General features: G+C 42.0%; 2 protein-coding genes and 1 long non-coding RNA gene across 12 annotated transcripts; 2 read left to right on the plus strand and 1 right to left on the minus strand.

Moving 5' to 3' along the window:
• The first annotated feature begins 8,289 nt into the window (after positions 1 to 8,289).
• xrcc4 (X-ray repair complementing defective repair in Chinese hamster cells 4) lies at positions 8,290 to 49,545 on the plus strand. Of its 2 annotated transcripts, XM_047373641.1 has the most exons (9): positions 8,290 to 8,448; positions 12,044 to 12,197; positions 12,990 to 13,133; positions 16,320 to 16,507; positions 22,733 to 22,899; positions 26,921 to 27,052; positions 27,831 to 27,976; positions 31,906 to 32,041; positions 48,997 to 49,545. In XM_047373641.1, the coding sequence occupies exons 1-9, from the start codon at positions 8,305 to 8,307 to the stop codon at positions 49,097 to 49,099; spliced, it is 1,314 nt and encodes a 437-aa protein (XP_047229597.1). In that variant the 5' UTR covers positions 8,290 to 8,304; the 3' UTR covers positions 49,100 to 49,545. The 2 variants fall into 2 exon arrangements, with proteins under 2 accessions (XP_047229597.1, XP_047229598.1); XM_047373642.1 differs by lacking the exon at positions 12,044 to 12,197 and having other exon boundaries at positions 8,318 to 8,448.
• Positions 49,546 to 53,851: 4,306 nt separating this feature from the next.
• Positions 53,852 to 105,077, plus strand: vcanb (versican b). 8 transcript variants are annotated; one of them, XM_047372650.1, is made up of 17 exons: positions 53,852 to 53,988; positions 63,032 to 63,109; positions 64,816 to 65,199; positions 69,936 to 70,110; positions 70,289 to 70,416; positions 71,340 to 71,636; positions 75,402 to 76,130; positions 77,801 to 77,830; positions 87,110 to 87,273; positions 87,595 to 88,882; positions 89,006 to 89,119; positions 89,194 to 89,307; positions 96,900 to 97,058; positions 98,437 to 98,519; positions 100,897 to 101,041; positions 101,555 to 101,737; positions 101,842 to 105,077. In XM_047372650.1, exons 2-17 carry the CDS (start codon positions 63,037 to 63,039, stop codon positions 102,063 to 102,065), a joined length of 4,290 nt encoding a protein of 1,429 aa, XP_047228606.1. In that variant the 5' UTR covers positions 53,852 to 53,988; positions 63,032 to 63,036; the 3' UTR covers positions 102,066 to 105,077. The 8 variants fall into 8 exon arrangements, with proteins under 8 accessions (XP_047228606.1, XP_047228609.1, XP_047228607.1 ...); XM_047372653.1 differs by having other exon boundaries at positions 64,819 to 65,199; XM_047372651.1 differs by having other exon boundaries at positions 53,929 to 53,993.
• LOC124872535 lies at positions 62,978 to 65,818 on the minus strand. Of its 2 annotated transcripts, none has more exons than XR_007039318.1 (3): positions 65,717 to 65,818; positions 63,362 to 63,483; positions 62,978 to 63,118 (listed from the first exon to the last, which is right to left on the minus strand). It is a non-coding gene; the product is annotated as an uncharacterized LOC124872535 (long non-coding RNA). The 2 variants fall into 2 exon arrangements; XR_007039319.1 differs by having other exon boundaries at positions 65,704 to 65,818.
• Positions 105,078 to 127,184: the final 22,107 nt, after the last annotated feature.

The following is a 127,184-nucleotide window of genomic DNA, read 5'->3' on the forward strand; positions in this document are numbered from 1 at the left end:
GGCACGTGACGTCGCCCGGTACGGCGGAGCCGGGGTCCCACCCTGGAGCCAGGCCTGGGGTCGGGACTCGTCGGAGAGCGCCTGGTGGCCGGGTTGCTCCTCGCGGGACCCGGCCGGGCCAAGCCCGAACGAGAGACACGAGGCCATCCTCCAGTGGGCCCACCACCTGCAGGGGGAACCGTGAGGGACCGGTGCAAAGAGGATTGGGTGGCGGACGAAGGTGGAGACCTCAACGGCCCGATCCCCGGATGCTTAGGCTGGCTCTAGGGACGTGGAATGTCACCTCGCTGGGGGGGAAGGAGTCTGAGCTTGTGCGGGAGGTCGAGAGATATCGACTAGAAATAGTCGGGCTCGCCTCCACGCACAGCGTGGGCTCTGGAACCCATCTCCTTGAGAGGGGTTGGACTCTCTTCTACTCTGGAGTGGCCCACGGGGAGAGGCGGCGGGCTGGTGTGGGTTTGCTTGTTGCCCCCCAGCTCAGCCGTCTCGTGTTGGGGTTTACCCCAGTGGATGAGAGGGTTGTATCCCTGCGCCTTCGGGTTGGGGAGAGGTCTCTGACTATCATTTCAGCCTACGGGCCGAGTGGTAGTGCAGAGTACCCTGCCTTCTTGGCGTCCCTGTCGGGGGTGCTGGATAGTGCCCCTCCCGGGGACTCCATTATTCTGCTGGGGGACTTCAACGCCCACGTGGGGAACGACAGTGACACCTGGAGAGGCGTGATCGGGAGGAATGGCCTCCCCGATCTGAAACCGAGTGGTGTTTTGTTATTGGACTTCTGCGCTAGTCACGGATTGTCCATAACGAACACCATGTTCAAACATAAGGGTGTCCATCAGTGCACTTGGCACCAGGACACCCTAGGCAGGAGGTCGATGATCGACTTTGTTGTCGTATCATCAGACCTTCGGCCGCATGTTTTGGACACTCGGGTGAAGAGAGGGGCTGAGCTGTCCACTGATCATCACCTGGTGGTGAGTTGGATCCGCTGGAGGAGGAGAAAGCCGGACAGACTCGGCAGGCCCAAGCGCATAGTGAGGGTCTGCTGGGAACGCCTGGCGGAGCCCTCGGCCAGGGATGTATTCAACTCCCACCTCCGGGAGAGCTTCGACCAGATCCCGGGGGATGTTGGAGACATAGACTCAGAGTGGACCATGTTCTCTGCATCTATTGTCGATGCTGCTGCCCATAGCTGCGGCCGTAAGGTCTGCGGTGCCTGTCGTGGCGGCAATCCCAGAACCCGGTGGTGGACACCGGCAGTAAGGGATGCTGTTAAGCTGAAGAAGGAGTCCTATCGGCTGTGGTTGGCTTGTGGGACTCCTGAGGCGGCTGACGGGTACCGTGAGGCCAAGCGTGCTGCGGCCCGGGCTGTGGCAGAGGCAAAAACTCGGGCCTGGGAAGAGTTCGGTGAGGCCATGGAGAAGGACTACCGGTTGGCCTCGAAGCGATTCTGGCAAACCGTCCGACGCCTCAGGAGGGGGAAGCAGTGCTCTGCCAACACTGTTTATAGTGGGGGCGGGAGACTGCTGACCTCGACTGAGGACATTATCGGGCGGTGGAAGGAGTACTTCGAGGATCTCCTCACGCATTCCGTGGTGGAAACAGAGGCTGGGGACTCGGAGTTGGACTCTTTCATCACCCAGGCTGAAGTCACCGAGGTGGTTAAAAAGCTCCGCGGTGGCAAGGCTTCGGGGGTGGATGAGATCCGCCCTGAGTACCTCAAGTCTCTGGATGTTGTAGGGCTGTCATGGTTGACACGCCTCTTCAACATTGCGTGGCGGTCGGGGACAGTGCCTCTGGACTGGCAGACTGGGGTGGTGGTCCCCCTTTATAAGAAGGGGGACCGGAGGGTGTGTTCCAACTACAGGGGGATCACACTCCTCAGCCTCCCTGGTAAGGCCTACGCCAGGGTATTGGAGAGGAGAGTCCGACCGATAGTCGAACCTCGGCTTCAGGAGGAACAGTGTGGTTTTCGTCCCACCCGTGGAACACTGGACCAGCTCTATACCCTCTACAGGGTGCTCGAGGGTTCATGGGAGTTTGCCCAACCGGTTCACATGTGTTTTGTGGACCTGGAGAAGGCATTCGACTGTGTCCCTCGTGATGCCCTGTGGGGGGTGCTCCAGGAGTATGGAATCGGGGGCCCTTTATTAGGGGCCATCCGGTCCCTGTACGAGCGGAGCAGGAGTTTGGTCCGCATTGCCGGCACTAAGTCGGACCTGTTCCCAGTGCATGTTGGACTCCGGCAGGGCTGCCCTTTGTCGCCGGTCCTGTTCATAACTTTTATGGACAGGATTTCTAGACGCAGCCAAGGGCCGGAGGGGGTCTGGTTTGGGGACCAGTGGATTTCGTCTCTTCTTTTTGCGGATGACGTGGTCCTGCTGGCCCCCTCTAGCCAAGACCTACAGCATGCGCTGTGGCGGTTCGCAGCCGAGTGTGAAGCGGCTGGGATGAGGATCAGCTCCTCCAAGTCCGAGGCCATGGTACTCAACCGGAAAAGGGTGGCTTGTCCTCTTCAGGTTGGAGGGGAGTTCCTGCCTCAAGTGGAGGAGTTTAAGTATCTCGGGGTCTTGTTCACGAGTGAGGGAAGAATGGAGCGGGAGATCGACAGACGGATCGGTGCAGCTGCCACAGTAATGGGGGCGCTGTGCCGGTCCATTGTGGTGAAGAGAGAGCTGAGCCGAAAAGCAAAGCTCTCAATTTACTGGTCGGTCTACGTTCCTACCCTCACCTATGGCCATGAACTTTGGGTCATGACCGAAAGAACGAGATCACGGATACAAGCGGCTGAAATGAGCTTCCTCCGTAGGGTGGCCGGGCACTCCCTTAGAGATAGGGTGAGGAGCTCGGCCATCCGGGAGGGGCTCGGAGTAGAGCCGCTGCTCCTCCACATCGAGAGGAGCCAGTTGAGGTGGCTCGGGCATCTATACCGGATGCCTCCTGGACGCCTTCCTCGGGAGGTGTTCCAGGCACGTCCCACCGGGAGGAGGCCCAGGGGACGGCCCAGGACACGCTGGAGGGACTATGTCTCTCGGCTGGCCTGGGAACGCCTTGGGCTCCCCCTGGAGGAACTGGAGGAGGTGTCTGGAGAGAGGGACGTCTGGGCGTCTCTGCTGAGTCTGCTGCCCCCGCGACCCGGTCCTGGATAAGCGGAAGACGACGAACGAACGAATACCTCCTCCAGCCACTGTAGGACTCAATGGCTGATATATACTGGGTTTTGCTGCAACCTGAAACCACCGCGCACAGAGGAATTCTCTCGGCTTTCCATTGGTGGAAATCCTGGGTCTCCACTCTGGCGCCCTCCACTCTGGGTCTCCTCCTGACCCCCCACATGTCACCTTGTTTTATGATAGAAATAATTGTGAATGTTACCAGGAAAGCTTTGCTGACGAGTTAGAGGGTACACACTGGGACATTGTCACCACAGACATTTATGTAGCACCAGAAGGAGTGGTGGCCGAGGTTCACTTGACTGAAGAGCAGGAAGTGTGGTTTAGGATGTGGTCTGATGACGTGCCTCATGTCTCTTTGGAGGTGTGTTAAAACGCTCCCTGAACCTACAGGATTGGCAGCCTTTGGCAACCCCTGACCTTTTTTACTCGCCCTCGGGGAACACGTATCGCATATTCAACCACTCCACGGATGTGGGCACACTGGAGCATGTTCAGTTAGACAGACACCATGGTAGGGAAAAAACAGACCATCCGCTGGCAGCTGCTATTGTGGAAAAAATGCCTTCCACCCTCTGGGCAGAGGGGCCCACAGATGTAGGCCTTATTCAATGTTCCCCCATTACCTTTCAGTTGACCACTGACCAACCAATATGGAAGCCCCAATACCCTCACAAACCAGCAGCAGAACTAGGTATTAAAGATACAGTGGAAGGCTTCTGGAACTCAGGTGTTTTAGAGTGTGCACATTCTTCTTCATGGAACACACCCATTCTGCTAGTGGAGAAAAAAGGGACGGGTAAATGGCGCATGGCACATGATTTACGGGCCATAAATGCAGCTTTGGCCACCCCTACCGTTCCCGTGCCCAATCCCTATGTTGCTCTGACAAATCTTAACCCTGACCATTGCTGGTTTACCTGCATTGATCTGGCCAACGCATTTTTCTGCCTTCCTTTAGCTGAGGAATGCAGGGACATTTTCACATTTACCTATAAATCTCATAGGTATAGATACATTCGTTTGCCGCATGGATTCGCGCTTTCTCCAGGAATCTTCAATCAGGTTCTGAAAGATTCTCTCCAAGATTGCCCATTACCACCAAACACCACTCTGATTCAGTACGTGGATGACATTCTCCTCGCAACACCCACTGTGGCTGAATGCCTTGAGGCAACAGCAATTGTCCTGTCGCATTTGGCCAAAAAAGGCTACAAGGTTAGCAAAGCCAAACTCCAAATCTGCAGACGCCAGGTTGACTTTTTGGGCAGAGTTGTTTCCCAACCTGGCACGGGGATATCCCCAGCTCACCAATCTGCAGTTTTGTCCCACCCAAAACCACTCCTGGTTAAGGACATGTTGTCTTTCCTAGGACTCACAGGGTATAGCAGATCTTTTGTGCCCGGCTACACCGACCTCACTGCACCCCTTAGAGATCTTGTCAAAAAACTGGGCATGAGAAACCTCACTGCCCCGCTTGAATGGACCAGAGAAGCTGAAGAAGCGTTCATTAACTTAAAAACCAGCCTCTCGCAAGCTGCACATTTGGCACACCCAGATTACACGTTGCCCTTCCAGTTGGATGTTTCTGTCCTCATGTACATAAGTGTAATGCTGGACAACATGGAACAAAGACATCATGAGTGCACCCGATACGCAGCAGGGATGGCTAAAATAATCCAAAAAACAGCGCACGTAGTGATGGGACATCCTCTTAACATATTGACATCACATGGTGTGGTGGCCTTTGTGAACTCTCAGGCTATCACACTCTCCCCACTGAGACAACAGAGGCTGAGTAAGGTGCTGGAGGCCCCAAACATCACATACACACATGAAGGAATAAACATGGCAGATAGAATAATTACCGGTACACCACATGTCTGCGCAGAAAAAGTGGAGTTCAATTAAAAAATCAGAACAGATCTACAAAGTACATCCCTAACAGACGCCCGAAACCTGTACACAGACGGGTGCTGCTTCAGACATGACACAGAAGGACTTAAGGTAGCATACGCGGTGGTGGAAGACACAGGGACAGATTTTGTCACAGTACAGGCAGAGGAACTGACAGACGCACAATCAGCGCAGAGAGCAGAAGTTTTGGCAGTAATAGCTGCTCTGGAAGTAGGAGCAGGACAGAAGGTTAACATTTACACAGATTCTGCATACGCTACAGGAGCAGTACATGTAGAGCTCAAAGAGTGGCTGAGGACAGGATTCAGAACTGCAGGACAGAAACCCATTAAACATGAACAGGAAATGAGAAAGTTGGCTGAAGCTTTGTTGCTCCCTCAAGAAGTAGCCGTCATTAAATGCAGAGGACATGACAGCAGTAACACCAGAGTAGCGCAAGGGAACCAGGCAGCTGACCGGGCAGCTAAACAGTGTGCAGGATATCAGCCCAGGCACATAATGCTGTGTTCAGAAGCAGGGTGGACACCAGAACCCACCCTGAAAGAAGTAATGAAATTACAAAAGGGGGCCTCTCCTGAGGAATAATCAGTTTGGAAGGCCCGAGGGGGCTCAGAGGATCAGAGTGGTCTCTGGAGAAGCCCAGATGGACGTCCCATCTTGCCACCAGGTCTTACCAAAGTAGCCCTAGAAGAAGCACACGGAGTAGGACATGTGGGAACAACGCAAATGTTGAAAAATCTTGAACATTGGTGACACCCTTTTTTGAAACCAATGGCAGTGCATTGGATTAATTCATGATGTGAGACGTGCAGGCAGTTCAATGTTAGACCAACCTTGAAGCCAGAACCTGGAAAGTTCCCAGTAGACCCAATAGCAGGAAAATAGGTTATCATTGATTATACAGACATGACTGAGAGAGTAAATGGGTTCAGATATCTGTTGGTGTGTGTGGATGCATTTACTGGATGGCCGGAGGCATAGCCTACAAAAAAGGAAGACAGCACATCTGTGGTGAAGTGTTTGATAAATCATTATATCCCTAGACATGGTTTTCCAGCTAAAATAAGGTCTGACAACGGAACACATTTCAAAAATGAGGAACTCAAGGAAGTAGAAAAATTTCTGGGACTGAAACACTCATTTGGCACTGTGTACCATCCACAGTCACAAGGGAAGGTTGAAAGAATGAATCAAACCCTTAAAACCAAATTGGCTAAAATCTGTGCACAGACCAAAATGAATTGGGTTACTGCCTTACCATTAGCTCTGATGTTTGAACGGAGTTCTATAAATCAGAAACATGGTTTGACCCCACATGAGCTGCAAACAGGGAGGCCATTTCCAGGCCCCCAAACAAGGTTACAGTTTCTCACTTAGTGTGAACAATCTATGTCTCATCATGATTATTACAGATCTCTCCACAGTCTTGTTACAGCTTTCTCCAAACAGATCCCAGCAGAACCAGAGACCAGGGTCGGAACCACCACCTCGGAAGCCGAGTGGGTCCTCCTGAAAGTCATCAAAAGAAAGTGGACAGAGCCAAGGTGGACCGGTCCATTTCAGGTCACAGAGAGGACAACCCATGCAGTCAGGCTGAAGGGCAAAAGCGCTACTTGGCATCACTGGAGCCCACTGGTGTACTTGTGGTTGTTGGTGTCCGCGGCTGGGTGCTTTGGTGTGGGCTGGCTCACTCCCGGTGGCTGCTTGCCGGGGCCTGGCCCCCTGGGCTCTGTCGGGCCTCTGCTTGGGGGGAGGTGTGTCCCGGGGTCTTGGGCCTTTGGGTCCATGGCTGGATCTGCTCGGGCATGGACGGCTGCCGGCGGGGCCTGCGGACTCGTCGCTGCAGCTCCCTGGGGCTTCTGCACTGTCGCTGCTGGGTGGTTCCCCTGGGACTCTCCACTGCTCTTCTCTGGGGGGGTTGCGGTAGTCCCGGCGGTGGTTCTCCTGGGGTTCTTGTGCTTTGGGGGGTCTTTAGATATCTGTGACTCAGATCTCTTCAGTGTCCGTCCAGGGACCATGGGGCAGGCCTGTGGGTCCTCACACTCGCTATTGCATATTTTTGTGGAGAAATCTTGTATACAAAAGCGCGTCCACACTCATACTCACAGGTGTTAAGCTTCACGTGTTGACAGATACACAGATGTTCTATTTTGGGCTGCACCTCTCACTAAGTACATTTTACATTCAGAATTACTGTGTACTATTTAAAAAAAAAAAAAAAAAAAAAAAAACAGCTGTAGGTGTATAAGCAAGCAGGGTGTAATCTTGTATTCTCTTTATCCTTCTTTCTCTCCTCCACTCTTTCCTCCTTTTCTCCCCTTTTTCCCCATCTCTCTCTTTTTTGAGCTTCATTTTTCCTTTTCATTTCAGTCTCCGTGTCCGTAACAATTGAAATATTCCCAAAGAAGTTTATAATAAAGTTTCTTCTATAAATATCAAGCAGAGCTTTAAAGCATTAGCTGTGATGCTCTGCTTGTGAAAGTAAATCTGTTGGGCAATTTCTTGGCACTCAGACAACAATTCTGAGCGATACTCTGCCGGACAGGACACAATAAAAAAAAAAACATATAAAAGAAAAGACGAGTTTTTGATCCCGCTCTGCTTCCTCCGAGCCTGTCTGCCTTTGGTCCAGCAACAGAATAGCTAACCATGACAATATCAATGGGTCCGGCTGTTGGTGAAGGTGCAATGATTTCTTGCCAGCTTTTGGCCACTTAGCAGTAGTTGTAATGTTAAAATGCTACAGTGTACCTAAGTGTTGTTCACCATGGTCATCCCTTTATGACCACAGTGTACCCATCTTCTGATGACAACTTCCACCAGGATAATGTACCATGTCACAAAATTAAAATAATCCAGATCTCCAGAAGACGTCCAGATCTCAATACAGGATGTGGTGACAGAGAAGATTCACATCATGGATGTAAACATTCATGTGGACAAATGATGTGTCAAACATCCATGCTGACATTAGTCCAATTTCTTTATTAAAATCCAGACAATATAATCCAAAATGTCTGGATTAAGGCAATTCTCAAGGAATAGGGAGTTCTAGTTGATACTTGCAAAGTTTACATAATAAAAATAAATATATAATAGTAATACTTACGTGTTACTTTCCTTTGTAGATTCTTTAGCAAGTTTATCTGTAGTTTAATTTCCTTTCCCTCCAATATGTGTCTGTACTCGGAGACCAATAAGGTATTGTCGCTCGTTGATGACGCATATTAGCCTTTCCCTGTATGGCTTTATGTTTGGAGTCTCAGAATCAGAATCAGCTTTATTTGAGTGGTTGTTTCAAGGAGCAGAGATCAAGTTTTCTCCTAAACTCAGCAGTGAGAGCGTCGCTGTTCCTCTTGAGGTAAGACAGAAACTAATGTGCTTTTCCGCTCGCACGTGTTTTCATGAGTCGCTCTGTTTACAAACAGCTCTTCTTTCTGTGAGCTCTGACAGCTAACTGCTAACTCCCCGCATCTCTGCTGATTGTTATCATACAGGCTGGATATTAATGACATACTGTTTCAGATGTAAGGTTTAATATATCAGGAGCATTTACCTTTATTTTGGTTTCACCGGGTCAATTAATAGGCAGAAGAAGGACTTAAAGCACTATTTGGTACGTTAAAGACGCCGCCATATTGGGACGGTATACCTTATTTAAAGGTTTCACTTTTGCGGCTTATAATCTTAAAAAGAATGCAAACTGTCATGGAATTCATCAGGTATGTTTGCAAACAATTTTCAATGCAGTCCCATGATCCATATGCTTTCTGTCTCATTCACTAATTATGGCATATGGTTTATGGGATTGCATAATATCCATTTTATTTTCTCCTGATGTCTGTGCTCTATTAAACTCTATTTTCCAAGGCCTGAATTTCTAAAACAGCTTCTCTCATTCACATATTTTAATAGCTTCTATAACAGAGAAGCAGTCTATTTAGACTGTTTGCAACTGTGGTCACTTTTTACCCTCTTGTGCCATACATTCATTCTCTGCACACTGATAATACAGGTCCTTCTCAAAATATTAGCATATTGTAATAAAGTTAATTATTTTCCATAATGTCATGATGAAAATTTAACATTCATATATTTTAGATTCATTGCACACTAACTGAAATATTTCAGGTCTTTTATTTTCTTAATACGGATGATTATGGCATACAGCTCATGAAAACCCAAAATTCCTATCTCACAAAATTAGCATATTTCATCCGACCAATAAAAGAAAAGTGTTTTTAATACAAAAAACGTCAACCTTCAAATAATCATGTACAGTTATGCACTCAATACTTGGTTGGGAATCCTTTTGCAGAAATGACTGCTTCAATGCGGCGTGGCATGGAGGCAATCAGCCTGTGGCACTGCTGAGGTCTTATGGAGGCCCAGGATGCTTCGATAGCGGCCTTTAGCTCATCCAGAGTGTTGGGTCTTGAGTCTCTCAACGTTCTCTTCACAATATCCCACAGATTCTCTATGGGGTTCAGGTCAGGAGAGTTGGCAGGCCAATTGAGCACAGTGATACCATGGTCAGTAAACCATTTACCAGTGGTTTTGGCACTGTGAGCAGGTGCCAGGTCGTGCTGAAAAATGAAATCTTCATCTCCATAAAGCTTTTCAGCAGATGGAAGCATGAAGTGCTCCAAAATCTCCTGATAGCTAGCTGCATTGACCCTGCTCTTGATAAAACACAGTGGACCAACACCAGCAGCTGACACGGCACCCCAGACCATCACTGACTGTGGGTACTTGACACTGGACTTCTGGCATTTTGGCATTTCCTTCTCCCCAGTCTTCCTCCAGACTCTGGCACCTTGATTTCCGAATGACATGCAGAATTTGCTTTCATCCGAAAAAATTACTTTGGGCCACTGAGCAACTGCTGCTTCTCTGTAGCCCAGGTCAGGCGCTTCTGCCGCTGTTTCTGGTTCAAAAGTGGCTTGACCTGGGGAATGCGGCACATGTAGCCCATTTCCTGCACACGCCTGTGCACGGTGGCTCTGGATGTTTCCACTCCAGACTCAGTCCACTGCTTCCGCAGGTCCCCCAAGGTCTGGAATCAGCCCTTCTCCACAATCTTCCTCAGGGTGCGGTCACCTCTTCTCGTTGTGCTGCGTTTTCTGCCACACTTTTTCCTTCCCACAGACTTCCCACTGAGGTGCCTTGATACAGCAATCTGGGAATAGCCTATTTGTTCAGAAATGTCTTTCTGTGTCTTACCCTCTTACTTGAGGGTGTCAATAGTGGCCTTCTGGACAGCAGTCAGGTCGGCAGTCTTACCCATGATTGGGGTTTTGAGTGATGAACCAGGCTGGGAGTTTTAAAGGCCTCAGGAATCTTTTGCAGGTGTTTAGAGTTAACTTGTTGATTCAGATGATTAGGTTCATAGCTCGTTTAGAGACCCTTTTAATGATATGCTAATTTTGTGAGATAGGAATTTTGGGTTTTCATGAGCTGTATGCCAAAATCATCTGTATTAAGACAATAAAAGACCTGAAATATTTCAGTTAGTGCGCAATGAATCTAAAATATATGAATGTTAAATTTTCATCATGACATTATGGAAAATAATTAACTTTATCACAATATGCTAATATTTTGAGAAGGACCTGTATATTCATATGATCTTACCATGATCGTGTAGACTACTGACCCAGACCATTTAGAGGCTCGGGAATGCTCTGCAGGTCTGCTCGGCAGCTGATTAGGGTGTGAAACCATGAGTTTACAATGTTTTCTGAGATGCTGAATTTTGGTTTTTCATTATGTGTAAGCCATAATCATCATAATTGCAAGCAATAAAGGCTTGAAATATGTCACTCTGTATGTAATGAATCTAAATAATACGCGAGTGATACAAAATATTGAGCATTTTCAAGATATTAAGATTTTTTGAGCTGTACCTGTATATTGTTATCAGTTCATGGCCAGATCGATTAGAACGATGTTAACCTTGTCCAGAATGGAGATCTATAAATCTACAAGCGGATCTGTTTTTCCTGTTCTGAGGTAATTTAGGTTTTCCTGGCCAAGGTTTATGGGATGTTGGATGGGTTACAGGTTTGCATTCCCTTCTTTGTTTAAAAACAACAATAGCTCGACCCCCTGCACACGCTTCAGCTCACTGTAACCTAAATGATACCGGATCTACAATGCAAATATTTAACCCTTTTCAGGTGGCAAGCAATCACACTTGGAAAACTTGAGAACAGTTGCAAGAGTTCAGTTAAGTTTGACTCAGAATGTACAGCTGATTTCACATTCAAAATATCAGTCTTTTTTCCAAGCTTTTGTACATTACACACAGCTGACAAAACAAGCTTAGGTGGGATTATTCCTCTGGCTCAGTTTAATTTTTCTGTATTTTGACTGACAGTTTTAAGATTGTGCAATTACTTGAAGTTAGAAGGGTCATACATTTAAGATTTTTATCAAGAATTGATTCATACCAGCCAGTGACATTGAAACACCCAATAGTGCAGTGACAGTGCCGCAGAAGCCCCAGGGAACTGCAGCAACGAGACCACAGGCACCGCCAGCAGCTGGCTAAGCTGGAGCAGATCCAGCCATGGACCCAGAGATTCAAGACACAATAGCACACAAACCCTCCGGCAGAGGCCCGCCAGGTGTCCCAGGTCCCATCAAGCAGCCACCGGGAGTGAGCCAGCACACACCCGAGTACCCAGACCTGGACACTGAGATCCACCAACGCACTGGTGGGCACAGGGGAAACAGGCCCCACATTTGATGGGGGGGCCTAAGATGATCCAGGAGAGGCAGCAGCCTAAAAACCAACCTGACAGAAAAACAGGCACACAAAATATCATAATTATAATTACATGTTCCCACCCTCATGCGTACACATACAAACACCCACACACTCAATGTAAAGATACACAAGAATTGACATTGTACATTCACTCACACTCCCCATACACACTCTATTCTCCCAGGTCCAGGTACCGATACCCTGGATGGGCCGGACCCAGGATCTGGTACCCTTCATTCCAGGGTGGAGACAGGCAGACTGCCCGAGCAACCAGTCCAGACTAGGGCCGTGCACTGCCCGAACCAGAACAACCCCGGCCCCGACCGCGACATCATTAAGTAAAGTTTTGGCTAAAAGTATATTTAAATCCATCCATGCAGTCTCATTCAGCTTGCTATGAACTTGTTGACCACTAATGACAATTAGTCCACATCCATGTTGATAAGTCAGTCAGTCAGTCATTTTCTACCACTTATTCCATAGTGGGTCACAGGGGAGCTGGTGCCTATCTCCAGCAGTCTATGGGCGAGAGGCGGGGTACACCCTGGACAGGTCACCAGTCCATTGCAGGGCAACACACAAACAACCACACACACACTCATACACCTAAGGGCAATTTAGAGAGACCAATTAACCTAACAGTCATGTCTTTGGACTGTGGGAGGAAGCCAGAGTACCTGGTGAGAACCCACACATGCACGGGGAGAACATGCAAACTCCATGCAGAAAGACCCCTGGCCTGGAATCGAACCCAGGACCTTCTTGCTGCAAGGCAACAGTGCTACCAACTGCGCCACCGTGCAGGCCAAATTGATAAAACTTTATATTTATCCTAGTGGAAGCACATGGTATCACAGCTACTATTTATGTGAATATAAACCGTATTGTAAAATAAAAATAATAAAAAATTTATTCTAAATGTATTAACATTTTCAAATATGACACGTTTTGTGTTACTGCAAATAATTTTAGGGCAGTTTAGGAGGTTCCCATAGTTTGTTTTATTCTTTTGTTTGTTTTCTAAGTTCATTGTGCAGCAGCTGGAAACAGCTGGTTCTTTACAACAAGCTGCATCAAAGTACTCTGCTGTACATTGACCTGTGTATGTGTGTGCTTTTGTGTTTCTGCAGGGATGCACACGTCAGTGCGTGAAATCCATTTCTCACCTCCGTCAGACTTGTCCTACGTTTTGCGAGTGGACTGGGAGGGGAGGAACTTAGGCTTAGGCTTCCAGTTACTGCTGACTGATGGGCAGAAGGCATGGAGAGGAAAGGGTAAAATTCATCCCTTGTAAGAGTTCATTGATGATGTTAAACAAGAGATTTTTGCTTGTCTTTCTTGCATAGAATGACTCAATGTAACATACACACCTTTCGTACTTCATCTGCCTCTGAAATTTACTAACCCGTAAGCTGAGAATTGGAGGGTAACTTCTAAGGTCTACTTTCACTGAGATGCCAATGGCTTCCTGTAGGTCTTTGTAAAGGTCAGATTGGTTCTGGCAGTTTTACAGTTCCAAGCAATAGCAAGTAGATTCTCTTACAATTTTTAGATGTTTCCTATCAAGACAGAATTCCAAAAAATCTCTTGACCTTTACCAGCTTCTAAAATGAGACCTCTAGAAATCACAGATGGTCAAGAACGTGCAACATTACACTGTGCCAAGAGAAACTGAATAAAGAGTTAGGTTAGCAGCATCAATTTAAAGGAGTCATGGGAGTGCCTAATGATATCCTTTCTGCTTCCAATGGATTTAGGAGGCACTCTGGTCCTGCTATTTAAATCACCCACCGATGCCCATCTATCTGGGCATAACGTCATTTCCAAACAATTTGAAGTTTGTAAGTCTACAGTGAAAACTTATTTGCTAACAGAAAACTTTTAAAATGGTTGCCAATCTCTACAGGAGTGGGTGTCCTAGCAAGCTAAAGGTCAAACTGTGCAATGCTCAGAAAAAAATTAAAAAAGCATCTCAGACTACACAGGTCCCAGTTAGAATGTAAAATGTTATAGACGATGCCATGGGAAAAAGCCTGAAGAAGTATGGTGTGTTTGGAAGGGTCGCCATTCCGAGGTTTGAATTTACAATGTTGCCTCCTAATGGACTGCAAGACTTCTTTGACAATTTATCTCATCAATGGACAGATGAGTCCATCATGGAGATGTTTTCCTGTAATACACAGCATCATGTTTGTAAAGAATGTAAAGCCATCTGTCCAACAGCTGAATCTTGGCCGAAACTGGGCTATGAACAGGACAATGATCCCACCCCCAAATCTGCAACAGAATGTTGGAAAGAGAAAAGTATGAAGGTTTTTGCGAAGGCCCACTTAAAGTCCAGACTTCTACCATGTTGAAATGCTGCCCTGGGACCTTTTTTTCCCCCCATGAATCTAATTGAATTTCAGAATAAAAAACGAAAGAAACACTACCAAATAAACATCCACTTACATACAAAAAATACAAATGAGACATTCACATAAAGAATCACCAGAAGAGGAAAAAAAAGAAATGAGCTGGCTACTGGCTGTAAGTGATTTGGATCTGGGAAGGCCAACATCCCAACATAATCAGACAAGGGGTTCCACGTCCTTGAAAATTCTACCTGGGGGCCCTTCAACAAATGCCTAAGGGACATTCCTAACCCATTGAATGTGTCACGGAGGTGTGGATAAATTCCATTGCAAAAGTATCGTCTTGCCAGTAGACCAAAGGCTATAAACAGACTTACTTCTGTAGACGGTAATATTTTGGCAGGAGTTACCCCAAACCAAGCAGTGATAGTGTCAGGCATAAGTCTTTTTTCTGTGAGCTCACTCAAGGAGCTGAAAATATTCTGCCAATAAGTTGATAACACGGGGCAGGACCAAAACAAATGGACTTGATTGTCTGCTGCTCGATGACATCGGTCACAGGTCGGATCAACATCCTTAAACATCCTGGAGAGCCTGACCTTAATCAAATGAATACTGTGCAAAATTTTGTACAGTACTCATTTCACACTGCCAGATATTTTCAGTGAATGTTAGCCTCAGACCTTCCTCCCAAAGTGCTAAAGTTGAATGAAAGTAAGTGAATCTGAGTATAAATAAACAAAATCATATCCTTTTAGAGCAGGTGCAAGCTCTAAGAGTGTGTCAACGGGTGAGGGAAAGGGCACTGAAGGGAACTGAACTATCAACAACAAAAGTGCGAATCTGTAAGTACTAAAAAAACATGTTTAGGAAGGGAGAATTCAGGCTCTCAGGAATCTCACTCCAGTCCTAACCAGACTGGTCAGGAGAATTGACATCCAGGAGGTAGCCAAAATTAAATTATTTTAAGGTTAGCTGCCCAATAATGGATCCTCAGGTTGGACAGGGCCAACCACTTCGGCCTCTGCAAAAACTGTTATGTGTAATTTTGGACTTTTCTTGTTTCAGACAAAATCTGAGATGATGATCTTCCACTCCCTCCGGCGCACCAACCACATGGATACTACTGTCCAAGGCCTTGCACTTTTCATCCAAACGATTCACTCGACTTCATCTATTCGGGAGCTATGGTCACTTGCAGCATGCTTGAGGTCCCGCACTGCCGCTTAATAAGAGTCGACCAACCACTGAAGTGGTTCGATCTTCAGTTCCCCTCTAACAGATGCGATCTCGGAGTGCTGACCTACAGCAACAGTGTCCATCATAGCTTGTATCATCCAAGGTTCTAGCAGCACTGCTTTCTAAGTACCGTACCGCTGGAAAAGGAGAAGGTGGTGTTTTGTGGCCACCTTTCTGGGTGTCTTGTATTTGGCGAATATTGTAGATTTGCAATGCTCGGGTTGAAACAGTGTTCATAAACAGGCTTATAACCACTTTAACAGCAGCTGCAAAGTACTGGAATGTAAAACGGTACAACAAAAAAGGTATAAAGGTCAGGTTTTCTCAGAGCTAGTGGAGGACATCTCTACTCTCCACCAAGACCATAGTGTATCTCCGCAAACATCAATGCACTTAAGAAACATTGTAAAGCATAGTGGAACAGGGTGTGGCGCTGGTGGTGTAGGGATTGAATCCCGGTGCCATTTTCTGCACACCCCTCCCCTACTCTTTCCACCATTTCCTGTCTGCTTAGTTTAAAAAAATGATAAAATAAAGGCCACTGGTGCGGCAAAAAAAAAAGAGTGGACCAGAAGTCATACAGAAAACAATAACTGAGTCACTCTTGTGAAAGGTGGTTCTACAAGGCATTGAATCATGGGGTGTAATTAGTTTTCCTGAGAAAACTAATTACATTACAGTGTCCCTGATGATTGTCTTGAGGTGCTTCTACAGCTGTTTTACAAATCAAAACTTAAAACCTGCTGAACCTTTTAATGTACTTAACCGTACATTAAAAGCAATTAAACAAATTATGAGAAAAGTAAACCATTATAAAATTATAATCTTACATCGTAAACATTCTCACCCTGTTTTCTGTGTGCGCAGTGAGTGAGGTGGTGTTGAATGATGAAGCAGAAGAGTTGGAGATGCCTAAGGAGAAGTACATCCAGGACCTTCAGCAGGCTCTAACAGAGCCCGAAAACTCTGCCTCCTACTGTTTCACCGTGAAGCCAGATCCAACCAGCAGCTGCAGCGTGACACTGACATATGAAAAGAGGCAGAAGGACATCTCAGTGAGTGCTTCTTGCTTATTGAAAATGTTTGGTTCTCAATTTCGGGAGTATGTAACATTTCTTCCAGCTCATGGGACAAGATGATACACCATATTCTTTTCAGACAAGGAGTTAGCATAGACTTAGAACCACATTTGACAAATTTTTATGTTTCATAAATAAAGGAGCGATATCTTGCCTTAGTATTATTTTTCCCCCTTATTATTTTCTTCCCTAATAATAATAATAATAATAACAATAATAGGCTTCCTTTATACTTATAAAGGAATGTACATTTGCACATCAAATCATATGTATTAGTATTGTTCTATTTTGTGTAGGCTTTGCCCTTTAAGGCTATCGCTAGTGGGTTTATCCTTTCGTGTGCAGCACCTAAAACGTCAGTCTACGCCCACCTGCTGGATGGGCCTCTCTCGGTCTATATAAATTGCTCTCAGACTGGGTAATCGCCTCCTATTTTTTTCTTCAGCAACAGCTAAGAGTACTGATTCCCATCAATAAGTATGTCCATCAGCAGCGTCCATCTGTGCCCGTCTTGACCTGCATGCCATTTGCCAGGGCTACCTCAGTCCCCAGCATGCTGGTCACACCCTGACGTCGCAGTCCTCCTGCCACTTTTGCAAGCTTCTCCCACTAGCAGACAAAGAATGAGGGTGGCTGATTTCACGGTTGCTGTTGAGGAGGCCTTCCCATTAGCTGATCACTACTCGCTGGACTAAGCCATTACGATAATAACAGCAACAGTAGCCGTGTGGGTGCTATCTTTAAAGGTCTTACAGTGTCGCCGCCTCAAACTACTCGCTGATCGGACAATCTGACAAAGGTTTGACTCAGCTCGGTCGGCTGGTCTCACTGCCCAAACCCAATTTGGCCTCACTTTCCAGCTGTCATGGCATACCTGTCAGTATCGCCAGCTGAACCCAGCAAATTAAAAGCGCCCGTATTTCCACCTATGCGGCAATGACTAAAGTGGGGGGTCTCACTGATCGAGGTTTTCCACCTGTTTCCACCTAGCCTCGCCTTGGTATTTGAGCCAAGATGAACAGGCTGGCTTGACAGCGGCCTGTCCCTCGTTCCCTAATACCATCCTCAACCTCTGTGCGGCCTGAGTGATGTGTTCCAACCGCATCGATGCCTGACAAATCATCTGGCTGTGCCTTTTTTTTTTCGATACCTGAGGATCTTAAGAAAGAAATGCTTGAAAGCCCCATCAGTTTAGATACACTGTTTGGCCCATACTTCCAATCCGCGATAAAAGAATCAGAGACGCTCCAGAAGGAATTCTTTCCAGAACAACAACCTGCAGCCCAGAGGTTCCCTAAACTCTGTCAACAGGCTCCGCTCAGGATACAGCCCAGGAAATGAGTTCTTGAGGGGAATGTCATTGATTATGATTTTGTGAAAAATTGTTTTGCAATTAAACACATTTTCCTCTGAGAGCAAACTTCCAACGGATCCCGAATCTGCAGTCAGATCAGCTGATCTCACAGCAGCCTCTTCGCACACATTCTCCACACAGAATGAGCCGGTAGCGTACAAACCGTCGCTTCAGAGGAGCCGATCTCTCACAATTTCCAAACATAGGCATTCTGTCACACCAACTGGAGCTGCCTCTTCGCAGCAGCCTAAACCGGCTGGTTCACCTCCATAGATCTGAAAAACGCATATTTTCACATCCCCGTCATCCCAAAACGCCACAAATATTTGTGTTTCTCGTTCCAGGGGTTTCCATATTAATCCCACCGCCTGCCTTCCTGTTACTCTCTCACCCTTCGCATGTTCTCCCAATGTTCAGCCACTGCACACAGCAGGGATGAGAATCTTTTTGTTTTTATCTGGACGATGCTTTACGTGCTCGGTCCAGAGAGGAGGAGACACCTATAAAATCTGCGTTTTTCCATAAACTGGGAAAAAAGCTCCGTTCTCCCATCCCAGATGCTTATTTATCTGGGTGTGGAATTAGTCAGGGCTTCTTCGCTGTGTCAGACCTCACAGTGTAGTGACAGCCCTGTTAGTTATGCCATCACTGGGAATGATGTCAGCAGCTCACGTGGTTGTTACACTGGGTCTGCTTCATCTGGGACGCCTTCAAACAGGGTACACCTGCCTGCCCATAGATCCTGAGCGCCAGAAGAGGCGGATGTTTTCTGTCTCTTCCTCAGTGGGAGCCGACCTGGCTCACTGGGGAAATCCCTTAACTGTCAGAGGGAGTCCACTTAAGCAGACCAGTATCATATATTGCAGTTTACAGACGCATTGCTGTCAGGATGGGGAGGTAACGTGTCTTTCTCAGGCAGTGGGAAGAAAGTGACCATACCACACCCTGCACAAACATGTGCTGGAGCTTCTTATCTTGTGGAAGATAATTGTATTTCGTTTCTCTGCTGCATGATCAGCACGTTCTGATCCACACAGAACCAAAAATTGCAGGAACTTGCATAAATCAACAAGGGCTAAGCTCAGCTATTTAACATCTGCATGCAGCGGCTGTACTGGGCAAACCTGCTCTCCATCAGAGCAGCTTACATCCCCTTTGTCCTGAAAGGAGTAGACATCATGTCCAGAGGTGGCCCTCGACACAGGGATTGGAGCCTCCATTCCAGCCTGATCTCTCAGATCTGGAGCAGATTTGGGAGAGCAACAGCGGATCTTTTTCGTTACACAGGAGAATGCACTGTGTCAGCTGTGGTCCTCACAGTCCTTGGCTGAGGAGGATTTTTTACGCTTTACCTCCACTTTTACTGATTCCACGGCTCCTGGATTGTGTTCGAGAAGAACAGCTGTCCCTGATTCTCATAGCCCCCGAACGCCCTGGCCTGCTGTGGTTCCCGAATATGCAACAGCTGATGGCAGGCCGCACGCGGCAGCTGCCGTGGAGGGAGGATGGGCTCCTCTAGGTGAGAGGGGCAATCAGGAGCTAACCAGAAATAGGCCAGTGTCCCTGGATCTGACTGCTGAACGGGAGTGCTTAGGGAGGCTCAGCCTCCCTCAGGAGGAAGTGCACAAAATTCAGGGGGCACGAGCCTCTTCTACCACATATACATGCTTTATACCTGTCAAAATGAAAAGGTTTTGAATGCTGGTATGCGGAGAAAGGCGTGGATCCCATTTCTTGTCCACTAGCTTGCATATTGTTATTTCCCCAGCAGCCAATGTACAGGAATTAAAACTATGTGGGGGTATTTCCTCTTATCATGAAAGTTTTGGGTACAGAAGACACAGACACTTAGATTGTTGTCTTTTAAAACAACTCTTCTGTTAGTCCTGACATCTGCAAAGAGAGTGAGTGATTTATCTGCTCCTTCATGTCTCAGAATATGGAGAGACGGCAGCGCGGCCATGCTAAATCTGGTTTTACAGCCAAAAGCATTGCAAACTCATTCAGGTCGAGAGTGGTAACTCTGAATGGCTTCTATCCCCCTGCTTTTCCCATGCTAATATTTCTTTTGGACTAGATCCTCCAGTGAAGTGCAAAACTCTCCTCCTCCCCTGCCATGCAACAGAGGGATGACAGTGGAGGACGTCTATACGGCAGCTTCCTGGTCATCTCTGTGCTCATTTATTGGGTTTTATCTGCGTGACATTTCCACTTTCTTTATGACACATTCTGTTCTCAGTGTTCTTATCATTTCAATGTTCCTTCATACCGGCGAATTCCTCCCGTCTACTAGTGACATCCTTAATGGGCAAAGCCTATATGTAATGGAACACTGGTTAGGTATTTTAACCCCAGTTCGGTGTGGACAAAATGTTTCAGTTTTCAGACAGGGATAAAACCACTATCAAAAAGGGCTGCACCTATTATCATAGAATCTGGGGTTACAATATGTATGTACATTTTTGATGTTTCACAATTCTCTAACTAAATCCTGTTTAAGGGTCAGCAATGTGTCATGATGTAAATGCGGAAATTTTGGTGTTTTGACATAATCAAAATGTATTGCAGCAAATCACTCCTCATGTTTGTAGAAACGAAGAGAATCAGAATGACAGTTATGTAGCAATATTTTTTTGCAGCAATATGTCGTTTTAAAATTGGGAGAACGTCAAAAAATCACACAAAAATCATCAATGGAAATCAAATTTATTAACCAATGGAGGCCTGGATTTGGAGTCACACACAAAATTAAAGTGGAAAAACACACTACAGGCTGATCCAACTTTAAAGTAATGTCCTTAAAACAAGTCAAAATGAGGCTCAGTATTGTGTGTGACCTCCACGTTCCTGTATGACCTCCCTACAACGCCTGGGTATGCTCCTGATGAGACGGCGAATGGTCTCCTGAAGGATCTCCTCCCAGACCTGGACTACAGCATCTGCCAACTCCTGGACAGTCTGTGGTGCAACGTGACGTTGGAGGATGGAGCGAGACATGATGTCCCAGATGTGCTCAGTTGGATTCAGGCCTGGGGAACGGGCGGGCCAGTCCATAGCTTCAATGTCTTCATCTTGCAGGAACTGCTGACACACTCCAGCCACATGAGGTCTAGCATTGTCCTGCATTAGGAGGAACCCAGGGCCAACTGCACCAGCATATGGTCTCACAAGGGGTCTGAGGATCTAATCACTGTACCTAATGCTCTGTCGAGCACATGGAGGGCCATGCAGCCCTCCAAAGAAATGCCACCCCACACCATTACTGACCCACTGCTAAACCGGTCATGCTGAAGGATGTTGCAGGCAGCAGATCGCTCTCCACGGTGTCTCCAGACTCTGTCACGTCTGTCACATGTGCTCAGTGTGAACCTGCTTTCATCTGTGAAGAGCACAGGGCACCAGTGGTGAATTTGTCAATCCTGGTGATCTCTGGCAAATGCCAAGCTTCCTGCACGGTGTTGGGCTGTGAGCACAACCCCCATTTGTGGACGTCGGGCCCTCATACCATCCTCATGGAGTCAGTTTCTAACCGTTTGTGCAGACACATGCACATTTGTGGCCTGCTGGAGGTCATTTTGCAGGACTCTGGCAGTGCTCCTCCTGTTCCTCCTTGCACAAAGGTGGAGGTAGCGGTCCTGCTGCGGGGTTGTTGTCCTTCTACGGCCTCCTCCACATCTCCTGGTGTACTGGCCTATCTTCTGGTAGTGCCTCCAGGCTCTGGACACTATGCTGACAGACACAGCAAACCTTCTTGCCACAGCTCGCATTGATGTGCCATCATGGATGAGCTGCACTACCTGAGCCACTTGTGTGGGTTGTAGAGTGCTACCACGAGTGTGAAAGCACCACCAACATTCAAAAGTGACCAAAACATCAACCAGAAAACATAGGTACTGAGAAGTGGTCTGTGGTCTCCACCTCCAGAACCACTCCTTTATTGAGTGTGTCTTGCTAATCGCCAAAGATTTCCCCCTGTTGTCTATTCCATTTTCACAACAGCTGTGAAATTGATTGTCAATCAGTGTTGCTTCCTAAGTGGACAGTTTGTGTATATAAAAGTTCAATAAAATACATTGAACCTTGTAGTTATAAAGTCACAAACTGTAGAAACGTTCACACAAATGTGTTTTTAAGGTACTGTGTCCTGATTGGTCATATTTTCAGAGAAAATGGGGAGTGCAAATCTGTCAGTACCCCTTTTATTAATAACTATACGGTTACTCCATTTAAAGGGTTGCATAGGTGTCGTTGGTTTTACGTTTGCTGGTACTAAAACAGTATTGTCACTGCTGTTGTCAGAACACAATATCAGCCAGGCTTTTACCTGCTGATAAAAATACCATACTGACAAGAAAAGAACTTCCAGTCAAGATAAATACATCAAAACAGTATATCTACAGTTGGGTGGATGGAATACAAACAGATAAACACAGAATAAAATGGTCCTATTTTGTGCTTTCAATGCAGTCAGAGTTACCAACTTAGGCCATAATTTGTATTTTTATTTATCTCAGCTGTTATTAAGCTTAGAGCAAATGGTCTAAAACTATTGTATTCCTATTTGGTGGTCAGTTAATGCTTTCCTATAAGATTTCAGAGTCTAAAAATAAAAGATTTCATAGTTTGTTTTTTGTCTCTTATCTGTGTGGACAAAATGAGTCAAGACTTGAATAAAAGTAGCTCCAGATATGTTTGGGCTGTCTTTGAATATGTTATTCGATTAAAATTTAATAATTAAAATTTAATTGGAAACTAGTACATTTAAAAAACACACTTTTGTGTCTGGGCATACATTTCATTGACTGCCTTAGAAATAAAAGTAATGGTCTCATTTTTGTCTCCCACAGTTCAAACTAGGCTGTGTCTTGCTGGATGCTGTCAAAGAGCCAGCTGAGGCTGTGAGGGAGATGCTGATCCACACTCTACAACAAGGAAGCACCCTGCAGCAGCACAACCACAAACTGAGGGATGAGAACCAGAGGCTGATAGGAGAACACCAGCGCATCACTGAAGAGTAAATACACACCTAACACCCATACATGACAGACACGGGATTCCTGCTGCTCAAAGGCTGAAGTTAGCAGGGCTGTTGGGTGAACTCCAAGTCAGGATCAGTAAAAAACAACCAACTTTTAAAATATAAATAGTTGAATCCAAACTGAATAGTTTTATTTTTAGATTGCTTAAACCTGATCCTACCCCATACGTTTGGATTGAGTTTGTTAAAACCAAAGGTCTGGAAGCTAAATTAGCATGCTGATTAGCTAATGCATTGGATCATTTTTAAAATCAGAATCAGCTTTATTGCCAAGTTCGTACATACAAACAAGGAATTTGACTCCGGTACACTTTGCTCTTTGGTTTTGTTTTTGTATTACAAAATATACATATTTACAATGTACAATATACACATATATAATAAAAGGTGCATTTGCAACATCTGTATGCTGTTGTTTTGTACTTTATTGAATGTTCAACAGAGAAATAGCCTGGGGGAAGAAACTGTCTCTGCGGCGGCTGGTTTTAGTAAACAGTGCTCTGTAGCGGCGGCCTGCAGGTAAAGCTCTGAACAGTTTATGTGCAGGGTGTGTGGGGTCTGCAGAGATTTTAGCAGCTCTTTTCCTGACCCTAGACCTGTATAAGTCCTGGATGGAGGGATGGTTAGCCCTGATTATTCTCTCTGCAGTCCTGATTATTCGTTGCAGTCTGGACCTGTCCTGTTTTGTGGATGAGCCAAATCACACTGAGATGGATGAAGACAGGACAGACTGAATGATGGCAGTGTAGAAGATGACCAACAGCTCCTGTGGAAGGTTGAACTTCTTGAGTTGCTTCAGGAAGTACAGTCTCTGCTGAGCCTTCTTTCGAACAGTGTCTATGTGTGAAGACCATCTCAGGTCCTCAGAGATGGTGGTTCCTAAGAACCTGAAGTGGTCCACGGCCGATACAGTGTTGTTGAGGATGGTGAGGGGGGTGTATGGTGGTGGACTTTTGGAGAACACCACCCCCATACACCCCCCTCACCATCCTCAACAACACTGTATGGGGGTGGTGTTCTCCAAAGGTCCACCACCATTTCCACAGTCTTGAGTGGGTTGAGTTCAAGGTAGTTCTGACTGTACCAGTGTACCAGCCGATCCACCTGCTGTCTGTATGCAGACTCATCACCGTCCTGGATCAGTCCAATGACAGTGGTGTCATCTGCAAACTTAAGGAGTTTCACGGACGAGTCCGGGGAGGTGCAGTCATTTGTGTACAGGGAGAAGAGGAGTGGGGATAGAACACACCCCCGAGGGGCACCAGTACTTATTGATCTGGTTCGGGAGAAGATGCTCCCCAGTCTCACCTGCTGCTGTTGGTCCGTCAGGAAGCTGTTGATCCACTGACAGGTGGAGGCTGGGACGTTGAGCTGGGTGAGCTTCTGGTGGAGGATGTCTGGTATTGAAGGCTGAGCTGAAATCTACAAACAGGATCCTGGCGTACGTCCGTGGGTGGTCGAGGTGTTGCAGGATGTAGTGTAGACCTAAGTTAACAGCATCATCTGCTGACCTGTTTGCTCGGTAAGCAAACTGCAAGGGGTCCAGCAGGGGGCCTGTGATGTCTTTCAGGTGCTTCAACACCAGCCGCTCAAAGGATTTCATGACCACAGACGTCAGGGCTACAGGCCTGGAGTCATTTAATCCTACGATGGTGGGTTTCTTGGGAACCGGGATGATGGTGGATCGTTTGAGGCAGGAGGGGACCTCACACATCTCCAGTGACTTGTTGAAGATCCTTGTGAAGATTGGAGCGAATTGATTTGCACAGGCTTTCAGGCATGATGGGGAGACGTTATCAGGTCCTCCAGCTTTCTTTGTTTTCATGCGCTGAAAGAGCCTGTTTACATCTTCCTCGGAGATCTTTAGTGCAGGCGGAGGATCTCAAAGTAAATTTGATCTTTTTTGACTTTTTTATGCATTGCCAGGGCTACCTCAGGATTGTTGTTTTTTTCTGTCCTGTTCTTAAAAAAAAAACTGTTAGAATCAATGAACTTTTGTTTTCTGTAACCCTTCTCCCTTTTTAATAATCCCTGAAATTGTATTACAATTTTTATTTTTCCATTGCTTTCACTTCAACTGGACACTTTATAGGAAGTGCAGTTCTAGGAAAGAGAAACGTATTGCTTCACTGTTTTGGATGCTGAAATGAAAATGAAATAACAATGTAGGCCAATTCTGACAACTCATTTTATCCTGGGTTTCATTTCATTTAAAATATGTAGTGAAGAGGCAGAGATCGAATACAGTATAAATGTGGTCTGGGGTGAGGCTGGTCCTAGCTGCTTGGAGATGTTTCCTGACCATTTCCGCAGAGTCCTTTTTTTAGGTATCAGGAAAAACGGGATGTGACATTAAATTATACAAGTGTTTCCCCACGATCCAGTTTCACTTCTCTGACTTTGCTGGCTAAATCTAAAATGGTAGGTAAATGAGTTGATGCTGCTTATTATGGGTCACAGTGGTGCTCCTTCCTTATGGATCTTCAGAAGACCTTATGGGAATGGAACGGGCTCAAGAAGTCCTGTTGTACTGTACTGAAGTACTTGGGACTAAATAAAATTTCAGATTTTTGGGTGGAGGGGAAATTAGAAATGTTTTGGCTACAGTACATTAAAGTAGCACAGAGAAGAAGGGGGAGTTAAATAGATGTAAATAAGGTTCCAGAGACTCATCTACAAATATGTGAAGATAAGACTAATATGCTAAATGACAGATGACATCAATTACCAACTTTTTCCAAGTCATTTTTTTATGTTTTGAAAAATTATTAAATGGACTAAAGGTTGTAAAGATATCTCACACCATGTAATCTTATGATACTAAATATCACAGTATTTCTGATCTTGAGGATCCTTGTATTGTGAAGCCCTACCCTTTTGAAATCAGTGTTTCTTCCTTCGGCTAAATAAGCATTATAAAAACTGCCCCCAACAAATCAGTAGCTGGAGTTTGCAGCTGATTTGCAAGTTCTTGTTCATATTTTTTTAAAACACAATTGATGACCTGGTAAGTAGTTATTCTATTGGTAAAGCATGTATCCGGTTGTGGTTTGCTTTTTTAACATTTGGAACGAAGGCAGAAGTTCCTTTTTAGATGGATCATGTGGCCTCTGACTCATGACCAAAGTCATGTCATGTCAAGGTAGTGTTGCCATTGTGTGGCACCGTAAGCAATTGAACGGGTGTTGTGTAAGTTTGTTTGAGTCTATCACAGCCAGCAGGGCTACAGACAGGGTTTCATATGGATAAACATTCTAAATGGGAGCCACAACAACATTTATATCTAAATATAATCTAAAAGAAATGCGGGTTATTTAAAAAGTACAGATACAGCTGTCTAAATCAGCTATCATTATCCATCTACCGTATTTATCCCCCCAATCTCTCAACCCTCCACTAAGACTAATCCCTCTTCCCTTCCCAAGCAGCAATCTGAATTACAGGCCTTTCCCACACTAGTTAGATTTCCCATAGTTGTAAAAAGATAGACTGCTATCCAGTCTGAGGGGGACCTGTCAAGCCCAACGGTTGTGTGTTCAGAGATTCTCCCGTTGACTGCACCAGAAAGAGGGGTGTGTGTGTGAACATTTGAAAGTGTGCTGTTGTACCTGTGAATGGCGAAAGTGCAGTAATGGCCAAAGCAGCCTTCAGAGATTGTACACAGGGTTAAAGACACATTAGCATAGGGTACCCAGCTCATCATAATCATCTATCCATGTCCTTCCACTTGTATAATCCGGTGTTGAGGAAAGTAAAGTCAGCTTTAATGTCTTTTTAATTTCTTCAGTAATGGTGGACCATCTACACTTCATTTGTCATTTGACATAAAGATACATCACAACCAAATATCATCTTAATTAAGAATCACTTCAACTGTGTAGTGAAGGTAAAACTCTGTGCCCCTTGTCTCCTCCATTCATCACAGATGGATAGCAGAAGTGTTACCTTGCTGCTCCACATCTGGTACATATGCAAAGTTTGTATGTGTGTGTTTCAGGCTAAAGCGTTACGCTGCAGGTAAAGAGGCCCTGGAGGCAGAGTTGTACTCTCGGTTTGTCCTGGTCCTCAATGAGAAGAAAACAAAGATTCGCAGCTTGCAGGAAGCCGTCACAAACCTGCAGGAAACAAGGTGCAGAGCTCTCGTTAACCAGGTTTTCTACAAACTCAGAGTGCTGAGACACTGAAGATTTTTGATGAAAGATGTTTGATGTAGAGTTCCACTGATATTTTATCTGGAGCAACAGCCAAGAAAAATAGATTGTAAATAGATTGTATTTTAAACCCTTTAAAGCCTTTGACAAGAAATAAGCCAGAAAATGTATTTTGAAAAGGAGACTTTTTATGCTTTTAACAGTGAAAAGTTTATTTTTGGGAACATCAGTTGGATTTAGAATTTTTTTGGTAACATAATTGATACATTTGTCATTTTTGTTCATATATGTTTATTATGTTTTCGCAAAAAAATATTCTTTTAAATGGTTTGCCAAAAAAATAAATAAATAAGGGAAAATCACTGACTTATAAAATCTTCCTGAAAACCTGAGAAATTACAGTTGATACACACATTTTTACCACGTTTTTTTATTAAACATTTCATGATTGTTTTTATGCAGGTTTTTGTTATATGACCCTACTGATGACTAATTAAAAAATATTATTTTTATTTAATGCCCTGTAGCTATTTCAAAAGAAGGATTTTTTTAGTATTGTCATCTTGGACCTAGGTCGTCCATCACCAGAGGGCTGAAGGCAATTATAGGATTCATTCCAACTTGTTTTTGAGTAAAGTGCCAACTTTGTTAAAGAGGAAGACTTCTCAGAAACATGTGTATCAAAACTGTTACATTTGGACTAATAGGGTTATGCATAAAAAGGTGGTTTATTAATGTGCTTCGGTCCTCCTGTAGGAATTCTGATGGACAGAAGAACAGGGATTCTTCGAAGTCGGAACAGACAGCAGGACACAACAGTGAGGACGATGAATACGGAGGCAGCACTGACGAAGAGCTGAAGGAAGAGGAGTCAACAGCACCTTCTCATGTAGAATCCAGAGGTAAGATTATTGTCATTCATCATTGCTAAGAACACACTCAATAATTAGTGTTTTGGGTTATTTGTCCTTTGTCACCTAAACTGTCTTTTTGCAGGTATTATAGGCGCTTTAAGGAGAGTATGACAAACTTTGATTGTGTTCATATTATAGAAACCACTGGTTTTAAAATATACAGGTCCTTCTCAAAAAATTAGCATATTGTGATAAAGTTCATTATTTTCTATAATGTAATGATGAAAATTCAATATTCATATATTTTAGATTCATTGCACATTAACTGAAATATTTCAGGTCTTTTATTGTCTTAATACGGATGATTTTGGCATACAGCTCATGAAAACCCAAAATTCCTATCTCACAAAATTAGCATATTTCATCCGACCAATAAAAGAAAAGTGTTTTTAATACAAAAAACGTCAACCTTCAAATAATCATGTACAGTTATGCACTCAATATTTGGTCGGGAATCCTTTTGCAGAAATGACTGCTTCATTGCAGCGTGGCATGGAGGCAATCAGCCTGTGGCACTGCTGAGGTCTTATGGAGGCCCAGGATGCTTCGATAGCGGCCTTTAGCTCATCCAGAGTGTTGGGTCTTGAGTCTCTCAACGTTCTCTTCACAATATCCCACAGATTCTCTATGGGGTTCAGGTCAGGAGAGTTGGCAGGCCAATTGAGCACAGTGATACCATGGTCAGTAAACCATTTACCAGTGGTTTTGGCACTGTGAGCAGGTGCCAGGTCGTGCTGAAAAATGAAATATTCATCTCCATAAAGCTTTTCAGCAGATGGAAGCATGAAGTGCTCCAAAATCTCCTGATAGCTAGCTGCATTGACCCTGCTCTTGATAAAACACAGTGGACCAACACCAGCAGCTGACACGGCACCCCAGACCATCACTGACTGTGGGTACTTGACACTGGACTTCTGGCATTTTGGCATTTCCTTCTCCCCAGTCTTCCTCCAGACTCTGGGACCTTGATTTCCGAATGACATGCAGAATTTGCTTTCATCCAAAAAAAAGTACTTTGGACGACTGAGCAACAGTCCAGTGCTGCTTCTCTGTAGCCCAGGTCTGGGGAATGCGGCACCTGTAGTCCATTTCCTGCACACGCCTGTGGACGGTGGCTCTGGATGTTTCTACTCCAGACTCAGTCCACTGCTTCCGCAGGTCCCCCAAGGTCTGGAATCGGCCCTTCTCCACAATCTTCCTCAGGGTCCGGTCACCTCTTCTCGTTGTGCAGCGTTTTCTGCCACACCTTTTCCTTCCCACAGACTTCCCACTGAGGTGCCTTGATACAGCACTCTGGGAACAGCCTATTCGTTCAGAAATGTCTTTCTGTGTCTTACCCTCTTGCTTGAGGGTGTCAATAGTGGGCTTCTGGACAGCAGTCAGGTCGGCAGTCTTACCCATGATTGGGGTTTTGAGTGATGAACCAGGCTGGGAGTTTTAAAGGCCTCAGGAATCTTTTGCAGGTGTTTAGAGTTAACTCGTTGATTCAGATGATTAGGTTCATAGCTCGTTTAGAGACCCTTTTAATGATATGCTAATTTTGTGAGATAGGAATTTTGGGTTTTCATGAGCTGTATGCCAAAATCATCCGTATTAAGACAATAAAAGACCTGAAATATTTCAGTTAGTGTGCAATGAATCTAAAATATATGAAAAATTTTCATCATGACATTATGGAAAATAATGAACTTTATCACAATATGCTAATATTTTGAGAAGGACCTGTATGTCTGATTTTAATCAGAAGAACTACAGTAGCTTCAGCTTCTTATTCATTTCTATGTTATGAAGACATCAGTGATTTGTCATCTTGGAATCTCTTGGAATATCAACTACAAATGACCAGACGCATCAACTAAAAATGTTTGCAAATAGAAATTTACAGTTCAAAAGACAGGGGAAAGAAAGCACCTATGATTATACAGCCCCTTATTCTCCTTTCTCTTAAGAGATCTGCCCTGCCTGGTTTAATAAACGTTAAATAAAATTAATAAACATTAACTGAAGACATCCTACAAACTGACAACAGAGACACAAAAAGATGAAGAAAAACGAAATATTCACTGAACAACCACATCTGAGCTGTTTTTCTACCAAACAATGTCGGTGCTAAACCCATGCTAGTGCTTGCTTGGTACCAGTTCTTTGTGTTTCCACTCCCAGAAGCACCAACACTGTAAAACCTGTTGATGGTAGCACAAAGTCTTTGCTGGGCCAGAGGGCAGAGCTTATTTTTGTGAAGACCAACAACTGATCAAAGTGTAGAGAGCTGTGTTTAACACTCTTTAGTTAGTTGGCTTTTTGCTTCATTTGAGACAAACATAAGCACAACTTTAAAATGAAAGAAAAATCAGTGAGAAGTGGACTAACGCCAGTTAGTTCTGCCTTGTCTTTTTTCTGTTTGATTTAGTATTGATTGTCAAGGAGTGAACACAGGTCAGCACAAAGAACTTTGATCTTTTCAGTTTTGTCTGGTTCAGATGGCAAACATTTAAAATTTGTCAGTTGATTTTTAAAACCTGACGATAAAACATCTTAGATATAACAGCTTTGGTGTGGTGTACAGCCACATGGCAAACACAACGCACCGCGCACAAACTGATTTCACCCACAAACATTCAGAAGTCAGAAATCTTGCGAAACCTCTCGTGATCAAACGTGAATTCAAAGTAAATAAACATGGCTGGCGAGGAAGAAGCAATAAAGATAGTTTGTGGACTAATTTTAACAGAGAAAAAACATTACAAAAAGAAAATGCCTTGGTTAAAGGAGTGGAAACCGCATGAGCAGGGGCTCTACCTCCTACACTGAGGAACGAGTAACGAGACTCTCCTCCATATCAGTGTGTTTGGATTGTTTTCTGTTCTGATATTTTATAGAGCTTTCCTGGGTAACTGCAGTTGAAATAAACGTGCATAGATTTCTGGTGAGCCATGGCAGTTGTTTTGTCTTCTGTCTTTTGATTTACCTTCTGTGTTTCCATCACCTTGCTTTCTGATTGGCTACACATTTAGTAGGCTGCATGCTCATTCATTCATTTATCAGGCTATTTATTTATTTCTGTGTTTATTCTTAGTGATGGTGAAGCATTTCACTAATGCTGCCATAATTAAGAGCTGAGCACCCTCAGGGGACATCTAATATAAAGAGGCAAATGTTCCAGCAGTATTTTTATTACAACAAAACAATTGCATTTATATTATTTGGTTAAATTTCATATTTCCAGCTGCTGGAGCCGTTTTTGTTCCATTACTGAAGCACAGTCATGACATCACTGAGGAGTTGGGTAATACATAGAGTTGGACCTCTGTGAACCCCCATCCCCAAACAGCCTGAAACACAAGCGGTCTCTAATGTTGACATTACATTTCATTTTCCTCCAGACTTTCTCTCGCTGTCAGCCTGGACATGAATAATGTGCCATCACCAGAGAGTATGATCTGTGGATTATTAGTGCCGAGCAGAACTTACCTTTCAGACAGTGGTGGGAAACTGTTATAAAATTTGGCAGAACTCCTAATGATACAGAGTTTTTAACATGCTAGAAGAATACAGCCAGGTTAGGTTTTTTTTTAATCCATCAAGGTTTTTTTTTGGATTCTTTCTGTTCCCTGTTGACTTTCCTCCTCCATCTTAAGAGGAAAAGCTAGCTGGATTTATGTTGTTTCTGTTGCCATGGTGCTAACATAGACAGCAGTGGGAGAGGAGTAGAGCAAGTGTTGAGAAATGGGTACATGGGTTTGTTTTTTGTGCAGTTTGTGTAGAAACTGCTGGCAGGGAAAAATCATCACAGATCAGATTAGGTTCAATTTTAAATAATACTCTGATGATCACACCCATTAAAACTCAGAAGGAAAAAGACTATATAAAGACTGTGTGTGTGTGTGTGTGTGTGTATTGGCACAATCTCTCCTCAGAATCTGCTACTCCGAGTCCTTTGAATCTCCGTGACATCACCGATGTTGCTCCTTGTCGCAAGCGTCGTTTTCGCCATCTTGGGGCCCCACAGCTCACAGTGAAAAAACTGAACCCAGAAGTGGCACAGAAGCAAAGGTATGAGTGTGCATCCACTGTCGTCCTCATCCTAGCCTGTCTGTTTGTGCTCCTGTTAGCAATATGGGTGGAAGTACAGAGCATCTCCTGTTTTATAGTTTCTTTGTAGGGCAGTTTACTGCCTCCACAGCCTGTAACAGGCTCATATAGACAGCTTTAATGTGCTAGGCAAGCTGTGGCCACTTCAGCACTTCACAATCTTGTTACATGCAGTTTGTACAAACAGGTTAAAACTGCCTGTCTTTGTTTAAGGTAACCAAAATAAATAACCAGAACAACACAATCAACACTACAAACAAATCTAAAACAGCCTCTTGTACAGCCACTGACAGAAAGATCGAGTCGCTGCTCCTGGAAGCTTTTCAGTTTGTTGTTGATTAAATTTTAGCTGATCTTTGCTGTTCTGGAAAAAATCCCTCATGGAAACGACTTGTGGCCTTGTTGTCTTTTTTTCTTCAGATCTCTGTCTAGGTGTGATTTCTAAATGAGTTTTAAAAGTTAAACTAAAAAAACAATCGCAGACCTCAAAGAGTCAATTATGTAACTTTGTTGTTTCTATGGTGCCCATGTCAGTGCTTCAGCTCTGTTGCTGCTCTTTTAAAACTTTAAAATGATGCTGCTTTGGTGATCAAATATCCCATGAGCCAACTTCTGTTTGGACATGTTCAATTAGAATGTTTTCCAAAGATGTGTCTCAGTGTAACTTTCTCTGTAGCAGTCCTTCCACTTCATCAAATGAAAAGTGAAAACACAGCATTTAGGCTTTTCCAAATGCAGCTGATTGTAAACTGTGCAGCATGCAGATGGCTGTTAGTTTGCCTTCCATTCCCAGCCTGTCAGTGAGCAGCTGCTGGTGCCTGGACAACAGACCGTTGCTCTGCTCCGGGCTGCCAAACAGCAGTTGCAATAAGAGAAAGCCTAACTCTGGAAGCTGGCTGGTAGTTAACAGAGCTGGTCTTCATGCTTGCTTTCAATTTTCACCTTTCTCCTTTGTTTTTCTTTTCCAATTGAGGTTTAAAGAAGAAGAAACTGAACATTTGCTCGCTGAAGGAAACGGAATAAAATGAAATTAAAAGGTCATATGAGTACATAAAGGGGGATGAGTAATTGAAGGCATTGCAAAATCTGGGAAATGATTTGGAGCATCTGTTGTGTCACAATTCTGTTTAATAAGTCAACTGATGCTTAACTGTGTTGTGACTATGAATCTGAAAATATTATTTAATATTAATATTTTATCAAATAATATTTTGGTCTGTTAAGGATTGTCCTGTGAATACCAGCCCAGTAAGGCGATGGTATTGGGACAAAATCAAAAGGGTGAGCCAAGCTCTGACATTATTGAACAGCAAAACTCTGCACATATATGGAATGAATTCACACAATTTCTTAAAATACAAGAATTTATTAACAAAAATAGGTCAACTCAAAGTCAAACATATTTCAATCAACAAACTCTTTACTATGCTAAAACAATCCAACTAAACTACCAAGCAGAATGAAAAAATAAGAAAGACTAATGGGCTATGTACAATATAAAAAAAGTTGATTAAAGATGGTTAAAACCATGACCAAAAGAGTGATGCAACATTACCATGCAATGTTCATGTTTGAGAACCAAGGATTATCTTGACGAATCTGGAAATTAAGTTAAGTTAGTCTTGGAACCAACTTAAGCAATAATCAAGAAACCTTTAGACAACCATTCACAATGCAAGATTAGATAAAACATTATTTTAATAAAATAATGTTTTAAAGAATGATTTGCTGAATAAAACCAACCTTCTAGATGACTAATTCTCAACGGTGTCTCATTAGCTGCCTTTATTTATGAAAATAATATTTAAAGAAATGTTATTAAGGGAATATTTTGGAATAGAGCCAAATCTTTCTGGAGAAATGGGGTTTAATGGTGTTTCATTAGCTGTTAGCAGTTAAAGCTAACAAAAGAAGCTGATAGCTTAGCACCAGAATCAAACACACACCTTTTAAAATACCGTCAACAAAAGGGTTCAAATGCATGAGCGCGGACGGCGCGTTATGATCAATCCTCTGTGTTTAAAATCACTCTTTAAATAAAGTTTGTCTTAACTTTAAAAACACACAAACACAGAACATAAAACTGAGCACGTGTGCTGCAGATAGCCTGCTAGCACTAAGATAGCTGAGTTCAACACAAACAAAACCAAACTTCATAAAATGAAAAATGTTTAGATCATTTCAATCTAAATCCTTCTCTGCCCAAACCTAACCTCTGAACCATGCTGAGGAAAAGCTGTCCAGGGCGGCGAAGTTTGAAGAAACGTCCACAGTCAACAAACCATTAGCTACGGCTAACCTCCTTAGCAGTGGGGAGTGGCTGTCCGTTACCGTTACCATGGTGATGCGACTCCTGTTGTCATCCTTTCAGACCGGGAAAAACCGCTCCACTCGGCTTCATAGAGACAGCGTCTCTACTGGGGACTTCTCTGGAACACAGTTTGCTTCTGCAGGCCTCAGAGAGAAAGTAAAGCAATGCTTATACCTTAATTTCCCCTTTTTATGAATGAATACCGGGTACACAAACAGTAATTCATCCGTACTTAACTTGGTCCATATGATCGATGATCGTATGACACCCTTGGATCCAGTTTGAAGAGTTTGTTTGTTTGCCAGCAAAGAGACATTAGCGCGTTGCCTCTCCGGCCAGCCTCGCACAGAGTCCGGGTGGAAGAGATCGGACCATTGGGAAGGTGGGGTTTTATACGGGCAGTGATATCATGGGATGCCACTGCCTGTGTAAAACTGCGCTGTCACTGCGCTGTTATTACAAGTGTTACTGCGCTGTAACTGCGCTGTTACCCCCCTTCCCCTTCTGAAGTTGTGCTGGAAGTCGGTTCAATGCAATTTATTTTGAAAGTTCCAGAAAAGTTTGTACTGGAGTTTTAATGTTGAAATCCATGGCTGTGGGTCCCAACAACTGAATCAGAAACCTTTTGCATTCCGTTTGAAATTCCTCAGAACTTTGACTGCAACTATCAAGTTGACTCCATAATAATAATAAAAAATCCGTTACTCTTTATTGTCAGGTTCTCATTCACCAAGAAGCTTCTACAGTTCTTAGTCTTAAGTCCTTCATCACCTTCTGGGTGTTATATGAAGACAGTCACCAACAACAGAGAGGGGATGAATTCTCATGGCTAATTGAAGGTCAGCGTTGCACAGGTATCCCATAAGTTGTTTCCTCCACCATTAAGCTATATTAAAATCTTATTAGCTGTTATTTTAATCTGTTGATTAAATTTAAAATCTGATTAAAGTTTAAGACCTGTCACTTATTCTGATTAGCATCTTGCATCCTCTAAACCGGTGGTTCTAAAACATTTTATATCAACTACAACACTATTAAAAACTAATAAAAACCTACGCATTTATTCTTTTCAAAGTCAAAACTAAAATGTTTTTTTTTGGCTCTTCACTATTAGTTAAAGGGTGCAGTTTAACACTGCACTTTACTCAGAAGTTGACATTTTTTTTTATTTTAAGGTTGGAAAAATTGATACGAATCTCCATAGGAATCAGATTTCTATGAGAAGTTAAATGTTTTTCACCAATCCTGATCTCATAATCCAATATGGCTGCCTTTCCGAGTAAAACTTAATGATAGTCACTTTAAAAACAGTTTAATTGTACTTCTATCAATTGGTATCTATTTAGATCTTTCACACACTCAGTACTCTTCAACTTAATTTAGGGAACATGCTGAGACGTTTGATTGTCTTAGCATAAGTTGCCACCAGAACTTCTTCTTGGTTCACTGTCATCTGCTGCTGTTCTTAATGGAAATTCTCTAAATTGTCCCTAGTGGACTGCTTTTTTAAGAGCTTCCTGATGAATCAAAGTTCCATCTGCTTGAACAACTCATCTTTTTGTCTGTTTATTACTGATGGTGTTTGTTCACTTCTGCCATGCAAATAATGTACACCAAAATGTCTGAGTACCACTAAAGGTAGCCCCGGCGATGGTGGTAGGGGGTTTGTCCTGTAACGTGCAGGTTGCCGAAACCCCGCTCTGTTGTTGTGTTCTTGGGCAAGACACTTCACCTGCCTTGCCTGCTGATGGTGTTCAGAGGGCCCTGTGGCACAGATCGTATGGCAGCCCCACTTCTGTCAGTCTTCCCCAGGGCAGCTGTGGCTACAATGTAGCTTACCACTGTCACTGTGTGAATGTGCGTATAAACTTTACACTACAATTGATTGTAGTGTAAAGCGCTTTGGGGTCCACTTGATGAAGCAATATACAAATGCAGGCTGTAAATGCATCGTGTATAATTTTAGACCGTGGTCTGGGGTTCAGTTTTTGACCTTAAGACCTTAGCTGCATGTCTTCCCACTTCTCTCTCCACCCATTTCCTGTCTGATTTCTGTTCAAGAAAGCCACTAGTGCCAACAAAAAAGTCTTAAGAATAGTGTGTACGTCAGCAACGTTCGCCTAATTTAGAAAACTGAGTACATTTTTTTTTTGTTTTTCCTGCAGTGCTCTGAGTAACGCTCCTCTACCATGTGAACTATAAACCCCGCACATGCTAGTTAAAAGCAAAAGTAAAACGTTGAGGCACCAGTGCCACTTTGTCTTGTAGTGATTATCCATGATGGCTGGAAGCCATATTTGATCACTTACAGAACCAGTGAATATTTCAAGGGCAGCCAGTGTTTTACTGTGAGTTTCTGTTAGCTCCTTTTCATGGGAAAACTTTCTTTTGAGTACACAAACACTTAAAGCTCTGTAAAATCACAGTTGTAAAATGTTACATTACCCATTACCACGCAGAAACTGGTACTGACACCACAAACGCTGTTTCTGATAAAACACTCTTCTCTTGGCACTGGTACTGGTCAAGCTGTCAACCTGGGTTGGCTGGAAGAGATAGGAAGTTCATTGCATACATAACCAGAAATGTTTCTGGACTTGGTTACAATTTGCATATTGGTACCAGCTGTTAGTCTCATACAAGTAATTTATATTTTGTATAAACATTCCATCAAAATCTTAATTTATCCACCTCTTTAATTTCTGGAGATTATGAGATGGAAATGTCTGGCACATTATTAGCGCAATCAGAACACACATGATAAACAAAACTAAATGTTTCAACAACATCTTTCCTCTAGATTTACCTGTCGGTCTCTCTCTCCCCCTTAAAGGCTTAGGAAAGATTGTTGGTTTCTTCACTGACATTGAGACGAAGCCTCGTCTAGATGGACACAACCCCTTTGTAGTCAGGCTTTGTCATTTCCTAGTCTGTGGATGGAAGGACTGACAGGCTCACCTGTTTGCAGTGGGCTTTGTGTATCCAGGTAGGTCTCCCTTGAATTTTGACAGCAGTGGCAGTTGTTAATAACACTTGGAATGGACCCTCCCACTTTGGATCAGACCACGTTTTCTTCTTAATGATCTTAATCAGCACCCAGTCGCCTTCTTTCATGTCACCAGGAACCTGTAGGGCTTCAGAAACATAATTTGGCAGATTAGTAACATTTTGTATGTCTCTAGACTGTAATGTCTTCCTCATGTAGTCTGCTAACGTCGCATATTGTTGTGGATCTTTTAGGTCTTTTTGGAGATCAGGGATATAATAAGGTCTGCCATGTATGATTTCAAAAGGCGTTAGTCCACCCTGAGCTGATGGGGTTATCCTCATATTAAGTTTTACTATGTCTAAACATTCAACCCAGTTTCTTTTTGTTTCTTCCATTGTCTTCCTAAGCTTTCTTTAAACTGTCCCATTGGTTCTTTCCATCAACCCTGCATTTAGGGATGATAGCTACAGTGTGTTTTCAGGTCAATCTTGAAACATTTACCAAGTTCTTGTATGACTTTGTTAACAAAATGTGTTCCATTATCACTATAAATCCTTCTTGGAATTCCAAATGTAGGTATTATATATTTACAAAACGCTTTTGCCACCGTTAGAGCATTTGGTCCTTTGCAGAGAAGAATTTCCACCCACTTTGAAAATGCATCTATTATTACAAGGCAGTATTTATACTGTCCTACCCTATTTAGTTCAATAAAGTCCATGTGGATGGTATGGAATGGATAAGGCGAGTGTGGAAACTTGTCAAACAAGATGCACAAAAATGTTTTTAGTAAATATTGATTATTAAATCCATATGTAGTAAATTGTTGTTCACTACCCTCCTGTTGAGACATGGCTCTGCACATGGCTCATTTGCAACCCATTGAAACATTGATTTAAGTAATATAGGCTTTCCTTCAGGGCATCTAGTAATCCCTTCACATTTACACTCAACTAATTTAGCTGGTAACAACACAGCATCTAATAATTCAGTAATAACTGCAATTTTCCATTGTGCTACCAATTATACCTTTATTTTTAATTATTTATTTCCATACATAATATGTGCTATCCAAGATGTTAATAAAACCTGTATGGTGTCACGATAGACAAGGTAAAATAATATTTAATTTGATCTTTCCTGCAAATGTTTCTCTTTGGCCATGATAACGTTGCTCTCTTTTAATCATCTGGTTCCAATAACATTATTTGTGGTATTCATCAGCAAGATTATAACAGCTCTGAATAATCTATTCCAATGTAGCTCTATTTAGATGTCAGTCAGTCATTTTCTACCGCTTATTCCATAGTGGGTCGCAGGGGAGCTGGTGCCTATCTCCAGCAGTCTATGGGTGAGAGGCGGGGTACACCCTGGACAAGTCGCCAGTCCATCGCAGGGCAACACACAAACAACCATGCACACACTCATTCATACACCTAAGGGAAATTTAGAGTGACCAATTAACCTAACAGGCATGTCTTTGGACTGTGGGAGGAAGCCGGAGTACCTGGTGAGAACCCACGCATGCACGGGGAGAACATGCAAACTCCATGCAGAAAGACCCAAGGCCGGGAATCGAACCCAGGACCTTCTTGCTACAAGGCAACAGTGCTACCAACTGCGCCACTGTGCAGCCCGTTTAGATGCATCTATTCTAATCTATTTTTTATTAAATGCAGTAAGTCCTTGTTATATTTAAAAATGAGGTCACTATTTCTGTTAGCTGCTATTATTTTAATAATGCTTGGTTTACATTGAGTTTAATTAGTTCTGAAAAAACTCACTCATCAGTTTAGAAGGCTTAATAAAATTGATGAACACAAAAATGAAGAGCATATTATGTCTTATAATCTTAGTTTGTCTTACCCAGTTTATAAACACACCTGTACAGTTTCAGTCATCTATAGCTCTTCCCTTTTTAATTACACTTTGTATTTATTTCAAGTAACTAAAGTTTATTTCAATTAACTCAAGTTTTCTCAATTTCAGTCCAGTCCAGTAATTCTGTTAAAGTACATTTCATCTTGTGTTAAATTTTAAATCTAATTTGATCATTCTGAACCTGACTGGAAAAAGTCCAAACATCTGTTAAAATCCTTTTGTTTCACCATAAAGAACTAACCTAATATTATTATGGTACTGTTGAAAATCAGACTTGCTCTTATAGACTTTAATTATTATCATGCACATGTTATTTTTGACCAGGACATGTCATTTAAATCCCAAATTAAACAGGTTTCTGGGGTTTCCTTCTTTCATCTCCGGAACATTGCCAAAATTAGAAATATCCTATCCAGGAGTGACGCTGAAAAACTAGTCCAGGCATTTGTTACTTCAAGGCTGGACTATTGTAATTCTTTACTATCAGGATGTCCACAAAATGCAGTTAAAAGCCTTCAGCTGATTCAAAATGCTGCAGCAAGAGTTCTGATGAAAATTAAAAAGAGAGATCATATTTCCCCTACTTTAGCTTCCCTTCATTGGCTCCCTGTTAAATTTAGAATAGAATTTAAAATTATCTTCCTCACATATAAAGACCTTAATGATCTAGCTCCATCATACATCAGAGATCTGATTGTTCCATATGTTCCTAACAGAGCACTTCGTTCTCAGACTGCAGGTTTACTGGTGGTTCCTAGAGTCTCTAGACGTAGAATGGGAGGCAGATCCTTTAGTTATCAGGCTCCTCTCCTGTGGAACCAGCTCCCAGTTTTAGTCCGTGAGGCAGACACCCTGTCTACTTTTAAGGCTAGGCTTAAAACTTTCCTTTTTGATAAAGCTTATAGTTACAGTGGCTTAGTTTATCAGGGAGGGAGCCTTCCTCCCTCCCTGTTGGTTGGAGTAAGGGGGAGTCAGGTTTAGCCAAAACCGGCTCAGTTATGGTTGAGGTGCAAACACACCCACCATTTCTGCTACCTGTATGACCCCCTCTCTTTTCCAATGGTTATAATCAATCTGACAGAGAGAGGCATCTCAATCGTTGTGTTATACTGATGGCCATAGTATAACAATGGCCATCAGTGGGCTCTAGATGGAAAAACTGTCTACTTTTAAGGGTAGGCTTAAAACTTTCCTTTTTGATAAAGCTTATAGTTAGTGGCTTAGGTTGTCCTGAGCTATCTCTGTAGTTATGCTGCTATAGGCTTTTCTGGAGAGGGGAATCGTCCAAGCTTCTGCTGGCAACAACTTAATGCTCACCCTCTACTGATGATCCACATGGCCCTGTCTTTCAGTGTTTAACCCTTTCTCTCTCCTAGACATGGCTACTGACTGAGCTTTTACTTTGACTAACTCTATGTGCTCTCTTTCAGACTCTAACCTTGAAAACTGGCTCAGAGTTTATCTGTTCATTCTTTCTAGGTGAAACCACTTAAAGAGCTACATCCATTAACATTTACTTTTCCTTCCAGAAAGGACTCCTGGATCAGTGCTTCTTTGTTCTCTTTGTGTCTCTGCTCTGTTCTCTCAAACCCCCAGTCGGTCGTGGCAGATGGCCGCTCACACTGAGCCTGGTTCTGCTGGAGGTTTCTTCCTGTTAAAAGGGAGTTTTTCCTCTCCACTGTCGCTACATGCATGCTCATTATGAGGGATTGCTGCAAAGTCAACGCCAGTGACTGTCCACTGTCTCTACATGCTCATCCAGGAGGAGGGAATGCTACAAGTGACTGACTGGATGCAATCTGCTGGGTTTCCTTAGATAGAAAAACTTTTTATCCAATTTGAATAAATAACTGAATCTGACTGCACTGTTCAATGGTTAGGATTAATTGGAATGTACAAGGGTTGGACAATGAAACTGAAACACCTGTCATTTTAGTGTGGGAGGTTTCATGGCTAAATTGGACCAGCCTGGTAGCCAGTCTTCATTGATTGCACATTGCACCAGTAAGAGCAGAGTGTGAAGGTTCAATTAGCAGGGTAAGAGCACAGTTTTGCTCAAAATATTGCAATGCACACGACATTATAGATGACATACCAGAGTTCAAAAGAGAACAAATTGTTGGTGCAGGTCTTGCTGGCGCATCTGTGACCAAGACAGCAAGTCTTTGTGATGTATCAAGAGCCACGGTATCCAGGGTAATGTCAGCATACCATCAAGAAGGACGAACCACATCCAACAGGATTGACTGTGGACGCAAGAGGAAGCTGTCTGAAAGGGATGTTAGGGTGCTAACCCGGATTGTATCCAAAAAACATAAAACCACGGCTGCAGACTACAGAACCATTCTTGAGGACCATGTGCATCCAATGGTTCAAACATTGTATCCTGAAGGCGGTGCCGTGTATCAGGATGACAATGCACCAATACACAGCACGACTGGTGAAAGATTGGTTTGATGAACATTAAAGTGAAGTTGAACATCTCCCATGGCCTGCACAGTCACCAGATCTAAATATTATTGAGCCACTTTGGGGTGTTTTGGAGGAGCAAGTCAGGAAACGTTTTCCTCCACCAGTATCACGTAGTGACCTGGCCACTATCCTGCAAGAAGAATGGCTTAAAATCCCTCTGACCACTGGGCAGGACTTGTATATGTCATTCCCAAGACCAATTGACGCTGTATTGGCCGCAAAAGGAGGCCCTACACCATACTAATAAATTATTGTGGTCTAAACCAGGTGTTTCAGTTTCATTGTCCAACCTCTGTATGTACCTGACTTTTGTGAAGTGCCTTGAAACGACATGTGTTGTGAATTGGCGCTATATAAAGAAACTGAATTGAATTGAATTGAATACCCTAATTTTTTACATAACATGAAACAAACATTTCACAAAAACAGACAGACAAAATGGACAAACATTGGCCACATAAAATTTTATTACTCTGTTTGTAAAATAATTTTGACCAAATTGAAGACAGGTCTATGAGCTTTCTTATGTTTATCAGTATTTCAATTGAGATAGAACCTTTACTATCTTTAGATGATTTTTTTGGAAAAATACTGGAAACCTTATAGAGGTAAAAGTTTGGCAATGATCATCAGAACATCAGACCTTTATTAGCGCTTTTAAGGTCCCTCAAAGACGCTCTTTAATGAAATCGATCATTCCCATTCACACACTGACAACCTTTCCCCCATGGCTGTCATGAACATCCACTTGATGGTTTTTAGGAGTTCGTGTTTTTATAATGTAAAGGACTTTGAATTGCCCTGCCTGCAATGTGCTGTACAAATAGAGCAATTTCATTTACAAAAATTCCAATATAACTTCCTTTTTATAGTTTTAAAATGCACATTGTTTTCTCATAACCCCTTTTGTTTCCACTTGGTCTGTTTGAATTTTTTATCCACCAAGGATCAATAAGGTGGTGTTTGCGGGGTCCACCTTGAAGGTGTTGTCTTTTGGGTCCGTTCAAAGTGTCTAGAGAAGTGTGAGGTTATCATTGTCAGGTCAGTGAGGTTCATAAGTCAGTCAGAACCTTGGTCATTTGGTCTGTACACATAATGTCTCATGGATCCAACCAATGACTAGTCAACAAAACTTGCACAAAGTGTGATGTTATTTCTCCAGCTTCCACCTATTGAAAAATGTATTGTTGATAAATTAACTGCATTTCCTAGAACACGGCATTCCTCCTGGATGATCATCACCTTTTGAAAAATGTCATTATTACGTTAGTTATGTCATTTGTTTCACATATTCAATCAGATCATTAAACCTTGCAGTAGGTGAAGTTATTAGTATATCATGTTGACTGACATATACTTTTGTTCTTGGAGAGGATCTCATATTATCCATGTATGCTGCTGCAATGTCCATCATCTCCTTGTTCTCTTCAGCTTCCCCTTTTCCTTTAACAACATTCTGTTCTCCCTTATCCAGTCATTGTTGACTGGGTTGTCCAGTTTGACAGTTTCTAGCCCAATGACCATGCTGCCCACAAGCCCAGCATACATAATCTCTTCTATCCTCTCTCCCTCTCACTTGCCTCCGTCCACGCCCCCTAAGGCCTCCTCTTCCTCTCATTCTACCCCTCCCCCTACTTACTGGTCCTGCATAAAATATGTTATCTTCCGCATAGAAGGTATCAGTAGGGGGTTGTTTTTTCTTTCCACTAACCACCTTTTCAGCATGCATTGCCCAGTTCTGCCAACTAATAACCGAGCAGGTGGGTAGATCAATATTATGTTTTGTGACCCAGTTACGAATCTCAGGTAAAGCATTTGCCTGGAGGGCATTTTTGAACTGCTGTTGAAAAGGACTCATCAGCATTATCAAGTTGCAGTCCACTATTCCTTATAAACACTTCTTCCATTCTCAGTCTATACTCAATGATTGGCTCCCCTATTTTCTGTTTAGTCTGGTTAATAATGGTATAATCTGCTCTCTGTTTAAACTCTCCTAACGGGTGCTGGTTCCGGACGCAGTTCCCCATTTTAAGAGTTTTTTATTTTTTATTTTTTTATATCTATTAAAACTATTGTTAAGAACTGAGTTCTACTACTTCTATTAATTTATATTAGCACTATTTATTTGATTATCTTTGCTTTATTATATATGCTTTTATCCTATTTACTCTAGTTTATTATAATTCAGACTCCGCTCTTTTTTTATATATATATATATATATATATATATAAAACAGAGGAGCATTTATTATACATATCTTGTGCCATCAAATCAAAACAGAATTCCTCAACGGGCCCCCAACATCTCCCAGAAAACAGGCTTCTAGATCAAACACCTAGTTTTGATAATGTTTTCCACTTTGAGTTTTACTCTTGGAGAGTGCAGGGGTTTTAGACTGAGATTTGATGGCACTTAATATCCAAATAAGAATTCCCCACGACACATCTCAGCTGTCAACAACTTTATGTTAACACCGGCAAGGTTTCGGGTTGTCGGCTGAGTGAATCGTGTGATTCTGCATTCATACACACACCCCTGTTTATTATCAGGGCTCTTCAAAACGCCAAGCTTACCAGCTTGCGTATTTCTTTTTATATACTTAGTTGGTTCTGTCTCACCTGTGCATTCGTTCACACTTTCTGTCGGAACGCTTTGATCTACCTCCCGGTACCCCTCGGTCAATTCGGCGGTTACCAACACAGAATTCACTGTGCAGGATTTTTGTTCTCCAGATGTTCTGGAGGCTGCGCAGACTGGAACCCCACACGCACCGCCGGAACCCGGGCGGCAGATTTCTAGCGCTCCAGCTCGAAGGACCAAAGAAATGTTAGAGTTAGAAAGCTGATAAACACAGACAAGTGTATAAATAAGACATAAGGTGAACCAAGTAAGTTTGACTTGTAAAGGTGAGACAGTCCTCTGCAGAACAGCAACTACCTTCTCACAAAGAGAAAATCCTTGCACCAGCCTTTTATTTACAACTCACAAGCAAAAAAACGGGAATTGGTTCAGCCAATTCTTACAGATCTCAACCTAAAAATGTAGTCATTCCCATAAATGGTATAAGCTTGTCATGTCCAGAGAGTGATCCACTCCAGACCGCATTCCTTAACCTTCCACAAACACTTTTTCACACTAAAACCAATCATAGGAATCATCTTAACTAGAGTAGAACTTCAAACATAAACATAGTTTAAACCAAGAATTGATAACTTATATACATTTTTCCAACAGCCAACTACTGCATCCAAGCAGTCATTGTGAATTGAAAATGAAGTGATTATTGCTGGATATATTGTGCTCTGTTGTCAGGTTCGCACAGGACCTTCACTTTAATTGTTGTCCTTTGTCAGCTTACTTGTGCTTTATGCAGTTTTTCTTTTTATCTTAGCTTTCATGAACTGGCTTTCGACCCTATATCAATCTTTAACACCATCAGTAAAAAAGCAGTATTTGACCATCATTCTAATTTAATCAGAGATAAAATTAGATTCCACAAGCAGAAGTATTCACCATGGAAAAGATCAGATTTTGGCCAAGTTTTCTTGAACTCAAAGGATCCACATCAAAGCTGCATTCATGTTTCAAGCATCGTCTGTTGCAGTTTTTTACATAAACAACATAAACCCGTCTGAACAGTTTGACTGGGAATAACAATGCCATTGCATCTACTGAACTTGCTCACTTACACAGAAAACACAATAAAACAACAAAGTTCATCAAACAACATGAAGACATTTTTCTCTTCACTGCAAATCAATAAGAAGGACTCAAGGGACAGAAAAACACACTAAGCACTGTCCAAAGACCATTTATTCAAATTGAGAACAAATCCATGAATGACACTGTAAGCACAACAAGGCATTATGAAGTCTCTTTACCCAAGACGGTGAAATAAACCAGTTTATATCACAAAGCACCTTCAACAAGATGCTGTTATAGCTTATTGCTCTTTTTTTGTTTTAGCTAGAATAATGCAGTGCATTCGATTTAATCAAAGGCCTCAGGCTGTCATTTTTTGTTGATGTGTGATAGATGTGGGAGGCAAATGAATCCCAACAGCACAGTGTTCCTGTCACTTCCAGGACCACAGGTGTGTGAAATCCAGCATCTAGACATTCAGGCTGCTTCTATAAGCATTTGTGAAAGGATGGGTTACTCCCTCCAGCACAGTGAATTCCAGCACGGTACCGTGATACGATGCTACTTGTCCAATAAGTCAGTTTATAAAATTTCCTCATGGCTAAATAAAAATGTCCTGCTAGTGGTATTATAATGAAGTGGAAGCAAACAGGAATGATAGAAACCCAGCCTCAAAGTGAGGGGCCACGTAAAATCACATAGGGTGATTCTAAGCCTAATTGTACGCAGACTTGGCCTACTTTATCAGGGTCAGATTTACAGACCACCCGAGTTCATGTGACCTTCTGATTAGCTCAGGGATATGGGTTTTACAGTATATATTATTTTGTAATATCTCTTAATGTGATTTTACAGTGAACCACACTAATAAGGGCAGTGGTGTTTTGCTATTATGGATAATATTTTGTTGTTGCAGTTTAAGCAAACTCTGTTCATAACTTATCTGACAGATTGATGGTAATTATTAGCATTTTCACTGTGCCATAGTTCTACTTTCCACTTTATTGTTAATAATTGCGTTCCATTTGTAGTCTAGTTATTTGCTATTTAGTTAGATAACTAGTTATTTTGTGTGGATTTTTCTAAGTTTTGGATTGGAACTACATACTTTTCAAAAGGATGTTCACATTACAAAGTGCATTTTTTAGGCCATATTCGTTTACTCTCACTCAAGAATATAAGCATTGATTTTTAGACCTGAAGTTTTCTTTAGTGCATTTTCCCACTGAGGGACAATAAATTATATTTTTGTTCTATTTTTATTACTTTTACGGTGGTGCCAGAACAATTCACATAAACCCTGTTGTTCAAAATAAAGATATATTCAACTCATTTTGGTCAAGTGATTTTCAAGCAGAACTCTTAAAAAGAGGCCTAGGGTTTAAAAGAATGGAATGTCATCAAAGTTTGTAAGTATAAAGTGTACCTTTACTTTTGGCAATATGGTGTATATCAGCAGGAGCTGCCTTTGGTTCTTCTTTTGGACAGAACAAATGCCCCAAAAGTCCAAACTAATGCTCTGTTTAGCTTCTCTGCTGCCAATAAACTCATTATTGTGGTATGAACTGCAGCTTTGACTTTTCCTCAGATCCGCTCTCTGTGGGGGTTCTGTGTACTTGCCACTCGAATTCAACCTGGCCCCATGGGGCAAAATTAAAAAAAATCCTCTCACCATGCCCCCCTCTGTTGCAAAGACTTCCCTCTCCACTGAAACACTTCTGTTGTTTGCTCTTAACTGGTTCCAGCAGTGCCTGAAATGCAGTTGGTAATGATTTAAGCAAGCTCCTGGCCTCTTTTCTCCTCTCATGATACACTTTCCTTCTCATGTTCAACTTTTTATCAGTAGAGCAAGCTTTGAGGGAAAAAAAAGGTGCAGGGCACATGATGGATTGTCTTCAGCCCTCAGGTTGTTAGATTCAGGAAGGTGAGAAGAGTTGCAAAGTTTAAATCAGGAAGAAGGGCTTGCCTTCCTGCTTAGTTGACTGCCGATTCTCAGTCTTGTGTGACTCTTAGATTTGGATGTGACTGGTGCACACAGTGTTTTTTCCGCCAAAGGAATTCTCGTTCTTGAACCAGTTTGGTTCACATGCCTTTGAACTTTGGTGTTTTATTGAGCACTGACACCCAGTTCTACCAGTTTTGGAAACCAAGCATGACTCAACAGTGGGCGTTTCACAATGCGGGAGAAACTGTGGCAGTGAGACAGTGGAGCTTGCTGAGCTGCGTGCAATGTTCCTTTTAATGCCAAAAGAGAGCATCCATAAACTACAGTTATTACAGAAAAGGAGACAGCAATTCTGTGCAAGAACAATGGTGTGTGCAATGTTTTCATTTACATATGTTCAGCATCCACAAGTGTACCAGAAACGGGTAGTTATACAATACAGATTTGGTGTGTTTTTGCAAACATATGAAACATATGAATAATGTTTATATGGTACGTTCTCATAAAGGATAGTTAGTAACATATTCTTGACTCATACTGAGATCAAATTCAAAGTCAAATCCAGATGGTCTTTAAACCAAGACAAAAACAGTGCTGACAATTTTACCAAACAGATTTTAAATTAGGCCAATAGTAAGCTTTCACTTAGAAGTGTTTATTTCAACCTAAAAACAGTTTTTTTGAGCCACAAAGCAACACTTGAAATGGGGGGTATTTTTTAAAATATTTGATCATTGTACTGTAGAAAACCTTCATCTTTTTCTAGATGAATGGGTGAAGGTGTTCTACCAATAATTTAGTTTGTATAGCACCAATTCATAGATAATGCAGCTTTAAAAGACTAACAGGTCATTTATTTGAAAGTCCAAATCAATACAATTCATTCCAATACCATCTAATCACATTAAATTACATTGAGATCTAATTACATGTAGCCCAATTAAAATCCAGGTATAAAACAGTGCAATCAAATTCAGTTGATCAGATATTGCCTTTTGGTAAATATGTTGTCATTTAATGTAAGTATTTGGTGACAGTTGAAAGGAACCACTTCCCTTTAACAGGAAGAGACCTCAAACAAAATCTGGGTCGGAATGAGTCTCCATCTGTTCCATTCGGATGGAGGTTGAGAAGAATGATGGAGTCCTTTTCATGGAACAGAAAATTGGAGAACCCAGTTTTAGCACAGTTGACAGATGTCTGTGTTTACTTTGTCATGTTCTTTTTGTTTCCTCTTTGGCCTTTCCAACTGTGGATCATTCCTGTTGTTCTTCAGGGTCACACAGTGTCACAAAATAACAAACATCAGTGACTGATAGAAGAGTTAAAAAAGTACTGACTTACTAGTAACATTTGCATCCTCCTCTAATAGTTGGGACCGGTCTCTTTCACTGACTGTTAATTTGTGGGTTGGAAGCAAAAATGTTTGAGAACCTCTTATATAAACCTTGTCGAATTGAGGGTATCATGCACACACATCACAATCACACACACACACCCTCCTACATACAGTCAGAAAGATGGAGTCTTGTCTTTCACCTAATTGGTCTCATGACAATTTTCCTCTCTCTCCTATAGACTAGCTTCATTAGCCCACTGATCTGCTCTCCCCGTGTGTGTGCGCGTGTGTGTGTGTGTGCGTGTGTGTGTGTGTGTGTGTGTGTGTGTTACACAGGACCGATTCCTCTGCAGCATCCAGTCAGCTGCAGACTCCCCAGCGCTCTGCTGAGGCTACAAAACTAACTTCAGCTGATGAAGACCTGTTTGAGGATTTCTGACTTCCAGACGGACTCGGTTCCACAACTGCTGCAGTTTTCATCTAAAAAATATATTTTTATTTTTTATTTTTATCAGAGTTAATAAATAATGGGTTGATACTAAATGTGTTGATAATGAACTGACATTTTTTAGTACTTAAGGGTAGTGATGATCAAGTCCCTTCATAAAATATACATAATATGGCTAAATTTACTGTAAATTGGAATTTGATTTGAATGAGTGTTAATAAAAAAAAAAAAGAAGAATTCAATGTAAATGTAATGTAAGATCTGCTGTGCTTTTACCACTGTGAGTCTAGTCTAAACTGATTCTTGCCACAGCTGTACTGATGAGCAGTTTGTGTATGAACATTAATGTCTTAGTCTTTCTGGGGCTTTCCTGACCCTCCCTTTTTGTAGGAGCGTTTCATGCTATTAAATAAAAATAAATAAATAATAAAAAACGACCAAGATTGCTTTTTTAGTCTCATTGCCAACTTTTGCTACAAAGATGTTAAATAAAAAACTGTAATAAACGTTCTTTAACATCAGAGAGAACAAATGTATTTATTTTCTTATTCTTTTAGTGATTCATTTAAATATGTAACTCGTTATCAGTGCTCAAAGTAGAATTATCCATCTTCATCTGTATAATTACTCACAACTTGACAATGAATTGAATTTACTGTGAAATCAAAAAGTTTGTTTTTTCCCTTTGCTAATAAAATAGTTTTCAGCAGGTAATGTTCCAGCAGTACTCTCTTAAGAAAATATAGCATTTTCGTTGATTCTTCTATGATGGAATTACAACATTTCTGACATTATCAAATTAAGCTATACTAGTCCAAGTGTAGACGTTCCCATTACAGAAAAATTCATGTCGTTTTTATGCACACTTTTTGTATTTATACTACTTAAGGGGGTTGGCGCAACAGAAAATTTGATGAATGGATCAGTGTTTTACCACTCCAATCCTCCAGGTGGCATTAATGCACTGGTGTGTCAGCTGTCTATTCAAAAGAAAATCATGGATTTTCTTCATAGAATTCATGTCTTTTCCTTAGTAATGAATCAATAGACTTTCTTCTACAACTAGTCATTCTCACAGTCCTCTTTCTGTTGTACTTCTCAGTGACAACTTTTGAAAAGCTATTTTATCCTTGCACATACATTGTCCATGTTCACAGTAACAACACTACTGGTCCTTCTCAAAATATTAGCATATTGTGATAAAGTTCATTATTTTCCATAATGTCATGATGAAAATTTAACATTCATATATTTTAGATTCATTGCACACTAACTGAAATATTTCAGGTCTTTTATTGTCTTAATACGGATGATTTTGGCATACAGCTCATGAAAACCCAAAATTCCTATCTCACAAAATTAGCATATCATTAAAAGGGTCTCTAAACGAGCTATGAACCTAATCATCTGAATCAACGAGTTAACTCTAAACACCTGCAAAAGATTCCTGGGGCCTTTAAAACTCCCAGCCTGGTTCATCACTCAAAACCCCAATCATGGGTAAGACTGCCGACCTGACTGCTGTCCAGAAGGCCACTATTGACACCCTCAAGCAAGAGGGTAAGACACAGAAAGACATTTCTGTACGAATAGGCTGTTCCCAGAGTGCTGTATCAAGGCACCTCAGTGGGAAGTCTGTGGGAAGGAAAAAGTGTGGCAGAAAACGCTGCACAACGAGAAGAGGTGACCGGACCCTGAGGAAGATTGTGGAGAAGGGCCGATTCCAGACCTTGGGGGACCTGCGGAAGCAGTGGACTGAGTGTGGAGTAGAAACATCCAGAGCCACCGTGCAAGGAAATGGGCTACAGGTGCCGCATTCCCCAGACCTGGGCTACAGAGAAGCAGCACTGGACTGTTGCTCAGTGGTCCAAAGTACTTTTTTCGGATGAAAGCAAATTCTGCATGTCATTCAGAAATCAAGGTGCCAGAGTCTGGAGGAAGATTGGGGAGAAGGAAATGCCAAAATGCCAGAAGTCCAGTGTCAAGTACCAAGTCAGTGATGGTCCGGGGTGCCGTGTCAGCTGCTGGTGTTGGCCCACTGTGTTTTATCAAGGGCAGGGTCAATGCAGCTAGCTATCAGGAGATTTTGGAGCACTTCATGCTTCCATCTGCTGAAAAGCTTTATGGAGATGAAGATTTCATTTTTCAGCACGACCTGGCACCTGCTCACAGTGCCAAAACCACTGGTAAATGGTTTACTGACCATGGTATCACTGTGCTCAATTGGCCTGCCAACTCTCCTGACCTGAACCCCATAGAGAATCTGTGGGATATTGTGAAGAGAACGTTGAGAGACTCAAGACCCAACACTCTGGATGAGCTAAAGGCCGCTATCGAAGCATCCTGGGCCTCCATTAGACCTCAGCAGTGCCACAGGCTGATTGCCTCCATGCCACGCCGCATTGAAGCAGTCATTTCTGCAAAAGGATTCCCGACCAAGTATTGAGTGCATAACTGTACATGATTATTTGAAGGTTGACGTTTTTTGTATTAAAAACACTTTTCTTTTATTGGTCGGATGAAATATGCTAATTTTGTGAGATAGGAATTTTGGGTTTTCATGAGCTGTATGCCAAAATCATCCGTATTAAGACAATAAAAGACCTGAAATATTTCAGTTAGTGTGCAATGAATCTAAAATATAGGAATGTTAAATTTTCACCATGACATTATGGAAAATAATGAACTTTATCACAATATGCTAATATTTTGAGAAGGACCAGTATATCACTCCATACTAGCGGAGGCAATGAAGCACCCTGCTTTGCTCCAAGCTTTCCCAATATGACCAATTTTTTATACCCGCTAGAAAAATTCTCTTTTGGTTTAGTCATGACTAAGGCTTCATGATCATAGGTGAGGTTTGGAACATACTGATGCAGTGCACTCATTAGTGAAGCCGTAATATATCTTGGTAAATCGCTCTATCTTACTGTTACTCATGACAAAGACTCAAATATTTCAGCTCCTCCACAAAGACTAACCAACTGTAAAGCTGAAATCCAAAAGCAGGGAGCATTCCGCCTTTTAAGGTTAAGACCAATAGATCCATATTCGGAAAGCTTATACTGGCCACTTCACTTTCTGATGGGAACTGCTCCATTTTTGAAGATCATGGCTTGAAAACATAAAAAACACAGTAACCACAGCATTTTCAAATAGCAACAATGTCCAAACAGTTTAGGCAACAGGAATGGTAGGTCTGATTGCCTTTACCATGTTGAGGCAGATTTAGATCTACAAGAGGGGGGATAGTGGATAATTCCCCCTGTTGCATAATTGACTTTATTTAATAAAAATAATGATAACCCACATCTTATTATGACTGAACTGGTTTTCTGTCAGTCCTTCCGTGTCCCAGGAGGTCCCAGAGCTCAAGTGTTCTTTGGCTCTCTTTGGCATGTGCTGTTAAAATTAACAAAGGGTTCCACAATGAAAGTAATGCTTTTTACCCAGCCTCTCCAGGAGGTGTAAGTTTAATATCCTTCAAACAGGGCCCTTACCAGATGTTCCCAGTTCACTTTACTTCCCTTACTGCTCATTTGGTTTTGTCCATCCAACAGTCTTCTCTGCCAGCAGGTCCAGCACACATTCAGGGGGTTGGTCATTTGGGAGCTCTGCCTCCCTCTTCATCTAAGTATCTACCATGTATCCAGTACTTGGTCACATATGGACAAACTAACACTTGAACATGATGTTTGTTATAAATACCCCATTACTACCACAGACATTTGACAACAGAAGACCACTCAGATTCCATTCAGATAACTTATTTCTCCCAGTCACACCTCCAGTTATCTCTCTCTTTGTTTCCATTGCCCATGAAGACCCCTATAACAGCAAATAGATTAAAAAACAATAAAATACCATTTTGAGACAACATCCCTCCCAACATGTGATCTAAAGACTCTCATAAACTCCTAATATCAGTTCCTTTCCTACCAGAGAGGTAATTGTGGATATTCCACATATCAAAAGTTAGATTGTTACAATGGGAGTTTTCCTGCCTGGTATGGTGGCACAATGATGAGGTGTCATGTCATGTTTCTTTATTTTGTGGCACATGTGGCCTTTTTTCACAGTGCACACACAGGAAATGGGCACAGAGAGAGAGAAGGGGGGAAGACATGAACAAAAGGTCCCATGGTGGGGAATCAAACCCTGGAGGGCTGGGCTGCATAAAATGGAGCACATGCTCTACCTCTACCCTGTGTGCCGCGCCCAAGGCATGTCCTGTTGGAGGTGATTCCAGCTGAAACCCAGGAGCCAAAGGTTGGCAGCCAGGCCCTGGCTACGGATAGCTTGGACTGCAGTTAGTTTTTTTTTTTTTTTTTTTTTTGTTAAAGCAACTCTATTTAGAAACATTGCAGAGGTTTTTAAGCTCTATGGTGTTTATATATCCTGCATAAAATGTTTTTGAAGTGAAAGACTTGGTGCTACTGTTTCGCAGTGAAATGCAACACATATAGAATGTGATATGTTGTGGGTCTATTAATTTATGTTATTTTGGATGTTTATTCTGCTCTCCTTACTTCTTTTGATTTAAACCTGTGTACCTCTTAATGTGTAATTCTTTTTGTATTACTTTATTTCAGCCCTCCCCTGTGACTCCCTCCTTCTACCCTCTCCTGTGGCTTTCCCCACTCTCACTTCCTACCATCTTTACCTCCCACCCATTCCTCCCCATCTGTGAGTCGGGTTGCATCATTGGTCTTACGGGCTCCTCCTCTACTTCATATGAGATAATAGTGGGCGCAAAGTGAATTTGAACTTGGAGTGTTGGACGAGGACATCGGCTTGAGAGGAGCTGTGCACAGACATTTGTTTGGGAACCTGCAAAGTTTTAAATGATAAATCCCTCTGAAGCTTTGGACTATAAGGTAAGGTAGGAAAGTATTTAAAATAAATCTGTATCTTATCTTGTATGCAATGTCTCTCAACCCTGGATACATTTTAAGAGATTTTCTCAAGATAATCAATGAATGTGATACTTTACTGGTTTCCCAATGAACTGACAACATAAAACCAGGAGATAAAAACAATACAATAAGAAAACTGATACTGGGGACTGATAATAACATTTAGATTCACTGGCTTTATCAGCTCATCTCTTTATAAACATAAGGGTCAGTCTGGCTCAGAGCTGCTGAAGGGACTGCAGTTCTCACCTAGATGTCCTCTAAAACACCCTTAACTACTCTTTCTGTTATTTTCAGCGTGTATCAAGCTCAAAATTAAAATTTTCAGCCATTTATGTATATTAAAGTTAATTTTGTAGACAGATTTTTATCAAAAATGTTAGAGTAACTTTGCTTCTGGATTAGTTTTAGTTTCTTTTGGTTAAAGTAACTCGGTTTTATACGTTTATACCATTAAGTTGGCATATAGTTTATAGGAGGAATTATGTAAAAAAAAAAATCATAACAGTCAGGTTCTTCACCTACCTTTAGAACAAATTATTTAATAATGATGACGTTTTTAGTCTCAGGACATAGTTTTCACTGAATATTTTTACAATAACGGATAAAAATGATTAATATGGGGGAACAAAATCCTTTAGAGTATCAGAGGAACATATCTTTTTACTTTCTGTATTTTTGTGGTATAAAACCTGTGACCAATGCAATAGGGCCGGATATTTATCTTTTAAGTAAATAAGGCACCATAAACGCACTAGGGCGGTTCGCGGCCGAGTGTGAAGCGGCTGGGATGAAGATCAGCTCCTCCAAGTCCGAGGCCATGGTTCTCGACCGGAAAAGGGTGGCTTGTCCTCTTCAGGTTGGAGGGGAGTTCCTGCCTCAAGTGGAGGAGTTTAAGTATCTCGGGGTCTTGTTCACGAGTGAGGGGAGAATGGAGCGGGAGATCGACAGACGGATCGGTGCGGCTGCCGCAGTAACGGGGACGCTGTGCCGCTCCGTTGTGGTGAAGAGAGAACTGAGCCGAAAAGCGAAGCTCTCAATTAACCGGTCGGTCTGCGTTCCTACCCTCACCTATGGCCATGAACTTTGAGTCATGACCGAAAGAACGAGATCCCGGATACAAGCGGATGAAATGAGCTTCCTCCGTAGGGTGGCCGGGCACTCCCTTAGAGATAGGGTGAGGAGCTCGGCCATCTGGGAGGGGCTCGGAGTAGAGCCGCTGCTCCTCTACATCGAGAGGAGCCAGTTGAGGTGGCTCGGGCATCTATACTGGATGCCTCCTGGACGCCTTCCTTGGGAGGTGTTCCAGGCACGTCCCACCGGGAGGAGGCCCAGGGGACACCCAGGACACGCTGGAGGGACTATGTCTCTCGGCTGGCCTGGGAATGACTTGGGCTCCCCCCGGAGGAGCGGAGAGGGGCGTCTCTACTGAGTCTGCTGCCCCCGCGACCCGGTCCCGGATAAGTGGAAGACGACGAGGCACCATAAACATTTCTTTTCTTCTAGTGTCATTAAAGCATGGTTCCTGATGAGGCCGCTAAATACATAAATAAATGGCTATATCAAATGTCAAACAGTAAAAAAAAAAAAAACAGAGTTTTTCTACTCTAACAGCTTTGAAAAGTTACATGATCACAACAATATTTTTCACAGCCATTTTTTATTGGGGTTAAAAAAATATGAATGCCATTTACAGATCATTGAAAAATAGTTTTTTGCAATAACATCAGTATCGTCAGCCTTGTATTGCACATTGTGTCATTGCGAGCATCCCCGCCTTCCCCAAACTCAGTGAGCATGGGTGTAGAGAAAGCTGGCAGATGTCCTTGTATTCAAATTAATTGGTTATTCCGATTCGTGGACATGTGTGACCTGATTGTCGAGCAGCTGTGAGCAAATACAGTTTTAGAATAAAATCTATATTCATTAGTTTGTAAAGGAACGTATCTTTAACATCTGATCTGTTCTGATAAAAGTTACGTATGTAAATGAACTCTCGCACGGCTATCCTTTTGCTGCCTTTGTCGCTGTGGACAAGAATGATTTTTCTCAGTAGCGACTGATTTGGGAAGAGAACTGGAGAGACTGAAGCAAAAAAAGAGTGTTTAGGACGTCATCAGTCCAGCATAGACTAAATCACCCTGCGTATGTGCATCCATCAATGACATGTGGGTTTAATACAAATCTGAGCAGTATCTATAAAGACTGCTTTGAAAGAGGTAAAAATGTTTTTTTTCTGCTCTCTGCTGAGTTACTGAAGAACTGAGAGGCACATCTGTTGCATGGCTGATTTTTTATATTGATAGCTTGAGATCCAAACAGTTTGGAAGTATGATACAAGGCCATCCATCCATTTGGATTGTTGAATAAATACCTATGGTATCTATTATGGTCAAAGGGCAAGAAGTGGGGTTCACCAGTTCAACATGCTGCCAGCTTAACAAAAGCTGTTTTTTAGTTTTTTCCCGTTAATATTAATACTTATTCTGATTTATGTTATTGCACTCATTTAACATACTGACCTGTTGCTGAGAGATGAATCGAATCACATCCAATCAATTTTTGCTGCTCCTGTATCTTTATTCTGTCACATCATTGGTACTATGTCAAGATTTTTATTGTGTTGAGCACAAAGCAACATTTCGGTGTACAGCTGAAAATGTAACATGTAGTTGACTAAAAAACTGTTATATTCCCTAGATATTTTTAATTGGTTGGCAATTTATTAAAATACAATAAAAGGCAAAAAAAAAAAAACAACATCCTTGCAATTATCTTTCGTTTGTCTAACAGGCAGAGCTAAAACTTATTAGTACAGTTAAGCTTAATGTAATTTATATTCCTGGCAGATTTAGAGTTTAATTATTTTCCCTCAACCAGGAAAAACAAATTTGTTTCTCATTGAACATGAAGCAAGCATCTCAAAACGGCAACACATTTTGAAAAAAAAAAGTTTTTATTTACATTTTATTATAAAGTGGTGTGTCAAAAAGCACTTATAGCATTCGCAATAATCAGTAGGAGAACATTGTTGGCATTTCAACAATCAAGCCCTTCTTATAATGGCAGAAAGTCTCTGAGGTTTAAAGGCCTCCTTGCCATCACTCTGATCTTTAGCTCCATCCACAGATTTACTATCAGATTGAAGTCAGAAGTCTGGCTGGGCCTCTCCAAATATTATTTCCAGTCAGAATAAATATGTTGTGAAATAAAAATATTACTTTAGGGCAGGGGTATAAATAATTTCTAAATAAACGTAGTTGCACTGGACACAGATTGATTGTTTAAACAATTTATCATTCAGACAATGAAAATATATCTTTTCAAATATATAGGCTATATGATCATAAATAGAAATAATCAACCAGTATTGTATTGACATTATTTAGGGACTGTTGCTCTAGAGCAATAATAAAATATGTCAACATTATTGAGACAGCAGCAACTAAGCTCTGACACATGTTGTCTCAAGGCACTTCACAACAGTCAGGTACATACATTCCAATTAATCCTAACAATTTAACAGTGCAGTCGGAGTTAGCTTTTTATTCAAATTGGATAAAAAGTTTTTCTATCTAAGGAAACCCAGCAGATTGCATCCAGTCAGTGACTTGCAGCATTCCCTCCTCCCGGATGAGCATGTAGAGACAGTGGACAGTCACTGGCGTTGACTTTGCAGCAATCCCTCATACTGAGCATGCATGTAGCGACAGTGGAGAGGAAAAACTCCCTTTTAACAGGAAGAAACCTCCAGCAGAACCAGGCTCAGTGTGAGCGGCCATCTGCCACGACCGACTGGGGGTTTGAGAGAACAGAGCAGAGACACAAAAAGAACACAGAAGCCCTGATCCAGAAGTACTTTCTATGGGAAGGAAAAGTAAATGTTAATGGATGTAGCTCCTTTAGTCATTTCACCTAGAAAGAAAGAACAGATAAACTCTGAGCCAGTTTTCAAGGTTAGAGTCTGAAAGAGAGCACATATAATTAGTTACAGTAAAAGCTCAGTCAATTTCCATGTCTAGGAGAGAGAAAGGGTTAAACACTAAAAGACAGGGCTATGTGGATCATCGGTAGAGGGTGAGCATTAAGTTGTTGCCAGCAGAAGCTCGGACGATTCCCCTCTACAGAAAAACAGAGCCAGGCCAGGTATAGCTTCTAGGGAGAGAAAAGAGAGAACAAAGTTAAAAGCTGAAATAACAGCAAACAATGCAAAATTGGAGAGTAGTGTGAGAATGTAGCGAAGAGGGTGAAAGTGGTCATTATGTCCTCCAGCAGCCTAAGCCTATTGCAGCATAACTACACAGATAGTTTCAGTTCAGATTATTTAGTTAAACGGCGCTTATTTACAACAATGTCGTCTCAAGGCACCTCACAAAGGGTCCCACTGATGGTCATTGTTATACTAAAAACCACAATGATTGGGATACCTCCCTCTGTCAGACTGATTATAACCATTGGAAAAGAGAAGGGGTCATACAGGTAGCAGAAATGGAGGGTGTGTTTGCACCTCAACCATAACTGAGCCGGTTTAGGCTAAACCTGACTCCCCCTTACTCCAACCAACAGGGAGGGAAGAAGATGGAGGTAAAAAATAAGGAAGATAGCTCAGGATAAACTAAGCCACTCTAACTATAAGCTTTATCAAAAAGGAAAGTTTTAAGCCTAGCCTTAAAAGTAGACAGGGTGTCTGCCTCACGGACTAAAGCTGGGAGCTGGTTCCACAGGAGAAGAGCCTGATAATTAAAGGATCTGCCTCCCATTCTACTTCTAGAGACTCTAGGAACCACCAGTAAACCTGCAGTCTGAGAACGAAGTGCTCTGTTAGGAACATATGGAACAATCAGATCTCTGATGTATGATGGAGCTAGATCATTAAGGGCTTTATATGTGAGGAGGAGAATTTTAAATTCTATTCTGGACTTAACAGGGAGCCAATGAAGGGAAGCTAAAATAGGAGAAATATGATCTCTCTTTTTAATTTTCATCAGAACTCTTGCTGCAGCATTTTGAATCAGCTGAAGGCTTTTAACTGCATTTTGTGGACATCCTGATAGTAACAAATTACAATAGTCCAGCCTTGAAGTAACAAATGCCTGGACTAGTTTTTCAGCGTCACTCCTAGATAGGATATTTCTAATTTTGGCAATGTTCCGGAGATGAAAGAAGGAAATCCTAGAAACCTGTTTAATATGGGATTTAAATGACATGTCCTGGTCAAAAATAACACCAAGGTTTTTTACTTTATTATCAGAGGTCAATTTAATGCCATCCAGGTTCAGTGATTGACTAAGCAGTTTCTTTTTTAAAGACTCCAGTCCAAAGACGACAACGTCTGTCTTGTCTGAATTTAGAAGCAAAAAATTTAACGTCATCCAAGTTTTTTTATCTTCAAGACATGCTTGTAGTCTATCTAACTGGTTGGGCTCATTAGGATTTATGGATAAGTAAAGCTGAGTATCATCAGCGTAACAGTGAAAATGTATCTCATGCTGCCTAATAATTTGACCTATTGGAAGCATATATATAGTAAAGAGAATTGGCCCAAGTACTGAGCCCTGTGGTACTCCACAATTAACCCTGGAGTTTAAAGATGATTTATCATTTACATGAACAAACTAGAATCTGTCAGACAGATAAGATTTAAACCAGCCTATCGCTGTTCCCCTGATCCCTACAGCATATTCCAGCCTTTCTTAGAGAATTTTGTGATCGACTGTATCAAATGCAGCACTGAGATCTAGCAGAACCAGAACAGACACAAGTCCATTATCTGAGGCAATAAGAATATCATTAGTGACTTTCAGCAGAGCTGTTTCAGTGCTATGATGAGCTCTGAAACCTGACTGAAACTCTTCAAACAGGTCATTGCTGTATAAATGCTCACACATTTGATTAGCAACAATTTTCTCAAGAATTTTAGATAAGAATGGAAGATTGGATTTAGGTCTGTAATTTTTCAAGTCATCTCAATCAAGCGAAGGTTTCTTAAGTAAAAGTTTAATTACAGCTAACTTAAAAGCCTGTGGTACATATCCATTTACTAAAGATAGATTAATCATATCTAAAATGGGGCTGGTAATCAGAGGGAACACTTCCTTAAATAATTTGGTTGGGATTGGGTCTAACAGACAAGTTGAAGGTTTAGATGAAGCCAATATTTCTGATAACTCAGGAAGCTTCACAGGATCAAAACAGTCCAAACACAAATCAGGCTCTGCAGCTATTTTCAATGTTGTCTCATTTGCTGAGGATGAAGTAATCATCTTCGGGAGTATGTCGAAGATTTTCTTTTTAATAGAATCAATTTTATTTAAGAAGAATCCCATAAAGTCATGGCTGCTAAGAGCTAAGGGAATGGATGGGTCAACAAAGCTATAACTCTGTAAGTTTAGCAACTGTACTAAAGAGAAACCTAGGATTATTCACGTTCTCTTCTATTAATGATGAGAAATAAGCTGTTCTAGCTTGGCGAAGTTTCTTTTTATACAACAGTAGGCTATTTTTCCAGATTAAGTAGGAATCCTCTAGGTGTGTAGAGCGCCATTTTCTCTCCAAATTTCTAACATTGTGCTTTGAAGTACGCAGCTCTGAATTAAACCAAGGAGCTAGCCTCCTATTAATGACTACCTTCTTTTTCAAGGGGGCTGCATTGTCTAATGCATCACGCAATGATGAAGAAACACTATGGACAAAAGAATCAATTTGTGAAGGGGCAGAAACAGAATTATTGCCCTCCACTGTGCTTTTCAGTGATAATGAGGAAATTAAAAGTGGAACAGATTCTTTAAAGGTTGTTACAGCATCGCCTGATAATGATCTACTATAATGAAATTTTCTTTCAGGTGTGGAGTACTCGGTTAAATTAAACTCAAAAGTTATTAAGAAATGGTCAGACAGGACAGGGTTATGAGAGAATATTGTTATGTCTTTACACTCAATGCCATATGTCAGCACAAGGTCCAGAGAATGAAGACAAAGGTGGGTAGGTTTGTTAATGTTTTGATCAAAGCCAATTGAGTCTAAGATAGCATTAAACGCTATATTTAGGCTATCACTTTCAGCGTCTACATGAATGTTAAAATCCCCCACTATAATAACTGTATCTGTATTTAACACTAAATCAGATAAAAGGTCTGAAAACTGATCTAAAAATTGAGAGTAAGGGCCTGGTGGACGGTAAAAAACAACAAACAGAAGAGGTTTTAGTGCTTTGCAATTTGGATGAGGAAAACTAAGGATTAAATATTCAAAAGAGTTGTAGCTATTGATTGGTCTGGGGCTAATCAATAAATCCGACTGAAAGATGGTTGCTACTCCTCCTCCTCGCCCAGTAATTCGAGGAATGTGAAAATTTAAATAATTAGTAGGAGTTGACTCATTTATAGTAACATAATCCTCTTGCTGCAGCCAGGTTTCTGTGAGGCAAAATAAATCAATCTGATTGTCACAAATCAGGTCACAAACTAGCAATGTCTTTGAAGAGAGAGATCTTATGTTCAGTAAGCCACATTTAATTGTTTTATTTTTCTTTTCGGTCTGAGTTGTGTTTATTTTTATTAGATTTTCCTGACTTCCTCCTTTTAGATTATTTTTTAATCTATTCAATTTTGGCCGTGGGCGAGACACTGTCTTAATAGGGTAATGGGTGGGTAGCAGTACAGAAGCTGCAGAGAGGAGTGTTAAACTACGACCCTGCTTCCTGGTCTGAACCCTGGGTTGTCAGAGTTTTGGATAACTAATAAATTCGGCCAGATTCCTAGAAAGAAGAGCAGCTCCATCCAAAGTGGGATGGATGCCGTCTCTCCGGATCAGACCAGGTTTTTCCCAAAATGTTCGCCAGTTATCAATGTAACCCACATTGTTTTCTGGACACCACCTAGACAGCCAGCGGTTGAATGACAGCATGCGGCTAAACATGTCATCACTGGTCAGATCCGGGAGGGGACCAGAGAAAATGACGGAGCCGGCATTGTTTTGGCAAACTTACACACCGAAGCAACACTAACTTTGGTGACCTCCGATTTACGTAACCGGGTGTCATTACCGCCAGCTTGAATAACAATCTTACTGTATTTACGCTTATCCTTAGCCAACAGTTTCAGGTAGGATTTGATGGCGCCCGTTCTGGCCCCTGGCAGACATTTGACTATGGTCGCTGGTGTCTCTAGTGCCACGTTTCTGACTATGGAGCTGCCAATTACCAGAGTTGGCTTTTCAGCGGGTGTGTCACTGAGCGGGGAAAATCTGTTAGAAACGCAGATGGGTTGGTGGTGACCTGTGGGCTGGGATCTAGGACTATGCTTTCTACATACTGTCACCCAGCCGGCCTGAGGCCCCGGCTGCGCGGGCTCTGCTGGAGGACTGCTACGGGGAGCTACCCTCGGTGGCTCCGCACTGGCTAAGGGGCCTCGGCTATCTTCTGGTTTTTCAACAGCGCGGAGCCGGGCCTCCAATTCCGACACCCTCGCCTCCAAAGCTACAAAAATGCTACATTTATTACACGTTCCATTATCACTAAAGGAGGCAGAGGAGTAACTGAACATCTGACACAGAGAGCAGGAGACAGGAGAAGACTCAGAGAGAGAAACAGCAGAATGGGTAGTCATAGTGGAGCTAACGCTAAGCTAGCGACCCCTTACCACTACTAGAAAAAACGTGTAAACACGGAGAGTCCCCAAACGTTAAAAGTAGCAACAGAAAGTAAGTGTTTTAACGTGCTTATGTATTAGAACAAGTAAGAGTAATATATTTATAATTTTTGCCTTCCTGACTGATTTGTAAACTGTGAATTTCTGGAATAATCCCAAAAATGACAAATTAATGCATAACATGACGGGTAAAATTTATGTTTAAAAGGAGTGTGATTAACACAAACAAATAATGAGCCTACAGAAAGACATGTTGGAAAAGATAAAACAAATAATCAGTAGAGTAAGAGTAGCTAAAAGAAAAATGAATGGATTTACAGTGCTCCTTGACACCGAGCTTCAGTCCTTTCTTACAGATTGGATGGAGATGACTGGACACATCCTCACACAACTTCTCTGCCTTGTCTGCCTCTGCTCAGCTCATCCTCAGCCAGGTAACTTTTCTGCAGAAACAAACGATGTAAATCCCAGCGTGACATGAATCCTCAGTGAGACTTACCGAATTAAGCCGAGTTACATGTCTTTCAGATTTAGATTTAAGATTTACATTTTTATTTAAAACATTTGAATTTTTTACATTTAAATTCAGATTTATACACAACGGCTGGCAACAATAGTTAAATGGTGTCTGGGTTTAGGGATCAAACTTGTCTGTGTAAGCATTGCTCTAATCTTGGTGAACCAACCAGCTGCTGAGATGCATAGAGTGCAGAGGTCCACAAGGAGTCATCCAGGAGGCATCTTTCTGTGATTGTCCAGCCTGTATTGCTTCCCATTTCAATGACACTTTAAAGTGTTGTTTTTCCATCTGCCAGTATGACAAAAAGAAGTAAATATATCTTCGTATTTACCACTATCATTTTCATCACTTTTTATTACTCCCATTTTCAAATAAAATTATAATTGCAACATAATTACTGAACCCCTTACAATTTTCCATATTTTGTCAAATTATAACCACAAATATTAGTTTATTTTATCGGGATTTTATGTGATAGACTACCACAAAGTGCGGTATAATTGTAAAGTGGAAGGAAAATGATGCATAGTTTTCAAAATGTCTTTAGATTGTAAAATCTGAACTATGTGGCGTGAATTTGTAATCAGCCCTGTGAGCCACTACTTTGTAGAACCACATTTTACAGAAAATACAGCTGCATGTATTTTGGGGTACATTTCTACCAGCTTTACACAGGTTTCCTTCCTATATTTCCCTGTATTTAATTCATCTTCCAATTAACTTTGACCAACTTCCATTTCCCTGCTGGAGAAAATAAAAGCCACATCCTAATACTGCCACCACCATATTTCAGAGTGTGAATGCTGTGTTGAAGGGAGGTGCAGTGTTAGTTTTCACATTGTTTTCTGAATGTATGCCAGAAGGTTTAATATTAGTCTCATCTGAGCATACCACCTTCTTCCACATGTTTGCTGTGTCCCCTGAATGGCATGTGGCAAACTTTAAATACAATTTCTTATTACTTTCTTTCAACATGGCTTTTGTCTCAACACTCAAGGCCAGATTTGTGGAGCGGACATCTAATAGTTGTCTTGTTATCAGATGTGGATCTCTCCTGCTCATCCAGAGTACCCATGGGCCCCTTGGCTGCTTCTCTAATCATTGCTATCCTTTCTTCGCCTGTCAGTTTAGGTGCCATACTCTTTGATGATGGATTGAACGTAGCTCTGTCAGATGTTCAAAGCTTGGGATATGGTTTTATAACCTAACTGCTTAAAACAATTGTAGAACTTTATGACCTTTCTGCTGTGTTCTTCATGATGCTGTTTGTTCACTAATGTTCTCTTGCTCCTTCATCTTTGAGTTACTAGGTATCGTCAATAACATAAAATCCTCATGCAATCTATTAAGGTTTGTGGCTGTAATGTAACAAAAGTTCAAGGAGTATGAGCACTTGAATAAAATGTAACCTCTGACATTTAACAAACTGATCTTTGCCTCAAATCTTTGTTCAGTCATTGAATCTGACTGTAGGCCGTCTGCAATGAAACATACAGTATAACTCTTCCATCCCCATCATGGAACTACCATCTATCAGCAAAATGTTTTTGGACTGCAGCAAGCAGCTTCAAATGCAACACACACACACTCTAACTTGATTTCCATCTTCTCCCCAATCAGCAGCGAGGATACCTAGCAGCTTGCATGCTGCTGGCTCTCTAGGCGGCAGGGTGGTGTTGACGTGCAACCTCCCCATGATGCTAGCTTCTCCCAGCAGTACCGCTGATTCTACAACACACAGACCTCTGCCTGACGAGCCGGTCAGAATACAGTGGCTGAAGCTGGATAAGCAAGAGGAGAAACTGGTACTGGTGGCCCAGGGAGGGGTAATGAAGGTGGGGCTGGAGTTCATGGGCAGGGTGTCAGTGCCCGGCCACCTGCTGTCACTTAAGGATGCTTCACTGACTATTATGAGACTCCGTGTGAGCGATGCAGCGTTGTACCTCTGCAAGGTGACACATGGGCTGGAGGAAACCCAGAACATAGTCAGCCTCAGCGTCTCCGGTACGTGAAACGTTCTATGTACTCTTTACAGGCAAATAAACAGTCTGCTTTAAGGGTCTTTAAACTCACTGACTGCCTCCAGATGTTAACTGCTGGCAGAGTTCAAAGCTAAAGGTGTTAACAAATGTATGAAGTAAAACTTTGTATCTCCACATGCTGTTCTCTTCAAAGCCTGTTCCTCAAACATGTTCAGTCTGTCTGTTTTCTTACCTGTTAGCTAGAAGTACAAAGGCAGTTGATCTTAAAATATTTATTAGTTGCTTATCTTGTAAAACTGAACACAACCTGTATAAACATTATTGCATAGATTAAATACTTTTTACAGAAAAATCAGCGTTTACACAATCTACAAAACCTACTAGAGGTCTTTAAACCTTCATTACTCTGTAACATGATCAGAACAGACATTGGGCATATTTAACAGTTAATAACAGATAATGAGCTGCTGCTTTGCTCTCTTTCTGACTAGTCAGTGAAGCATGGTTAGACCTTAATCTTTCTTACTCAGCAAGCAAACCTGTGGTGAGCTGTTTGGTATGTCGATCAAGGCAGTTGAACATTGTTGGGGTTCGTTTTCTGGTTACTCTCATGAGCGTGAGAGTGATCCCTCGGATTGTTCGTTCTGTAAATGAGTTGCTACTTTCATTGTCCCTCAGCTGAATATAATCTGCAGACGACTGCCCCCTTCTGTGCTGGCGAGTTAAGTTTCCAGTTGTGCCTGTCAGCTGTTTTAGGTCTCCTGCTATGCTTTGCCTTAAAACTCTTGCATAAACTAGATTGTGCCAAGCGTCAGCTGTCAGATAGATGCCACCTGATTTACATACAAATACACTACATTTCAAAAAATTTTGGATCACCCAATTATTGAATTCAGGTGTGCCACAGGTATATGAAATCCAGCACCTAGGCCTGCAGAGCTCTTCTACGAGCTCTCAGGAGTTTAATGCTACCATGATATACAGGTCCTTCTCAAAATATTAGCATATTGTGATAAAGTTCATTATTTTCCATAATGTAATGATGAAAATTTAACATTCATATATTTTAGATTCATTGCACACTAACTGAAATATGTCAGGTCTTTTATTGTCTTAATACGGATGATTTTGGCATACAGCTCATGAAAACCCAAAATTCCTATCTCACAAAATTAGCATATTTCATCCGACCAATAAAAGAAAAGTGTTTTTAATACAAAAAACATCAACCTTCAAATAATCATGTACAGTTATGCACTCAATACTTGGTCGGGAATCCTTTGGCAGAAATGACTGCTTCAATGCGGCGTGGCATGGAGGCAATCAGCCTGTGGCACTGCTGAGGTCTTATGGAGGCCCAGGATGCTTCGATAGCGGCCTTTAGCTCATCCAGAGTGTTGGGTCTTGAGTCTCTCAACGTTCTCTTCACAATATTCCACAGACTCTCTATGGGGTTCAGGTCAGGAGAGTTGGCAGGCCAATTGAGCACAGTGATACCATGGTCAGTAAACCATTTACCAGTGGTTTTGGCACTGTGAGCAGGTGCCAGGTCGTGCTGAAAAATGAAATCTTCATCTCCATAAAGCTTTTCAGCAGATGGAAGCATGAAGTGCTCCAAAATCTCCTGATAGCTAGCTGCATTGACCCTGCCCTTGATAAAACACAGTGGACCAACACCAGCAGCTGACACGGCAGGGTTTCCATGATCGAGCATCTGCACCCAAGCCTTATAGCAATGTTGTAAAGCACACAGCCACTGGACTCCAGAGCAGTGGAGATGTGGACGAGTCTGGGTTTGACAGTTGCCAGGGGAAGGTTACTTGCCTGACTGCATTGTGTTAGTGCTTGACCCTTTAAGTCAAGTAAAAGGAACTCCTAATACATAGGCATACCAGGACATTTTGGACAATTTATTGCTTCCAAATTTGGGCCCCTTTCTGTTCCAACATGACTGAACACCAGAACACAAAGCAGGGTCCTTAAAGACATGGAGGAGAGAGTCTAGTATGGAAGAACTTGACTGGCCTGCACAGAATCCTGGCATGAAACTGATAGAACACCTTTATGAAACAGGTCATCCAACAACAGGTCACATAAACATCCAACATTAGCATCTGACCACACATACAAGCTTTTGAACATTGGTCCAAACACACTCCTAAACCATGTGGAAACTCTTTCCCAGAATGTTTGAGGTGGTATAGCTGCAAAGGGACGGCCTATTTCATTTTAAACCATATGGATTAGGAATGGGATGTCGTCCTACTTCATATGTGTGCAGACAAGCAAATAAATATTTGGCAAATTACTATATATATGATAGACTTTGTGGTTAACTCAATTATAATTTGCCCAATTCTGTCCTGTGGGAACAAAACCAGCCCAAATGATCACATCTCCACCACCTTGCTGTTGGTGTGAGTTGTTTATCCTGCATTTCATTGGAAGTTTAAATAGCCAACACAAAGTAGTGCATAGTTGTGAATTAGACTGAAAATAATGCACAGTTTTCAATTTTTTTTGTGTGTTAAGTGTGTTGTGCATTAACATTCAGCTCTCTTTATTTCTATCACCCCTAAATAAAATTCAACTCAACCAATTACCCTCAGAAGTCACCTAAATTTTGTTGAACTGTGTAATTTAATATCAGTTTATATTCAGCTGTTCTGTTTCTGGCCTCAGAAGTTTGTTAGAGAACATTAGAGAGCAAACAGCTTTATGAAGACCAAAGAACACAGCAGACAGGTAAGGGAGAAAGTTGTGAAGAAGTTTAAAGTAGATTCTAAAACAACATCCTAAGCTTTGATCATCTCACTGAGCTCTGTTCAATCCATCATCTGAAAATAGAAAGAAGGTTGCAGAACTATGAACCTACCAAGAACATGGCTGGCCATCTTAAACTGACAGACTAGGCTGGAAGAGCATTAATTGGAAAAGCAGCCAAGAGCATTGTACTAACACCGGAGAAGCTGCTTAGATCTTCAACTCAGGTGGAAGATTTTGTTGACTGGACAACCTTTGGTCATAGACTCCACAAATCTGGCATTGAGTGGCAAGAAGAAAGCAATTTTTGAAAGAAAACCATCATTAATCACATTTAAAGTTTGCTACAAACAATGTATGGTACACATTTCTTGTTTACATACAGAACCCTTGTTGTGCTGGTAAACTAACATTGCACATTATCTTAAATATGGTATCCATATGGTGAAACCTGATGGCTGCAGCATGATGCTGGGGTATCCCCTTTTTCAGCTCGGGCAGGAAGGCTGGTCAGAGTTCATGGGAAGCTAAAAAGCTAAATACAGAGCAATCCTGGAAGAATATCTGTTAGACTTGAGACTGGGATGGAGGTCCACCTTTCAGCAGGACAATGACCCTAAATGTACAGCCAGACCTACGCTGGCTTAGATTAAACCATATTCATGTTTTAGAATCGCCGAATCAAAGTTCAGACCTCAATCCAATAGAAAATCTGTAGCTATATTTAAAAACTAATCTTCACAGATGTTTTCCATCCAATCTAACAGAGTTTGAGCTATTTTGCAAAGAAAAATGGACAAACCTTTTGGTCTTTAAATGTGCAAAGCTGGCAGATATCCTGAAAGATTTACAGCTTTATAACTACAATGAAAAGTGGTTCTACAAACTGACTGGGAGGGGCTGAATATAAATACAAGTCACACTTTCCAGATTGTTTTATGTAAAAACTTTGAATACTATGTTTGCATTTCTTTTCACTTCACAATAGTGTGCCTCTTGTGTTGGTTTATCTTGTAAACTCCCTGTGATTCAAATACAATTTTGTGATTGTAAAATGACTTAATTTAAAAATGTTAAAGGGGTGTTAAATTGTTTTGCAATGCACTGTAACTGGCTGGGAACTGGGTATGTTGAGGATTTCAGCTTAAATCACATGTAAGGTTTGGGTTTGGTTTCTGTTCTTCAAATAATCTGGTTAAAGCCAGTTAACGTCTCTATGCCTCAGTTCTAAATCCTTGCGGCTCCTGACAAAGGTTCCCTGCACCTAAATAGTCACAGATTTCTGGCATCCATCAGTACAGTTCATCCCCTGGAAACTGCTCATCCAGCAACCAAATTGGGCCTCTCTCACAGACATTTACACAGATTCCACATTAACTCTGAACAGAACTCTTTGTTGGGTCCATCCACACAAAAGCTCTCCCTATGACAGACACACAACTCTCTATTTAACAGCTCAGACATCCTTTCACATCTCCCTGCAGCTCTGCCAGGATTTCCCCTCAATGAGAAATGTTCCTCCAGACCCAATGACAGAGGGATACAGTGATATGTATAGTCCTAGGATGACGGCTGAAATACTCTATCTCCATACTCTCCTGTATCCAATCCGGCTTTTGTTAGCAGCAAATCTCTGTGTAATCTGCTGTCATTATAAATCAAAAGAGCCACTCATCATAAAGGAACCTTGGTTGCGACCATTTTGGTCAGGTCATTTATGAAATACGTTTAAATGCAAGTTTTCAGAAAGCTTTTCAGGATATGTCATTAAAAGGTTTAAATAAGCACCTTGTGATTTTTTTCTCAGTATTTTTGAAACGAACTTGTATATTCAAACCCAGTTACACCAGTTCCAGTTCAAACCAATGAAATCTGATGAATTCAGTTCAGTTTTCATTCAGTTAGATACACTCAGATTCACTAGATTAGTGATTGTAAAAAGCTTGTTGTCATAAACCATGTTTGCTCTCCTGACCTTTGGGGATATCTGCTCAGGTGTGGTGTTTCACTACCGAGCAAACTCCAGCCGCTACTCTCTGGACTTCGGCGAAGCAACAGAGGCGTGTCGCCATGTGAACGCCTCCATCGCCACACCCGAACAGCTGACTGCTGCCTTTGAGGGCGGCTTAGATCAATGTGATGCAGGATGGCTTGCTGACCAGTCTGTCCGGTATGTTCACATCATTACAGTGTTTGTTTCCTCTCATTCATATCTCTATTGCTTAGAATATTAAATACATAAATAGGCCACATAAAATGTTTAAGATTTTACATTTGACTGTTTGTTTTATAAATTGAGGAACAATGTAAATCCTTTTTGGCTAAGAGGTTTTATTGATGTTCCTCAGATATCCAATCACGATGCCTCGTCCTGGCTGTGAAGGTGACCTTCTGCACCGACCAGGTGTAAGAACGTACGGCCGCCGTGACCCCACAGAGAGATATGATGTGTACTGCTTCGTAGATGAACTGCAGGGTAAACACTGTTTACTAGGAGGGTTTTTAGATTCAGTAAAAATTCAGCATCTTTCAAGTTTTTTCTGATATTTATGTTCAACATCTAAATATTTTAGATGCTTATACTTCATTTTGATTTGTTTTCTACTTATCTTTCTAGATTTTATTTATTTATATTTTGTAGTTTTTTTGTTGTGTGTCTATTTCTTTAAAAGTCTAACCTTTACAGAATTTTAACAATTTATAACTGTGCTTTTATTCATTCATATTTTTACAGCATAGAAATGTGATTTTATATTGTCGCTATTTTTGTATTTTCACTCATCATCTGTCTCCATCTCACAGTGTCCCTGGCATTCTCATCTGTCCCACCAACACTCTCTATATTCTCCTTTCTTTCATCTATGAAACTTCTCTGAGGTCTTCTTCTTTCCCTCCTTCCTGGTAGGCCTGTTTTCAGCAATCTCCAGTGTATCTCTCATCGGCCTCTGCAAACATGCTCTGGCCATCTCAGCCTTGCCTCTTTAATGTTGTCTACAAACATTTCAACCTGAGCTGTCTCGCTGACATACTCATTGCTTATTCTTTCCACTTGGGTCACTTCCAATTTAAACATCTTCAGGTCTGCCATCTGCTTTTTTGTTTGTACCACCACCTCCAAGCCAGTTATATTTGAAGGTCACAACACCGTTAATGTTTGGCCCCAAGGTACTTAAACTCATCCATTTTAATTACTTCTACTCCTTGAGCTTTACCTGCTCACCTGCCTCCATCTCATTCACACACAGATGGAACACAGAAGCTATAAGAAGTAGATATATGGAAGAGTTTATGTAGTGGACCTTGGCTAAAATAAACTATTTGCTTTTGTCTAAAAAGACAAAATGAATATCTTGAGTTTAATCTGAATTTTCTTAAATCAACAATGTCCTCTGTTTGCAGGTGAAGTCTTCTATCCCTCTTCCATCACCAATAAGATTACCTGGCAAGAGGCAAAGGAGGAGTGTGAAAAGCATGATGCTGTGTTGGCGTCCCCTGGTCAGCTGTTTGCTGCCTGGATGGATGGGCTAAGCCGCTGCGACTATGGCTGGCTGTCTGATGGTAGTGTCCGGTATCCCATCAACGTCCCCCTGCCTCAGTGTGGAGGAGGCCTGCTGGGGATCAGAACACTCTATAAGTACGACAATCAAACGGGCTTCCCAGACCTGACCGACAGGCATGGAGCTTTCTGCTTCAAAGGTTAAAATTAAACACACTTCATACTTAGTGAGAATACAACATAGTCCTCTGCTTAGGGAAGCTACACCTTCTTTCCTTTGTGCACACTAAAACTAATAGTTTGTTCAAGCACCTTTCAATTCAATTTCAGCATTCAGTCTTCTTTAGATGGAGTCTGTGAGCATCCCACATCTTGACAATATTTGCCCACTCTGCCTTGCAAAAGTGGTCCAAATCTCTCAGATTAAGAGGACATCTCTTGTCCAAAGCCCTTTTCGGGTGAGTTTACTCAGTTTCTGCTAGATTTAGTTCTGAACTCTGGCTAGCCTATTCCAAAATTTCAGTTTTTTAAGCTTTTCTTCAAAAATCCCTTGACATTTTAGCTTCAGCATAACCTAAAGGTTATGGGGAAATATTGACTCATATTTAGAACTATACATAACTTTGTCTACTTTGACAAAAACTAATTTGAGTCTAAAAAAGTAACTCTGTGGCCTAATGGAGCCACCACCATTTGCCTTTTTAGGTATGATAATGTTTTTGTGATGTTTTGGTTCCAAACCTACCCTATGGAATTTAGCCTAAAGGTTCAAGTCTGGTTTCATCATGCCACATTCTTTCACTGGGTTTTAGAATGTTTTCTTAAGAAGGAAATGTCTCTCTTTTGAAAATGTACTCCTTAGCCCAGACATATAGAGAATACAGGAGATCGTTGTCAAATTTAGGTCACAAGCAATCCATGTTGGAACCTCCTGCAGCTCCTCCAGTTGTGTCGTAGGTCTCTTGTCAGCCTCCTTGAACAGTTTCACACTCGTCGTCAGTTTTTATAATGTCCATTTTATCCTATATTTCCTGCAGTTATTGATGTTTATTTGTAATGTCCTTTGTAAATTATTTGCAAACTATGACAATAGCTAAGGGATATGGATGAGCCAAAGGTCATACAGTAGATGAGAACTCAAGAAACTGAATCCAAAGATGTTTCAACAAAGTATCATTGCAAGGGTGTGCACATTTATTTAGCTAGGACATTGCAGACCTAGTTTTTAAAATCGGTCATTTAATAAATTCGTTTTTTTCTTAAATTGTTTATGTTTATGCATCTGAAACTTTTATCCAAACGACTTACAAATGGGAATGTAACAATGCAATTAATATCAAAGCTAAAATAAACCACCAAGAAGGAACACTGCTAGTCAGGTTATGTCAGATGTGACATGGTTGACAGTGTAGAAATAGAGTCCAGGCACATAGGACAGTGCAGAGGGAGATGATAGAAAACGCAGTAGAAGGGATAGGGTAGTACAAGGTAGGTGCTCGTGTAGGACATGCCTTGTGTAGAACTGGGTCTTCAAGAGTTTCTAGGAAATTGTACAAGATATATGTGGTAAAAGTTTAGAAATTATTAATTACATTTTTTCACACCAAATTTTAACAGGGGTGTGTAAATTTTTGCTAACTCCTTCACATCTTGAGTATCAGCCCTACTGGTTCACCCTGTAGGGAAATATAATCTTATGTGTTAGCTTAAGCCAATTATATTTTGTAAGGTGATTGGCATTGTGACACATGGCGGCCACATTACCTGCTAAGTGTTTACTATGACTAGTAGAATGGAAAGCATGAAATCTTCGCTGTGTCCTGATTGTTGTGGTGCAGATAATGTAGCCAGAGGTTTTGAAATTTCATTCATTCCTTCATCAAAAATGGTTGAGGCCGAAGGATGACTAGATTATGATCTAGGAGGTGTCTTAATCATGGGGCTAAGATTTTACTGTTCTGACCTTTCAGACAAATCATTCTCACTTTTGACCTGTGACATGGTCCTTGATCATGCTGCAAAAACCCATAAACCATAAGAAAACTTCTCCCGGACTGTTGGAAGACATTGCTCTTGAAGAACATTTTAGACATCACACTTTATCAATCGCACGGTTGTTGTGAGGAAGTCCACTGATGGCATGACACAGGACTCATAGTATTGTTCACCTTTTCTTCCTCAGACAAAGTATCTTCCAGATGTTCCAAATAGGGAGGAAAATTCTTCACAGGAAACAAATCCCTCTAGTACTTCCTGCAAAATCTTAATCCTTTCCTTCATACTTTTCCTTGGAATGTCCATTATCCAAAACTTTCTACTTCTTGGTGCCTACTTATGTACTCACCTACCTGCTGCTAGTATTGCGCAAGCTCTGCACTGCTGGTAGCTTGATTCTGCAGTACACCCCTTAACAGGGACCTATCCTGCCACTTACTGGACACCTCCAGTTGCAGTGTTCCTGCATGTGAGGCCATTTTGGTGTAACACAATGAGATTTCAGGCACATCCATCGCTCTTATAAAGCAGTCAGTCTGCTGGTTAGATTGATAAAGGATTTCACTTAGATCCTTTCCCAGCTTCTGCTGGGTAGATGACATGACCATACTGGCATGAGGTTTGGTGATAATTATGTGCCAGGGCAAAATGAGAGTAAATATGGTGGGTTTGTTATATAGTAAATGTTTTAAACAAATGAAGCTTGCAGTTAATTACGATGTATCTGATTAATCAGTAAATCTATCTAACAACTTTCATAAAAACTGAAATGGAAAATCTTGCAAAATGCCACTTTGCATCACTGCCCGAGCTTTTGGTTTCATCTATATTCTGTTAAACTGTGATGTGTGTTTCAGCACGAACAAGCCATCTAATGACAGCACAGATAACAGAGAAGGGCAAGAAACAAACAAACAGGATTCAAACCTAAACAGGAGAAGAATCAACTCCTGTCCTGTTTATGGAGGGTGTCTTTTATGAGGGGAAAACCCAGCTTATGCAGTCCAACACAGATAGAGCAGAAACAGGACAGCTCCCTAATGATTCACAGCTGGACCCTGCCCAAACAGCACAGACAGACGGAGGAAGTGGAAGAGAGTCAATAAAATAACAAAGTGTTAATAAAGAGGTCAGTTTGTAGCAAAGAAATGTACACACTCCTGGCGTGATGCTTTTCTACACCATATAATTACAAACACAAGTCTGGCTGTGCAGAGGTACTTTCTGGAGGTTGTAGGATGCCTTCTGCCAAGCCTCAAGAGAGGTGGCAGAGCTGCAGGAGAGAGTTAACGTAGTGTAAAGAGAAAGCTCTCAGTTCGGCCAGATGTCTGCAGCTCGCCAAACACATGACAACATATCTGGGCTGGGCTCAACATACAGCCGGAGCCACTTACACAGTGCAAAACAGCAATCCTGAAAACTTCAACAATCCAGAGCCTGCAGGAGCAGGACACCTTCAGCCTGTGCACTGCTGGAAGAAGCAGTAAAACTTTAAAAAATATATTCCCAGAAGTACTGCCAAATTAATCATTAACCACTGTAGAGGTAACCCAAAAGAAAAATTATAAATAAATAAAAAACTATTTATTTGTTGAAAATAATACATTTCATAAATTTGCCAACTCAGAATGTTTCTGAACTTAATTGGGATGATTTTTATACATAAAAAGATAATACTCAAGGTTGAGTAAACTATGCCCGTAGACTGCACCGACATATTTCTGACTGGCTGATTCTTTAACACCATGCAGGATTTGGAGAGATGACCTTAAATCAAGCTAGTTTTACACCATTACAGTTTAGAGAAGCATCCCTTTCAATACTTTCATAAAAAAAAAAACTGTTTCAATACCATTTCTCTACTTGTTTATATTACTGAAGGCCCTGAGAGTTAAATGCTGGTTGATATGAATAAGAAGTTGGAAGATGGTTTGCATTAAGTTTTTATCTCATGTCCCCTTGCCTTACAGCTAAACTCCCAGAAACAACAGTCAGCCCACAGACAAGTCCAGCTGCGTCCAAACCCGAAACCTCCTCAACTAGTCTGCATGTACCAACATCCTCACATTCAGACAGATCTGAAATTCAAGTCAGAACAGAGGATGCTGCGCTTTCACAAACAGAGAGCCCACTTGCAACCGGCACCATCCCCGACATCAGAGACTGGATGTCCACTTCTACCACCTTTGTTGAATATGACATTCAACAATTTTCCCCTTTCGGGGTAGAGTCGGAGCCAGTTAGAGGGGACCGTTTATCTACCGAGCCCCTACCCAGCCCTCGCATTCAGCATTCACCACTAGACACCCCCGAACCAGGTGAGCAGGACATGAGGAGCAGGGGGGAAGCAGACAGTGTTAATATCAGCTCCAGCAATGGTTTAGGAGAAGTTACTACAAAAAGCATCCTGACACTTAAATTGGCTGGAGAAGTCACCACTAAGATTGAAACCTCATCCCTGAAAGCAATGTTGACTCCTCCACCTCTTCCAGGGATTTTCCCATCAAAGTCAGATCCCCTACCCATCAAGACAGAAGTGGGTCAACAACCTGCAGGGGTGCTCAAAGATGAGGTTAGCCCTAAACCAACAACTGAACTCGAACTGAAACCACATGAAGACATTTCTACAAGTGGAGCCTCATCAGGCAAATCACCTCTCCATGTCCTCATTGTTAGTGTACCGTGGAGAAATGAGTCAGGTGAGTCAAAGCAGCAGCACAAGCTTCAGTGTGAGTTCACCTGTGGATTGTGAGTAAGTTTCACAGTTTGCAGTCAAGTCTAGAGTCTTGTGTGTTACCACAGTTAGCTGCTGCAGGCGCAGCACCTTGTCAAAAGCCTGTCTATGGACAGGAAACAGAGTGTATATGCATATATGCTTAGAGAAACAGAAACTTCAGCAGCACTCATGCATACAGTTTCTCTCTTACCTTTTTGCTGAACCACTACTTGTAAAGTCCAGCATATGTTGTAACATACATTCCAGCATATTTCGTAAGCTCTTTTTGTAAACTAGTGGGCTACAACTATTTTGTCTTTCAAGACAAAGATTTTATTTTCAGAGGTGGCCACAGACAAATATCCTGCAAACAATTCTGGTGTGTTTCTTGTGTGTCTCAGTAGAAAACAGTTAATAGTTTGTTACCTTTAAGTTTGCATTCTCAAAAATGCTCCCAAACACAGGGTCTCTGCAAAGCCAGATGTGGACACGTTGAAAGTAGTCACTTCTGTGTGGTCAGTGGTGTAAATAAACACAGTAAACATATCAGTTTATCCTGGGGAACACCAAAAAAATGACTATCCCTTCAGCCTTCTGTCTGATTCTCACACACAAAGACAAAATACTGCTCTTACAACATCATCTAACAACAGTTGGTTCTAAATTCAGTTATAAGCCATCCAGGTTGAAATAAATAAATTAATATCCATTTACCACTTAAATATTTTGAACTAAGTTTGGAGCTCCAACTTGAAGTAGTTCTTGTTCATTGATCATGTTTTGTCTGAAATAAAGTTTAAAAATATACAGTATTAGTAGGTCATAACATCTTTCATAAATGAGCATCGATTACATATTTGCCTAGCATCTGTTTGAAACTATTTCATAATGGCAGAACTCCCAAAACACCTGCTCTCATTCACATATTTTAATGCTTTTTTGTATTTCAGAAAACAAAAGTGCTCCATTCAGACTCTGTCACTTTAAACCCTCTGGCAGCACAGAAAGGATTTGACATGACACTGTCAAAACCATACAGTGATACTGAATAACTGCCACATAGTAGAAGTTGAAGCTGTTGTAGACAAAACTACAGAAACACTATCTCACAGCACTTTTTGATCATTCTAAATCTCTAAAATCCAAAATCAATCCAGATGGCCTGTATAAGATTTTGCTCATAAGTGTCTTAAAACATTACAATGTTCCTGCTTAATAAAGTCCTGATTTTGTTTTGGCATATTAGCTGACAAAGTCTTTAATTATTTAAATTACATACTTGTTATCACAAGTATACTTAGCAAAATTGCCTGCTTTTGCACAAACAGCTAACAGTGTGCAGTCACGCAGTGCTAACCATGAGGGAAAATGCTGCTATTGTTTTTGTCTGAAGAATGCAAAGTGTGCCACTGCAGAAAACTGTGTAAATCTTATGTTCATCTGAGGAAAAAGCGTTCAGTTCAATGTTTTTAAAAAGTGTGAGCTCCATTCATGAACATATTTATGTACAACACAGCATCATAAGCTTCAGTTGTCTTACTGTAGTAATGTATGCAGAATTAAGCATTGAAACGTTACAGAGTCAAATCATACAAGATAATCCACCAAACCCTATTTGTCTTTTTTCATATTTACCTCATCGGGTGCCTACAGGGATTGATACGAAAGAACAGTCTGCTGCAGGTAAGATACTGATGACTTGTTGTAACTCCACTTAAACCTGCAAAGAAACAATTGTTAGTCAGCTATTAGTACAGACTGAATGCTTTAAATAGTCCACTGTGAAATATTATCAGTTTACCTGTACTTGTTAGTATGGAGTTCCAAATGTGCCCAAAATGTTTCTCTGTGTCCATACATGAACTGTTAATGCTATATCATTGTGATGTGCTGTTTTAGGCATGCTGTTTTACTCTCTCCTCGTGATAATGTTTCCTCTAAGTTTTTGAGCCTGTTGCCTTGAGGTGTGATTGTAATTAGCTGTTAGCTCTGTCATCATGTAATGTCTCACTGTGCTGTTCATCTACATGGTTATGACCGCGGTGAAGTCAGTTTTATAAATTTCATATAAAATACCTTAAGAGGAGGCATGCATTTCATCTTAAAACAAACGAGCATTAATGTAGAGTCAAATAGAAAACCGGCAAAAAAATATATAATTTTAAAATACAAAATATGGGAGGCATTTAATTAGTGTTTAAGAAGAAACTGATGTGTCTCATTTGGGGTCACACAATCTCATAAATTGGAGGCTTTTGAATGTTATACACCACAGTTATGACAACATGGCTGAGCAATAAAGAAAGAAGCTGTGTCATGTTGAGACCAATAGCAAATCAGATTGACACCTCATGACAACATGGACCATCAACACAAGAAAATAATATCACAAAGTGAAACAACATGATCAAAGACCACATAAGGGTCACATAGAAACTCAATAGCTTCACAAAGTCAAATAAAGCTGACAATGTTTTGTCAGGTTAGTAATTACCATTGCCAGTGTAGCAGTCAAAATTAGTCACCACAAAATCACTATTGACAATTATATAGATATAAAAAATTATTTTGTATTAGTATATAGTATGGCAGTTTTAAATTTTTGTGCATTTATTGTCTTTATAGGAATGGTTATTTTTCTTTTTCATTGAAAAAAGGACTCTATTATGATGTAGTTTTCTTAGCACTCTTGCACCAGAAAGTTCACTTTACAATTGATGTTTAATACAAGATCTGTTCTATAGGATGAATCTAGATGCAAAAATTACTTTAGTATAACAGATCCTGCTTATAGGGTCCATCATTCAGGCTGAAGTACAGCAAGTTCAGGAAAACTTTGTCGTCATCCCTTTCTTGAATATTTCTATAGGAGCAGAAAAACATGCTAATATCTACGGAGAGAACAGGCACAACAGAGGAAATGTTTGTTTAAAGGTAAAGTGAGACCTGAGAATAGGGCAGTGCTAAAAGAGGCTATAAAATTTCTGCACAAGGCCATCAGCAGCTGAGGTGAGCAGAAACAAACTGAGTCAACTGTTTTAAACACATATTAATCAGCACCGATATGCTCTGACCTTCAGTGCTTCCACTGTATACTTTTATTAGCACCTCTTAGCTTGTTATTTCCCATCACATTCTCACTCCCGACTTATCTCACACTGACACTTGAGCACTTTTGTGTCAGATTTAAATCCTCTGGGTGTCCCTTTACTGTCACTTTCCTGCAAACAGGCTGATCCTGCACACAGCTGCTCCAGCAGGAAACACAGATGGGAAATAAAATGAATATGTCCTTCCTATAAACTAATAAATCAAACAATGTTAAGAAGCTGGAGGGCATGAGAATGATAGAAATACAACTGCCATCTGTGGACATGTGTTTGAGTTCAACCCTAAAATAGCTGTGGTTAAGGAAACGAATTAAATCACACAATAAAATTTGTTTTATTGAGGAAAGCTTAGACCTTTTTCAAATCAAACAACCCAACTCAGCTGAAACATTCATTTTAGAATGCTTTACTGAAAGGAAACAACTTTTCAAATGACCAGGCTAGTTAAATTAAACTGAAATAGAAAACATTTCAGTTTGGGTTCAGTTTCAGTTGTTGAAAGGATTTTGCAACTATTAATTCAACTGAAATTATTTGGATGTTAAAGGTAACAAATACAAAGAAACTAATGCCAGTACCTCCAGCACTGGTGAAGTTGTGAAAGAGTACAGCTGAAACCACTATATCAATCTAATTAACAGGCTAAATGCTATGTATTAGTAATGGCTACCTCCAAAAAAGCATGCAGACATCAGTGCTTACTGGATCATTACCTTGTTCTTGTAATTTCCCAGATCTTAGCTATTAACTTAGAAATATGATAAATCTTGCAACATATTTAGTTAATCAAACAACTTAAACAAAAATTCTGATCCTGGTAATTCAAAAGTGACACTTTAAGCTTATCCTGATACTCTGAGTACATCCAAGGCAGAGTGAATAAGAACTAAGGGGCTCTATTATAGTCTTTTCACAGAAGGTTGTTTGAAATGATCGATTTTACATTTGGGTGCAGCCTGACTGAAAAAAAAAAAAACTGAGATAAACAGCCAATGTAAATGTTTGTGGACAGATTGAAGAGATTTGTTAAATGCATTCGAAGAAAATGTCATAAGGCTGTTTGGTGCTGGACCAAAAATGCAGACAAGCACGGAGAAGGCAGAGTGAGTTGGAATCTTGATTTAATCAGAACGCCAACTTACAATCAGACGCTGCTTGACAGGTGATCCAGGTTACACAGCACATGAGCAAATCAGGGTTCTGGAATCGAGATCTCAGGCGTAATCATAAACAAGGTTGACTTAGATGACCAAATTAGACTACGACACCGCGTGGAAACAAGGATACAGACAAACTTATATACAGACGAAGGTGGACACAAAACAATAGGGCTGGTAATCGGGAAAACACAGGTGTGTATTAGGCTTAAGGGAAGGCAGAAGGGCAGGTGAACCTTATTTGGGAAGAACGAGAACATGAGGAGCCAGACAAGACAAACCGTAAACAAACCCAAGGGACCAGAACACAAGGGAAGATAACAGATCTAAGAATACAACTAAAAACCTAGTGAACAGAGCAAAACCTAAACTAACAAATCTATAAGAAACTGAAAACACACCTGAAGCAAAGAATCACAAAATAACCATACCCTGAAGTAAACAGAAAAACACCTGACTGAATAAACGTAAACAAATACCAAACCAAAACACACTGTGACCAAAAATCTAAGAGTGACTTAAGAAATCACACAACCCACTTTACCCACAGGTTACAGTTTCAGTGTGTGAACCTCCTCTCAGCCGTCTTCATCATTTAAACCCTGAGGTAGATGTCTTATCACATAAGTAATAAATCTACATACGGTATGAAAACCTACGTCTCATTTAAGTCAGAGGCATGGCTTTCTTTTTGTCTTTGGATGTCAGTTTGAATCCCCCACAGCAGAATGTTACCCGGCTTCCCACAACCTTTCTCCCATACTGAACATAAAATCCTAATGTGGAGACAAAAGCATGCATTGTTTCAGAGTAGCTGCTGGCAGCGGCAGGCCTTAATCATAACAAGCAGAGGCCAGAAACTGTTTATTATCTGTGGCTGCTTCAAATCAATATCAGAAAGGAGCTGCTGTGGGGCAATGCTCATTGCGGAAGAAATACAGAAGAAACCACTCATTTATATCCACTGTGTAAAAAGACTGAGATCATTTTCTTTTCTTACTGTATAATGACATTAAACTTTTCCTGTTTTAAGTAAGTTCGGATTACCAAAACTATTTGTTCACTAAATGCCAGAAGGATCAGAGAGAGAACCTTTTAGTTTACGTACAAAATTACATTCATTGTCCATTTAGAATACCTACTTGTGCCCAAGTCTTAACTTCCTGGCTGATGTATTTAGATGTTCCTTTAATATTTCTACATAATGTTCTTTCCTCATAATGATATCTACTTTGTGAAGTGCAACAGTCCTTCCGGCTGCAAAATGTCTCCACTACATGATGCTGCTACCACTGTACTTCACAGTTGGGATGGTGTTTTTAGGTTTGCAAGGTTTCCCTGTTTTCCAATATGTGCAAAGATGATCTTTATGGCCAAATGCTTTAATTTTAGCTTCTTCAAAATATTGAGGTGTTTGTCCCTTGCGGGTATTTGCAAAATGTGATCTGGCTTTTTATGTTGCTTTTGTAGTAATTACTTTTTCCTCACTAAGGGGCTTTTCAGCTAGACTTTAGCATATGGTAAGACGCATAGATTTCAATAAGTTTAGTGAGATATGGTGGACCAAGGTTATGGAGGACTTTGAATGTTAATAGTTTAATTTCAAATTAGATACAGAAATGGACTGGAAGCCAGTGAAGGTTTTTCAAGACAGGTGAGCTATGTTGCATGGACTTGACCTCTAGACATGATACAGGCAGCAGAATTCTAGGCCAATTGAGGATGAAGATATTTGTTGGGTAAGCCATATAATATAACATAACAGTAATCAAGCCAAGATGTGATAAGAGCATTAAACGAGTTAGCAGTATTGCTGTGGGTGAGTGATGGCCAGAAGACGGTTAATATTATGGAGGTGGATGTAAGCAGACCGTTTGATGTTATTTATGTGGACAGAGTCTTGTCAAGTACCACACCCAGAGTATTAGCTTGAGAGGAAGGAAGGATAAATAAATTATTGATGGGTTAAAAAAAAAAACTACTAAAAACTAGATTTGGCACCCACAAGAAGAAATTATGTCGTTGAGTTTGAGAAAGTAATGGAAAAACCAAATTTTAATTTCCTGTAAACAGTCGAGGTGATAAGGCGGAGGAAGTGAGGTGGTGGGCTTAGTAGATAGAAAGAACTGGGTGTCATCTGCATATAAGTGGCACTGTATGCCATGATTCTGAATGTATTGCCAAGAGGGCCAGCATAGGTTATCAAAAGGATAGGCCCCCAGGACAGAGCCCTGGTGCACACCTGTTCTGACTGATTAAAGTTGGGATTAATGGTTCTTTAACTGAACATAATGAATATGGCCAGATAGATATGATGGGAACCAGGAGAGAACTGTATTAGTAAAATCAAGAGAAGCGAGACGGTTAAGAAGGGTATGATGTGAGATGATGTCAAGAGCTACAGTCAGGTCAAGAAGACGAAGAACAGAGAGAAGTACAGAATCTGCTGCCATTAAAAGATCATTCGTGCAATTTACCAGAGTTCTTTCTGTGCTGTTTAATGGAAGGAAACCAGACTGGGCCTTTTGTAGAGGTTGTTATTAGTCAGATGATTCTAAACCTGTAAAGCTTCTTTTTTTCCTAGATTTCTGACAGAAAATGACCATTTTAAATACGTCTGAAGTGATTAAGAACATATGAATCTTAACCTGGGGTTTTGAAGATTGGTGATTATTGCTTGACTGAGTTCTGGAATGGTATCAGAGAAAACTGAGGAGTCTATGTTTTCAGTAATAATAGAAAAGAGTTTGACCAGGTTTGTAGACAGTGGATCATGTCATGAATTAGATTTCTGAATAATGTTGGTTATTTACCTTTGGTTTGTTGACAGAAACCAGAAAATAAAGATTTGACAGGTTGAACAGACAAGGAACAGTTTACACAGTTATCAGTTTTACATGGAGAATGTAGATGAGGATGAATATCAGTGGGGAAATGTCTCAGGAGGATGTAATAAATAGCTAAGTGTGGCAAAAAGAGTCAGAGCTATTTCTTTAGCAGACTGGATGATAATAGCAAGGTGATGAGTTTTGGCATTTGAAATGGCAGCTTTATATTGCAGTAAATTGTTGCCATATGTCTCCTTGTGAACAGCGAGTCGAGTTCTCCTCCACAGGCGTTCCAAGACGCACCACCCAGTTTTTTGTGTAGTTCTTGTGTATAACAGGGGGCAGAATGAGTGAAGGAAACTGTCCGTGTTGTCAATGGAGCAAGTATGTCCAAAATGTTATATTCATATACCAGGTCATGAATAGAAGTTAAGTGTTGTTTTCTGGAGAGATTTTCAATTGCATGGTGTTTATTGTTTCTTATAATTGTTTGACAAAATTAAGACTGAAATTTGACCCAGGGGTCAACCAGACCTGTTGAAGGTTCACAATGCCCCTCCTGATATGTTGGCTAATTTCTTTTGTTTCTGATGTCACACAAAGAAGCAGTGTGTGTGAGGTGTTGCCTCCATTTAACCTAAATGTTGAGATTTAATTAGTCAGAATGATGTTACATTTCAAAAAAAGTTTCAAATGCGGGCTATTCTTAGTGTATGTTAACTTCTGACGTTGAAGAAAGTAATACAAATTCTCCTAACTGATCTAAAACAGGAAACCTTTAGTGTGATTTAATGTCAGACCCAAACTCTTTATACACAATGTATGTTAATATCTGGTTTCAACTGTGGTCAGATTTTTTACTTGATCAGCAGAATCGCAATGCAGTTAAGCACAGTAAAAAGCATACAGTAATTAGGAGAAATGAAAGTTCAAAGAAATTTCAGCAGCCAATGTTTCTGCTGCAGGATTTAAAGTAAATGGTTTGGTGGGTAGACTGGACAGAAACAGAAGGCTCAATAATTCTGAGGCAAAGAAAAGAGAAAGCAAATGGACATATTTTTTTATTATTCTTTCAATATCTCAAACGAATCTAAGTGAGCAGTTGGGGGCAAAATGTGTCTTCTTAGTAGAACTGCAAGTAGTTTACAACCTTCTGAAAGATGCCAGTTGAGATTTGTTTGACAAGCCACAGTGCTACATTTAGGAACAAGAATCAATAGGTCCTGTTTGTGTGTAATTTGGTACAGATGCACTTCAGTAATGGTTAATGTAAGTGATTCCATCTGCAAGAAGCTGGAAAGTCTAGAACCATTATCAAATGGCAAAATGTTGAACCCATGAGCAATGTCTTACAGGCAATTACTGGGATCGGTCAAAACAGTGATTGAAGGTAGACAGACAGCATCACCAGCACCAACATAATTAGACATTGGAAACATTTTGGGTTTGTATGAGTACAGGTGGTCATATACTGCAATCACTCTGCATGTTGGGTGTACGGAGTGGACCAATGTTTAAACCTGTAATGATGCAAGAGCAAGCACACACGATGTATCATCCCCCACCTTCTTTAGAGAGTCCAAAATACTGTGTGTGGATATCAGAAGAACATATCATGGGCTTGTTATGCTAGTTCCTTTGGCATGGTCTGCTTTAGACATCCAGAACTTTCACAAGGTGTTTGATTTCATTTTTTTGATTTCATTCCAATTTGTAAAGTTTGGAATAAACAATACCTACACATCTTAATCTGATGTACTGTTTGCTGGCATTATAAGTAAAGCTAAATGTCCAGAGTATACTAGGCTTCCCCATTCCAAAGCTGAATGCATTTACAAAAGTTGCAGAGATTTGCAAATTTGATTGTTATCACTTTGTAGTGAGATAAAAGCACCAAACACAGGAAAGTCAGAACTGAAGTGCAAACCACAACAAACTAGTGGGTGATGAAAAGCAACAGAAACTAAATGCCATGGGAATGAAGGAGGCCCAAAACCCCCTAAAACTAAACTGGTGCCATAGAACAATTAAAACGAATGAATGAATGAAACTGGGAAGTATATACCTGTTGCCTCATAGGCATATGGTATACTGGAGAGGGTGATTGCTGGGTTGCCAAACAGGTGAGGCAGCTGAGGGAAACTAAAGTCACCACATTGATCAGGCAAAGCACATAGCCCAACACACAGATTGACTCAATAATAGAAATTAAAGCAACAAAGCCAAAAAAGGCCTTTATACTATAAGTCTCGTGTCCTTAGTTTTTTCGTCCTGCTGCCTTTTGGTCTATTATTTTATTTTTCCAACTGAGATTTAGATTTTGTGAACTGTGAGAAAATGTGACCCCAGTTTTATGACAGCCATGTCTTCAATAAATAAGCAATATATAACTGTATTCAACTTAAATATATGAAGCAGATTTTTATGTTAGCTTTTTTTTACATTTCCTGTCTGGCAGAGTAGCACTCAAAATTGTTGTCAGAGTGCCAAGAAGAAGTCCAACATATGTACTTTCACAAGTGGAGTCTTACGCTATAATGCTCCGTTTGATGTATATAAAAAACCTTTTTTAGAAATTTGCTTTGGGATTATTTCGAATGCAGTGGACACAGAGACGGAGATGAAAGGGGAAAAACAGAAGAAAGAAAGGGAGAGGGGTAGGGAAAAAGGAGAGAAGGAGAAAAGAACAGGTGAGAGAAAGAAGGATGAGGAGAATACAAGATAAGACCTTATAAGACTGCTTCTACAATTACAGAAAGAGAGAGAACGAAAACACCACAGGGACACACAACAACGTTACTGAGAAGTACACGATACTAATTAATACAGGAAGTATTTAGTGGTGACCACAGCTTAATGTAGAGTATATCTGTGTGTCTCTAAACACCTGACTCCAAATTAGGTTTGCTTATGAGGTTTCTTCATAAGAATATTTAATAGCGGGTGTGAGGAGCCACAGACTTGTCCCCTAGGACCCGAGTCAGACACAGAGGAGATTGGAGCCACAGACATCCAAACACCCTCCAGAGCATGGGAACCGTGGTAGGACCACTGCCGAGGCTATCTAACGGTGGAAATGTGGATTGTTTGTCATCACATCAATCAGTATTTGCATTGTTTCTTTTTTCTTTTATTAGAAAAAGGAAGCCATTGAAACCTGTACACCAGAAAAAAGGACCATCCAGGTTGTTATTAGTAATAGTTAGGCTATTGGCAAATCCCAACATAAACCTGAATTCAGGACTACATCTTTTTCAGAGCCATCCATGGATTTTTTGTTTGTAAAAACAATGTAACCATATTCCACAACTCAATTCAAAGGCATGACTGAAAACGAAGCAAATACAGGACTGACTTTCCTGTAGTCCGAACCTATACCCAAAAGAACGTGTCATGAATTTAAATGTGATGATGGTCCCGCTGCTGTTAGACATGTTAAGATATCTGTAGATACCCATACAACATTAGAATCAGAATCAACTTTACTGAACATCAGTCTAAAACAACAATATGTAAAAACACTTTAAATGTTGTTTCCAGCATCCAGGAAACATTGCAAAGTGTTATTGCTATGAGTGATGAAATTCTAAATGAAATAGAATAAACAAAAGAGTCATACATTTAGGAAAATCCTGGCAAAACAGGAATGTATGGATGTAAAGAAATGAAACTTGGTGACACAATCATCTTGGGTTCTCTTTCTAAATTGGCCTACACTTTTCTGAAGTTGTTTTACCATCCAAACCATTATTACATTATGTTGGAAACCAATTTCATCCCCAAACTTTCATACAAAAAGTGGATCCAAGTGGATCAATGTGTGCTGCCTATTTTTTTAAACTTGTTCTGTGTCTACTTTACCTCCAGTGAGTCGTGTCTTGGGTTTCCTGAACCAGCCACCAAATGGCTCCCAGTCTGTCCTCCCAGACATCTCCAGATTCACACCGGTATCCAGTGAGGCTGTCCTGAGAAACCAAGACTTTGAACCCTCCCTGCCTGAGACAATACACTTTATCAACGGAAAACATGAGGTACAGAAAAGAGTTTAATCAACCAATCATTCGTTCACTCCAGTCTTTGTTTCTTCTTTTCTTTCTGTTGCAGTAGATGTGCAGTAACAATGCTATTAATACTACTTCTATAATAATTTGAACTTGATTGTTCTGTCTAAGTGAGCCACAGTTAAACTTAAGACCAAAGAGTGGCTGTTAAAGAGAAACTACCAACTACAGTCATTCTTGATCATTACCAAGAAGGACCCATGATCAAGACAGTCCCCAAGTTGAAAATAGTCCTGTCGGATGTTGCAGATTCTTCTTCATGAACTTCTATATTTGCTTCTGTCCATCCAGGTGACATTCAGCCCACAAATTCCTGAGGAAGCCAGAAGGGATCAGTTTGAGACAGTGTCTCCTGTTTATGTGGGGGTTAAAGTTGAAGACCAAGAGGACCCAAGTGTGCATCCTTCAGACTACAGTGTTTTACAGAGCCTCACAGATAAGGCCAGTGATGAGACTACTCCTCCCACAGATACAGCCAAACAGGATGTTAGTGTTTTAGTCCTTGATATCAAGGCAGTCCCCAAAGTCTTCCTGGACCCACAGACTACTACATTTCAAGAGCTAGATAAAGGGGCAACCACCACCTCATATTCATCTATGGTCTCAACAATAACATCTATCACACCGCCAAGTCCACTTGTCCCCGCTGTTTCCGAACTTGGCCCTCATGTCATCTTTGAAGGCATAGAGGACAATAATGCGGGTGCTCCTCAGGAGACTTCTGCAGACAGAACTGTTCCCACCACGTCTTCAATTTTACCTGGTGTGATGACGGATGAAGCTGAGATTGGATGGACAGAGCCTCCAACTTTTACCCCAGATATAATTTCCCATAAAATGTCCACACAGGCCCAGATAGGTAACTTTGATGGGTCTGCTTCTGGAGAAGAGGAGGCCTCGGGGCAAGATGTTTACCCTCCAGATACACCTAGCCTTGCCAACACGCCCTTATCAATTCACCTCCCCCTGCATACCCAACAGCCTCTACTCTCAACAGTTATCAACAAAGTAACAGACAGAGTTGCAGAGGCTGCTCAGGGTGTTCCAGAAACAGGCTCAGGTGTGGAGCAGGTGTCTGGAGAAGGGGAGACCTCTGGGGATCTGGTTGGTCAGACTGCCTTGCCTCCAAGGGTCGGTGCCACTTTTTTATCCGCTGTGACAGCTCTGACTCCTCAACACCAAAATACAACAGAAATACAGGACACAGTCTCCAAAATCAGTAGAGTTAGTTCCCTCACTTCACCAGAACACAAGAAACGTTTAGCTGTCACCACCAAGCCTCCACCTATAACTTCTGATCCTACATCAGGGCTGCCCAACACCAGGCTATTCACTACAAGCTCCACACACAGTGTGAAGGTTAAAACTGTTCAAACCACTGTAAGCTTTAGACCTGTTGACCATACAACCCTCTCCACCCCCCAAAGGGCTTCGATCAATGACCCGTCAGCTAATGCTCTACCTAATGAGGAATTTGTGGACTATGATGGGATAAGAGACGGTATTTTGTTGGAGTCCCACCCTGAGACCCCTGTAAAAGCTGGGCCTTCTGTGGAGCCCAGCCCTGTGAATGTTGAAGGTATGAGCACAGCTGACAGGATTGAACCATTCCAACCTATTGAATTAATGTAGCTACATACAAAGAGATGCTAAACATCACATCACAGCTAATCTGTTCATCCTATGTGTTTAATGTGTGCAGACCTACTGCTGTGCTCAGTGAATATCTGTCTGAATGGAGGTTCCTGCTACAAGAAAGGCCCAGTGAACATCTGCGTCTGTGCACCTGGATTCAGCGGGCTGCGCTGTGAAACAGGTATCCAGACACAGATCCCCATGTTGACAAACTGATTATGTGTAATAATACTGGCCTGTGTTGTGTGTCTGCAGATGTGGACGAATGTAACTCTAATCCGTGTCTGAATGGAGCCACCTGCTTGGATGGGGTCAACTCCTTCACCTGTCTCTGCCTACCTAGCTACACAGGACAGCTCTGCGATCAAGGTGAATTTTAAGTTTTTTATGACTATGGTTTTGAGCAACTTTTCCTCTCAGTATGTGACCTGACAGGGGCACAAACTAGAAAACACAGAAGCACCAGACCAGTTATGTCAGCCTTTAGGGATAATAAAAACTAATAAAATGATGGCACATTGCAAAAGCTAAAGTCTGGTTCAGATTTAGCCACCCAACCTACACATCGCTCTTCATTGCCTACATTGCCTAGTCACATCATCATAATGGTGACTGGCTTAATACCCTTCTTTAAAAAAAACAATCATCTTCATTACAATCCCTAATGGTTTTATCTGTCCACTAATTAATCAGAGCACCAAAATACAAACAGCTCTAGCAACAGATCAAATAAAAACTTTAGCTTGTAAAAACAACAGAACATGCCTGCACAGAGGCAGCAACTTTATCCATGCCTTTAGCTCTACTGTAGCTTAAAGATCTTGTTAGAAAGGTTAGCATTCATCTAAGATACTCTACAAAATATAATTAAGATATTTTGAAGAAAAAACTTGTAAATTAATGTAAACATTGCTTTATCAACTTACTTTTGATCAGCTAATGCTGTCACATTAATTGGGAGGTCTCACTCCAGTAATTGTTACCACCAAAGGGTGCAAAGGTTGCACCCTTTTAGAAGGCAATTAGTTTTCAGTGTATTTCCAGACTGGCTTGAAAAGCGTATTTATCTGAACAATAGAAATCTGCATCTTGAGAACTACATGTTATATTTTAAGTTAACTTTAAAATAAACAATTGTTTAATGATCTGAAAGTGTGACAAAAAGTAAAAAAAAAACTGTAAGGTTGTAAATACCTTTTCACAGCACTGTTTGTCTGCATTGGTAATATGAGAAAGTATTTTCCTTTCCATTCCTACACACTAAAAAATGCTGGGTTAAAAATAACCCAGCATTTTTCCCTTTGTATGCTAACTAAAATAGTGCAAATATCAATGCAAAATAAGTGAGAGATGAAAACTTTGGGATCTAATTGGATGATTAGATTCCATGTTTGAAACCACTGCTATAGTGTGGTGTACAGTAACATTTCAGCATCTTATCTGATTTCATGGTGAAAGGAATAGGATGACTGTTGCTCAGTGGGTAAAGTGGTTGTCTTAGAATCTGAAAGTTTTGGATTTGATTCCAGCTTCCTGTCACATGTTGATGTGCCTCTGGGCAAGGCACTTATACTCAAGTTACCTACAGATCTGCATACCGGTGTAAGACATGTTTCCTTTTTGTGTGGCTGGGTGAATGCAGCTTTAGCTTAAAGTGTTTTATATGGTCGATTTGTCTAGAAAGGTGCTAAGTAAATTCAGTCCATTTACCGTTTACATAATACAGTGACTTTTAGATAATCTATAGTGACTGCTTATCTGTCTTCATCTTCTTTTATTGAAATTACATGATGACCCAAACTAATAGCACATCACATTAATAAGCAAGATTGTGTTTTAATATTTTTTTGAAACCTCAAAACATTTAACAGCAACTCGTGCATAAACTAATATGATATATATCATTGTAAACTTTGGTAATCTCGGACGTTCTCCAGCTCTGGGCGTCAGCTCCTCTGCAGATTAGTTTCAGCCTCATGTCCAATTTTCTGTCATTACTCAGCCACTCATTCAGGTTTAGAGGAGGTCTCAGGAGACTTCTGAGATTTCGATTTTCCAGAACAGATGGCTGGTTTTCAGCCACGAGACTTATTCTTTATTCAAAAGTAAAACACTGTGTATTTAAAAAAGGAAAAGGCTTGTTTGAGTAGTCTGAACACTAAATCAGAGAGCTACATTCTTTCTCAGATTTATAAGCCAGTGTATTATATCTCGAGGTAAAAATACTAAGTGGTTTTTCATGAATCTTCTAATCTGAAGTGTTTTGTGAAACGGCAGTGTAGAAGTTATTTAACTTAAAAAGAGTTTATGCTTAAGAACCCCTCATGATGACAATTAAATCAAGGCACGTGACGTCGCCCGATACGGCGGAGCTGGGGTCCCACCCTGGAGCCAGGCCTGGGGTCGGGACTCGTCGGAGAGCGCCTGGTGGCTGGGTTGCTCCTCGTGGGACCCGGCCGGGCCGACGCGAGGTCGTCCCCCAGTGGGCCCACCACCTGCAGGGGGAACCGTGAGGGACCGGTGCAAAGAGAATTGGGCGGCGGACGAAGGTGGAGACCTTGGCGGCCCGATCCCTGGATGCTTAGGCTGGCTCTAGGGATATGGAATGTCACCTTGCTGGGGGGGAAGGATCCTGAGTTTGTGAGGGAAGTTGAGAGATATCGACTAGAAATAGTCAGGCTCGCCTCCAAGCACACCGTGGGCTCTGGAACTCATCTCCTTGAGAGGGGCTGGACTCTCTTCTACTCTGGAGTGGGCCACGGGGAGAGGCGGCGGACTGGGGTGGGTTTGCTTGTTGCCCCCCAGCTCAGCCGTCTCGTGTTGGGGTTTACCCCGGTGGATGAGAGGGTCGCATCCCTGCGTCTTCGGGTTGGGGACAAGTCTCTGACTGTCGTTTCAGCCTACGGGCCGAGTGGTAGTGCGGAGTCCCCGACCTTCTTGGTGTCCCTGTCGGGGGTGCTGTAGATTGCCCCTCCCGGGGACTCCACTATTCTGCTGGGGGACTTCAACACCCACGTGGGAAACGACAGTGACAGCTGGAGAGGTGTGATCGGGAGGAATGGCCTCCCCGATCTGAATCAGAGTGGTGTTTTGATACTGGACTTCTGTGCTAGTAACGGATTGTCCATAATGAACACCATGTTCAAACATAAGGGTGTCCATCAGTGCCATTGGCAGCAGGACACCCTAGGCAGGAAGTCAACGATCGACTTTGTTGTCGTACCATCAGACCTTCGGCCGCATGTTTTGGACACTCAGGTGAAGAGAGGGGCTGAGCTGTCCACTGATCACCACCTGTTGGTGAGTTGGATCCGCTGGAGGAGGAGAAAGCCAGACAGACTTGGCAGGCCCAAGCGCATAATGAGGGTCTGCTGGGAACATCTGACGGAGTCCTTGGCCAGGGATGTATTCAGCTCCCACCTCCGGGAGAACTTTGACCAGATGTTGGAGACATAGAGTCTGAGTGGACCATGTTCTCCGCATCTATTGTCGATGCTGCTGCCCGTAGCTGCGGCCGTAAGGTCTGCGGTGCCTATCGCGGCGGCAATCCCCGAACCCGGTGGTGGACACTGGCAGTAAGGGATGCTGTCAAGCTGAAGAAGGAGTCCTATCGACTGTGGTTGGCTTGTGGGACTCCTGAGGCAGCTGACAGGTACCGTGAGGCCAAGCGTGCTGCGGCCCGGGCTGTGGCAGAGGCAAAAACTCGGGCCTGGGAGGAGTTCGGTGAGGCCATGGAGAAGAACTACCGGTTGGCCTCGAAGGGATTCTGGCAAACCGTCCACCGCCTCAGGAGGGGGAAGCAGTGCTTCGCCAACACTGTTTACAGTGGGGGTGGGAGGCTGCTGACCTCAACTGGGGACATTATCGGGCGGTGGAAGGAGTACTTCGAGCATCTCCTCAATTCTGCCATCACGCATTCCCTGGTGGAAACAGAGGCTAGGGACTCGGGGTTGGACTCTTTCATCACCCAGGCTGAAGTCACCGAGGTGGTTAAAAATCTCCCTGGTGGCAGGGCTTCAGGGGTGGATGAGATCAGCCCTGAGTCCCAGGGTGAGTCCCCTGTGCCCAACCGTTCCACATGTGTTTTGTGGACTTGGAGAAAGCATTTGACTGTGTCCCTTGTGATGCCCTGTGGGGGTGCTCCAGGAGTATGGAGTCAGGGACCCTTTATTAGGGGCCATCCGATCTCTGTACAAAAGGAGCAGGAGTTTGGTTCACATTGCTGGCACTAAGTCGGACCTGTTCCCGGTGCATGTTGGACTCCGGCAGGGCTGCCCTTTGTCACTGGTCATGTTCATAACTTCTATGGACAGTATTTCTAGGCGCAGCCAAGGGCCGGAGGGGGTCTGGTTTGGGGACCAGAGGATTTCGTCTCTTCTTTTTGCAGATGACGTGGTCCTGCTGGCTCCCTCTGGCCAAGACCTACAGCATGCGCTGGGGCAGTTCGCAGCCGAATGTGAAGTGGCTGGGATGAGGATCAGCTCCTCCAGGTCCGAGGCCATGGTTCTCGACCGGAAAAGGGTGGCTTGTCCTCTTCAGGTTGGAGGCTGGAACTCCAGCCTCAAGTGGAGGAGTTTAAGTATCTCGGGGTCTTGTTCACAAGAGAGGAAAGAATGGGGCGGGAGATCGACAGACGGATCGGTGCGGCTGCCGCAGTAATGGGGGCAATGTGCCGGTCCGTTGTGGTGAAGAGAGAACTGAGCCGAAAAGCGAAGCTCTCGATTTACCGGTCGGTCTACGTTCCTACCCTCACTTATGGCCATGAACTTTGGGTCATGACCGAAAGAACGAGATCCCGGATACAAGCGGCTGAAATGAGCTTCCTCCGTAGGGTGGCCGGGCACTCCCTTAGGGATAGGGTGAGGACCTCAGCCATCTGGGAGGGGCTCGGAGTAGAGCTGCTGCTCCTCCACATCGAGAGGAGCCAGTTGAGGTGGCTCGGGCATCTATACCGGATGCCTCCTGGACGCCTTCCTCGGGAGGTGTTCCAGGCACGTCCCACCGGGACGAGGCCCAGGACACGCAGGAGGGACTATGTCTCTTGGCTGGCCTGGGAGCGTCTTGGGCTCCCCCCGGAGGAGCTGGAGGAGGTTTCTGGGGAGAGGGACGTCTGGGTGTCTCTGCTGAGTCTGCTGCCCCCGCTACCTGGTTCCAGATAAGCGGAAGACGACGAGTACGAGTACGAGTACGGTTTAAGCTAGTTTGGAACACATCTGGGTAAAAGGTGCATGTATTTATCAAAGGTTAGGTATGTAATCTTTTAAAGCAAATTATTGTTGCTGGTATCTCAAAACTGGCTTTATACTGGATTACAGTAATGGGACAAAGAAACGACTAAGTCTCTAGCAAAGGAGCTTAAGGAAATATTGTTTAGTTCTCGTATCATCTCATTCTCATGAACCCAACATTGTGTATTATCTTCTGATTAGCTGGATGTATCTCTAATTATCTACCCTGCTTCCTGTGTCATTGTGAGTGTTGGGTAGAAGGTGGAGGAATGGAATGATGAAACCCTGGCCTGAAATTGCTTGTCTGCAGAGTTTAGCCATATGCAACATGAATATGCAACATGTGCTGCATGCTGCATATAACATAAGATGTACTTTAAAAATTCCTTCTCATTACATCCAGAAGTTGGTGGACACAGCAGCAAGGACACAGATTTCTTCTTGTAGCTTTCTTACAGTGCAAAGGATCAGGAAGAAAAAAACAGATAATTGCTCTATTATTCTACTAGAAAGCTTTTGCAGCTGCTTGGCATTGACTCATTCCTCCCAAATGCTGCCTGCCACTTCATATCCTGGATGTAGTCTTTATTTAGGCTGACCTCCTGCACGCCGCTCTGCATACGTCAGAACAGCACTACTTGTTTCACACTGCCACAAGCAGAGGGCAGGATTCCAGCCCTCACCTGACTTTCAAGGTGCCTGCACAGTGGAGTCATTAGGATGAAGTGGGCTGATGAAGGCTAATACCCCAAAGCCTTGACAGCAACTTTCCATTGCGATTTATTGGCATTCACATTGCCCTGAAGCCAGTGACACAAAACATGCATTGTTTGCTGAATCTAACAAAGCAGAGAGCTGATTCTGAGGCTTTAAGTCATTGTACACGGGGCTAAATGTGCCAGTCTGTGTGTTTGACCGGCACACAACAGGATATTTGTGAGGGTTAATGAAGTCCAACTGTGGGTTTCTGAACTCTTTCAGTATGCGGGATTTATTCCCCCAGCTGGACTTTAGCATCGATCTGGCCACAACAACAAAGTCTGATGAGAAGAAAACAAATCAAAGCTTTTGTGTAACAGCAGAAGGTTATTGTTAAGGCGGCACGGCTCCAATTCATCTCCCTCATTTACACAGCCTGACCAAAAAAGCAAACAAAACAATCACACACTGTGACTTTGTTGGACCCTCTTTGGTTTTGATTACAGCTCATATTCACAGTGGCATTCTCAACATTTATGCTCAACCAGAGTTTAACTTTGACCAAGGTTTGGTTTTAATGATGGGAGAGTAGAGCTGCCGCGTGACATTTTCGGCAGCAAATCTGAAAAGATTCCTAAAAGTGCTGATGCCTGAACTCTGTACTGTCCAAGAGAACCCTGACATCAGATAAGTAAAAACAATACATTTTTGGAAAAATCTGGTCGTTCACTATATTTAGTGATTTAACTCACTTCCTTTTTAGGACATAAAATTACTCAACTTTCAGCTGATTACCTAAAGCAACCCAGACAACCCCGAATGGAAATATGGAATGATTACTCTTTAGATGATTGTCAATTTGTTCTTTTACTTGTGGTGGGAAAAAAAACAACAGTTTTATTTTGGGACGCTTGTGGCGACAGTAATAGGGGTTCGTCCTGTTGCCGGTTCAAACCAGTTTTGTTTGTCCCAGTCTTTGTATTCTTGGATAAGAAACTTCACCTGCCTTGCCTGCTGATGGTGGTCAGAAGGCTTGTTATTTTGAATATTTTGGCTTTGTAGAACATACAGCAAAAATTGTTACATGTTTAGGATAAATGTCACATCTATTTTTGTGTGAATAATGATTTATAATTATATATAAAATAATTATAAAATCACCCAGTGTTGATGAAAAATTAGGGAATTATGAACCCCCAAAAATTTTTCTTTGTTGCACCACTTGTATGTTTTATCCATCAATTTTCTCTAAGCAGGTATTCACAGCTATGGTGAAAGAAGTCTCTCTCCAGCAGTGAATGGGAGAAGTACACCCTGGATAGGTCACTAGTTCATCACTGCTCCCCGGATTAGGAAACTCCAATGATATTTTTAGGAGAAAAACTGGAGAATTGGAAAAAAAAAACCTCACATGAAAACTCCAGAAATAATGGTCCAGACCTTCTTGCTTTGAGGAATCAACACTAACCATTGTGCAGCTGTCCTGCCATGTTTTCGAGGGATTTAGCTCTATGAGACAGAGATTTCACTGATGGAAAAATACTATTCTCGATACATTTGGTTTCATTATTCCCATACAGCAGGTGACCAATCATCTCCCTGGGAAATAATCGGGAACTAAGTTCAATTATTACCAAAATATTGTTTGATTATATTATCCTGCAGAAAATGTGTTTTAATGTGTTATACTTTGGTCCAAATTTGTCAGTGGCATTCTCACTAAAATAATCTGAGGTTTTGGGGCAGGACAAAATGCAGTAAAGCCAAAATACAGTAACTCTCCAGTTCTCAGCAGCTGGCAGGGGACGCCTACTGGGGCACCATCTTCCTACTGACAGCACATGCATAAAAGCAATAGAAAACATCTTCATAGCACAGCTTATGCATCTGTTTTTTGATAATGTTTTGGCTGGTGCTTGTGCCCTCCATTCTGATGCTGCCCTGGGTATGAGCCATATGGTCCATGTCAAAAGTGTGTGTGTTGCTGCCTTTTATACTCTCTGTTTGTAACATGTTGTATTTCTCTATGTGCAGACTCAGAGGTGTGTGGATTTGGCTGGCAGAAGTTTCAGTCTCACTGCTACAAGTACTTTAAACACAGACGGACCTGGGACACTGCTGAGAGGGAGTGTCGGCTGCACGGAGGTCACCTGGCCAGCATCCTGTCACAGGAGGAGCAGATCTTTGTCAACCGTAAGTCTATCACAGGGAGATGAGTCAGATAAGTGGTTCATTACATATGAAAATCTTAAGGTGTTGGGTTTTGATTTTCTTTTATGTATTTTGACAGTTTTTTTGCTTTATGAAACTTTATTATGTTCTTAATGTCTACCTTTCTTTAGTTAATTTCCTTATGCTTATTATTGTTAGATGTTTTCCTTATTAGTGCATATTTTCTGTTTTATTCTAGTGTTCTTTAGCACCTAGAGTTATTTCCTGGTAGATTTTTGTTAGATACCTTTCAGGGTTTCTTTGTGTTTTTGTTCAGCTCTGTTTCTATGTTAAATGGTTTCTCCCACAGCTACCCCACCTTCCTGCTGCCACAGCTGCTTATAATCTGTTACTACTCGTCTGGTTTGTTTGTCATGTTCACCGCTCAACCCCAGTTCTCTGTTCTCTCTCTGTTCTCATCCTGACTGCTTGTCAGCTTTTGTATTTTTTTATTATTAAATCATTTCACTCGCCATGTTGTGTCCACAGTCCTGTCTGTGTTATGGTCCAGTTCCTACCTCACAATACATGACACAAGTATGCATACACCTTGAACTCTGCCACGTTACTACCACAAACTTCAGTGTATGTTCAGAATCTATGTGACAAAACATGACAAAGTAAAGCAGAACTGTGGGATGAAAGTATTTATCATTTTGACAACTAAAACTCTGAAATGTGTGGCATGCATTTGTATTCAGCCCAGCTGCTAGTCTTCTGGCTTGTATTATCTATAGATCTGAAAATGTTTGCTCAATGTTTGCACAATCAGATTGGATGGAGATTATCTGTGATGTTTAATTTTCAAGTCTTGCAATGAATTCTCAATTGGATTATGGTCTGGACTTTGGGTCATTCTAACACATGAATATGCTTTGATCTAAACCATTGCATTTTAGCTCTGGCTGGATATTTAGGCTTGTTTTTTCCTGGAGGGATTTGAACCTCAAGTGTTTCACAGTCTTTAACGTGTTTTCTTCCAGGATTGTCCTGTATTTAGCTCCTTGTGGCCATTGCTCTTTATTCACTCTTGCTGATAAAAGCCTTCCAATGACATGATATAAAGAAATACATCATGATGGTTGGAACATCATGATGTATTTCTTAACTCTGCTTTAATCGTCTTCACAATTTTCTCTCTGACTGGTCTGCTGGTCTTCATGATGCTGTTTCTTCACTAATGTTCTCTAACAAACCTCAGAGGCCTCCACTGAACAGCTGGATTTATTTTGAGACCCTGGCAAGATGCCACCCTCCTTCTTCTTCTTGCTGTTAGGAAAGTCTCCTTACTTCTTGACATCCTGATCCTGTTCCTCCATCCAACAATTTACTGATATTTGTGTCCTTCCTCTCTCTGCAGGTCTGGGTAGTGACTACCAGTGGATTGGCCTGAATGACAGGATGTTTGAGAGAGACTTCAGGTGGACGGATGGCAAACCAATGGTAAGACAGGGACACTAGGTGACAGATAGCTCCACTGAGGACACAGTTGTTAAAGACTCTACTAGAGTGGAGTGGATCATGCAAATTTAAACTTTCAGCTTAATGCTGATTAACAGATGCAGAGAGATCTTCTTGTCAGAAGCAGTGAAATTGGAAAAAATTGTTAAATAGTGTAAATTAGTAACTAGGAGGACACTATTTACAGGGAAACCATTAAATTATCGACTGTTGATATCCCACTCGGCTGAAACAATTAGCTGATTTTACGTCTGACAGGCAGTTAAACTGAGTTTAAAACTCTGAATTTCTGCATAATCAAGTCCAGAAATCCAAAGGTCTTCAGATGTTTAGTCAAAAGAAATTAAGAAAAGAAATAAGAAAAACCAGGGGTTTTTCTTAGTATTAATCACATGCTGGGGAATCACAAAAATGACAAGACAGGTATAAAACTGAAATGAAGGTTTGCTAAAACTACAAAGAGATACAAAATGACCTCAAAGAAATGTATACTTTAAAGTAAACAAATTCATCAAATTAGACTAATAGTATAAAAACTAAATGAATATTTGTTTAGTTTTCATTTAAACCAATAGTAAACTCCCTTATAAACCCTGCTAATGCAACAAAATTTTCCTAAATATAATCATAGGCAGCTTGCACATTAACCAACATGTGAACATGTGACTGTGAACAGACTTTCTTTCTTCAGAGTTCTGCTGATTGCTGCATGCTGCACCACTATGAAGCTTTTAACATAAAACTTCAACATTCTTTCCTTAAGCACAGACAGAAATGTTCTCCTGCTGAGTTACTGTAAAACATTAGGTACACAGATTACCTAATAACACTGTGACACAGGAGGCACTGACAGCAAAACTGTTTGTTTGACATGGAACTCGAATCCAGCTGAGAACGTCATGGAACTTGCAGACAACCTGCTGCACACGTGTGTTGCTCATATGGTGTGTCTGCTGGGAGCACTCAGCTGTATCCATCATGTGAACCAGATTAGTTGATGGGAACAAAAAGAGCAAATGAAATCAATTGCAGTTGTTTTAATGTGTCATCACTGTGGAAGCAAAACTTACAAAAGGTAAGTTTTCACTTACTTTTTGTACCCCTCTAAGAACTCACTACTAACACAATCTAACAAAACAAGCTTCTTTGTTGGAAATTTGAAATGAACTACATTAGGCTTTAGCTTTTCCACTTTCTAGGTTGTTTCACCAGCACCACCGTCTGGTTTCTCTATGAATTACATTCAGTCATTAGTAACTGCTGGTGTTTGCAGCTTTAATCCCATATGATTGTGCAGATGTTAGACACAGGTACTAAACATGACATAACTCACCCTAGTGTTTTTTTATTCCTAAAAAATGGTTACGTGATAAAGGCATACTGAGGAAGACATGAGATTTCCAGAGACTGAAATTTAATTTAGTTTGCATCAGAGTTTCATCAGAACTCTGAAAATCAGTTTTTTTAGAAATGACTCAGAGTTGGAAAATAATTTGACAAAAAAATAGATAGTTTGCATTCAACTTGGTGTTTTATACTGTTTGTGATTTATATTATTTTTCTGATAAATAAAAAGTGTTGTTTAAATGCCCCTTCTGATGTGTGCCTCTTCTGACACCAGGAGTCCCTTGACGATTTGGTTATCTGTGTGAACATGAGGACAATAAAGAATTCCTTACTCTTAGAATTTCAGAAACACTAAAAAGGAAGTAATCAGTGATCTGATCCATATTTTGTTTCAAACATTGGAAGACTGAGAGACAAAAATAGAATAGAATAGTCTTTAGTGTCATTGTATTGGGCGGTACTACAAAATTGGCGGCGCTTGCGTTGGGCTACCATACACCACAGCAGGATTAACAAACAAAACAAAAATGACAAGGCATTTAAGGTTTTCTCTTAAAACAGAGAAATGATAGATGAAGTGTAATATACACTGTAGAAGGCATGATAAGCACAACTGAAAATATATAGCCTACTATATAATATGCTGTAAACAGTGAATTTGTGCAAGGAGGTATATGTATATAAATATGTACATATGTTACATGACTATCAGAGGATGTAATAATAAATAAGTTTCAAATTGAATAAATTACAGTTGAAGGAATTAATAAAATTTGAAAAAGCAATATTACAATTTAAAGCAGCTGTAAACATTAATTAAGGCAAAGTGAAGTTTGGGTTGGTTATGGTCGTGGGGTGGGGGGGTACTTATGTCTGTGAGTGAGTCTGTGTATAGGGGTGTGGGGGTTAGGTGCAGTGAAATGCTGTGAAAGATTGAGTAGAGTTATGTTATTTATGTAGAATTTGATTATTGTTTGAGCTTTCATTGCTAAAATAAAATGTGTTCTGGTAGCAATATGACCACTGGAGGCCGAACCAGCCGGACAGCTTCTTCCAGTCCGGAGAGGACTGCGTGGTGATGATATGGCATGAAGGAGGACAGTGGAACGATGTGCCCTGCAATTATCACCTGACCTTCACCTGCAAAAAGGGAACAGGTATGCTCCCATGTGTATGTTAAACTCAGCTGACCATAACTACTCCGCTGGTAAGACATTTGTATTTTTTTATTTTTGATCCCCAAACTCCTGTCTGTAGCACCCCCTGGTGTCTGGGCAGAGGCAGAAACCGTTTGTGTTAACTAAAAAGTAACACTAAAGTGTCGTAATGAGGAACCTTTATTTCAAAAATCTAAGATTTAAGATAAATTTATAATCCAAAAGCAACATTCCTTTTTTTCACTCGCAGATGTTGTACTGCTTGTACACCCAAAAAAGTTTTCCTTGCTCACAAATATACAACCAATACAATGTTTCTGCTGCCAGATTTAATGCTTCTTGCACAGATTTCCTCTGCTCTTATAGCATACTGGTTAATTGTTATAACCCTCCTAATTATGTCTGAGATTATTTATGAGTTGTGTTTACCTGTTGTTGCCCTGTCCTTCGATAATAAAATCTGTCATTGGAAAATTTAAGCAAGCCATAATGACACTGTTTCCTACCCTTCAGTGGCCTGTAGCCAGCCCCCTGTGGTGAAGCATGCTGAAGTGTTTGGAGCAAAGAAGCCTCGCTATGAGATCAATTCCCTGGTCCGATATCACTGTAAGAAGGGCTTCATCCAGAGACACACTCCAACTATACGCTGCTGCTCCAACGGCCAATGGGAAATGCCTAAAGTAACCTGCATGAGTCGTAAGTGATCTGACGATGGAACCAAACCTTTGCAGCATTTATCCTGAAACCAGTGTTGAACACTGGTTAACGCTTTTATTTCTTCTTTTTACCCACTCTCCCAGCTGCAACCTACCACCAGTCAATGATTGTTCAGCACTATGGCAACCAGAGAGAAGAGCAAAAGAGGCACCACCTCCATCACACAATCAGTCAAGAGAAACAAAATCAAGAGCAGGAGCAGAGTTACAGCATCCTGGAAACCCTCTGGAACCCCTTCCAGAACCGAGTTCAGCAGCTTCTCCAGGAGAAGAGGCACACAAACAATGGGGGTCTCATCAGTAACTGAATGTGTTTGAAGATTTGTAAATTCAAATTGTGACAGCAACAAATCAATGCAGGCTGGCCTTGTTGGTCCAGTGGGATCAATAGACAGAAGCAGTGTTTTTAGACTACCTGTCTATTGATGGATCTCACAAGAATATGTGAGATGTGCCAACATGTATTATGAAAAAAAAAAAAAAACCAAACAAACATTCTAAAAAACTGTAGGATGTTAACTAAAACAAACAGGACCAATTAGCTTTTTTCCTATTGTCTCAGTTTTCTTACAATGTTACAAAGCTCAAATCACTGACACTCTTTCTTGTTAAAACCTTAGAAAATGGCAGGCTGTCATTTTAGTAGTAATAAAATATATTTACCGGGGGCGTTCTATAGTGTCTAATGTTTCTTTTAAGCTTTCACTTCCAACAATATTAGGACACAGAGGAGGCTACCACACTGTTCATGCTGAGATGATACTTTGTTTAACATGTCCCAAATATCAGACTTTCCATAAAACAAGAAAACATGATCTTTGTAACAGCACGCAAGAAGCTGCCCTTTTTTTAATGAAGATTTTGATTTGGTCAGCATAAATGACATTAATATTATCAGAAATACTGTATACACCAATCAGGCATTTCATTACAACTACTAACATTTAAAGTGATTAACACTGTTTATCTGTTTATCATTGCACCTGCTAGGGGTTGGATTTATTAAGTAGCAATAGAACATTTTGTCCATAAAGTTGATGTGTCAGAAGCAGGCCCTTGTGGTCCAATCCAACAGACAAATTACTTTTGTTAAATAAAGGTGTCAGAATACTTGTTGACGTTTATGGATAGCCATTTATCCGGTCACTTTGACATGTACCACCCACATAAACAGAGCATGTTCACACTTTCATGGAAACGGTTACTCCCAGATGACTTTGGCTTCTTACAGTAGTATAATACACCTTGCCATCAAGTAACAATAGTTCAAGAACAGTTTGAGGTAACAAAGGTGAGGTGTTGACTTGGCCTCCAAATTTCCCAGATCTCAATTCAACTGGGCTTCTGCAGGATGTATGACCACACATGGATCAGAGTCCACTTGGCAACGTCCGATACTTAATAACTCGCTACTAACGTTCTGGGTACCACAGCATGCCTTCTTTGGTCTAATGGATTCCAACTTTCCAACTTCGTTTTGTCACCAAATGGAGAACCAGCACACTTTTAAGCAAACAAGTCATAATGTTATGCCTGATCGGTGTACGTCATCTTGCTGAGCATCTGTTTGAACACATTTTTAGAATAGAATAGAATTACAAATAATTTTGAACTAATGATCTCATCATTAGTTGAAAATGCCAGGAATCTGGCATGAAATTTATCTAACACTATAGAGAGCAAAAAATACTACAGTGTGTATTTGCAAATCAAATTATTGGGACTGTCATTCATTGTTTAAGATCCCCAAAAAAGCAGAACATGTGTTTATCTTGTTTTGGCCGAGTCTGGAGTTTTATAAGTTTGTTCTTTTTTCAGACCTGAGTTAAGTAGTGTTGCAGCCATTGGGACTATTTGCCACAAATGGTAAGGTGGAGTGAGCTAAAAATACAATAACAAGTTTGTAAGTTGCATAAAGTAATCCTTTTATACACATTTGGCAGCCTGGGTGTGTAACTATCAATGTCACTGCAGAAATTGGAAGTTACCAGTACTTTTGTCAATGTCCCAGAACAGGCTTCATTAGTATGGTGCTGTATTAATCCACCCATCTGATTCTGGGGATCTAGAGCTTTTTCCACTGAAAAATGCCTTCATCATCATGCCCTGAGCTATATCTGGCAAATGTGTTATCTTTGAGGGTATACACTCCTATAAGGAAAGAGCTGTAGTGCACATCTGAGACAGTATGTTTTAAGACATGCAAATCAGTAACCTTACCAGTTGGACTAGTGCCTTACTTAATGTTTAGGAAAGTTATTTGTAAAACATTACAGTTCGATTGATCTATGTCTTTTTAAGTCCTAAAAGGATCATTTGGATTTTTTTAAAGAGGAAATTTACAGAGAGACTGTAAGCAGTCAGTATCTTACCTGCAGTAGACGAGTCCCTGCAGCCCTGCCATGTTCGATGCACAGAAAGAAATGCAGACTGTACAATCACGCCAACAGCTTTCAAAGCAAGACCAGTTCCAACGCAGACTCAAAATGACTAATAAATATCAAAGCAGTTCATTAGCACGGTAATCCATCCCACTGTCATGTTTCAAAAATGAAATTATAATATATAGATCAAATTTTATCTTTTCAAATTATAATCACATAGTTTTTTAGATCTGTTTCCTCTCTATATTTTTTATGTTGTTTGGGTGAGAATAGGTTTGAAAAAGTGCAGACTAATGCACATAAAGGTAAAAGTAGAATATTATGAATTTGCAGTGTGTGCCATTCCTATTAATGAGCTATATATTATGAAGCCACCTGACTTTAACTTATTACATACTTTTACTTTGTATGGACTGTGATCAAATAAAGGCTGTTGGGCCTGAGGTGAGTTATCCATTATTATCCTCATTGTTTATAGATTTTTGTCCTTATGCTTATTAATATGAATCAGAAATACTGTTACCATGTAGTCCTAAAATGCGTATTGTTTTACACACTGCATGTGTTTTAACATGGTGCAACTCAAAATCAGTGCAACAAATTCACCCTATCAATTCTTAGAGTTTCAGAGGTGTTCTCATCCACATCCTTGTGTTTTTTGCTGCACAGCTGGAATCTGTGTTTTAGAAAAAAACAGATAAACATATGAATAACTTTTTCATGATACTTTTAAAATATTTTTCTACATTATGGTGTTACTATACTTGATATGTAGTGCAAAAACCTGTTTGTTTCATCCATTTAACTGTGCAACTGCTCATTACCATTGTTTTATCGTATTTGTCAGCTGTGTTTGAAGTCAAGATGTTGTAATACAACTTTGTCAGCTTGTAATGTTTTATGTCATATCACTTTATTAAAGAGGTTATTAAAGAGGTTCTGAAGGGATTTCTTGTTATTTTTTATTTATTTTAGTCAAAAAAACTATGTGGAATAAAAACTTTGATGAAATACATCCAATGGAAGATTGTCTGCAGAATTGAAATGAAGCACACATGAAGCATCTCAAGATTTATACAAAAAAAAGCTCTTTTTGAATATACAGCCTGGAATGTGAAGAAACTGTGAAATCAGACCAATACACTGTTATACTTCCAGGAACTTCCCCACAGTGGGACAATTTATTTTCTGCTCTGGGATTTTCTGATTCATTACTTCTATTTAAAGCTAAGTAAAGTCACAACAATCTGTGTGGAATATTGTGATAGACTCCTGAGTGTATGTGTGTGTGTGTTTTTCTTCAGCAATAACCTTTTATTTCACAGGGGCTACACTCTTAAGGTTTGGCATGATGACGCCTGTTGAAGTTGGTGATGTCCCACATACTGTTGTCTCTTTCCTTTCGAGCCATGTTGTCACTGTCCTGGAGTGTCGGGTCCAATTGAGAGGGAAGAGCTGGCAGCGTGATGCGTAAATGTTGGCCCAATAGGAGCTTGGCAGGGCTGTGTCTATTCTGTACTGGCGCAGCTCTATAAGCAAGCAGAGCCAAATAAGGGTTAACAGCTTTTTTTGTAGGTTTTTCACAGTTTGCACAGTATGGTCAGCCTCTCCATTACTCTGTGGAAATCATGGGCTGCTTGTGAGATTTTCAAACCCATATGAGGCAGCAAAAGAGGCGAAGATTGCCCAGAATACTGCGGTCCATTATCTGACATTAGGATCTCAGGGATACTGTGTAAGGCAATGACATCATTTGATTTGGTCCTAGACAATGATCTAGAAATCATTTCCACTAGAAGGTGGGTTTTCCCTCCTAACTTGAAAGAAATTGTGCCTAGTTTTTGCCATTGCTGGTCAGGGTGCTCGGAAGGCATTCATGGTTTGTTGTGGTTGTGTCTCATGTTCTACATTTGAGTACCATTTCTCTTACTTGTTGATTGAGTCAGGCTACCACACTGATTGGCGGGCATGGGCTTTGCATTTCACAACCCCTTTATGTCCCTCATGAAGTTTTTCCAACACATCATTGTGCATTGCAGAAGGGATAACAAGCTCTGAGTCTTTAAGCAATAAGCAGGCTTTCACAGTAAGTGTGGCATGTTCACTCCAGTAGTTTTGCAGTAGAGGTTCTTGTAATTCATGATTTGGCTATCCTTGTATGCACATTTTCATGACACGGGCACAAATACTATGGGTCTTTAATTGTTCTTTAAATGTGTCCAAGAATAAAGAACTAACAAGCAGATTTGCAATAATGTTCACATAGATGCCTGTTGGAATGGGGCGTTTTTAATTTTAGGGGTGAATGGGACAATGTATCTACTGTCCAGAGTAATTTACCTGGGGTGTACTATAGATTGTATGAAAACGAGTCTTATGAGTCTTACTCTAACATGCTGGATCCTTGGTGAAAGAAGATCCAAAGCTTGTCCTCCAACCAGGGAAATGAGAGGTCTGTGGTCTGTTTTTGAACATTTCCCTATGACAAAGTCCTGAAACTGTTCACATGCACAAGTAAGAGCTAAATAATCTTATTCCACTTGTGCATAGCATTGTTCTGTTGGAGAAAGTGTAATGATGTGTAAGCTACCAGTCTCAATCTTTCCTCCAACATTCGAAGAAGAACACCTCCCAGTCGGTATGAGATCACGCAGGATCTTGTCCTTTTCAGATAAATGGAGAATGAACTTCCCACCTGGTTTACCTGGCCCAGGAAATGTCCTAAGTCTACTACATTAGTTGGCCTCCTCATGGGTGTAATCGTCTGTGTTTTTATTTTTGAGTCAAGGCTAATGCCTGAATCTGTAATGATGTGACCTAAAAAGTCTACTTTGCTCTGTCAGGGGTCACACATTTCCACATTCAGTGTTATATCTGATTTTGGATTTTTCCAGTCTTGCAGAGTGACATGGAGATGACCATCAGGCTCCTCCTGATTGCGTCCCAACACTAGCAGTTCATTAATGTGAAAAATCACTCTTTCGAGATCTTTAATAACCCCCCCATTGGAAGTGCTGAGCATTGAGCTGATGCTGAAGGGAAGGTGATTAAAGTGATGTTATAAACTTGGTGAGTTTGGCTGAGTTCTCAGAAAAGGGAATTTGCCATAAACATTTGTTGAACACTTTAGCTCCAGCCAACATTCCAAGTATTTGATCAACTGACAGCAGTACGTCTCTGCAAACATACTTATTTAGTCCTGTAAAGTCCACACACACAGTTTCAGCTTGGGACTGTTTGCTTTTGGAACGACCACTAAGCCAGCGCACCAGTCTGTTGGTTCCTCCACCCAGCTGATCACACCAAGCTCCTACATTGTGTGGAGTTCCCCTTTTACTTTTCCTATTAAAGGCTAGGGAATTTTTCTGGGGGCTTTGAGTGAGTATGGCATAGCATTGGGTTTAAGTTTTATGTGGTATGTGCGCTGCAGCTTGCCTAGTATGTTGCAGTTTGGTATACACTGATTTCAGGGTGTCAATTGAAATGATGTTTGTGCACACCAGAAGGCCAAGAGCTATTTGATTTAATTGATTTGATCTCTCTATAATGGCAAGCAACCCTAGCAGTGGCAAGCTGAGGTTTTTTACAACACAGACCTTCTATATTGTTCGCTTTGCTTTGTAGTTAAGCTGTAGCTTTGTGTATCCTGCACCCTCTAGTGGTGTCCGACCAGGACCTAACAGGGGTTTCTTTGGTTTGTGAAGAATAGACTTTTTAGCACTGGGAAATAGTCTGTTAATATCTGCCTGAGCAATGGCAGTGAAGCCTCCACTGGTGTCAAGCCTACACGTATTATTGTTTCACTCACTTGTCTGTCAGATGTCCATATTTATTTGTCTGTGGTCACAAAGCCAAGGAAGAACCTTTGCCCTTCCACCTCCTTCTCAATGCTTTGCACCATTTTGCTGAATCTGCTCATTTATTAATGATGTACTTTCTTTCACAGAAATGACAATTTGTGTCATTAGCAGTGTCAGTAGCTCGTGTTTGGGTTGAGGGAAGCCTTTCTACTTGTAACACTTTGCGCTTGATATGCTTTCACTTTTCCTATTTACTTGTAGATGTGTTTTTGCACTTTTGTTTTGGAAGTTGTTTTTTTTTTTTGTACTATTGTCTATTTTTAACAACCCTATCGACAGAGCTCACATTCATAGGCATTACATTGGCTTCAGTTCGTAGAGAACTTTGTTGGTTTTGAATTTACTCCAATGGTCTTGTCATGTTTATAGCTTTCTCCAAATCCAAATCTATCTCCATTTGCATGCGCTCAGACAGTCTGATATCAGCCAAGCCCACTACGATTCTGTCTCTTATCAGTTCATCATGGAGTGGTCTGTAATTACAATGCTCCACTAATCCATGCACGGTTGTAACAATTGCATTCACTGTTTCATTTAACTCTTGTTTGAACATATTGAACCTTATGCTCTTATAAACATTCTTCTTGACTATGAAAAATATTTGGACACCCTCTTTTACTTTGTTAAAGGCTACTGGCGCTGGCCTGCGGTGTTTAAATTTAGTCTTCTCAGGATGTCGTCCACTTCGTCTCCCATGTAATAAACGTATTTACCTGGTTTTCGTCTGAACTTCTTGAGAAGTTATCTGCCTGAGGAAACCTCTCTAAATGATGGATCCATTTTGTCCATTCATGCGTTTTAGAAAAATCAAAGGGTTCCGGCAGATGGATATGAAATGTAGCGCTGGGAGTGCTAGCCGCCATGCTAAATGCTGCCTTTGGCGGCTAATTTTCTCCATGATCTGACATGTTTTAAGTTGCTGCCTCTTGCCTTTCTCCCTCTTTTCCACACCAGAAAGACCATGGAAGTACAGCTTCAGCCACACAGCACTTCTGAGACCATGTCGTGTACTTATTTTGAACAAAGGAAGCATGGAAATCTGTGTGCTGATAAACATGGGTCATCTTGAAGATTTGTCTTTGATGATAAGTTCAAAGTCTTTGAATTTAAAGGGCCTCTTTGCCATCACCCTGATCTTTAGCTCCGTCCACAGATTCTCTATCAGATTAAAGCCAGGACCTTGGCTGTACCACTCTGAAATGATAATATTATCTAGAGTCAGAAATGAGTAAAATTAAAGTTAAAATAGCTTTAAATTTAAACCTTTCAGAGATCTGAATAATTTTGGTCTTAACAGTTGATGCTAAAATGCGACTGTAGAACCAAGTAATCCCATTCATGATAACTAAAACAACTTCATGTTATTTTAGTAAAGTCATTTTGTTTGTTTTGTCAATATTTTAATGATATACAACGTGTTTGATTGTTTAAATAGTTTTTTGGTGACACAAAATAATTTTTAACTGCATAAACCAAACCCTCCCATGGCATATGTTCACATTCTAAGAACGTAATCCAACTGATCCAGCTCCAATTGCCCCGCAACGACATAACGTTAGTGTCAATAAAGCTATGTGTTTTGTTTAGTAACAAGGTTAAAGGATACACTTTGTCACCATATGGAAAAGCTGCCTTAAAATGGTGATTTGTCACCTAAGATGTTATTTTAGCCTCCAGTTTGCAAAAGAAGGTTTTAATCTGCCTTATAATGCATTTAGTTCTTTCCTATTAATTATATTATCAACATCAAACAACAGTGGGTCTTTTGCATGATGTGCGATTACAGGCTGTGCACGCTAGATCAGTTATGTGCGCATTTTGCCATGATCAGGTTTGTGTGGGTTCAGCAGATGATCATTGACAGCGATATTACGCTGGAATGATGTTGAATGAAGTGTTGCAAGGAGTTTTACCAAATAAATATCATGGCTTTTGTTTGTGATTGGCTCCAAATCAGAGTTTAGATAATCCTACATAGAATCCTCTATTCTCATCTATTTAATTTTTTTTTTTTTTTTGACAAACCAAATCTGTTGGCACATGTATAGAAGATTTTCTCTCTCTCTGTCATCTGTTATTCTATCGATGCCTCCTTCTTATGGAAGCAAATCGTTACCATATTTCAAATGAAAAAGCATTTTCAGGAATGCTTTTTCATTTTAAGAATGTGGCTGCATTATTTGACCCATAAATAAAATTAGTAATCAATCATCCTATTTGCAAAGTACTGCCCAGAACTTCAAAACGAAAAAGCATTCCGAGCGGCGGGCGCAGCAGAGTGACGTCAGCAGCCGCTCTTCCTCAGCTCCCTGCTGACCGAGCTACCCATCTTGTTCAGTAGGGGGCGCTGTGCATGTCTGCATTGGCTGTGGGAGTTCCGCCACAGCCTGCCACCGGAACTGCCACAGCCTGCCACAGGGTGACAGGGGATTCCGCGAGGATGCCAGAAGGTGCCAGACCGGCCGTAAAAGCTTGCCACGGCGGTTGCCGCTGTTTTTGTGGAAGCTAATGCTGATTATCGGCAAATGGGTTGTCATTATTGTTAATAGTGTCTGTGGAGCAGCCACCGGAAGTGATGCCAATGCTGATTATCGGGAAACGGGATGTCATTGTTGTTATAGCCTGTTACCTTTACATAATGATTTCATTATTAATTATTATTTAATAAACAGCTTTAGACCCATAACATAAGGTAATTTTATTTACTTGACATGGAAAATAAATAGCACTATGTGTATGTGTGACGTGTTGAAAGGATGGTTTGCCAGAATCACTTCGGTGAGTCCTTCTCAATGGCCTCACCGAACTCCTCCCAGGCCCGAGTTTTTGTCTCTGCCACAGCCCGGGCCGCAGCATTCTTAGCTTCACAGTACTTGTCAGCCGCCTCAGGAGTCCCACAAGCAAACCACAGCCGATAGGACTCCTTCTTCAGCTTGACAGCGTCCCTTACTGCCGGTGTCCACCACTGGGTTCGGGGATTGCCACCGCAACAGGAACCGCAGGCCTTACAGCCACAGCTACGGGCAGCAGCATCAAAAATGGATGCCGAGAACATGGTCCACTCTGACTCCTTGTCTCCAACATTCCTCGGAATCCGTTCAAAGGTCGAAGGTCTGACGACACGACAACAAAGTCGGTCATCGACCTCCTGCCTAGTGTGTCCTGGTGCCAAGTGCACTGATGGACACCCTTATGCTTGAACATGGTGTTCATTATGGACAATCTGTGATTAGCACAGAAGTCCAATAACGAAACACCACTCGGATTCAGATCGGGGAGGCCATGCCTCTCCAGGTGTCACTGTTGTTTCCCACATGGGCGTTGAAGTCCCCCAGCAGAATAATTGAGTCCCAGGGAGGGGCACTATCCAGCATCCGCGACAGGGGTGCCAAGAAGGCCGGGTACTCTGCACTACCGCTCGGCCTGTAGGCCAAAACGACAGTCAGAAACCTGTCCCCAACCTGAAGGTGCAGGGCTGCGACCCTCTCATCCACTGGGGTAAACCCAACAAGAGACGACTGAGCTGGGGGGCAACAAGCAAACCCACCCCAGCCCGCTGCCTCTCCCCATGGGCCATTCCAGAGTAGAAGAGAGTCCAGCCCCTCTCGCGGAGATGGGTTCCAGAGCCAACGCTTTGAGTGGATGCGAGCCCAACTATTTCTAGTCAGTTTCTCTCAACGTCCCACACAAGCTCAGGCTCCTTCCCCCCAGTGAGGTGACATTCCACGTCCCTAGAGCCAGCCTAAGCATCCGGGGATCGGGCCGCCAAGGTTTCCACCTTCGTCTGCAGCCCAATCCTCTTTGCACTGGTCCCTCACGGTTGCCCCGCAGGTGGTGGGCCCACTGAGGGATGGCCTCGCGTCTCCCATTCGGGCTTGGCCCGGCCGGGTCCCGCGAGGAGCAGCCCAACCACCAGGAGCTCTCTGACGAGTCCCGATCCCTGGCCTGGTTCCAGGGTGGGACCCCGGCTCCGACGTACCGGGCGACGTCATGTGCCTCAATATAATGGTCCTCATGAGGTGTCTTGAACCGCTCTTTTTCTGACCCGTCACCTAGAGCCTGTTTGCCATGGGATACCCTAGCAGGGGCATTTAAGCCCCAGACTACATACCCTCTAAGATCATTCGAGCTGATATGAGTGACCCCTCCCAATTTGAAAAAGAAAAATATTGAAGAAAAAGAAGCCATTTAATTTAACCAAAATGTCAAAAAAGAAATGGGTGGGGCCGAAAAATTTTGCGAGAAAAAAAAAGAAAGTCGATACAGAATGCATCCAAACACGCCAAATTAACAGACATTTGCTTTAGTGAAGGAGCCAAGGGGAGTGACGAGGGACCAAGCAGCAACACTAAAGCAGGTTAGCAAGCACTGCTATCCCAGACTTAGCATATACAGGTCCTTCTCAAAATATTAGCATATTGTGATAAAGTTCATTATTTTCCATAATGTCATGATGAAAATGTAACATTCATATATTTTAGATTCATTGCACACTAACTGAAATATTTCAGGTCTTTTATTGTCTTAATACGGATGATTTTGGCATACAGCTCATGAAAACCCAAAATTCCTATCTCACAAAATTAGCACATCATTAAAAGGGTCTCTAAACGAGCTATGAACCTAATCATCTGAATCAACGAGTTAACTCTAAACACCTGCAAAAGATTCCTGAGGCCTTTAAAACTCCCAGCCTGGTTCATCACTCAAAACCCCAATCATGGGTAAGACTGCTGACCTGACTGCTGTCCAAAAGGCCACTATTGACGCCCTCAAGCAAGAGGGTAAGACACAGAAAGAAATTTCTGAACGAATAGGCTGTTCCCAGAGTGCTGTATCAAGGCACCTCAGTGGGAAGTCTGTGGGAAGGAAAAAGTGTGGCAGAAAACGCTGCACAACGAGAAGAGGTGACCGGACCCTGAGGAAGATTGTGGAGAAGGGCCGATTCCAGATCTTGGGGGACCTGCGGAAGCAGTGGACTGAGTCTGGAGTAGAAACATCCAGAGCCACCGTGCACAGGCGAGTGCAGGAAATGGGCTACAGGTGCCGCATTCCCCAGGTCAAGCCACTTTTGAACCAGAAACAGCGGCAGAAGCGCCTGACCTGGGCTACAGAGAAGCAGCACTGGACTGTTGCTCAGTGGTCCAAAGTACTTTTTTCGGATGAAAGCAAATTCTGCATGTCATTCAGAAATCAAAGTGCCAGAGTCTGGAGGAAGACTGGGGAGAAGGAAATGCCAGAAGTCCAGTGTCAAGTACCCACAGTCAGTGATGGTCTGGGGTGCCGTGTCAGCTGCTGGTGTTGGTCCACTGTGTTTTATCAAGGGCAGGGTCAATGCAGCTAGCTATCAGGAGATTTTGGAGCACTTCATGCTTCCATCTGCTGAAAAGCTTTATGGAAATGAAGATTTCATTTTTCAGCACGACCTGGCACCTGCTCACAATGCCAAAACCACTGGTAAATGGTTTACTGACCATGATATCACTGTGCTCAATTGGCCTGCCAACTCTCCTGACCTGAACCCCATAGAGAATCTGTAGGATATTGTGAAGAGAACTTTGAGAGACTCAAGACCCAACGCTCTGGATGAGCTAAAGGCCGCTATCGAAGCATCCTGGGCCTCCATAAGACCTCAGCAGTGCCACAGGCTGATTGCCTCCATGCCACGCCGCATTGAAGCAGTCATTTCTGCAAAAGGATTCCCGACCAAGTATTGAGTGCATAACTGTACATGATTATTTGAAGGTTGACGTTTTTTGTATTAAAAACACTTTTCTTTTATTGGTCGGATGAAATATGCTAATTTTGTGAGATAGGAATTTTGGGTTTTCATGAGCTGTATGCCAAAATCATCCGTATTAAGACAATAAAAGACCTGAAATATTTCAGTTAGTGTGCAATGAATCTAAAATATATGAATGTTAAATTTTCATCATGACATTATGGAAAATAATGAACTTTATCACAATATGCTAATATTTTGAGAAGGACCTGTAGTGTGTGTTTGTGTTTTTGGGTGTGTTCAGAACACACAAAACATTAAAGGCAGCCTATCAGCAATATTACACCAAACATGCAGAAATAATTTATCTGCCACTGAACAGAAAATGACACACACTGTAGCCCACATCTAGTTTTCCTGTTGTGGATTTTTTATTAAATGTGTTACCCACTCAAGAAAAATACAAATTAAGTCAATGATGTTTAGCACTTTTCCTTAAGTTGATTCTTATATTTTATTTGTGCTTTAGAACTATGAATTATTTGCAAAAGTGCTATAAATTGTACCACTGTTGTTGTACAGTAGCAGATAAGGACAGTGTCAGCTGTGGTTGTGGACCTGTGAAAGAGGGACAGGATGAGGCAGAGGAACAGGAGGAGGAGGAGGGGAAGCAGGAGAGTGTTGCAGGAACCACTGATGTGCCAGGTACAGGTGCAGTGTTTGGGATTGCGTCGGCATTATGTCTTTTTTAGGATTATATTAACAAACCTTGGCTTATGACATCTGAAAAGTCTAATTATTAATTTCCCTTCAAACAAATTTAAGTTTTTCTCCAAGCAGATCTGTAGATGAATTTTATCCAGACGAGTCTTCTGCACACTTACTCACCTGACAATACTGATTTTAACTATTTTCTTCATGTCAACAAATGTGTATAAGGTATAAAATAAGTAAAATCTATCGCTTTGATTACAAACATGAAGACTCACTATGTATATGTTTAAGGGAAAATTAATCTTTTTTTAATGTCTTCAGCTGTTAAAAAGTAGATAATAGGTTTTGACTAAATTGCTCTGGTCTAAACAGGTTAAAATGCAATTTGTTGATGATTCAACTGCAAAAACAATAATCCTATCCACTTCTGCAGTTATGCTGGTGTTTTTTGTTTTTTTTTACCTTGTCCTGTCTGGCAGAGTAGCGCTCAGAACTGTTGTCTGAGGGCCAAGAAAAAGCCCAACAGATTTACTTTCACAAGTGGAGCATTACAGCTAACACTTTAAAGCTCAGCTTGATATTTGAGCAAAAGTGCACATTGAGCAATAGTGTGCTCAATGTGTTGTATATTTTGCTAAGAGTTAAGACTTTGTTTAACAAAGGGGAATTTCCATTGAGAAGACAGGAGAAGTTATCATTAGATGTATCATTGACCAACTGGGAGAAGATGCCAATGCCATAATCAAACACTATAAGATTGGTGCAGTAAATCACTTTCAGAGATTTAAAAACAGAAATGTTTGCTAATGGGTTAACTAATTTCTATGCAGTCAGTCAGTCATTTTCTACCGCTTATTCCATAGTGGGTCGCGGGGGAGCTGGTGCCTATCTCCAGCAGTCTATGGGCGAGAGGCAGGGTACACCCTGGACAAGTCGCCAGTCCATCGCAGGGCAACACACAAACAACCATGCACACACTCATTCATACACCTAAGGGCAATTTAGAGTGACCAATTAACCTAACAGGCATGTCTTTGGACTGTGGGAGGAAGCCGGAGTACCCGGTGAGAACCCACGCATGCACGGGGAGAACATTTCTATGCAACAAATGAAAATTAGACTGATTGTGCAGTAGTGGTCTTTTGTTTGCAGTTTTCAGGATTTAGACAGTTCAATAAGATAGGATAGACTCTATTGATCTCACAACGGAGAAATTAACTTGTTACAGCAGCTCTTAGTAACACAATGCATGTTAGTATTGGAATTCTCACTGGGATTTTCACCCATCGCCAAAATACAACATCACAGAAATCAACAGGTCAGAGACCTTGTCGGGGGAGGATCTTGGGTCGGACCAAAGTGCAGACAAGAGCTCGGTAGCCGCATCATAGTTTATTCCTCAAAGGCAAAAACGTAACAAAAACACTGCAGATATGAACCAGAGTCTAAAATACAAAACTTACAAAACTCTGCAGGTACTAATGGCAAAACGTAGCATAAAATCCAAGCGAAGCATGAACAAAGCATAGATTTGGTAGGGAACGGGGTAGTAACAGAAGGGACCAGCGAGGAACTAAGCACACAGAACAACTAGTATACACAGAGCACATAGAAGGGAACAAAAGGCAGGTAATCAAAGAAACAGGGAACAGGTGTGACAAGGAACAGGTGAAACAAATACAAAGGCTGAGGAAGGGTGAAAGGACTAAACAAACAGAAAACACAAACTAAGCAAGAGAATAAATCAGAGAAGGAAATGAAGAACTAGAATAACTATGAACTAAAGTAAACAAAGAAACTAGAGGAGAACATAGAAACAACAACCTGAGAAATAAACAAAGAGCCATAAGGAGAATCTAAATTACAAAATAAACCATCACAAGAACCCACAAAGTCCAAAATGTCACTCCATGACATAACCCCCTCCCCCCCTCAAGGTCGGATTCCAGACGACCTCTGGGAAGAGTCCGAAACACAAAACAACCCACCCAGGGTGGGCGGAGGGAGGCCTTGGGAGGTGGGCCAGAGTCCAAAACAAAAGTAACTCCCAATAAACAAAACAGTGTCCATAATCTCCAGAGGCGATACAGGAGGCCGATGATCAGGGGGCCTGCGACGACGAAGCCAACGGCGTAGTAGCCGATGATCCGGAGGCCTGCGACGATGAAGCCAGCGACGATGAAGCCAGCGACGATGAAGCCAGCGACGAAGGAGCTGATGATCCGGAGGTCGGCAGCGACGAAGTAGCCAGCGAAGTGGTCAATGGTCTGGAGGCCTGCAGCGACGGAGATGCAGGCGTCTAGGAGGCCGGTGGCGACGCCAGCGATGAAGGAGCCGATGTTTTGGAGGTCTGCGGCGAGGATGCAGGTGCCTCTGAGGTCTGCGGCGAGGATGCAGGCCCCTCGGAGATCTGCGGCGAGGATGCAGGCTGCCTGGAGTCCGGCAGCGGAGATGCCAGGCAAACCCACGAAGCGAGGAGTCAGGCAGTGATTGACGTGGCGAGATCCTCAGAGACTTGGCCCTGGTGTCCAGTTCGGACCCAGGCTTAGAGTAGTCAGGAGTACGGTCAGTCAAAAAGTCAGTCGTCACATAGTCGGGCAGTGGTGTGTCAGGCTCTGGTGTGTCATGGTGAGTGTCAGGCAAAGAGTCAGGCTGCAGCGCATCAGGCAAAGAGTCAGGCTGCAGCGCATCAGGCAAAGAGTCAGGCTGCAGCGCGTCAGGCAAAGAGTCAGGCTGCAGTGCGTCAGGCAAAGAGTCAGGCTGCAGCGCGTCAGGCAAAGAGTCAGGCTGCAGTGCGTCAGGCAAAGAGTCAGGCTGCAGCGCATCAGGCAAAGAGTCAGGCTGCAGTGCGTCAGGCAAAGAGTCAGGCTGCAGTGCGTCAGGCAAAGAGTCAGGCTGCAGCGCGTCAGGCAAAGAGTCAGGCTGCAGCGCGTCAGGCAAAGAGTCAGGCTACAAATACAACAAATACAAAGGCTGAAGAAGAGTGAAAGGACTAAACAAACAACAGAAAACACAAACTAAGCAAGAGAATAAATCAGAGAAGGAAATAAAAAACTAGAATAACTATGAACTAAAGTAAACAAAGAAACTAGAGGAGAACATAGAAACAACAACCTAAGAAATAAACAAAGAGCCATAAGGAGAATCTAAATTACAAAATAAACCATCACAAGAACCCACAAAGTCCAAAATGTCACTCCATGACAGACCTTGTGTCCAAGATAAGTACTGCTGTACCAACCTCCATGTTTCTTTAGGCATGCACATTAATGTTGGGGATGCATTCAAATGCATGATAGACATAATAAAGTCATCAAGGATCCTCGTCCACCTTATTCAGCATGCAATAATGAAAACATTAAATAACTTTTTGCATCATGTTGTGTGGCACCCACCCCCTGCTCCTTTAAAATCAACTACTCCCCTCATATTTCAACCTGAGACAATTTATCCTGCATAAAAACACTATGAAATATAAAAGAACAGAATAATTTGGGATCTCAGCTTCCAAATTTTCCTGAGTATGTTTAGAATTATTGTAAAACAGCTTCTTTGAGTGACCATGTCTTGAAATGTGTGCGATTAAAGCTGAAATAATCTTACTCAAGCTTGTTTTGTCTACAGGAGGATGCTAATGTCTGTGTTCAAGAGGTTCTGGCTGAGGAGGTGATGAGGATTTACGTGCTGCAGAACCAGGACAGGTCAGTCCAACCTACTGATGTAGGGATCGCTATTGAGGGCATGACTGTTCTCAGTAATCTCGGAGATCTCAGCAGAGCCTGTTGACTTCTGTTGGGACTAGCCTTAATTTTGAATCTGAAATACCCAAAGAATCTTGAATTTAGTTTTGAGATTTTTCAAAAACTGTTCCTGGAACTGGATCCTGGAAACCTTTCAGTGAAGGTTCAGAAACTGAAAAATCACTTCTGTGCATTGTAGCTGACAACATTTCACCAGATTGTTTCTAAAGCAATGGACTTCTTAAATAGCTGAGTACATTCATAAGAAATGTCAGTTAATGCATTATCTCAAAATATGTGCACGTTTTTTTGCACCAACAAAAATTGAAGGTTGTTAAAAAAGGCAAAAGTAATTGTACTAAAACTAACAATAACCTGAATGCCGAGTGTGAAGCGTCTGGGATGAAGATCAACTCCTCCAAGTCCGAGGCCATGGTTCTCGACCGGAAAAGGGTGGCTTGTCCTCTTCAGGTTGGAGGGGAGTTCCTGCCTCAAGTGGAGGAGTTTAAGTATCTCAGGGTCTTGATCACGAGCGAGGGAAGAATGGAGTGGGTGATCGACAGACGGATTGGTGCGGCTGCCACAGTAATGGGGGCGCTGTGCCGGTCCGTTGTGGTGAAGAGAGAGCTGAACCGAAAAGCGAAGCTCTCGATTTACCGGTCGGTCTACGTTCCTACCCTCACCTATGGCCATAAACTTTGGGTCATGATCGAAAGAACAAGATCCCGGATACAAGCGGCTGAAATGAGCTTCCTCCGTAGGGTGGCCGGGCTCTCCATTAGAGATAGGGTGAGGAGCTCAGCCATCGGAGTAGAGCCGCTGCTCTTCCACGTCGAGAGGAGCCAGTTGCGGTGGCTCGGGCATCTATACCGGATGCCTCCTGGACTCCTTCCTCGGGAGGTGTTCCAGGCACGTCCCACCGGGAGGAGGCCCATGGGACAGCCCACGACACGCTGGAGGGACTATGTCTCTCGGCTGGCCTGGGAACGCCTTGGGCTCCCCCCGGAGGAGCTGGAAGAGGTGTCTGGGGAGAGGGACGTCTGGGCGTCTCTGCTGAGTCTGCTGCGCCCGCGACCCGGTCCCGGATAAAGCGGAAGACGACGAGAGCGAACCTGAATGTTTTTTTATACATTAATCAGCCTGAAGCATGGTCTGACCTAGTTCTTAGGCCACGACAGTTGTTGTGTAATTTACAGGGGGGCAGAAAACTTCTGTGATGGTACCCGGAGCTCTCTCACCAGAGAAGAACTCATGAACATCAGGGCTACTACACCAGAGGAGTTATTTCCAACTTTTCTGCCTACTGCTCTGGAATTTTTGGACATTCTGGTCAAAGGTGTGCTCACCTTTGTTCACGCGGTGAAACGCCGGAAGAGAGGGAAACGGGCTGGGGTGCTGGTACGACTTCGCCAGCGTGGACTACGAACACCGTTACCTGGAATATTTATCTCTAACGTGCGCTCACTTCCCAACAAAATTGACGAACTACAACTGCTGTTGGGGAAAAACAGGGACTTTTATTCATCGGCAGTTTTGTGCTTCATGGAGACGTGGCTGTGTGGATTAATACCGGACTCTGCGCTGCAGATGGCAGGATTCCAGCTCTACAGAGCGGACAGAGACACGGAACTCTCTGGCAAAGCAAAAGGTGGAGGAATCTGTTTTTACCTCAACAGTGGTTGGTGCAACGACGTGACAGTGATTCAGCAGCACTGTTCTCCAGACCTGGAAGCCTTCATCATAAACTGTAAGCCTTTCTATTCCCCCCGTGAGTTCGCTTCGTTCATCCTGGTCGGTGTTTACATCCCGCCGCAAGCTAACGTGCAGGTCGCACAGCGCATGCTCACCGACCAGATACTGAGTGTGGAGCGGACCAACCCGGACTCCTTAGTAATCGTCGTTGGTGACTTTAACAAAGGTAATCTCACCCACGAACTCCCCAAATATAGACAGTTTATAAAATGTCCGACCAGAGAGGACAACATTCTGGATCACTGTTACACCACCATCAGAGACGCTTATCACGCCGTCCCACGTGCTGCACTGGGCCAATCCGACCACATCATGGTCCACCTGATTCCTGCATACAGGCAGAAACTAAAGCTCTGCAAACCTGTTGTGAGGACGACAAGGAAGTGGAGCAGTGAGGCTGTGGAGAATCTCCAGGCGTGTTTAGGCTGTACAGACTGGGATGTGTTCAGGACTACTACCAACAGTCTGGACGAGTACACAGAGGCTGTGACTTCCTACATCAGCTTCTGTGAGGACAGCTGTGTACCATCATGCACCAGGGTGAGTTACAACAACGACAAACCCTGGTTCACAGCTAAACTCAGAAGGTTTAGACTGGATAAGGAAGAGGCCTTCAGGAGTGGGGACAAAGACATATACAGAGAGGCGAAGTACAAGTTTGGCAAGGCAGTGAAAGAGGCCAAACGACTGTACTCTGAGAAGCTCCAAAACCAGTTTTCAGCCAACGACTCTGCGTCTGTCTGGAAAGGGCTCAAGCAAATCACCAACTACAAGCCGAAAGCCCCCCACTCCATCAACGACCGACGCCTCGCCAACGACCTGAACGAGTTCTACTGCTGCTTTGAAAGACAAAGGGACAGTCCTGCAACCATCCCCCACGACGCCCCCCAACAGCTGCAGCCACAATCCACCACCCCCATCTCTCCAACCTCAAGAGGGGCCTTGGCACCTCCAACCCCCACCCTGAAGTTCCCCCCCACCAGCCCCCTACCCACGCCGAGGACGGCTCTTTCCATCCAGGAGAGGGACGTAAAAAAACTCTTCAGGAGACAGAACCCCCGGAAAGCTGCTGGTCCGGATTCTGTCTCACCAGCCAGCCTGAAGCACTGCGCTGATCAGCTGTCTCCAGTCTTCACAGACATTTTTAACACCTCACTAGAGACATGTCATGTGCCAGCCTGCTTCAAGTCCTCCACCATCGTCCCTGTCCCCAAGAAGCCAAGGACCACAGGGCTTAATGACTTCAGACCCGTCACCCTGACCTCTGTGGTGATGAAGTCCTTTGAGTGCCTTGTGCTCTCACACCTAAAAGACATCACCGACCCCCTCCTGGACCCCCTGCAATTTGCCTACAGAGCCAACAGGTCTGTAGACGATGCAGTCAACCTAGCCCTTCACTTCATCCTCCGGCACCTGGACTTCACAGGAACCTACGCCAGGATCCTGTTTGTGGATTTCAGCTCTGCCTTCAACACCATCGTCCCAGTTCTGCTACAGGAGAAGCTCTCCCAGCTGAGTGTGCCCGACTCCACCTGCAGGTGGATCACTGACTTCTTGTCTGACAGGAAGCAGCGCGTGAGACTGGGGAAGCACGTCTCTGACTCCCTGACCATCAGCACCGGTTCCCCCCAAGGCTGTATTCTCTCTCCTCTGCTCTTCTCCCTGTACACCAACAGCTGCACCTCCAGTCACCAGTCTGTCAAGCTTCTGAAGTTTGCGGACGACACCACCCTGATCGGACTCATCTCTGATGGTGACGGGTCTGCGTACAGATGGGAGGTGGACCATCTGTTGGACTGGTGCAGCCAGAACAACCTTGAGCTCAACGCTCTAAAGACAGTGGAGATGGTTGTGGACTTCAGGCAGAACCCAGCCCCACCTGCCCCCATCACCCTCTGTGACTCCACAATTGACACTGTGGAATCTTTCTGCTTCCTGGGAACCATCATCTCCCAGGATCTCAAGTGGGAGCCAAACATCAGCTCCCTCATCAAGAAAGCCCAGCAGAGGATGTTCTTCCTGCGGCAGCTGAAGAAATTCAACCTGCCAAAGACTATGATGGTGCACTTCTACACAGCCATCATTGGTACGCCGCTGCTACAGCCAAGGATAAGGGCAGGCTGCAGCGTGTCATTCGGTCTGCTGAGAAGGTGATTGGCTGCAGTCTACTGTCGCTCCAGGAACTGTACACCTCCAGGACCCTGAAGCGGGCAGGGAAGACTCTGGCTGATCCCTCCCACCCCGGTCACAGACTCTTTGAAACACTCCCCTCTGGCAGGAGGCTGCGGTCCATCCGGACCAAAACCTCACGCCACAAGAACAGTTTTTTCCCATCTGCCAGCCTTGTTAACAAAGCCCGGAAACCACCCTGACATTCTCCCCCCCCACCCCCTTTTTTTTTTGCTGACAGGACACTTGTAACCTGTAACTCTATGCGTTAGATTAACGCTCAGCTTGCACAATGATCACCTGCACTGTTGTATTGCTCTTGCATCTTATACTGCTCTATACTTACTCTCACTCACTTAAAACTGTGCACATATATTTATATTATATTGTAGATATGTTTATACTGTTTAATTTTTACTGTATTGCACCGACTACGCCAAAACAAATGTATGTCCAAAAACGTACTTGGCAATAAAGCTTTTCTGATTCTGATTCTGAAAATGAATCATAATTCCTTTTCATTGTCTTGTTAATTTTGTTATTATATGAGCCCTTGTTTTCTGGTTGGCTCCCCTGGTACTTTTTCTTTCAAGTGTGAAAGGTTTTGAAGTAACAGGGCAAGGCTTTTTTTGTTTTTGCACTTAACTACAAGACCATTACTTTCCAGACAGTTTTGTACTTAGTCAAATTTGTGCATTTTTGGAATCTTCAGTTATACTCTTACCACTAAAATGGGATATTTGTTTCTTCTCAAATGATGTGTTTCTGATTCAAAATTATCCTCAGGCATCTTAGTAATTATTGTGAACCTGTAATTTTTGCAATGTACTGCTTTCTACTGCTGTTTGTTGTTAAATTTATGGATAGGAAGCATCAGTGTTCATTTCTGTCCAGTCTAAAGCCTTGTTTTCAATCTGGTCTTGTCAGGTGGCAGCAGCACTAAAGGGTTTTTAAAATTGTTGTCTGGGTTAATTGCCATATTCATAAAAAATAATTTTTTTCATTATAAAAATTTGGTCCTTTTTTATATGCATATTTTAATAAATTGGTTTTATGACTTGCCACTGCCAGTGAAATACAATAAATGTCATATTTAATTTTAATTCACATTTTACTTACTTTTATTTTAATATAATAAGTAAATGGAATACTTTTTTATATTAAATGACAGTTTTGCTCTCAGTTACATCTACCAAGCATTTCAGTACTAATTGCTCAAATTTTATGGTTTTAACTTAGAATTTCACTTATATTTACTCAATTTTTTATGCAGCTGTACAAGGTATAATTATTTATATCAACCTAATTAGTTTATTTGTAGTTATGCAATTGATATGCACCCTCAGCAGGGTGCATGGGAGTTCGCCCAACTAGTCTACATGTGCTTTGTGGACTTGGAGAAGGCATTCGACCGTGTCCCTCGGGGAATCCTTTGGGGAGTACTCTGGGAGTATGGGGTACCAGGCTCTTTGATACGGACTGTTTGGTCCTTGTATGACTGGCATCACAGCTTGATCTGCATTGCCGGTAGCAAATCGGACTCGTTTCCAGTGAGGGTTAGACTCCACCAAGGTTACCCTTTGTCACCGATTCTGTTCATAATGTCTATGGACAGAATTTTGTTTTGGAGGCCTTAGCATTGCGTCTCTCCTTTTTGCGATGATGTGGTCCTATTGGCTTCATTCATGATCTACAGCTCTCACTGGAGCAGTTCACACCCAAGTGTGAAGTGGCTGGGATGAGAATCAGTGCCTCCAAGTCCGAGGCCATGGACTTGAGCCGGAAAAGGGTAGAGTGCCTTCTCCGGGTTGGGGGGAAGGTCCTGCCTCTTGGGGTCTTGTACATGAATGCGAGAAAAATGGAGTGATGTGGGAGCTGTACCAGTCTGTCGTAGTGAAGAGAGAGCTGAGTCAAAAAGCGAAGCTCTCGATTTACCGGTCTGGTTAAGATGCCCCCTGGACGCCTCCCTGGTGATGTGTTCTGGGCATCTCCCACCAGGAGGAGGCCCAGAGGAAGACGCAGGACATGCTGGAGAGACTATGTTTCTCAGCTGGCCTGGGAACGCCTTGGGATTCCCTCAGACGAGCTGGCCCAAGTGGCTGGGGAGAGGGAAGTCTGGGTCTCTCTGCTTAGGCTGCTGCCCCTGTGACCCGATAAGCGGAAGACAATGGATGGTTGGATGGATGGATGCAATTGATATAGTATATTTAAGAGATTTGACTAGTTTCTAGTCTACTCAATATTGTTGAGTGTAAAATTGTTGCACAAAAGAATTTAAGTAAATGTTAGTTTTAATTTTAAAAGTGTATAAGTTTTTGCTAACCCTATCTTTTGTCAAGTGGCCCGTGAGAGGACTTTCTCTACACTCAAGTTTCTGAAAAACAGACTAAGGACCACACTGACACAGGAGCATCTTGAGGCATTTATGCTAATGTTAACATAGAAAGACACCCTTATGAATTTAGACAATGATGCAGCCATAGAAAGAGTTGCAGAGACAAGTGTATTGCTCAAGGACTTGTTAAGTATTGAAGTTATGACTGTTTCCTTTTTTTTAAAAGGTCTGTATAGCTTTGGAGGTTGTTGGATACTAAATATCTGCTTTGTTCTTTATAAGCTGCTTGTTTGGTAAAGTTTTGTTGACTGATTTTCATTTTTTGTTTTGTCATTACATACATACACAGTTGTTTAAATGTTGCTAAAAAACATTGTGTTTTAATGCTACAAATAAAGTTCTGTTGTTTTGAAATTATGGTTTATCGGTTGTACGATCGGAAAAAGACATCGCCAAACCAAGCTCCCGGGCTGAATTTAATCCCAGCCTGCCCCTCTCTACCAGAGCTTACCTCCAGCACAGCCTCTGTCTCCACTGCCTCCACCACCGCCAGGTCTACAGATCGCTGCGGCACAGCCAGCAACCAGGTTCCAGAGCACTGCGGCACAGGCAGCAGCCTCTTCCACATACCGCAGATGACGTCATAAGCCCGACGCTTAGGTCGGATCGACGTTCTGGAACCCGGCTGCTGTCTATGCCGCAGCGCTTTGGAGACCTGGTGTGAGCTGTGCAGCAGCGATCTGGAGACCTGGCGTGACACCAGCGTCTATGTCAGGATCTTGCAGTCAATCCCCAGGAGACTCACAGGCCGGAAGTTAGATGGATCGGTTGCTCCCTATCTTTTTTAGGAATGTGAGAAATTAAGACAGGATCATACCAGGAAATAAGGCCCCTCCCAAATGCTTCTATGTACACTTTGTGTAGAATTGGTGTAAGAATATTAATGTATTTCCTATAATATTTAATGGGAAACCCATATAGGCCAGGTGATTTCCCTGTCTTCATCGATAAGATAGTAGCTCTCATTTTGTTGTACGGTAAGTGGGACGTCTAACATATCTTTTTGTTCAGTAGATGTAGTAGGTAGCTGGAAGCCTGAGAGAAATTGAGATGTTATTGATGTTTATTGTTACAGATTGTCTTGTAAACAATATCTGAGTATTGGTGTGACAATTTTTTCTCCAAATTTTGAATTTCTTTCTCTAATTTGTGTTCTTTCCTTGCATTTTCCTTTTTTTTTTTTTTTGAGGCATGAGCAATAATATTTCCCCTTATGTATGCCTTAGATGCTTCCCAAACCGAAGCTGTAGATTCTGTGGAGCCAATACTAATTTCAGAAATATATCAGATTTTGTGCCAGCATGTAACTAAATGATACTTCCTGCAGTAATGTGGTTTTCAGACTCCAGCATCCCCTCTGAACCTCCTCTGAGATCGGAATAATATTTAATTTTTCTGAGCCATGACCGCTGAGGGCGATGGGCCCTATCACACAATTCCCCACTGAGCTCACTAATGAGAAGGAGATTAAAAATCGGTCTATCTTGTGGCAGTGAGGGTAAAAGGTGTATTCCCTCTTATGTGGGTTTACTAGCCTCCATATGTCCACAAGATTCAGATCCTACAACAAGTGGATTGCTGCACTGTCCCTAGGTGCATATTTATTTGGCCTACTCCTGGCAATTAATCCATCAATTACCTCATTAAAATCCCCCCCAATAAAAGTTGGCCGTTCGCATTTCCGACCACCTTGCTGACTTCGTGAAATAAATCTGTCGTCGTCTTCCGCTTCACCAGGGACAGGGTCACGGGAGTAACACACTCAGTAGAGACACCCAGACTTCCCTCTCCCCAAACACCTCCTCCAGCTCCTCCAGGGGGACCCCAAGGCGCTCCCAGGCCAGCCGAGAGACACAGTCCCTCCAGCGTGTCCTGGACCATCCCCTGGGCCTCCTCCCGGTGGGACGTGCCTGGAACACCTCCCGAGGAAGGTGTCCAGGAGGCATCCGGTATACAGGTCCTTCTCAAAATATTAGCATATTGTGATAAGGTTAATTATTTTCCATAATGTCATGATGAAAATGTAACATTCATATATTTTAGATTCATTGCACACTAACTGAAATATTTCAGGTCTTTTATTGTCTTAATACGGATGATTTTGGCATACAGCTCATGAAAACCCAAAATTCCTATCTCACAAAATTAGCATATTTCATCCGACCAATAAAAGAAAAGTGTTTTTAATACAAAAAACGTCAACCTTCAAATAATCATGTACACTTATGCACTCAATACTTGGTCGGGAATCCTTTTGCAGAAATGACTGCTTCAATGCGGCGTGGCATGGAGGCAATCAGCCTGTGGCACTGCTGAGGTCTTATGGAGGCCCAGGATGCTTCGATAGCGGCCTTTAGCTCATCCAGAGTGTTGGGTCTTGAGTCTCTCAAAGTTCTCTTCACAATATCCCACAGATTCTCTATGGGGTTCAGGTCAGGAGAGTTGGCAGGCCAATTGAGCACAATGATACCATGGTCAGTAAACCATTTACCAGTGGTTTTGGCACTGTGAGCGGGTGCCAAGTCGTGCTGAAAAATGAAATCTTCATCTCCATAAAGCTTTTCAGCAGATGGAAGCATGAAGTGCTCCAAAATCTTCTGATAGCTAGCTGCATTGACCCTGCCCTTGATAAAACACAGTGGACCAACACCAGCAGCTGACACGGCACCCCAGACCATCACTGACTGTGGG

This window comes from Girardinichthys multiradiatus, chromosome 8 (genome assembly GCF_021462225.1).
Source record: "Girardinichthys multiradiatus isolate DD_20200921_A chromosome 8, DD_fGirMul_XY1, whole genome shotgun sequence".
NCBI classification, from domain to species: Eukaryota; Metazoa; Chordata; class Actinopteri; order Cyprinodontiformes; family Goodeidae; genus Girardinichthys; species Girardinichthys multiradiatus.

Excerpts from the sequence above, each read along its gene's own strand:
- xrcc4 (XM_047373641.1), top strand. The coding sequence starts at position 8,305 with ATGACGCATATTAGCCTTTCCCTGTATGGCTTTATGTTTGGAGTCTCA. Across the intron at positions 12,198-12,989 it reads CCCGACCGCGACATCATTAA|GGATGCACACGTCAGTGCGT; the intron begins GTAAAGTTTTGG and ends GTGTTTCTGCAG. Across the intron at positions 16,508-22,732 it reads AGAGGCAGAAGGACATCTCA|TTCAAACTAGGCTGTGTCTT; the intron begins GTGAGTGCTTCT and ends TGTCTCCCACAG.
- vcanb (XM_047372648.1), top strand. The coding sequence starts at position 62,908 with ATGAGCCTACAGAAAGACATGTTGGAAAAGATAAAACAAATAATCAGT. Across the intron at positions 65,200-69,935 it reads AGTCAGCCTCAGCGTCTCCG|GTGTGGTGTTTCACTACCGA; the intron begins GTACGTGAAACG and ends ATATCTGCTCAG. Across the intron at positions 76,131-77,800 it reads ACCGTGGAGAAATGAGTCAG|GGATTGATACGAAAGAACAG; the intron begins GTGAGTCAAAGC and ends GGGTGCCTACAG.